The sequence below is a fragment of the Cyprinodon tularosa genome, unplaced genomic scaffold (genome assembly GCF_016077235.1).
Source record: "Cyprinodon tularosa strain WSP-4 unplaced genomic scaffold, ASM1607723v1 ctg382, whole genome shotgun sequence".
NCBI lineage: Eukaryota > Metazoa > Chordata > Actinopteri > Cyprinodontiformes > Cyprinodontidae > Cyprinodon > Cyprinodon tularosa.
This window is the reverse complement of record NW_024039099.1, coordinates 37,491-181,669: the sequence shown is the minus strand read 5'-3', so window position 1 is coordinate 181,669 and position 144,179 is coordinate 37,491. Positions and strand designations below refer to the sequence as shown.

Here is a 144,179-nt window from a genome sequence, read left to right as displayed (position 1 = left end):
GTGATTGCAGACAGTGCTGCACACAGGAGTGAGAGTAGGCCTTGTATCGGTCATTTCTACATCCGCTCTACACTATGAGTATTAACCGTTTGGTTCCTTACCGGCTTGTTTTGTTTGTATGACCACGTTTGTGGAAAACAACTTGTAATGTTATTTGAAAGACAGATGACCAGAGTAGCAGTGGCTAGGGCATCTATCACAGGAAACACAGGTTAGTGACCATGATAATCTGATGGAGGATGCTATGAATGCGTGTGTCACTAACCTGGTTAACCAGTTCGGCCCGTGTCCTGAAAACGAGGCAGGATCCAACAAGATGTGGCGGGTGCCGAACAAAGTGTTCCAGAGAACAAGCAGGAGTCCGAAGCCAGGTCAGGCAAACAGATCAGAACAGGAAGGCTCAGAGGTCCAGGAGTCCAAGTTAAGCTAAATCATTGACAACAAGCTGGTATCACAAATTTGCAACATACCTCTCAATCTGGCTAAGGAAAATAATCCCAATGTGGCCTCAGCAGAAGGCCGCTCACACTAGCCCTCTACTGCTGGAGGTTTCTTCCTGTTAGACTAGAAGAAACCAATGGGGGTTTTGCCAACCCACTGTCACCACATGCACACTAAGTGTGAGGGATTTCTATAGGATCAACAACAAGAATCCAAATGCTTAACCAGGAGGAGCGAATGCAAAGTCAATGGCTGGATAAAATCAGTCTCACTGACTGACATGATTGAATTGGCTTTGTAAAGCACTTTGAGATCATATGTGTTGGGAATGTACACCATATAAGTTACATTGAACTGAATTGAGTCATCAATCAAATAATTTTTTTTTAATGTATATAAATTCAGGCACCCAAGGGTTAAAATCTAGAACCTTTCTTCCAGAAATGGAAATGGTAGAAGAAAGAAAGGAACATGGCTGCTACAAGGCTGACTTTTGGGTGGAGTCTGCAGGTTTATCTTTCACAGCGATCCGTTCTGCTTCCCTCAGCTACAGACTGTCTGTTCTTCCTGTTCTCCTGAGAGCAGCTGGAGAACCACACAGTAAAACTATACACTGGGAGGCTCTCTGTCACTAAACTGTTAAAGTTCATGAGCCGTACTCTCCTGCTGTGCGATGTGTGAGATCTGTAGTTATCGCCTCTCTTAACCTCCAATCAAGCAGAGGAGCATTGAATTTCTCCAAAAACAACAGGACTGTCATAGTTTAACGTTTAAAAAATAGATTTATCAAACCTCTCTAAAAAGCGTATATTGATTGATTAAAGGATTTTTGATTAATTGAAACTCTATACAAAGTATTTGAATTTATATACTTTGATCACTGAATGTATGATTAGACATGCAATTTAAAAAGATGATGAACAATTTCTGCTTTGATATGGATAAACTGGATTGTTGGTTACTTCTCCTGTGGTTCATCCAACCATACAGGCCGAGGCGCAGCTGAAAATGACCAACAAGTTGTTCATATTGATGATAGAAATGCAGTAGGTCATTTTGAGGTATTTGGTCACACAGTTCCAGAGGTGTCAAGAAACAAAATACAAGTACTTTGTTACCTTACTTAAGTAGAAATGTTGCCTTGCCATACTTTACTGGAGCAATTATTATATATATATATATATATATATATATATATATATATATATATATATATATATATATATATATATATATATACATATATATATATATATATACATATATATATATACATATATATATATACATATATACATATATATATATATATATATACATATATATATATATATATATATATATATATATATACATATATATATATACATATATACATATATATATGTATACGTATGAATTATGTATATATATATATATATATATATATATATATATATATATATATATATATTAGGGATGCACGATATAATCGGCCCCCTATCGGTATCGGCCTTAAAACTGAATATCGGACATCGGCCACCCCACAGATATTTAACCCGATATTTGATCAGCTTCTGAGTTTCTAAAGTCTAAAAAAAACAAACAAATACTACTTCTTCTTCTTCCTCAAAAACTTCTTTTTTACAGACTTAAAGGTACACTATGCAACCGGTGTTGATTTTCCAGCGAGGCTCCCCCCAGAGGGCGAAAGTAAAAGTGCACTGTCGTAAATATGCACAGCTGTTCTCCTGGTTTCTCCGTCAAGCCAGGCGCGGTTGTTTTGAGCTTAGCAGACAGGCGAACGCAACGAATGACTGATGCTGCGTTCACACCGCAGCTGGCGCGACAGAAGCAGCGAGTTTACATGCAACGTAACGTCAAGGCACAGCAAAAGGTCCCGCGGCGCGTTTTGAGCAGCAGGCGCAGCACGTCTGAGCAGCTGAAGCAGCGCATCGGGCGCGTTTAAGCATCTGACGCAGGGAGAGAGACACAGCGCTGATGATCACTCCTCTTAAACAGTTTATTGACGCCTAAATTAACTTAAAATGCAGAAATCTGCCGGCAGAATATGTTCGCTTTTATTATCCTGCTGCCTGCAGTTTGGATTATTTAGATGAAAAACACCTACCAGCCGCCGTGGTGAACCGCGAGGAGGCGACCCGGCCAGAGGCTGCTGATGAAGGGATTCCTACTGTCGGCGCACCACTGGTATGTGGGGGACTGAGCGGCTCCGACAGAAAAAATATTGAAGGCAGGATAATAATCTGAATGAACTGACGGCACTGATTACGTTTTCAGGTGTATTTTTTCACTTAAACACATATTAAAACTACTTTATCCCACTGATCACAGCAAATATAGCTGCAAGGCAGAGAAAGGATAGTGAAGCTCCGCCCAACGAGCGTCAGACACACTTTTGCACCGCGCAGCCAGAGCAGCAAAGCTGCTTCAGCCACTCGTCAGAACTAACTGGTACAAGCAGTAAAAAGGAAGCAGCAGATGCGATTTTGCTGCGTCCGATGTGAACGTAGCATAACTGCACAAAGATCGCCACTGTGCTAGCAACGAGCATGCTTTTAACTGGGGGGTGTAGCAGTTGTCGCCGTAAAGCAAGACTGACTCTCACGAGACTTCTGAGCCTGTGGGTGCGGGTCGGTGCTCCTGCAATTGCAAGTGCGGTATTTCCCCCACAGACCACCAGGGCGGCCGAGAATACCTTTGTTCAACCTGAAATGACTCATTTAATCATCCAAAACGATATGGAACACATTAATTAACTGACAAATGTTGCATAGTATGCCTTTAAAAACTTCTAAAGACGAGGGAAAAATATTGATCCATTAAAATATCCCAATATCTTCATATGCTGATATATTGCCATTTAAAAACACCATATCAATCTCTTTTACTAATGAAATATTGCTATATGTCATCGTTATGCTACGAAATCCCCCGAAAATTAACGAAATTTTGCCATATTTTTATATGTTGATATATTGACGCGGTATCGATCTATTTTACTAACAAAATCTCACAAGAATTTGCAAAATATCACGAGAGTTTGTAACAGAACGATTAAATTTCACAAGATTTTGAAAGTAAAATAGATCGATACCGCGTTTTTAAAAATCAATTTGATATCAGCATATGAAAATATATTTAAGTATATGATTTTTCAAAGTTTCAGAAATGGATAAAAAAAACTGCTATTTTCAATGACTACTTATTTTTGTCCAGCTTTAACATCAGTATCGATATCGGTTATCGGCTACATGAGTTTTAAAATATCGGCATATCGGATATCGGCCAAAATCCCAATATTGTGCATCCCTAATATATATATATATATATATATATATATATATATATATATAACTCAAAATAACTTTAAAATCACAGACATGCGGTAAAAACGTCCCACAAGCGTTGCCGGCGCCATTTTTGTTGTTTTGTACACATTCTTGTGTGATTTGAAAAAGCCGGGTGATTTTCCGCTAGATGGCGTGATTCAGCTCTTGGGGAGAGAATTCTGCAGAACAGCAGCTGGATGATGAATTTAATCTATACTATAATACACGCTAGATTAAAAATGATCAGTCAGGGATTAGGAAAATAATAATAATAGTATGCGCAGAGTGTAAATATTTCTATCATATGGCAGTGTTCTGTACAGTGATGCAGGTCATACATTAAAAATGTTCATTAAATTTTTTTCTCTTAGACATTGGAGTGCTGCATTTAAATGTTATAGAGCTAAACATGTTAGATTGGTGAGTAGTAGTAGTGTAAGTTTTTAACCTGTTTTTTTTAGATTTTTAACATTACAATTTATATTTTTCCAAGCACACAACAGTTTAAAACAAAGTTTAGTTTGAAAAGAATGAGCAGGAAGGATTGAAAAGCATGTTAACACGGTAATGTAGGCTTGAGTTCATTATCTGACGCATGCAGATACACACCAGGAACCTGGAAACTTAAAAAATACTGAATTACAAAAAACATTTAAAAACAAAAATGTTTCATTAATATATATCATTCTGCTTCATTCTATCTCTATTCTCCCACTCTGCAGAATCTGTTAGTTCAATCTCTAACGTTCTGCTCTCTCTGCTTTTCCTCAGAGTAGCTTCATCTGGTCTGTTCCTGTTTGGCTGTGACTCCATCCTGGAGAGAAACATCAGCTGTGCTGCTGCCATCAACACCCTTGTTTATAGATGTTGGAGCTTGGCCTTTTTTCCAGTGTGGTCCTGTTTCTCTGACTGTGACTAACTGGATGTGCTCTCTTCGTCCTCTGGCATGGGAGCTGGCTCGGAGCTCGTCTGCCTGGCTGTGTGTTTCCTGGACGGGGCCGCCTTTTACAGCTGCTTTTTGTATCTCTGCGTCCGTCTCCTTGAACCCCAGTCGGCCTCAGCAGATGGCCGCTCACACTGAGCCTGGTTCTGCTGGAGGTTTCTTCCTGTTAAAAAGGAGTTTTTCCTCTCCACTGTCGCTACAAGCATGCTTAGTGTGAGAGATTGTATTTGAGTCAATGAGTCGATGCAATCAACTGGTTTTCCTTAGATAGAAAACTTTGTATCAATCTGACTGGATGATCTGGTGAACTGGAAAGTGCCTTGAGATGACATGTGTTGTGAATTCGGCGCTATAGAAATAAACTGAATTGAATTGAATATATACAAAAATGAATATTAGGAACTATATATATCAATCATTATAATGGGCAAGTAAAAATTGTTTCTGGGCAAATGAAATGTGAAAGCCACTTGCCCTAAACATCAACCCCTGTATATATATATATATATATATATATATATATATATATATATATATATATATATATATATATATATATATATATATATATATATATTTTTTTTTTTTTTTTTTTGCAATTATCTCTACTCTCTATCTTTACGTTTTAACAATAGACGCGTCAATTGAGTTTCATTTAAGCTCATTTTAATTATATCCTGTTGGTATTTAAAAAATATTAGTTTCATCCAGACAATTCATTTCTTTGCAGTTGGACTCGGTGCGGCCCCTCACCACACACCACAATACATCGTTTTTCAAGATGATGCAAAGTTAAATGTGACACTGTTACAATCAGTTATAAAACTAAGAAAATTAAGTCTAAGCAAGTTATCAACCAGAATTGTAGAAAAATGTTCCTTTAATAGGGTAGAGCATTAAAGACTCTGTCCTCAACATTTTTTCCTGCAATACTTTTGCTTTTATACTTTAAGTAGTTTTAAAAATTGTACTTTTAAACTTTTACCAGGGTAAAAAGCTGAAGTTAATCCTCTAACTTCTACAAAAAACTTTTTGAACAGCAGGATGTATACTCCTACTGAAGTAATAAAGATGTATAATAAACAATAAACAGTAATAAACAATACTTTTGACACCTCTGGACAGTTCCTGGTGGGAATCTCAGACCCTCTTTCCAGCACATTCTTGGGATCTAAAGGTGTTTGGAGGTCATACTGGGGTTTGTGTCTAGAAACTCTCCAAACAAAGTAATAGTGCTGTTTTAGGAGGTATTTTTATTGCTTCTGTCTGCTTCTGTCTCCTTGAACCCCAGTCGGCCTCAGCAGATGGCCGCTCACACTGAGCCTGGTTCTGCTGGAGGTTTCTTCCTGTTAAAAGGTAGTTTTTCCTCTCCGCTGTCGCTACAAGCATGCTTAGTGTGAGGGATTGCTGAAGAGTCAATGAGTCGATGCAATCAGCTGGTTTTCCTTAGATAGAAAACTTTGAATCAATCTGACTGGATGATCTGGTGAACTTTAAAGTGACCTGAGATGACATGATGTGAATTGGAGCTATAGAAATAAACTGAATTGAATTGACTTTAGTGTCGTCTTGTCAACAAAAACTCAAACCAATGACTAGTCATCTTTTAGCCATCAAAGATCCGTGTTTAGCTCATCACTTCATTATCTTCATGAAAGAAAGGACAGTGCATGAAAAACTGAGGCCAATGCACTGCCTAGAATTTAATATAAAAGATCTCTGTCATGAAATACAAGCTGTTTATTTTTTATTGTTCTGTTGGAAGGTGTCACATCGAGCTCCAGGGCTCCTCGACGTGATCAGAGCTTTCATGTCTTGCTGGCAGGCCTGCTTCACACTGACTGCCCTCCTTCATCTGTTGGAAAATGTGCTGAGCCGCTTTTTTTAACGGATGCTTCTGTTCAGGCATCCAGGCAGCCTCCCCTCGTATTTTAGAATTTACTTTACTAGATAGATAGATAGATAGATAGATAGATAGATAGATAGATAGATAGATAGATAGATAGATAGATAGATAGATAGATAGATAGATAGATAGATAGATAGATAGATAGATAGATAGATAGATAGATAGATAGATAGATAGATAGATAGATAGATAGATAGATAGATAGATAGATAGATAGATAGATAGATAGATAGATAGATAGATAGATAGATAGATAGATAGATAGATAGAAAGATAGATGCACAAAACTTTCCAACATGCAAAATATATTTTTTATCTACTAAATGATAAATATAATGAACTCCTCAAAACCCCCAAAAGTGCAAATAATTGGATTAATATTTTGTTACTGTTATTTAGATCTCACTGGATAAACACATTGAATATACCCTATAAAGGGTAAACTAGCTCTCAAGCGCCCTCTGGTGGTGAATAATTGTAACTGCATCCAATAAGTAAAGCCAAAAGTAATTGTGTACATGTTTCTCTCTGTGTATCAAACTCATGAATACATTTTTTGTCAATGCATTAATTGATTTATACAAGGTTTAGTTGCCAGATTACTACAGACATGTGAAAGAGAATTATTGTCGTTAATCAGTAAACAGACTAACAAACACTGCCAGGCTCTGACCTGTCTAAGCCGCGCTGATTAACTGATATACAGGAAAAACTAAACCGTTTCATTGCTTTACTCGCCTCAGTGTTTTCTCTAAAGGCTGCTTATGTTGCTGTGACTCATCTGCAATATGACAATGATTTTCACAAACGCTAAAAAAATGTTTCATTGAAACGCTTTGCTGTGTTTTTGCAACATTAAACAGTTTATTTTTGTATCTACTGATTAACAAATGTATTAATTATGCACATGCTGATTAATGCAGACACAAAAATAGAGCTTAAAGTCTAAATTAAAATTAACTAGATAATGATCAAATGATGATAATTGCATAATATTTGCATAATAATTGCAAACATAGAAAAAATAGAAACCGCATTAAATCACCAACAAAGCTGGAATTTGACCATTTATGGGAGCTCTGCGGGACCCAAGAAATCCTGAGGCATAATTTCATCATTACAGTTATCCTTTCACATTTCTGCATCTTTGAGTATAGATTGAGTTGAAAATTTAAAATATATACAATTCAACCTCCAGAGGTTACGATTTATTCCTATCTAGTGGTCTGCTAAATAAACCATAAATTGCTGAAAAGTGTTTGGAGCAGTTACTGGATAAAACTGCCATGTTTCTAACATGATGCTAGAACAAACTCTACTGTTATATTAAATGAAAACTCACCTGTCTGTTTAGAAGCTCCGCCCCTTTATGAATTATTTAAAACTGGTAAAAAGCTACACCTATGTAGACCATTCTTTTCTCTTGGTTCTTACTGTTTTTTGTTCTTTTCTTGGTTTCTATCTCATCCATCTCTCTGAGCAAAGCGTGTGGATGCTCCTTCATTTTAACAGAAAACAAGGAGAAGAGTCTGTGATTTTATTTCATGTTTAATACCCCTCATGTCTTCATATACAGGTAAAAAATATAAGACTTATAACATTTTCCTCACCTTTCAGCCATTAGAATCAAAGATGGTGTCTTCTTCCATATAGTGCACCGCCACCCATGTATGTTTAAACAACTTATTCTAAGCAATGGATGCTTTTTATATTTTTTATGTTATCTTTATTAGAGTTTAGCAGATTTTTTTATTATTAATTTAATTCCTGATTTTGGAGAAGAAGAAAAAAAAGCTAAAATACTGACATACTGTCCCTTTAATATGAGTTCTGTGTTAGAAAAGCCTCTCAGGATTAACTGCTTTTTAATACTTCTTACAAAATGACATATTCATGCAATGAAATCGGTTCTATGAGTATTAATACAGATAATGAGTCTCAGGACGAAGAAGCTCCCATTCAAGAAACCATTAAATGTTTTATGAAGCCTCTCCACATTTAAGGGAGTAGACTTTAAATGACTTTTACTGACTCATAGATTTAAATACACGTCGTATTATAACCATGATTTGCACTGTTATTCTTTGACCACTAGATGGTGCTGCAATACAAGTTGAGTCCAACTGATCTCTACAGGTGCTGGTCATAAAATTAGAATATCATGAAAAAGTAGATTGATTTCAGTAATTCCATTTAAAAAGTGAAACTTGTATATTATATTCATACATTACATACAAACTCATATATTTCACATGTTTATTTTGTTTAATTTTGATGATTACAAATGACAACAAATGAAAATCTCAAATTCATCATATCAGAAAATTAGAATATTGTGAAAAGGTTCAAAGTTGATGGCCCCTGGTGCCACACTCTAATCAGCTAATTAACTCAAACCACCTGCAAAAGCCTTTAAATGGTCTTTCAGTCTAGTTCTATAGGCTACACAATCATGGGGAAGACTGCTGACTTGACAGTTGTCCAAAAGACGACCATCGACACCTTGCACAAGGAGGGCAAGACACAAAAGGTCATCGCTAAAGAGGCTGGCTGTTCACAGAGCTCAGTGTCCAAGCACATTAATAGAGAGGCAAAGGGAAGGAAAAGATGTGGTCGAAAAAAGTGTACAAGCAAGAGAGATAACCGCACCCTGGAGAGGATTGTGAAACAAAACCCATTCAAAAATGTGGGGGAGATTCACAAAGAGTGGACTGCAGCTGGAGTGAGTGCTTCAAGAACCACCACACACAGACGTATGAAAGACATGGGTTTCTGCTGTCGCATTCCTTGTGTCAAGCCACTCTTGAACCACAGACAGCGTCAGAAGCGTCTTGCCTGGGCTAAAGAGAAACAGGACTGGACTGCTGGTGAGTGGTCCAAAGTCATGTTCTCTGATGAAAGTAAATTTTGCATTTCCTTTGGAAATCAAGGTCCCAGAGTCTGGAGGAAAAGAAGAGAGGCACTTCATCCACGTTGCTTGAAGTCCAGTGTAAAGTTTCCACAGTCAGTGATGGTTTGGGGTGCCATGTCATCTGCTGGTGTTGGTCCATTGTGTTTTATGAGGTCCAGGGTCAACGCAGCCACATACCAGGAAGTTTTAGAGCACTTCATGCTTCCTGCAGCTGACCAACTTTTTGGAGATGCAGATTTCATTTTCCAACAGGACTTGGCACCTGCACACAGTACCAAAGCTACCAGTACCTGGTTGAAGGACCATGGTATCCCTGTTCTTAATTGGCCAGCAAACTCTCCTGACCTTAACCCCATAGAAAATCTATGGGGTATTGTGAAGAAGAAGATGCAATACACCAGACCCAACAATTCAGAAGAGCTAAAAGCCACTATTAGAGCAACCTGGGCTATCATAACACCTGAGCAGTGCCACAGACTGATCGACTCCATGCCACGCCGCATTGCTGCAGTAATACAGGCCAAAGGAGGCCCAACTAAATACTGAGTGCTGTACATGCTCATACTTTTCATGTTCATACTTTTCAGTTGGCCAACATTTCTATAAATCCTTTGTTTTTATTGGTCTTCAGTAATATTCTAATTTTCTGATATGATGAATTTGAGATTTTCATTTGTTGTCATTTGTAATCATCAAAATTAAACAAAATAAACATCTGAAATATATGAGTTTGTATGTAATGTATGCATATAATATACAAGTTTCACTTTTTAAATGGAATTACTGAAATCAATCTACTTTTTCATGATATTCTAATTTTATGACCAGCACCTGTATTCACTGGATTGCTGATTGCCCGTTAGTAGCACCGGGTAGAAGTGAAGCTACAGGCCGCCATATTGGTACTCCCTAGTTCGATCGGTCGCAATGTAAACAATTCGTGCTTTTTTTCCATCAGTATCACATGCAATATATTTCAGCGTATATCTTTTTCAAATGATAAATGCAACAAACGGCAGCATGATCCACTTAATAAAGAATTACTTTCTATTTACTCTACTTTCTATTTTCTAACGTTAATTTAGTCAATGTCTTCGAGTCAGACTAATGTTACGCTACATTCTATACTATAGGATCCATCAGCGTATAGATGGATTTTCTTGGAAATCAGGTAATCAGGTAATTTTCTGTGAAATTACCTGTGAAATGTCTTCCCACAGCCAGAAAATAGATTTTTTTTTTTTGTAACCAAATGATACACATGTAGGCATTTTTATGGCGCGTCTCCTTTGGAGTGGGGAGTACCAGCATGGCGGACTGTGGCTTCTCTTTTTTCAGGCAAACAGCAATCCAGTAAATAAATAGAGATCAGTAGCTGCAACTCTCCTTGTGCCTCATCTGAGTGAACTTTAAAGTCTTCACCTTTGAACTTTCGACAATATGTTTAAAAGAAATGGAGCACAAACAATAAAATGTGCTGCAAAAAACACAAATGTATTGAAAACATTTGGAACTAGTTTTGTTTGCTTTTTGTTGCAGGTGTAGGTAGCGGTTGGGGGTGTTGAACTTCGAGTCGTAATGATCATACCCTTTCAAAACCGGGTTGTTGATATCAGGCATGGACTGGTAATCGGGCGTACCGGGCATTTGCCGAGGTGGTGTTTTTTTTTATGTGAGTGAGAGCGGGCAGGCAGTACAATAATTCATGCAACATGTGCGGATTAGAACTACTGTGATTGCGCAGACAACAACAATAGAGAGCTGAGTGTGGGGAGGAGGTTGCTGGTGAAACCTGTGCAGCGTTTCTGTCCAAAGCGATGCTCTGATCAACAGTGATGGGACTAATGGTGTTGAAAGTAACGGCGTTACTAACGCTGTTACCTTTTTAAATAACAGATATCTAACTAATTATTTTGACTGTAACTATAACGCAGTTACCATTGCAGACACCCCCTTACTGCGCGTTACTCAGGTCGCACAATGAACCTTTTTTCATGATAGGACTCGTGCGCGCCTTGTCATGAGAGGGGAGGATGAGAATGGCTGATGAATAGTGAGATTCCGTCTGTCAGTTGGGTAGGTGGGTGTTTCTGCTGGCGGGTGTTAACGTACAGCACACACAGAGAGATGGAGAGTGAGGAGGACTCCAGCAGCAAAACAGCGTTTTCCAGATGGAAATACCGGTGTTACGTCGAGCTGCGTTTCCCCATCAGATACGGTTTCCCCTGCATCTCCGCACAGCGCAGGCGGCACGATTCACCGCGCAAGCGACAGGAAACGCGCATGCTCGCTAAAGGCGCGCAACAGTCGCCCTGTGCTTGAACCACAGGAGAACTATGGAGAGCGAGAATGATCAAATGATAGCCTAGATGGAGAAAGAGATGGATGGATGGATGGATGGATGGATGGATGGATGGATGGATGGATGGATGGATGGATGGATGGATGGATGGATGGATGGATGGATGGATGGATGGATGGATGGATGGATGGATGGATGGATACTCTGCCTTCTCAACCTACTGTATTTTTTATTTTAAACATTATTTGATGGCCTTTGTGGCAGGGATGGAGATCCATATTTTATGTCACACACAGAGTATAGATCTAGATAGATAGATGATAGATAGATGTTGCAGTATCTATAACAACCCAAACACACAGGATTTCAGAATTAGACATCCCCAGTTATTAATTTCATTCACTCACCAGATCTGAATGCCCTGTTAAAAAACTTCCCATGGCGTTCCCCCCTGATGTCATTTACGTTGAGTTGCAATAAATGCTAAACTGTCTGCAGGTTCTTGTCTTTGTCGTCCGCTCTATTCAGCTGGCTTTGGAAACACACGGCGAGAAGGTGGGGGCCGGGTGGGGAGGGTTACGGGGGCGAGAAACGCAAAAGTAACGCAATAGTTACTTTTACTAGTAACTAGTTACTTTTATTGTGGAGTAACTCAGTTAGTAACTCAGTTACTTTTTGGGAGAAGTAACTAGTAACTATAACTAATTACTTTTTCAAAGTAACGTGCCCAACACTGCTGATCAACCAGCGTTCCAGGCGACTGGTTGGTCAGAGAGCTGATTGGATCAGTCAGAAAAATAAGCCAATAGGTTTCAGTTTACTCTTTTACAGTCTCCTCATTTTGCAGCAGAAAGTGTCTCCATGTCTAGTGAAGGTGAAGAATGACGATGTGTGCATGTATGGCGCATGGTGCGGCCAGGGGCGTCAGCTGACCCAGTACTATTCAGGGGCACAATAGGGCACCAAATAAAATACAAGCGCACAGAGCACATGAGCAAAAAAAAATACTGGGCAATTATTTATTTTATAAAAACATGGGCACAGATAATTAATGCAAGCATGCGAGCAAATATTTTATGGCACTTATTTATTATTATAAAGCATCATAAAGAAATTGTACTATAAGATTGTTATTTTCTGCATTATGAAATATCTACCTAAACCAAACTAAATTGAATCGGCCCTCTTGTGAATTTCACTGTATATCTATAATCCACTACTGATGAAGGCACAATTGATTTTCATTAAGCATCTTCCTGAAATGAGTTTTTGGAACTTGGGATGTCTGTGGTTGTAGTGGAGGCGACGGCGAACCGAGCAGTGAACATGATGTCAGTGCGGCTGAGGAGAGACATGGCGAGAGAGATGAGAGCAGAGAGCAGGAGGAAATAGATTACTTTTTGAATCACCACCCACAACAAAGCACAAAAAATCCACTTGTGCAAAAGGTATTCACCACTAAAAATGCAACCAACAGGAGGTGGCTCACATATTGTGAGAAACAACATGCTTTATTTTGTTTTGTATGTATTGCATTTGGAAAGACTACTGACACAAGCTCATTTATTACTGGGACGTCTGATTGGAGGCATGTGCACCAGTGCAGAGAAGAGGGATTTTGGAAGTATTTTAAGTGTCCACTCTCACTAATTTCCATGAACCTGGCTTCAAGGTATTGCACAGTTGGTATACATGTTAAGTACACCCAAAAAAAAACTAGTGGGCCAGTCTAGTCCAAAATGCCAGGGCAGATTTTTTGTCCCAGTCCACCCCTGGTTGATATTCTGACAGGGAACTTGGACTGTTTGTCCAGGTCCACTTTGCATCTCCAGTCAGTAGCAGGATGGTCTCTGGCTTGGGTTGGCCCTTAGTGGTGTTGACGGCCGAGGCTATGCTAAGGGCAGGTTCCAGGGATCCTTGCCCTGTGCATTGAGTACAGAACTGCCTGTCTGTCTGTTATTGCCCAGATTTTAGCTGGACTCAGAAAGACATCGTAGACAGCCTGCACTAAGAACCTGATGTGTTTGGAGGTCTGCTTTCCAGATGTTTGACCAGGCATTGCATAACATTCTCCCGTTTAGTTCATACTCCTTGTTATCCCATTCCCAGCAGGTCCTGTGACATCACTGCTGGAAGATGTAAGGAGTGAGGTGTTACTATATTTGGGCAAAAATGGCCGCTGCCAGATGAAAATGATTGTTTTTTAATGTTAAATTAATTCAATCACCGCAAATGTCTTAGTTTTAGGTATAGATAATGATTCATTGATTATTCCTTTAATTGATGATGTGTGGGTCTGTTAAACCCTAATATTACCTGCCTGTTGCGTTTCAGAACTAATGTTTTCCCAAGTAATTAATCTAATTAGGACAGTTCTGCTGTCAGGATAAAGAAAATCATCTTCATTCTGTACGTGGCAAAGATTTGGGAGTGGAATGAGAGCGCCGTCCTTGATCTAAGAACAGAGTGTAATACTTTGATAAGGCTGGAGCCACGGATGTCTCCTCTTCTGCTAACATGCACGATGTGATGATGCAATGATGTGATGATGCGATGATGTGATGATGTGGCAGACTGGAGTTGTATAAAATGCTTCTTTAACTGTGATTCGGGGGCCACTTCAATGAGATATTAGCATCCTCTCTGATCTGAGTAAGATTACAATTTCTATCCAAATCATGTCTCCTTGTTATTTAATATATAAAGATTGTGAAGCGTTATTTAAAGAGTTTGCTCTGAGTGATCTCTGCTCAGGAAAAGAACCGGAGAGAGAAAACTTCAAGGGGAAACACAGAGCTTGGGTTAACACTACAACAGAAACCATTCAGTCGCTCATTGGCTCCTATCAGAGTTGGGGGATGGTCTCCTGTAGTTTCCGAGTGTCTTTAGGTTTTTCCACACTGACACAGCACCACTGGCTCTGAGGCTGTTTTCTAGCTTTTCAGCATAGCACCAGGCTTTAGACTCTGCACGCATGTCCTCACAAACACGCAAGCAAAGCAGGCCTGCTTTGACTCATTACTGTGATCAGATGCCCTCAGGAGGTGGGAAAGAAAACTAAATGAACATCTCTGTTGGATAATATCTCCCACTCCATGCATAAAGCTGGTGCTGAACTGGAGAGCTCCTTCAGTGACAGACTCCTGCACCTTAAATGCACCATGGAGCGTTATCAAAGATCCTTCCTCCCAGCACCTGGAAGACTTTATAACCACCACTGTTTCCAAAAACCTCAATAAGTTGTTAAATTCATGCTGTTTTTGCACAGTTTCTACCCTAGTCAGTTAAAAAACATGCTGCTGTCTTTTTCCACATCTCTGATGTTGCTGCTATTTTCAAATATCCATCAATGTAAACATGTCCATAGCTGGATATTGGTTATTTATTCTACAGATGCACAATTTTTATGCTGTTTAAACATTTTACAGTATGATGTTCTATCATCTTTTAACTCTTCATTATTATGTTATTCTTATACATTTTTTAAGTTTTACATTTGGGTGACCATTTTTTCTATAATCTTTGTGCTGCTGTAAACACCAGAATCTCCCCATTGTGGGAAAATAAAGGGATTTTCTATTCTATCCTACTCTGTCTTTACAGTTCTGGCAAAAGGTTTAAAAGATTTCAGTTTATGCTTGTGTATCAGGATAAGATGGACCAGCGATCCGAGTCCTGGGTTTATAGGGTGGACAGAGCAATACACTATCGTTTAAAAGTTTGGGGTCACATTGAAATGTCCTTATTTTTGAAGGAAAAGCAGTGTACTTTTCAATGAAGACAACTTTAAACTAGTCTCAACTTTAAAGAAATACACTCTATACATTGCTAATGTGGTTAATGTCTATTCTAGCTGCAAATGTCTGGTTTTTGGTGAAATATCTACATAGGTGTATAGAGGCCCATTTCCAGCAACTATCACTCCAGTGTTCTAATGGTACAATGTGTTTGCTCATTGGCTCAGAAGGCTAATTGATGATTAGAAAACCCTTGTGCAATCATGTTCACACATCTGAAAACAGTTTAGCTCGTTACAGAAGCTACAAAACTGACCTTCCTTTGAGCAGATTGAGTTTCTGGAGCATCACATTTGTGGGGTCAATTAAACGCTCAAAATGGCCAGAAAAAGAGAATTTTCATCTGAAACTCGACAGTCTATTCTTGTTCTTAGAAATGAAGGCTATTCCATGGGAGAAATTGCTAATTCAAATCAATTTCAATTCAGTTTATTTCTATAGCGCCAAATTTACAACACATGTCATCTCAAGGCGCTTTACAGTTCAACCAGATCATACAGTCAAATTGATTCAAAGTTTTCTATCTAAGGAAAACCAGCTGATTGCATCGACTCATTGACTCTTCAGCAATCTCTCACACTAAGCATGCTTGTAGCGATAGTGGAGAGGAAAAACTCCCTTTGAACAGGAAGAAACCTCCAGCAGAACCAGGCTCAGTGTGAGCGGCCATCTGCTGAGGCCCACTGGGGTTCAAGGAGACAGAAGCAGACGTAGAAAAAGAAGCATAGATACAAAAGGCAACTGTCAACCAGCTCCACAGGCGGCCCCGTCCAGGAAACACACAGCCAGGCAGACGAGCTCCGAGCCAGCTCCCATGTCAGAGGATGAAGAGAGCACATCCAGTTAGTCACAGTCAGAGAAACAGGACTACACTGGAAAAACAGGCCAAGCTCCAACATCTAGAAACAAAGGCATTGATGGCAGCAGCACAGCTGATATTTCTCTCCAGGATGGAGTCACAGCCAAACAGGAACAGACCAGATGAAGCTACTATGAGAAAAAGCAGAGAGAGCAGAACGTTAGAGATTGAACTAACAGATTCTGCACAGTGGGAGAATAGAGATAGAATGAAGCAGAATGATGAAAAAGGGGTCCCTATGTCCTCCAGCAGTCTAAGCCTATAGCAGCATCACTATAGAGATAGCTCAGGATAACCTGAGCCACTCTAACTAGAAGCGTTATCAAAAAGGAAAGTTTTAAGCCTAGCCTTAAAAGTAGACAGGGTGTCTGCCTCACGGACTAAAACTGGCAGAGATGGCAAAAGTACTCACTTTCCGTACTTGAGTAAAAGTACAGATACTTGTGTTAAAAAATACTCTGGTAAAAGTGGAAGTACTGATTAAACTTCTTTACTCAAGTAAAAGTAACAAAGTACAGGCTTGTAAATTTACTTAAAGTATAAAAGTAAAAGTAGAAACCACTTTTTTCATGCCGTTGCCTACATTTTAAATGGATGTCTGCCAATAGGACTAGATCTCCGTTGTGTTTATTTTCAATCATCTCGTCGTCCATGCTACTATGCTAACGCCACCGCCACCAAGCTGCAATGATTTGCCGCCAATGAATACCGCCGAATCTGTCGATTCATCTTGTAGTGGTGCGTCAAATGCAACGTAGATTCCCATCCAATTAGATTGAATTTGGTATTGATGACGTGAAAAATAATAACGGTAACTCCATTGAAATGATTCAAAACTAAAGTAACGAGCCAATTTTTTAAAATGTAAGGAGTAGAAAGTACAGATATTTGTGTAAAAATGTAAGGAGTAGAAGTAAAAAGTCGCCATAAAAATAAGTAGTAAAGTAAAGTAAAAATATCAGAAAAATCTACTTGAGTACAGTAACGAAGTATTTGTACTTCGTTACTTCCCATCTCTGAAAACTGGTAGTTGGTTCCACAGGAGAGGAGCCTGAGAACTAAAAGATCTGCCTCCCATTCTACTTTTAGAAATTCTAGGAACCACTAGTAAACCTGCAGATTGAGAGCGAAGTGCTCTGTTAGGAACATAAGGAACAATCAGATCTCTGATATCAGATGGAGCTTGGCCATTTAAGGCTTTATATGTGAGAAGGAGGAAATTGTAGATTTCCTACAATGGTGTGTACTGCTCCCTTGTTGAGTACAAGTTCACTAACTCTGTTTTGTACTTGTGACTGTATAATGACAGTAAGAGCTGGGGAAGGAACTCAACTCAACTCAAACTTTATTTATAAAGCACATTTAAAACAACCGGGGTTGACCAAAGTGCTGTACAGGAATCACGGTTAAGGAACATAAGATAAAAGCTAATGCTAAAGTACATAAACACATAAAAATAGAATAAGATAAATGTTTCAATTAAAATACATTTTAGAAAAAAATAAATTTTAAATAAAATTTTGCCAAATGTCCACTTAGACATGATTTAAAAGCCAGGGAGAAAAAAATTTGATTTTAAAGAGGATTTAAAAACCTCAAAGGAGCCTGTTGATCTAACATGCCAAGGCAAGTTATTCCAGAGCCTCTGTGCCATAAACGCACAATCACCTTTAGTTATAAGTCTGGTTTTAGGCATCACCAGTAGCAGCTGATTAGAGGATCTAGTGTTCTGGCCGGGGCATGGATATGGAGAAACTCAGTCAAATACTGGGGGGCTAGACCATTAAGAGCTTTAAAAACAAACAATAACATTTTAAAATCTATCCTAAAAACAACAGAGAGCCAGTGCAGTGAGGCTAGAACAGGTGATATGTACTAACGTTTACGTGTGCCAGTAAGGAGACGGGCAGCTGCATTTTGTACCAACGGCAGACGGTGTAAAAGTAAGTGCTCCAAGCCAGCATATAAAGAGTTAAAGTAATCCAATCTTGTATTGATAAAAGCATGGATTACGGTCTCCAGATCTTTTTGTGGCAGGTTCCCTTTCACTTTTGATAAAATTCTTAACTGATAAAAGCTATTTTTCACGACCGAACTAACCTGGCGATCAAATTTCAACCTGTCATCAAATATTACACCAAGATTTTTCACTGATCATCGCCCAAGAAGCCAGGGGGAAAAACTGCTGGACTACAACCAAACGTTATAATTTCTGTCTTACTTTCATTCAGATTCAGAAAGTTTGAGGCCATCCATGATTTAACATCGTTTAAGCAGTTAGAAAATTACTGGATGGAGTTGTTGGATTTTGAAGTTAAAGGAAAGTAGATCTGGACATCATCAGCATAACAATGAAAAGAAAGATTATGGTTCCTGAAAATTGATCCCAATGGTAACGTATATAAAAGAAAAAGAATAGGTTCAAGAATGGAGCCTTGGGGAACCCCAGAACTGAGAGGAGCTGAAGTGAATTCGCCTGGATTGCCTTCGATTGTTCTAGTTAAACAGTTCAACTAAAACATTTTTTTTTTTTATTAATCCTTTCAAAAGCACTACCATTAGTATAATACTAAAGAATATACATAAAAAATAAAAGATAACTTTTCTTTTTGGGGAGCAGAAAGGCAATTCAGGTTTTTTTCCACCTGTGAACCAAAAGACCTCGCATAGGAACGTGAGGCTCTCTCTAAGAGTGAGAGGAAGGTTGTAGGTGCCACCAGAAGGCATTTAATTTTACTGAGACGTCGGTAATCTAGAGTGGGATTCCCCCCAGTTATCCAGGTTGGCACCATAGGATTGGTGTGTATCGGGCAGAGTTAAATTACCTGCAGATAACGGGAAAGGTTTTGCAGTTCTATGGTAGTAGAACAAAAGGCAAGGTTCTAGGGAATTGTCAACTGCCCAAGGAGAAATTTTTGATCAAATGCTAACAGCTTTAAAGATAATTAGAAATCAAATACTGGAAAATTAGCTCAAACAAAGTCCTCTTCTTCTCCAAAAAAAAAAAAAAAAATCAAACTAGAAAAAGCTGTTTCTGAGAAACAGCAAAGTGGGAATGCTTTTTTATGCTGAATGACAAGAGAAAAAGTTAGCTAAAGAAACTGTATAACATAAAAGAGGCACAAATTAGCTGAAGAACATATCAAAATGTGATAGGAAGTAATGAGAAACTTTAAACAGCAGAAACCAGTAGAATCATCTGAAGATTTTGTAGGATAGAATCATTTGGCAAAATAATGGCAAAAACACACTCATCTTAAAAGCAAAACATTTAAAGTTGATTACGGTAACCAGAAGAAAAAGTCCAAAAGTATCTGTTTACCTGGAAGTTGACAGAAGTAAAGCATCTGCTTACGATGTTAGCAGATGCTTTATTACAGTGGAAACGTTAGAGCTTCATTAAGAAATGTGCACTTAGGTGTGTTGTCAACAGGCCTTGGTAGTGTAATTTGAAGAAATTGGTTGAGTTCGGGTCGTAGCTATGAACCATACGGCACAATAAATGAGTGTGCATAAGGAAGAGGCTTTTATTTTATCAGTCCCCATAGTCTTATTTTGAAAGTCTACCATGGCTTTGTGTCAAGGGAAGGGTCATGTATGGAAGTTAATATGTGCCATCAGAATTTGAATAAAAAATACCTCTGAAATTTGACCTTTTCAAAACACACCCCAGAGCAAATTTCACGATAAAAGTCTCCCATTTACGCACTAATAGCTACAGCATCTATTTACCCAATTACATGGAAAACCAGTGATTTCACATTTAGAAATGGATTCTATAACACTGCTGGGCATGACTATGGAAGTAAATATGTGCCATCAGAATTTGAATTAAAAATACCTCTGAAATTTGAATGTTGTATATTAGTGCTTACTTTTTCAGTATTGAAATAAATTCAGAATATATTTTTAACCTAAAAAAAATTCAATGTCATTATTTGTACATAAAAAAAAAAAATCAGTGTAATTTTTTTTACATGGTTGCAATTTTCAGTTATTAAAAAAATTCACATTCCTATTTCAAAGTGATAAAATTTTCAATATACATATTTTTCACAGTTTAAATTTTCAGTGTTAAAAAATTCAGCATATAAAAAATTCAACTTTCAAAATTCAAATGCAATATTTTCATTGTCCTCCAATTCAACTTGCTCAAATTCACTGTCTCAAATTCAGCGTCTATAAATTTGCTGTAAAAATGGCCAAGGTTACTTCAGATCACAGACATTAGCAATGAATGTCCGATTCCAACATCCACCTAATCACGTGACACAACCGTGATATTGAAGAAGTACCAGTATCACCCAGGCTGGCGAACATGGAGGCGAACTCAAACCCAACGGTGAGTTTAATGCTTTCATATTTCTGTAGTATATTTTATTTTGCGCATGAAGTTTGATACATTATCTGAAAGCCTGATTTAAAACACTGGTTTGGGCCGTTGTTAATCTTACACCGTGTAGTGCCGGCATATTACTTCTCGCTACCTCCGAGCACCCCCCCCACCCCTTTGCTGGGGCTCCTGTCTGGGGGTGGGGTGCCCTTGGGGCCTCGGATCCCTGGGGCCTGGGACTGGATCCGCTTCGGGGTGGGGCTGGGTGTTGTTCGGGGATTTTCGGGGTCGGTGCCGGTGCATTCGCTACGATGCCGGTTCCTGGGCGGTGTTTCTTTCCTGTGCCGGTTCTGTGGTATCGGTTCGGGGAGGGGGGGAGCTGCGCGGCATGGTGGGGTGCGGGTCTTGGGTCCTGTTTTGGGCTCCGGTTTTTCCGCTCGCACTTCTCCTCTTGCCTATTTATTTTAATTGTAATTATTAATTAATTTATTTATTTACCTATTTATTTGTTATTTTTTTTTTTTTTTCTCTTTTTTTCTTTGGGGGGTTTGGCATGTCTGTTTTCTCGGGGAGCAGGCGGGCCTGCTGGGTGGGGGTCCTGCTGGCGGCGCGCCGCTGGTGTGTGGGGGTCCGGGCGGCTCCGGCGGGGGTAGTGTTGGGGGGCCGGTCTGGGCGGGCTGGCTGCGCTGGCTGGGTATTCGGGTGGGTTTTCCCTCCTGGAGGCATGGCGGGGCTGCTCTGTTCCCACTGATCGCGGCGGGTGGGGCTGCGGGGCGGGTGTGGGCCTGGGGTGGCTATGACCGGCGCGTGGTGGGGGGCCGGGGCGGCGGAGCTGCTCTGGCCGCGTGTCGGGGCCTGGTGCGGGCTGCGGGGGGGGTGGCGGACGTGGCTGGGCTGCTTTGGCATCGTCCGGTGGGGGGGGCGGCGCGGTTCGCTCCGCTCTGGCTTTGTGCTGCCCCTCGGGCTGCTGGGGGGGGTGGTTGCGCCGGCTGCGGTCTGCTCCTCTTGCGGTTTTGCGCCGGGCGGCTTTTCTGCTCTCGGGCTGATTCTGTGCGCGGTGTGTTTCGTTGCGCGCTGTTGGCATCGGTCTTGGTGGGGTGGGGCTGCGCTTTTGGCCGGGGGGGTGTTTTGGGGGGGGTCCCGCGGCGCTCGTGGCCGGTTCGCGGCGGATGCGCATGGGCCCCGGCCGGGGGCGGGGCCGTCTTAGTGTTTTCCTGGGTGGTGCGGTCGCGGTGGGTGTTGCGGCCGGTCGCCGGGGCTTGGTGCGGGGGGGCGGGGCGTGTTTCGGTGCTCTGTGGGGCTGGGGCGTTTCGGTCGGCGCCGTGGGGGGGGCTGGTGTTCGGCGCCCGGCCCTACTTCGGGGTGGCCGGCTGCCGGCGGGGCCCGCGGACTCGTCCCCGCGGCTCCCCGGGGCGCCGGCATGGCGGTGGCTGGGGGGCTTCTTCGTGGCTGTCTCTCCTCCTGCCTTGGTGGGGTCTGATTTCCGGGGCTGGCCCCGCCTTGGTGCCTTCGCTTCTGGGGTCCCCTTGGGCGCCTGGGGCTTTGGGTCTCCCGGCGCTGGACTCAGTGCTCTGGGGGGTGTGCCTCTCCGGCTCTCCACAACCACTATTGAGCATTTTTTTCTATGGTTAAAACTTTACATGCACAAGTTCACCCTCACAAACAACTACAGGTGCTAGGCTTCAGGTACTTAGAGATTCACTTCCAAACAGAAACCCCACATTCATATCTTCAGGTAACACAGAATACATGTCAGACTTAATAATATTACTTTAGTGATAGTTTCAAGGTGTTTGCTTTATTGTATATCTCGTACCATGTTTTTTGGTTGTGCTGTTCTTTTTTCTTTTTTTTTTTTTTTCTCCATCTCATTACAGGTGTTGAAGCAGACTGAAAATGTTTTGTCATTGTCTCCTTCCTATCTCCTCTTTCTTTCATCTTTTGTCCTGTTTTTTTCTTTTTCTTTTTCCTTCTTCTTCTTCTGTTTTTCTGCTCTACTTACATTGCAGTGTCCATATGAACTGTAAAACTCCCTGCATAATTATAATAAAGCAATTTATATACATGAAACAAGTGGAGCGGTATGGCAATTGCGATACCGCTACACTTGTGAAAGTAAAATCTGTTGGGCTCCTTTTGGCATCAAGACAATTATTCTTATTGCCACCTTGCCAGACAGGACACTGTAAAAAAAAAAAAAAAAAAAAAAAAAAAAAACTATAAATGATATTGAAAAAATCCTTCAATGTAAGTGCTAGTAGGGTCGGAAGATGTTCTATACCAAGTTTCATGTTTGTACATCAAACAGTTTAGCAATGGCAGCGATACGAAAATATGTGTCGTTTTGGATTTTTGTCTGTGATTTGTGGAAAGTCTCTCATTGGATTTCTATTGGGGAAGTGTGGACTTCTTCGTGGTCTAGGGCAAACTGTAGGAAAACTGTAAATCCCACACAAATGAGGAATACATTTCCTGAATCCTGACAAAAATACTTATGTTTTGATGTATAATTTTTCTAAATAGAGTGAGAAATGAGTGAGTGAGTTGAAGCTGTTTGGCATGAGTGAAATGTTTGAAAACCCTAGAGTGACCACACTCTAGCAGCTGAACATTCCGTCCATAGACTTCCATTATAAATGTGAAAATCTGTAAAAATTCTTTAAACGTTTGAAGCTTCACTGAAGCAAACCTGTAAAAGTTAGCAAAAAGCTGAGTTAAACAGTAATAGCAGAAAGATATGGAAACATTTTAAAAGTTGAATGGTGTTTCTAGCTGAAAGTATGCTGAAGTAGTTAACGGTCAAATATGGTGAAGTTTTATCTGAATTTAGCTAAAATCTAAGAATTCTAAATGCATTTCAATGGGACAAAAAAAAGACACAGAAAAAGCTGAATATAGAGAAAAAAAAACAAAAAATATCTTTACCCAAAGACATAGCAGAATTCTCCTGAACAAGCTGAGCATTTTGATACAAAAATTGTTGAAATTGGTTAAAAACATGCATTCCCACTTGATTATTTATTCTTTTGTGGATATAAAAAATATTGTGTTGCTATAACTTGTTTGTCAATTTAAAATGCTTTTCATGTTTGAATATTTTTTTCTATATCATCATCAGTCACTTTGCTTTATAATAGAAGTGGATTAGTTTTTTATTATGTTCAATCAAAACCAATAGCTCTGCTAAAGTTGTCCTCAGTCCCATATAAAAGTGGAACCTTTGTTCTATGCCATCTGCTCAGTCCTATCCACCTGTATCTTTAGCTATGTTGTAGTCATGTGACCAAAGTTCCATTCAGTGGAAAGGCTGATCTGGGATCAGTGACTGTTTCCATGGTGATAGATATGACATCATCAGTCTAAAATTCTATAAGTAATTCTAGAAGCCTAGTCTAGTGCACAGTCCAGACGCATTCTTGAGAGAACAGTTTCACTTAGCAGCAACTTGTTAAAAATAAGACAATGGAGAATATTGGAGCCAATCAACCTTCTAACATCTTCCAAAGGTTTAACAAGGTCCTTAGCCAAGAAAATGAGGCTTTGCAGCAGGAAATTATGGAGCTGAAGGACAAACTTCAGCAAGCTGAAGACAAAATCCAAGCGCAGATGAGGTCCACCTGCTGCCACACCAAAGAGAAACACCAGAAGGAACTCATTAACTTACAAATGAAATATGAAGACCAAATTTTCCACCTCAACATTAAACATGAGTTTGAAATGCGTTTGGCTGAACTGAAGTTGGAGAAAGCTGAGACAGAGCTTCAAAAAGAAAAGCACCTCAGATTTGAAAGTGAATATAAAAAACTGGAAGCTCTGGAGATCACACAGGCACTTTCTGACAAACTCCAAAAATTGGAAATGTCCAAAGGGTTTTCAGAGAGACGTGAGATGCATAATACCATCAGAGAGCTGCAAGAAAAGCTAGAAAAAGAAAGAGAGCTGAGGTTGAAAGCAGAGACTACAACCTTTGAACAGTTAGAGGCTTTGTTCGAAGAAACGGACAAAGATATTAAGAGAGAGAAAGATCTTCGAATCCAAGTAGAGGCAGAAAAACAGAAGGCTACAAAGATCATACAAATACTCACACAAATACGCAGAAAGGCTGAAGGCTGTGGAGAAAAGCCAGAGCCTTCTCAGGAAACTAGAGATCAGGGATGATAGCTAATACCATCAAGATTACATCCAATAGTTTAACCTGGACATTCAACAACTGGAAGAAGAGCTTCAAGAAAAGAGGAAAGTAGGGCTCCAGGCAGAAAAACGGAAACTAAAAGAAACTCAGAGCACATCCAAGGAGGTCGACCAGAAAAAACTTCAACATGACATCCAGCAGCTGGAAACGTTGCTCTAAGAAGAGAAAAGTTTGAGGCTCCAAGCAGAAACTGAAATCTCTAATCATGTAGAAAGCGTCAGCGCTTTGTGTCAAGAACTTAATCAAGAAGTCATAAGGGTACGAGCCTCTTTGGAGAGAAGTGAGGCAGAAAGGCTGAAGGCTGTGGAGAAAAGCCAGACCCTTCTCAGGAAACTAGAGATCAGGGATGATCACTAATACCATCAAGATTACATCCCATAGTTTAACCTGGACATTCAACAACTGGAAGAACAGCTTCAAGAAAAGAGGAAAGTAGGGCTCCAGGCAGAAAAACGGAAACTAAAAGAAACTCAGAGCACATCCAAGGAGGTTGACCAGAAAAAACTTCAACATGACATCCAGCAGCTGGAAACGTTGCTCTAAGAAGAGAAAAGTTTGAGGCTTCAAGCAGAAACTGAAATCTCTAATCATGTAGAAAGCGTCAGCGCTTTGTGTCAAGAACTTAATCAAGAAGTCATAAGGGTACGAGCCTCTTTGGAGAGAAGTGAGGCAGAAAGGCTGAAGGCTGTGGAGAAAAGCCAGACCCTTCTCAGGAAACTAGAGATCAGGGATGATCACTAATACCATCAAGATTACATCCAATAGTTTAACCTGGACATTGAACAACTGGAAGAACAGCTTCAAGAAAAGAGGAAAGTAGGGCTCCAGGCAGAAAAACGGAAACTAAAAGAAACTCAGAGCACATCCAAGGAGGTTGACCAGAAAAAACTTCAACATGACATCCAGCAGCTGGAAACGTTGCTCTAAGAAGAGAAAAGTTTGAGGCTCCAAGCAGAAACTGAAATCTCTAATCATGTAGAAAGCGTCAGCGCTTTGTGTCAAGAACTTAATCAAGAAGTCATAAGGGTACGAGCCTCTTTGGAGAGAAGTGAGGCAGAAAGGCTGAAGGCTGTGGAGAAAAGCCAGACCCTTCTCAGGAAACTAGAGATCAGGGATGATCACTAATACCATCAAGATTACATCCCATAGTTTAACCTGGAGATTCAACAACTGAAGGAACAGCTTCAAGAAAAGAGGAAAGTAGGGCTCCAGGCAGAAAAACGGAAACTAAAAGAAACTCAGAGCACATCCAAGGAGGTTGACCAGAAAAAACTTCAACATGACATCCAGCAGCTGGAAACGTTGCTCTAAGAAGAGAAAAGTTTGAGGCTTCAAGCAGAAACTGAAATCTCTAATCATGTAGAAAGCGTCAGCGCTTTGTGTCAAGAACTTTATCAAGAAGTCATAAGGGTACGAGCCTCTTTGGAGAGAAGTGAGGCAGAAAGGCTGAAGGCTGTGGAGAAAAGCCAGACCCTTCTCAGGAAACTAGAGATCAGGGATGATCACTAATACCATCAAGATTACATCCCATAGTTTAACCTGGACATTCAACAACTGGAAGAAGAGCTTCAAGAAAAGAGGAAAGTAGGGCTGCAGGCAGAAAAACGGAAACTAAAAGAAACTCAGAGCACATCCAAGGAGGTTGACCAGAAAAAACTTCAACATGACATCCAGCAGCTGGAAACGTTGCTCTAAGAAGAGAAAAGTTTGAGGCTCCAAGCAGAAACTGAAATCTCTAATCATGTAGAAAGCGTCAGCGCTTTGTGTCAAGAACTTAATCAAGAAGTCATAAGGGTACGAGCCTCTTTGGAGAGAAGTGAGGCAGAAAGGCTGAAGGCTGTGGAGAAAAGCCAGACCCTTCTCAGGAAACTAGAGATCAGGGATGATCACTAATACCATCAAGATTACATCCAATAGTTTAACCTGGACATTGAACAACTGGAAGAACAGCTTCAAGAAAAGAGGAAAGTAGGGCTCCAGGCAGAAAAACGGAAACTAAAAGAAACTCAGAGCACATCCAAGGAGGTCGACCAGAAAAAACTTCAACATGACATCCAGCAGCTGGAAACGTTGCTCTAAGAAGAGAAAAGTTTGAGGCTCCAAGCAGAAACTGAAATCTCTAATCATGTAGAAAGCGTCAGCGCTTTGTGTCAAGAACTTAATCAAGAAGTCATAAGGGTACGAGCCTCTTTGGAGAGAAGTGAGGCAGAAAGGCTGAAGGCTGTGGAGAAAAGCCAGACCCTTCTCAGGAAACTAGAGATCAGGGATGATCACTAATACCATCAAGATTACATCCCATAGTTTAACCTGGAGATTCAACAACTGAAGGAACAGCTTCAAGAAAAGAGGAAAGTAGGGCTGCAGGCAGAAAAACGGAAACTAAAAGAAACTCAGAGCACATCCAAGGAGGTTGACCAGAAAAAACTTCAACATGACATCCAGCAGCTGGAAACATTGCTCTAAGAAGAGAAAAGATTGAGGCTTCAAGCAGAAACTGAAATCTCTAATCATGTAGAAAGCGTCAGCGCTTTGTGTCAAGAACTTTATCAAGAAGTCATAAGGGTACGAGCCTCTTTGGAGAGAAGTGAGGCAGAAAGGCTGAAGGCTGTGGAGAAAAGCCAGACCCTTCTCAGGAAACTAGAGATCAGGGATGATCACTAATACCATCAAGATTACATCCCATAGTTTAACCTGGACATTCAACAACTGGAAGAACAGCTTCAAGAAAAGAGGAAAGTAGGGCTCCAGGCAGAAAAACGGAAACTAAAAGAAACTCAGAGCACATCCAAGGAGGTCGACCAGAAAAAATTTCAACATGACATCCAGCAGCTGGAAACGTTGCTCTAAGAAGAGAAAAGTTTGAGGCTCCAAGCAGAAACTGAAATCTCTAATCATGTAGAAAGCGTCAGCGCTTTGTGTCAAGAACTTAATCAAGAAGTCATAAGGGTACGAGCCTCTTTGGAGAGAAGTGAGGCAGAAAGGCTGAAGGCTGTGGAGAAAAGCCAGACCCTTCTCAGGAAACTAGAGATCAGGAATGATCACTAATACCATCAAGATTACATCCAATAGTTTAACCTGGACATTCAACAACTGGAAGAAGAGCTTCAAGAAAAGAGGAAAGTAGGGCTCCAGGCAGAAAAACGGAAACTAAAAGAAACTCAGAGCACATCCAAGGAGGTTGACCAGAAAAAACTTCAACATGACATCCAGCAGCTGGAAACGTTGCTCTAAGAAGAGAAAAGTTTGAGGCTTCAAGCAGAAACTGAAATCTCTAATCATGTAGAAAGCGTCAGCGCTTTGTGTCAAGAACTTAATCAAGAAGTCATAAGGGTACGAGCCTCTTTGGAGAGAAGTGAGGCAGAAAGGCTGAAGGCTGTGGAGAAAAGCCAGACCCTTCTCAGGAAACTAGAGATCAGGGATGATCACTAATACCATCAAGATTACATCCCATAGTTTAACCTGGACATTCAACAACTGGAAGAACAGCTTCAAGAAAAGAGGAAAGTAGGGCTGCAGGCAGAAAAACGGAAACTAAAAGAAACTCAGAGCACATCCAAGGAGGTCGACCAGAAAAAACTTCAACATGACATCCAGCAGCTGGAAACGTTGCTCTAAGAAGAGAAAAGTTTGAGGCTCCAAGCAGAAACTGAAATCTCTAATCATGTAGAAAGCGTCAGCGCTTTGTGTCAAGAACTTAATCAAGAAGTCATAAGGGTACGAGCCTCTTTGGAGAGAAGTGAGGCAGAAAGGCTGAAGGCTGTGGAGAAAAGCCAGACCCTTCTCAGGAAACTAGAGATCAGGGATGATCACTAATACCATCAAGCATAACAGTGTCATATCTGTTTTGTTGACCAACAAGTTAGTTTGCTCTACCATTTAAGGGAAGCTCACTTTGTTGTAAAATCGCACGCTCATTCTTTTAAAGTTTGAAAAAATAAAAGAATAAAAAAAAATAAAAAAGTAACTCTGCCTGAGTATCTTTTAAGGTTACTTTGCCTACTTGTCCTAAGCCCGGATAAAAGAGGAGGGTTGAATGGAGAGCGAGAAATTTCACAACACAAAACCAAGAAATACGTAAATGGCTTATGGCAAATTTCCAACAAAACTGAAACATTGATTGTGCACCCAATGAAAAAACCCAGGAATTTGAAATTTCACACTGCAGCCTAGATAATAAATACTAATTGATCACATTGGAGAAATTTTCCTCATTTAACCCATCCCCTTGGGGATCAGTGGGCTGCCATCGCGCGCCGCCGAGGGGGCAGTGTGAAGTTAAGGGTCGATATTCAGGAACCCAGAGTGGAGGCTGTTGGGATCGAACCGGATACTTGCAATGTTCTCAGAGCACAAGCACACTGCCCTAACCACAAGACCAACACTCCCCCAAAAGTGCCAATATGCCACCAGTATTTCATCTTTTCATAATAATCTTCTTTTCAAATGCAACCAGTGTCTAAAGTCTAGAGGCGGCCTGAAAATATTGGGTTTATTTACCTGCGTAAAGACTGTGAGGAGAGAAGAACCTAGCAGATTCACTGAGTGGACTTTCACGCTTCAAAATGAGAAATATTGTTGAGTGCTTCAATGAAAATGTGTGTACATCTAAACATAGAGATGTGTTTTTTTAATGGTCAAATTAGTCATACAATTAAAACTAGAAAAAGCTGTTTCGGAGAAACAGCCAGTGAGAATGCTTCTGCTGAACGAAAAAAGCTGAAATTACCTGAAGAACATATGAAAATGTGATAGGAAGTCATCAGAAACTTCTAACTGCAGAAAACAATTGAATCATCTGAAGATTTTGTAGGGTAGAATCATTTGGCAGTAAAATGGCAGAAACAGACTCATCTTAAAAGCTGCTCAGCCAAACCATACATGATATCAACAAATGTCTTAAAAGTGGGCACTAGAAGGGTCTTAACATAATGTCTCCCAAGTTTCTAGAAAAATTTTAAAGAAATTTTGAAGGGGGGGTCACCTACTGCACAGAAATATGTCAGGCGTGTTATGAATTAGCAGCAGCAGAAAAGCTTAATTCCTGTCAAGAAAGAGAACAGAATGAAGCAAAAGTTCACAGCATAGGCTAAATAGTATTAAATTAGCTGAATCAGAAAAGAAATAAAGAAAAACTTGAATCTTCTCTGGTTGAACAAAAAAGGAAAAGCTTAAGGATGGGAAATAAAATGTTGAGGAAGATGGTATTGAATAAGTATCAGAATTTTGAAATCATATGTGGAAATGTCAAGACTTGGCAAAACTATTTGAAATGATTTTAAATATGTAGGTTGATCAGCATAAAGAAAACAGTGTCATCCTTAGAGGATTGAAAATCTACAAACCTTTGTGCAAGACTGACCATGAGAAGCTGAGGAAGGACAGAGAGAGAAGCTTATATAAAGAGAGCTAATACCACTTAAAGAGCTGAATTTATCAAAACAAACTAACCTGCATGTTACGAGCCGCTGTGGCGATGAAAGCACCGTTAGCAGGCTTGGGCTGCATGTTACGAGGTTGGCAGATGCTTTATTACAGTGTAAATCTTAGAATCTTATTAAGAAATATGCACTGAGGTGTGTGGTCAACAGGCCTTAGTAGTGTTATTTGAAGAAATTGGTTGAGGTTGGGTCATAGCTACGAGCCATACGGCACAATGAATGAGTGTGTGTAAGGAAGAGGCTTTTATTTTGTAGAGTCCCTTTAGTCTTATTTTGAAAGTCTATCATGAATGTGTGTCAAGGGAAGGGTCATGCCCAGCAGTGATATAGAATCCATTTCTAAATATGAAATCACTGGTTTTCCATGTTATTGGGTGAATAGATGCTGTATTAGAGCGTAAATGGGAGACTTTAATTGTGAAATTCGCTCCGGGGTATGTTTTGAAAAGGTCCCTAGAGTCTAATAGAAACAACGTGGTAGAGTTTGGGTCATAATGCTGAGCCATTTGCATCAATTAATACGCGAGTATAATATAGAGGCTTTGATTGTGTAGGGTCAGTGGAGTCTTATTTTGAAAGTCTAGCAGGGTTGTGTGTTGAGAAAAGGGTCAGACCCAGCAGTGATACTTGATGACTTTCCAATCGTTAAATCACTTTTTTCCCCTGTTATTAGGGCAGTAGATGAAGTGGGAATGGGAGGCTTTTATTTTGAAATTTGCTGTGGGGTGTGTTTTGAAAAACTCCTAGAGTCTCATTTTTAAAAAAGTGGTTGAGTTTGGGTCATAATGTTGAGCCATATGCTGGGGGAAAAATATGACTTTAATGTAGGAGCTTTTATTTTGAAGGGTCCCCGGAGTCTTATTTTGAAAGTCTATCGGGGTTGCGTGTGAAGGGAAGGGTCATGGCCAGTAGTCATATTGTATCCATTTCCAAATGTTAAATCAGTGTTGTCTCCCTCCATTAGATTAAAATGTGCTGTTTAAAGTGGCAGAGGTAAAATCCCTTCGCTTAGCGAACCTGTCAGTGACAGAGAGAAATGCGCTTCACTTTCGTTTCTTTCCTCTCAGGCTTTTTTGAGTGGGAAAATCAGCTCCGAACAAATGAGTGCTGAAGACAAACCGTAAATGGTATCTTAAAAATTCTTTCAGTCTAAGTGACAGCTATCCTTTGTCTCCATCTGGGGTAACTTTCATGGCTGTAGCTCATTCTCAACCTTAATGGGAAGGAGAAATAAAAAGGTTTGTAGCACCTGCTGGTCCCATTAAATAACATGGAGTTCCATGGTAGAGCTGAGCTGTCAAAAGCAAAACTTCCCCTCCGAACAAACGAGCGGTGAGCCAAAACCGTAAAAGGTATTCAAAAATTTGTTTCACCGTTGGCGTCCGCCATCCTTCGGGTTCGACTGTGCCAACTTTCATGTTTCTACTAAAAACTATTTGGCCATGGTGACGATGTAAAAATGTGTTTTTTCTGAGTATGAGGATTTTTCGCAGAATCAATGTTTTCCTATGCCCGAACAAGTCAGCTAAACAGCTAAACCATAAATGATATTGAAAAAATTCCTTCAATGTGAGTGCTAGAAGGGTCTGAAGATGTTCTATACCAAGTTTCATGTTAGTACATCAAATGGTTAAGAAATAGGAGCAATATGAAAATATGTATCGTTTTGGATTTTGTCTGTGATTTTTGGAAAGTCTCTCATTGGATTTCTATTGGGGAAGTCTGGACTTCTTCGCGGTCTGGGGCAAACTGTTGGAAAACCGTAGATGCCACACAAATGAGGGTTACATTTCCTGAATCCTGACAAAAATCCCTACGTGTAATGTATAATTTATTTCAATTGAGTGAAAAATGAGGGAGTGAGAAGAATTTTTTCGGAAAAACCAGAACAGCTCAAAAGCTAGAGCACGCACTCTAGCAGTTGAAGAATTCCGTCCATAGACTTCCATTATAAATCTGAAAATCTGTAAAAATTCTTTTAACGTTTGAAGCTTCACTGAAGCAAAACTATAAAAGTTAGCAAAAAGCTGAGTTAAACAGTAATAGCAGAAAGATACGGAAACATTTTAAAAGTTGAATGGTGTTTCTAGCTGAAAGTATGCTGCAGTAGTTAAAGGTCGAAGATGATAAAGTTTTAGCTGAATTTTGCTGAAATCTAAGAATTCTACATGCATTTCAATGGGACAAAAAAATTGCAAGAAAAAAGCTGAATATCGCGAAAACTAAAAAATATATCTTTACCAAAAGACATAGCACAATTCTCCTGAACAAGCTGAACGTTTTAATACCAAAATTGTTGAAATCGGTTGAAATCTGCGGGACGAGTTAGAGTCAGAAAAATTTAAAGTGAAAAACAATAAGTGGGAATGCATAAGCATTCCCACTTATATGTATAAATAAATGTAATCTAACAAAAACTTCCAACTGTTTTTAATATTCTTTTTTTGTTTCTGCATTTTTTATTTTATTTTATTTATTTTTTATTTATTTTTCTTTCCTACTTGCTTTGATTCTGTTTTATCTTCCTGTATTTTAATCATGTAAAGCACTTTGCATTGTCCTTGTACTGAATTGTGCTATACAAATAAATTTGCCTTGCCTTGCCTGCACAGAAAAGCTCTGATCAGTCAAATAAGACTGTAACCATGAGAGAGCAGACCCTGTAATGCCCACCCACTGCTCAAGACGCGATAAGAGAATCCCATGGTCCACCATATCAAAGGCAGCTGAAAGATCAAGGAGCACGAGCATAGCAGGATTTCCTGAGTCAACAGTCACCAGTAAATCATTAAAAACTCTCAACAGTGCCGTCTCAGTACTATGAAAAGGTTTGAAGCCAGATTGAAACTTGTCATATACACTCACCGGCCACTTTATTAGGTACCCCATGCTAGTAACGGGTTGGACCCCCTTTTGCCTTCAGAACTGCCTCAATTCTTGGTGGCATAGATTCAACAGGGTGCTGGAAGCATTCCTCAGGGAGTTTGGTCCATACTGACATGAGGGCATCACACAGTTGCCGCAGATTTGTCGGCTGCACATCCATGATGCGAATCTCTCGTTCCACCACATCCCAAAGATGCTCTATTGGATTGAGATCTGGTGACTGTGGAGGCCATTTGAGTACAGTGAACTCATTGTCATGTTCAAGAAACCAGTCTGAGATGATTCCAGCTTTATGACATGGCGCATTATCCTGCTGAAAGTAGCCATCAGAAGTTGGGTACATTGTGGTCATAAAGGGATGGACATGGTCAGCAACAATACTCAGGTAGGCTGTGGCATTGCAACGATGCTCAATTGGTACCAAGGGGCCCAAAGAGTGCCAAGAAAATATTCCCCACACCATGACACCACCACCACCAGCCTGAACCGTTGATACAAGGCAGGATGGATCCATGCTTTCATGTTGTAGACGCCAAATTCTGACCCTACCATCCGAATTTCGCAGCAGAAATCCAGACTCATCAGACCAGGCAACGTTTTTCCAATCTTCTATTGTCCAATTTCGATGAGCTTGTGCAAATTGTGCTTGTGCAGTTGGACAGGTGTACCTAATAAAGTGGCCGGTGAGTGTATATCACTGGCCACTAAGAATGATTGAATCTGGATAAAAACCACTTTCTCTAAAATTTTAGATAAAAACGGCAATTTAGAGATGGGCCTAAAGTTGGACAACACAGAGGGATCTAGATTTTTCTTTTTGATCAGAGGTTGAACAACAGCATGTTTAAGAGCAGTGATGAGACAAGAATTAACAGAGCCCACCGTAGAGAATACCTCTTTAAAAAGACGAAGGGGGGGTGCTGTCTGAGGGACAGTTTGTAGGTCGGAGATGTTGAACTACACTGGCCAGTGAGGAGAGACACACAGGTTCAAACTGATCAAAAACAGCATTTAGAGGAGGAACGGTGAGGTGAAGGTTAGGGCCTACGGGAGAGAAGGAAGATGGCCTAACAGCATAAACTTTATCAATAACAAATGTTAAAAAACTCGCAAAGGGTAAGCGATGGTACAACTGGAGAGTTATCACAAGGATTTACAAGAGTGTTAAAAATGTTAAAAAGGACTTTTTATAAAGGAAAGTTATGAGTCACATAAAAAAATCTCATGCATTGTTATTTTTGTTCTAGTTGATCTGAAGTAAAAGGTGCAAAATAACCTTTTGCTTCCCAATAAACACAGAGATACCTGCTCATAAAAGGCAGAAAATAATGCAGAAATACATATATGGCCTCTTGCAGTGTAAAAGATCATGTAAACCTTTGAGAGATGCAAACACGGATACAGTAGCAGCCATTCAAAACCACTGGAGTGACGCACTCCTTCTCCTTCCTCCTCCTTCTGTTTTTTTATTCTGACTCCACCCATAGGCGGATTTACTGGGGTGGCATAGGGTGGCAAATGCCTCCCTAAAAGACAGCCTTGCCACCCCAGTTAGCTGTAGGGGTGGCGAGGCTTATAAATTATGGATAATTTGAGAATTACGGCCGCTAATTTCCAATGTAGGACTGCAGTGAATGCAGCACGAGATGACGTGAGAGCGACTGAGACTGATTAGTTTTGAAAACCGAATGGGGCAAAGCGAGGGAGCCAGGGGTGATGGGGAGAGGAGACACAGGATGAAACTGGTGATTAACTATCTATAGAGAAATTAAATCATAATGAAAGAACAATGTTGCTAGCATAGCTGCAATGCTGATTTTGAGATGATACAAATCAGGTTGCAGAACGTTATTTCTCTAACTATGATGTTAGTTCGGCCTGACGTCTCAGGCTCATAAAGACATATTTGCGGTCAACTATGAAAGAAAAGAGACGATCAAGTTTGGTTGAACTCAAATCAAAACGCACAAAGGCATTGGATCTAAATAAATATGAGAAGCGTTTTGCTGAGCAACATGGAAATCACCACATTCAGCTGTTATAGTCATGTTAACTTTATGTTGCTCTCTGGTGAACCTTTACAGAGATGTTACATTTTGTTTTGGCTCCAGAGAAAATCTGATATTTCCTTTAATAAAACCAAAAGTGTTAAAAGTTAAAAATGTGATACTGGTGTGAATCCTGCTTAATATGAAGCAGTGTTGTTGTTTCTTTTTTTATATATATAGTATGAAACTATCCAGAAATGACCTGTATGAACCTAATCACTAAATGTTTTTTACTTTTTCAGACTGGAAGCAAAATGTATTTTTTTTTTTGTTGTTGCTTCGTTTCAGATTTGTGGAGATTTTGATGTAACATACAGTACCTGCCTTTTTGTTGATTTATGATACAGCAGCTCTATCTACAGCAGATCTACATGCATGAAATGTCCCTTTCATGTTGCCTTAACTGCTGTATTTCAAGTTATTGAGGAACAAATGGGGTAAATGTGTGTTCAGAGTAAACAATACATGGATGTCTGGTACCTTGTTTGGGTGCCTTGACCCATTTATTTCTACTGTGTAGTTCTGCTCACTTTAGTACAGCTCAGTCCATAGATCTCTGATGTGTAACTTTTTCTTTCTATAGTTTCTTCTTGTGCAAATGCTGCAAAGCTGCCTCTCTGACAGTCAATCTCCCACATCTGCGACTCAGCACCTGTGTCTTACCTTAATACCTGTAATAATGCCGCTCTAGAAGTAGTGTTAACATTCTTCTATCTCCTATTAAGTGAGATCAAATTGTACGATGTATTTCTAATATGAACTGTTTCACATGAAACACATACTGTACATACTATTCTCACCAAACTGTGATTAAATTCAGTGTGAACAAATGCCTTATGTGCCACCCCTTAAAATTCCTGCCCCCTCTCGCCACCCCATAAATATTTTTCTAGATCCGCCCCTGACTCCACCCATTCAATAAATTACAGGGTCTGACCAAGAGATAATGCTTCTCTTTAGATCCTAATGTCCAGAAATCATGACAGAAAAAAATATTTATTTTCTTTAGTTTTTGCAGCACTAGTGGCTCAATTTATCGACAGTAAAGGGGGTATGAGAGAGAGGGAGAGACATGCGGGAAAGGACCACAGGTCAGATTTGAAGGCCTCCATACATGCGTCATGCGCAGCACACCACTGCGCCACCTGCACGCCTCAGAAAGAATATTTAAGTACAATTATTGATGTTTAAAAAAGGAATTGTAGGGGACCAGCCAAAGGCCCATCTAGGAAGTGGGCACATTTTTGTCTGTATTTTTGACTACTCTAGTGCATTCACCACCATCAGGCTGGCTCTACTGGATGAGAAACTGACAGCGATGCAGGTGGATGCCCCTAATGTGTCCAGTACCTGCACCTGGAGCATTGCAACTCAGAAAGGTGATCAGCAGCACCGGCGCCCCGCAGGGAACTGTCCTCTCTCCCTTCCTCTTCACCCTGTACACCACAGACTTCAGCTATTGCACAGAGACCTGCAACCTTCAGAAGTTTTCTAATCACTCTGCAGTCATCGCATGTATCAACAATGGTGAGCTTGTTGCAGGTTTGAAGCAGATATTTGGAACTGGAAAAACGCATGGGGCAAGTTTGTGCAACAACGGAGGGAAATGAGGGCGAAAAAGGGCGGGGATCCAGGTGGAAAAAGGGTCCCATTGTTCTTGCGCACCTCGCTCTTCTAGCTGCTCCATCTTCATAAAAACAAAAAGAGGTACCAAACAGGAAATACGCATAGTGTAGAGCAGATGTAGATTTGACCAATCAGAGGCCTCCTGTCTGCGGCACTGCCTGCGGTTACCTACAATTTTGGAGAGGTGCAAGCAGAGTGTCTGCGGAAGGGGCGGGGCATATCTGCGTAAAGTGCGACCCACACGCAGACGACCTGGTTTCTGAGTATAACCCAGCCTTGAGGCCCCAGTGACCCCTGCTTCTATCTGTGGGGTCAACGTGGACACTGTGGTGGATTATAAAAACTAAGGGGTGCACTTGGACAATAAACTGGACTAAAAGCAAAAATGTCCTCTACAGGAAGTGCCGGAGCCATCTGTGTTTTCTGAGGCGGCTGAGGTCCTTCAACATCTGCTGGACGATGCTGCAGATGTTTTATGAGCCTGTGGTGTCCAGTGCCATCCTTAATGTTGCTCCACGCTGTGGCAGCAGACTGAAGGTGAAGGACGCCAATAAACGTAACAAACTCGTTGTCAAGGCCAGTCACGTTGTTGGAGAGGAGCTGGACTCTCTGACAGCCAGGATAGAATCCATGTTGGACAATTCTGCTCATCGTCTTTATGATGTGCTGCTTGCCCACAGAAGCACCTTCAGTCAGAGACTCATTTCATCACGCTGCACCACAGGAAGCCATTCCTGCCTGTGGCCATCAAACTGTATAATTCATCTCTCTGATAATCATTTCACTTCATTACTTATTTCATTACCTCACTATTTGAAATAACACGGTCATATAATAATAATTTAGGTACTGACCAGCATTTGAAATGCTGTTGATTGTTAAACTGACATCCTTATAAATTCTATTCCTATATCTTATTTTACACTGTTTATATGGGAAGGGTTTTACTGTGTGGGTTGTAAATGTAGTTATTTCACTAACTTATTTTATATGTTTTTCTTGTTTTGCTCTATTGTACTTCTGTAAAAGCTTGCAATGCAAGAAAAAAAACATTTCCTGCAAGGGATTAATAAAGTAATTCTGATTCTGATATATCATATTTTAGCATTTTTAAAGTAGTGGTGTTTAATAGGCTATTATAACTTTTTCTCATGCAACTTTTTTGTATTCTTGTTGAGAAACGGAAATCAGCACTCTTCTTCATTCGCAGAAATGGATTTGAAGATGAAGAAGAGAGACTTTACCAGTTGGAAGATTGAGGTTCTGCTGACTGAGAGCTGAGCAGCAGAATTAAAGGACCAGTAAAAGGAGAGTATTAGAAAAAAAATCAAAAAGCTGTGAATGACGTGGTTGCCCTGTTACAGTTCAGTTCACTTCAGTTTATTTCTATAGCACCAATTCACAACACGTTTCATCTGAAGGCACTTTGCAGTTCACCCAATCAGATTTATTCAAAATTTTCTATCCAAGAAAAACCAGCCTAATTGACTCTTCAGCAATCCCTCACACTAAGCATGCTTGTCGTGACAGTGGAGAGGAAAAACTCCCTTTGAACAGGAAGAAACCTCCAGCAGAACCAGGCTCAGTGTGAGCGGCCATCTGCTGAGGCCCACTGGGGTTCAAGGAGACAGAAGCAGACATAGAAAAAGAAGCATAGATACAAAAGGCAACTGTAAAACCTTTTCTAAGGTTTCTGCAAAATAGGTCTACTACACTGAAAAAAAATAATGCAGCCACTTTTGGCATTTGGTTACTTTAACACAATTGTTTTATGTCATACTCTGCTAACATCAAAAACAATTGTGTTAAAGTACTTATGATCTAGTAAATGCCAAAATCAGTTGCATTATTTTTTCCAGTGCATCTTATAAAATATCAATTGTGACGCGATTTATTTATTCTGGCAATTCTCTTTGCGTAAAAAAAAAAAAATGTTCTTTAAAAAAGAAAATCTCTATTTTCATGGTGGACAAAAGGATGAAAAAGCGATGACGCAACATCCGGTGGAGCTGTTGGCGGGCAGAAAGGGGCTGGTTGTATATGTTAGCAACGCGTTTCAGGCTATTGTGTGATTGAGCGCCGCAGGCAGACGCAGACTGCTCCCAAACTACCGCCGAAGGAGTCTGAAATTTCTCGGCTTTCCTTCCTTTTGCTCTCCGACCCTCCATCGATCCTCAGCCGACCGTTACAGCCGCTCTGTCCGCCTCGGCCTGCTGCTAGCCCGCCCAGCGCTCCGAAGGTTTCTGCGGGAAGGTAAGGCTGCTGGCAGCTAGCTCAGCCCGTCAGCCATGTTGTTCTCTGGATGCTGGACTCAGGCCGCCCGGGTTCTCATTCATTTTCTGCACATTTAGCTACCACTAACCCGCTGTATCGAGTTCAGGATGGAGCAACGTTAGCTGCCCCGTTAGCTCGTTTAAGCGGAGCGCCGCTCGTGCGGCTAAACGTCCGCAGGGCGTCATGATGAGGCGTCCAGCGTGTTTCCAGACAGGATGGGAAACGGTGCAACACGCTGTTAGCTCTGCACCGCAGGGGAAAACGCTTCATTATTAAACCCTGTAGTTTAAAGTGAGCTGCGCGTGTTTGCTAGGTGTAGTAGTGAGGTTGGTGCATTCAGAGAACTCACCAACATGGAGGAAAAACGTGTTTCTTTGCTTAAGGACGCCAGAAATGATCCACATGCGCCTTAGAAACGGTTTGCAGCTCAAAGTCAGGTTTTTGTCCAAAGTAAAGGCGAATTACTTGATTTAAAACGTGCATTGAACACGTCAGCTGCAGCCGAAGTGCATTAAAAAAATCTGATTGCGGATTTATGAACAACGGAGTTCAGAAAGTCAGCTTTTAATTTTAAGACAATAGCTGAAACGCTGTTTGTTTGTTTTGTTTGTTTCTTCTAACCACGTGACACTTTTTTCTTTCTTTTTTTTTTTTAGGGTAGCCAAAGATTCATTAAATACACTTTTTTTATGAAATTAACTCAGGTAAACTAATAATACTTAAAAGTCTTTGGAGCAAAGGTTTTGTGTTGTTTTGTTTGCATAATGTTTTCAATGATGTAAATCTGCATGTTTTCCACCAGATTACCTTTTTATGAGTGGAAAAATGCATTTTTGGTACGATGCTAAAATCACATTTCCTCCTAGCACACTGCCCACTAAAACCTTTGTGTAACAATCATGCTTCAACTTATTCAGTCCAGATTAGCTTCAACTTATAGTCAAGATGTGGATCTATAAAGTCTGAGGGTTCATCCAGAGTTTCACATGGTTTTATGTTTTGTTGTCTTTAGGGATGCACGATATAATCAGCCGCCTATCGGTATCGGCCTTAAAACTGAATATCGGACATCGGCCACCCCACCGATATTTAACCCGATATTTGATCAGCTTCTGAGTTTCTAAAGTCTAAAAAAAAAAATACTACTACTTCTTCCTCAAAAACTTCTTTTTTACGGACTTAAAAACTTCTAAATACGAGGGAAAAATATTGATACATTAAAATATCACAATATCTTCATATACTGATATTTTGCCGTTTAAAAACACCATATCAATCTCTCTTACTAATCAATTATTGCTATATGTCATCGAAATTTTGCCATATTTTTATATGTTGATATATTGACGCGGTATCGATCTATTTTACTAACAAAATCTCACAAGAATTTGCAAAATATCACGAGACTTTGTAACAGAACGATAAAATTTCACGAGATTTTGAAAGTAAAATAGATCGATACCGCGTTTTTAAAAATCAATTTGATATCAGCATATGAAAATATATTTGAGTATATTATTTTTCAAAGTGTCAGAAATGGTTAACAAAACTGCTATTTTCAATGACTACTTATTTTTGTCCAGCTTTAACATCGATATCGGTTACAAAAGTTTTAAAATATCGGCATATCGGATATCGGCCAATATCGTGCATCCCTAGTTGTCTTTATTTTGGGAAAAAAAAACATGCCTAATATTTTTCTTTTTTTCCCTTTGTTTAATCACCTATAAATCAGACATTTAAAATAGTGGTTCCACCAAAAAAGAATATTCCTCAATGTGAATCTGTCATACATACGGAAGAGGATTAGGGCCACTATAAAATTTAAAAATCAGTTAACTTTTTTTTTTTTTTTTCAGTGGCCCTAATCCTCTTCCGTACACATCTCTTCCTTCATGGTGCCCATCTAGATTAAGATAAAAAATTCTGAGATTAAAGTCAGAATTCTGACTTTCTTTCCCATGTTAAACTGAAATAAATGTTAAAAATCAGTTAACTTTTTTTTTTTTTTTAGTGGCCCTAATCCTCTTCCGTACATACAAATACAAACAATTGTATTTTTATTTATAGTTTTGGAGCTTCTTGCTTCAAGTCACATCTTTATTTTCAGGTCAAATTTGCTCCTTAGACCCTCTGGCCTTAAGGGGTTAAGTTTTCGTGTTACAACGTTCATTAAATAAGTCTAAATGTTGGTTGTAAAAAAATAAATAAATATATAGATATTTTGCATTTAAGATATTTGCAAAATGCAGCCATTGTATCATGGAAAGAAAAGTTTAGTGATTTCTATGCGTCTCCAGGGACTCCTCCATTAGACACCAACATGGCGACCGTAGCTGCGAAGAAGAGCAAGAAATCCGAGGATGAGGAGCAGCCAGCTGCCCCGGTGGTAGCGACGGCGGCGGCAGCAGCAACAGCAGAGCCCACAGACGAAGCACCTCCTGCAGAAGCAGCACCAGCAGCACCTCCAGAGGAGGAGGAGGAAGAGGAGTATGTGGTGGAGAAGGTTCTAGACCGCCGTGTGGTGAGGGGCAAAGTGGAGTTCCTGCTGAAGTGGAAGGGATTTTCAGAGTGAGTATGGTCCTGTTCTCACTCCGTACTTCTGCAGCTTTTATCCCGGTGTTCTCTCAGATCGGCATATCCCGTCAGATCAGCATACCCCGTCAGATCAGCATACCCCGTCAGATCGGCATACCCCATCAGATCGGCATACCCCATCAGATCGGCATACCCCGTCAGATCAGCATACCCCATCAGATCAGCATACCCCATCAGATCGGCATACCCCGTCAGATCGGCATACCCCATCAGATCGGCATACCCCATCAGATCGGCATACCCCGTCAGATCGGCATACCCCATCAGATCGGCATACCCCGTCAGATCGGCATACCCCGTCAGATCGGCATACCCCGTCAGATCGGCATACCCCGTCAGATCGGCATACCCCGTCAGATCGGCATACCCCATCAGATCGGCATACCCATGGTAGTACTCATGCACACGCATGAAGAAAGGTACGTTACCCATTTATAGGGTAAGTTACCGTTTTTGATCATTAGCATTCCCCTTAGAAATCTAGCCCCCCTGTCCCTCAGTGAGGTCTAGAAGCACAATATCTATATCCAGCCATTAAGCAAAGATACTCCTACATGGCTATGCATTTTGTTTTGGCATTTGAGCAATTAGATGAGCCCTTGAATGATATATTACCTACTGGAAATTAAGTTGGAAAAAAACAATAACGGGTTAAGAAAAAAAGGTAAAAAGCTCATTGAAAAGTTAGAAAGTAAATCTAAAGGGTTAATAAGCCTCTAAGGTTATGTCGAACCAAAAAAAAAAAGCGTTTCTTTCACTCTGAGTGTTTTCAGTGAATTTCTTATGGAAGCACTTTTGTTACAAAGATATACGGTCTTGTCCTGGATTCAAAAATGATCTAAAAACTAGTGAAATGTCTTAAAATAAGTGTATTTACCTTTAATTTGAGTAGGTAAATAAGAAAATTTCCCAGTGGAAGAATAATTTTTATCCTTAATATAAGATTATTTGATATTATGCACTTGAAATAGGAGACTGCACTTTTTCCCTTATTTTAAATGTAAATTTTCTTATTCCCTTTGCAAAGTGTCTCACTTACCTGCTCAATTCAAGAAAATTGCACTTATTTTAAGAGAAAATTACTTAACTCCAATATTTAAAGTCTTTCGCTGAGTGCCCTATAAAGGGTTAAACAACTTCTGTTACATTTGCTTTTCAGCCTGTCCAGATCAGCATGTATGCAAATCTGACACCCTGTACATGCGTATTGACTGAGTATGCTGGTCTGATGGGGTATGCTGACCTGACAGAACATGGGACTCGGTCTAAGTTTAGTTAATCCAGACGTTAAGCATGAAGCTGTACAAAAACGAACCTTCTTTTTATACCAGCAACACAACTGTTTGTCACTTTCACTCATTTAATCATTGAACAGTTGAATTCCCATCAATTTCAACAAACCTCAGATCATCTGTTTTTATGGAAGCCCATTAGGTCCATTTATTAAATTAAATATTAAGCTGCTTAGAGAAGCAGGAACGCTGTGAAATACAAATCATATTTATTTTTTTTTTGGTGTTTTTTCTTTTAACGCAAAGGTAAGGCAAGTTGCTAAATCTTATTTCAAGTTTAATCACCTTTTAGGGGAAATGTCCTAACTTTGACAGATCATGTTTACCTGTTCGGTTTTAGGGCGAACACACTTATTTCTAACATTTTATAGGTTGTTTTTTGTTTTTCTCCAGAAGGTGCAATAAAAGCCAGTTAGAAATGTGGAAGTTAGAGTTCAGCAGTTTAAAACGGTTAACATTTTGTATCCAGGTACTATTTTAATAGTCTGCCATCGGTTGTTTTTCGGTTCTATGATCTAATTAATTTCTGTGGTTAAATTTCACAGAAAGTAGAAAAAGGGTGTGTAGATGCCACCATTGACAGCAGATGCAGATCAATCTATAATAATTTTTTCCAGAGAAATTACAGAAATATTGGCCAGAGCTACGGAAGTTCCCTTGGATCATTCGGGAACTTCAGTGAAGATGGAACGTCTTTGGGAAAACTCCTGGCAGGTTTAACCCATGTTACCATGGCGATCAGATCTGCCATTTAAGACTTTTTACTAAACCAAATCCATTGAAACTAAAACTTGTGGGGTTCTGAATAGAGCCGATTGACAGACAGAAATCATTTTTTCCAATCTTGGTATAATTGCTGCTCTAAGCGGGTCGCTCTGTCAGCTGAAGACATGTTTAGAGACTCTATACTCCAGTTAACAATAGATTACTAACTTAGTTGATGATTATTTCAATAAGACCTACTTGGCATGTGACCGACCTGCTAAGCTGTGATATATGCGCCTTGCTAAGGTTTATAAAGTCCACCATTAAAGCGAGGAAAGCAGAAGCCACATGTTTTCATTCCAGATTCTGATCCCAGATCTGTTTGCTTTAATGTTTTCATCTTTACTGTTGAGGTTATAAAGGCTAGGGCTGCAACTAACGATTATTTAAAAAATCGATGAATCGGACGATTATTTTTTCGATTAATCGATGAATCGGACAAAAAATATTTTTTATATTAACCTCTTTATTCCAAAATAAACATTTTAGACAGAACAAACAAGCACACAAGTACAGGTTGCTCATTAACTGTACTGGTGCAATATGGAAAATAAATGTTTGTGTTAAAACTAAACAAACTTACATGAGAAATGTGGCTGTACATCCACAAAATATAGGGTACTTTGTTTCATAAAGCGCAAAAAAAGACATTTTTGTGTTTAAAAGCCCCTAAGGGGTTCAAACAATAGGCCCCCCCATTTCAACAAATGAGGTTTTTTAGACTAGAAGAGTTCTGCCTTTTAAGACAGGAAAGTACAGCAGTTAAAGTTGCTACTTGAGAAAATACTTAACCATAGAGATAAAAATAGCCTGTGATTCAAATTATAAATTGTATTTGGAATAAAAATGAGAGAACTAGGGGTGCTAAAAAACACATCCTCCAAAGACAGATATTTACATGGGAATGTGGCAGATAATTAATTGACATATTACTGATCTTGCTGGATTTTATGCTTTACTTCCATAAATTGCAGGATCTTCTTTACTTTATCTTCGCCAGAAGATTTAAACTTTAAAAGCCTTGCCCTCATAATTTGCACGTTAATTTATTTATAAAGTAAATGTAAACGCTGCTTAAGCTATTTCTAATGAAATTAAAAGTAAAATAAGTAGCCAACCTTATCACTGTCTGTAACCTACTAACACGGTAAGGAAAGCATCAGATGAGCGACCTGAGAAACTAACGTTACGTTTCCCCACTTTAAAACCAAACAAACATGGTGCTTCTGTGCCATGTTCATTTGTTTTGACAAAAGTTGGATGTTGCTTTACAAAGCGCAGGCTATTTTAATTATTGTGATCAATTTGCGCCGTCAATCCCGGTGCATGCGCGCTTCATTTGCAGTCTGGACGCTGAGGCTCTGACTGCAGCTGAGAGGGACTCCTGCGGGAGCGGGGGGAGGCGCCCCACGGCAGAGTAGGAACGATACATGCTTTCACGTAAGAGTCTCCAAAAGCCGCCAGTGAAACCGAAAAAAAAGTCGCCAGATTTGTCGCTAGTCGCTTTTTTGGAAAATAGTCGCTGGAGGGGTCTGAAAAGTCGCTGAGTTGGCAACACTGCTCCTGCGGCGCTGACTCGCTCTGCCATATTTTTTTTTTCTTCCTCTTTCAGTCAAGAGGCAGTGATGACGGCGCGGCGGATGACGCAATAATCGCGCGACACAACTAATCGATGATGAAATTCGTTGCCAACGCTTTTAAAAGTCGATTTTTATCGATTTTATCGATTCGTTGTTGCAGCCCTAATAAAGGCCGTCGCTATTCTACAAGCGATGATCTATGAATGTGGTTAATGTGTTAATGTGGGATCATCCACGCTTCTTATGGAAACTCCATTAATGCGAGTCACATGATCACTGAGCTTTCAGGTTATTCCAGCTAAAACGCTTCATTTGCACAAACATTTAAAAGGAATCCAGGATATTCATAAGAAAAAATTCCATGATGAGAAAATCACTACATAACGTCTGTTATTTGATGTCAGAAAAGTTAGCTAATCGCTAATGCTTAGCATCTTTGTTCCTTAAAGCCCAATAAATTAATTATTTAGCTTAAAGTGCAGACATGTGTATGTTTATACATATATATATTTATTTATTTAGGATTTTTACCACTTGCCGTTTGGGCAAGTGACTTTCACATTTCATTTGCCCAGAAACAATTCTTCCTTGCCCAGTATAATGTTTGATAAATATAGTTCCTAATATTCATTTTTGTATATATATCAATGAAACATGTTTGTTTTTTAAATGTTTTTTGTAATTCAGTATTTTTTAAGTTTCCAGGTTCCTGGTGTGTATCTGCATGCGTCAGATAATGAACTCCAGCCTACATTACCGTGTTAACATGCTTTTCATCCTTCCTGCTCATTCTTTTCAAACTAAACTTTGATTTAAACTGTTGTGTGCTTGGAAAAATATAAATTACAATGTTAAAAATCTAAAAAAAAAACTTGACAGGTTAAAAACTTAAGATAAATCACAAGACAGAAGTCAATGTCACAAATGAATAACTTTTATTTTAGAGTCATGGTATGTTTATACAAGATAATACTATTTATATAATGTGACTTTTCTAGAGAATCATTATTCATAGTTATTTTATTCAGGGTTTCCACAGTCTGACATCATTTCAGAATTCCCTGACTTTTAACTGACTCAGGATTAGTTTTCCCTGACAAAATAAATGCAGCAACAAGACAATAATAATAACATAACAGGTCACCAATCTAACATGTTTAGCTCTATAACATTTAAATGCACCTCTCCAATGTCAGAGAAAAACATTTAATGTACGGTTTTTAATGTATGACCTGCATCACTGTACAGAAGACTGCCATATGATAGAAATATTTACACTCAGCGCATGGCGTACAATTATGCCAGGTTTCCTAATCCCTGACCGATAATTTTTAATCTAGGGTTATCTGGGTGGTGGTGAAATGGGTGGAGCGAAAAACATGTCTGATTCGCACCGATTCCCAGACAAAAATCACGCCATCTGCCGGAAAATCACGGCGCTTTTTCAAATCACGAGAGAATGTGTACAAAACAACAAAAATGGCGCCGTCAACGCTTCTGGGTCGTTTTCATTGAATGTCCGTGATTTTAAAGTAATTTTGAGTGATAAATAAATGTTTTTTGAAACCTGCCTATTTCCAGGCATGTCTTTATTACTGCTGTTCAATAAAGACATATTTTCCTTTAATTCATGTTTGAACTGATGCAGTTTAGGCTGTTTTTAGTCATTTCACATTTTCAGAAATTAGGCGTTTCTTTCAAATCATGGATCACACATTTGGGCTTCAGTTCCTAAGTTATTTGCTTTTTCATTTCGGTACGGAAAACAGGTGAGAATTACTTCAAAATTAGTTGGGTTTTAAAAGGAACCTTTTGCTATCTGATTATAGAAAAAATAACTGACATTTAAATCGATTTAGCATCAGCCTTAGTGCGAACATTTAATAACCAACACTATCGGTAATCACGAAATTATTGCTGAACTCTGCAGCACTTTTAATGCATTTGGAGTCAAACTGTAAAATATTTTTTTCCCTACTGTTGGTGGCGGCTGGAAGTAGCAGTTAGCGTTTTTTCAGGTATTTGCTACAAACTGCAGGAAGCAGGATAATAAAAGCAAACATATTTTGCCGACAATCAGCTTCTCTGATTTGTCGATGAGGTGCGTCCAGCCGCTGCTGCTTCAGCTGCTCGAAGTGCGTCCACTGTGAAAAGAGCATTAAGATCTGATGATATTTTAAGGTTTTCTGAAGTTTTGCTCTTGTTTAAATAATCCAGAAATCTTGTAAAAAGCACCGTCGGCATGGAAACCATGCTGGATGTATCTGGAAGCAGAGTTTGAGCAGCTATACCTTTCAGATTATCGATATTCTGGACAGCCCTGCTGCTTGGTGGTTAATCTACAAATTTGTAAACTTGCTGCTATTTATAGAGTAACATGAGTTTAAATATGATACCCTGGATTATTAATCTGTAGCAGCTGGTTTCTACTAAACCAACTTCTAGAGTTTGCTGCATGTTTTTTAACCACGGCTGAGTTTGAAGCGAGAAGCATTCATGGGTTTTTATTTCATTTAGTGAAGACAACACATGGGAGCCGGAGGAGAACTTGGATTGTCCGGACCTCATAGCAGAGTACATGCAGAAACACAAAGAGAGGGAGGAGAAGAAGAAGGAGAGCAAGAGGAAAGCTGCCAGCGAGGCCTCCGGAGACACAGAGGAACGGGCCAGCAAGAAGAAAAAGGAGGAGGTGATTACGTCACTGAGGCTGAAAGAAAAGTTTTTTCCTGATCCAAACGTGTTGTGATTGGTCCATCTTTCTCTGAATAACCCTTCCTCCTCCGTCTCCCATCAGGGCGACAAGGCCAGAGGTTTTGGCCGAGGCCTGCAGCCTGAGAGGATCATTGGAGCCACCGACTCCAGCGGGGAGCTGATGTTCCTGATGAAGTGGTGAGTGGGAATGTGCTGCAGCAGGGATGCAGCTAAAACATGCAGGCTACCTGAGGACCCAGGTCAGGAACCACTGATCCACACCTTCATCTAAGCTCCTAAGCATTAAAGCCGGTTGGCACGATTTCCCACCAAAACTTCCTCTGTTCTGTATTAAGAAAAAAACATGAAATGTTTTAAGTTAAAAGGATAGAAAGCTACGTCTAATACTAGATGTAAATTACTCTAAAGTCCCTCAGTGTGAAAGAACAACTGCCTCGTTGGAATCTGGCTTTTTTTTAAGCACAGAATTTTTTTTTGCAACTGAATTTTTAGCTGTTCAGATGCAAAAAAAGTTCAACTTCAATGTGTTGGCCTTTTAGTGAACTCAAGCTTAAGCAACCCACCCGTCTGCCAAGGCTCTTGGTTTGATCCAGAAGAAGTGGCCAGCGACAACCTTGGATTATTTTTTATTTTTTTTTGCAAACCAAATGAGCTGATTTCATTGGCTCTAAGCTGCTCTGCTGCATCGAGTGTAGACTGCGTTGGTTTGAGTTCACAAAAAGGTTGACATGTTTGCAGTGGAATTTTTTGTAGCTGAATTTTCCCAGATCAAAATTCAGTGTAAGGAATTTAAGGTATAAAAAAAATTCAGTGTTTAAATTCGGTGAACAAAAAAAGGCAGATTCCAATTAGACAAGTTTTCATCAATACTTAAGTTCGTCTATTAATTGCTGAATTGATTCGTTCCAAAATCCATTAGACTCACTGTCAGTGCATCGACAGCCAGACCGTTTCTCCATGTTTGGTCAGAACCCAACGTTCTTCTGCTCCACTCATCCGGAACAAACTGTTACAGAGTTTCCGCGTGTCGTTAAAAAAAATCATTAAAAGACGTTAAATTATTATTTTTTTTTAAATTATTGCCTTAATTGGCCTTAAAATTCATTACATTTGAGAATTGTGGCATTAAAATGGCTTCAGAAAAGCTTGTGGCGGGAAAACGAGGAACTCAGGACATGGCTTATATATATATATATATATATATATATATATATATATATATATATAAAATTTAGTCATGGGTGCTTGTTGATGGCATTAAGATTATTTCTAAGAGCATTAAAAAGCATAAAATAATAGTTACTCATTCATGTATAAACATGTAAAAACAGACGTCAAAATGTTCTGTTTTTATTCCGCTGCTAGTTCCAGATTATCTTATCTTGTTGCTGCTGCTGAGCTCTAAAAACGTCTGAATGTTTTCGTGGCTCCATGAGCCAAACCGGCCTGATGACCTCTGACCCTGAGATCTGAACAAATGCAGACTGCAACAGAACTGTGGATGTTCAAGGACGTGCCACGTTATGGTAGATTTATGATGAGTACGAATTCAGCTCTTGAACGCTCCTCTCCATTGGTTTGGGGTTTGAACGCAGCTCGGCTCCAAACTTGGATGTGAAATGATATTTAAACTGTTTTGCTTTAAAAGTTTTAACTTTGTTCATGATATAAAATGTATTTTCATGTTTTCTATAAATATTTAGCAGCTGAAGTCCATTACTCGCCTGTAAATCCAGAACCTGACTGTTTGTCTCCTTTCATTCCACGTCGACAGGAAGAACTCGGACGAGGCGGACCTGGTCCCGGCCAAAGAGGCCAACGTCAAATGCCCCCAGGTGGTGATCTCCTTCTACGAGGAGCGTCTGACATGGCACTCCTACCCGACGGAAGAGGAGGAAAAGAAGGAGGAAGAAAAAAAAGACTAGGGGGGGGCGAGAGGGGAAAGAAGCAAGGCAGGAAAACGGGCTTGACCCCCAGCTGACCCTTCAGTTTCAGAGTCCCTGAGCTCCCGTTCTCTGCACCTGCTGCCGTCAGCGAAGGTGGCGGATCCGTTTTCCTGCCCTGTGAGGAGGTCGTCCTGAAAAGATGTTCCCACCCGTCCCCACCCCCACCCACCTCCCTCCTTTCGCCAAGAATGTGTTGATTGGTGCCTTTTTAGTGTTTCCTGCAGACCACAGAGTATCTGAATGAAATCCAAAAAAACGATGATGAATTTCTCAGCTTCAGTGTTTGGTATCAGGCTCAGCTTTACTTCATCCCTCGTTAGAATAGTTTTTTTTAATGTTCGGGTCATGACGATTATGACAGAAACGTCCGATAGACTTTGCGTTTCACGGGTGGGAACTTCTTTTTTAAGCAGTAGGAACGCGTCGAGCTTTCCGACGGAAAACGTTCGACGTTTTCTCCTCCAGAAAAGTCGTCGATCTGATCCCAACAAACAGGCGGTTAGAGAAGATTCTGCTTTAAAGTGGGCGATTCTGGTGAATTCACTTCTTTTTTTTTTTTTTTTTTCAATCCTGTAACAAAGTGGATTCAACCAGAATTGGAGCCTGAAGGGGGGGGGGGTCTGCTTCTCCGGCCCCGTTTCTGTTCCCTAGGTTGTATAATTGTTCTCATGCACTGCTGGGCAACACTCAAGACATCTAGTATTTCTTAGCTGGTCTCTGCTGCAGACAAACTGATTTCTAGTTGGAACTGATGTAGCGAGCAGCATCAGTCTTAGTTTTTCCTTTGTGCTTCTGTCTAATGGTTCCAGTGGTTGTGTTAATTGTAGCCCAGCTGTGCAGCTCTGTGGAAACTGTAATAGTGTTGTAGTTTTCTTTGTCGGCTGCGTTAGATTTCCTCCCTCTAGGTTTTTTTTTTTTTTTGCTTTGGGATTCATGCCTTTTTAAAAACACGTTGATAGTGACTGCATGCGTTGCACCGTCATCATGACCTTTTTAACTCCTTCTATCCGAGCTGGATCAACTGACGGTTCTCTGCAGTATTTCAGTATTCCTCTTGTTGGAATTTAGTTGATGAAATGCTTTTCCATTCCTGCAGCTCATCTTTCTGTATATTTTCCTGTTTTTATCTGAACCGCCTCTCATCTGATGTAATCACTCGATTTGTCTGTGCTACTTTTTTTTTTTTTATATATATATATCTTTTTGTTCCTAGTGGTTTATCTTGATCTGTTGCATGTCTGTTGATCTACTTTTAAACGCAGATTTAAAACAATAAAAAAATTGGGATCCATGAGAAGTTTTAATCCTTTTGTTTTCTTTGGAACATAGAAGAATGATTGGACGTACTAGGGTTGTCAGATACTAAGTAAAATATTCAATACTCGATACCACAAGAATAAAAACAAAGACTCTAAAATTCAACAGAAATATTTTCATTACTAAAATACAATAAATAAAAAACAACAAGAACAATATTTTGAGGTTGTTTGCTGTGCACAATATTAAGAAAGCTTGATTAAAAAAAAACTAAATGAAAATTAAGTGTTCCTTCCTTGGCTATGCTTTACACACATAACAATGACACTAGCTAAACCAGTTAAACAAAAATAATTCTCAGCAGCCCAAACTGTTACAAAAAAAGTGTGAAACTGAAAAATGCACAGAATTATTCAATCACAGTGTTCAGAAAGAGCATTTTCCACTATTCTGCACTTTAGATGGCTGTATCGATACTTTTGAAAATTAGTATTGTATCCGGATACAACGTTTCAGTATCGATACTTTTGACAACCCTAGAACGTACTTTATGCTGGATGCTGTAAAGTAAAAAAAAAGGCAATGAAAGCAGGAAGAAATTAAGTACCGGTATTAAAAATTAAAAACTTCCTATTAGAAATGTGGAGAAAACTTTTAGTTCTGCTGTAACATCAAATACCAGTGCTGAATATTCAGCTGGAAAAACATTTCTTATAACTTGAATCACTTGCAGCTGAATCATCGAAGTTTCGAGTAAATTCTGGATGCTACCCACTCAGGACACTTGGAATACATTGGACGAGCAGTATGGAGGAATATTGACACGTTTTTTGTGGACTTTTATGGACCTTTCTGCCTCGGGCGCCATAGACCTCCATTATTTGAATGTCAGCAGACAGCAAGAAGCCTCCCAGATCTCCAGATGCATTTGAGATATCAAAAAAGTACTCCAGGGAGTTGTTCAGCATGGGGGTGAGTAGAAAATGAAGGCTAATCATGTTTTGGGTGTACTATTCCTTTAACGCTCTGTTCTTGCACAGGATCCGCCACATTGAGCGCCGTACCAAACCATGCAGTGGGTTGTGTCATTACCCGATCCGTACCATCAGCTCATTTGCGCGTGCGCAAACAGAATAACTTCCGGTGGCAATATTTCCTATTTCTTACTTTTTTATTCTTTTGCATTTTTAGAGGCATGGGTTTCTTTTTGTACATCTTTGTATTTTGGTCAATATTGCATTTTCTAAAAATAAAAAAACAGAAATAAAGTTCAATCGCCTTGTGATAGTTACTTTGACTGCTCTGAGCATGCGCAAATATACGTCACACAGCGTATATATTTAAGTTTGTTTAAATATTTGATTTACTCTGTACTTAACTATGCACTCCAGCAGTACTGATCCCACAATGGATTCATTTGCTACCTTTCGTGACCTGCAGTTTTTCATTAATAAGGGAACATTTCCCCAAAATTTGGATTTTTATTCCAGAAGAATTACGTCAAGCAATACAATGGATTGAATTTAAAAAGCATCCATTTCTTCCAGAAAAGTCTTCAATATTGTCTTTACGATGTAGTTTAGTATTCTTTAATTATTTAAGGATATAAATAAAGTTTTTTCAGTACCGTAATTAAGTTATTTTTTGGCGACCCGGAAGTTATTCTGTTCGCGCAGGCGCAAATGAGCTGATGGTACGGATCGTGCTACCGGTATGGATCGGGTAGCGACAGGTAGGGCCCATGGACCGCTTAGCGAGCCTGCAGCAGGTGCAACGGTGAACCAGTGTCAGAGAAAATGCATGAATTCCAATAAAGGTTCTGCTGGTTTGCTGCATCTTCATCACACTGAGAGAAAATCGTAGCCTCGTGAGACCATCCTGATCTCGCGAGCTTTCAAGGTCTCACTCGCAGATAAAGAAAATTTGGAGCCGTTCACCAAACGAACGTCCAATCAGCGTTGGCTTTGAGGCGGGTTGAGGTGTGACGCAACGAGAAGCGCGACAGTTCAGTCTAAAGAACATGGCGGCTTCAGCCGATGAAACTAGCGTTAGCGTGGCTATCGAGCAAGTTTTATGGGAATTACAGAGTATTTCTTCACTGAAAGAAGAGCAAAACACTGCTCTGGAGGCTTTTCTCAGAGGAAAAGATGTTTTTGCTCTTCTCCCGACTGGTTTCGGCAAGAGTTTGATCTATCAGTTGGCTCCTCTTCGTCATCGCTCTGTTAGTACGTCATATGCTTCGTTGATCTGATTGGTTTATTTGGCCCGTCTATCACCAACATAGGCCAATCAGCTAACCAGTATTTTCGCCCCTTCCCAAAATCACTTCAACGGAAGGTTTCCAAAATCGGTCTCAGAGGAGAAATATTCATGAGATTAATGTTGCAGCAGCCAAGATTAGACAAGAAGAAGGCTTCTGGGTGTCGAACCAGAACCTCCTGAGGAAGTCGCTGCAGAGCTGTAATGTTTCTCTGGATGAAAGTGGCTGATTTTACTAAGCTGTGATGAAAGGCGGAGGAAACTGAAAGAAGTTCATGTTTCTGATCATTTGTCCTGATTTACACTGAAAGAAGTGAAATGTCCATTTAATTCGGTCAACTTCAAAAATGCATGTGTGGTTTGAAACCAATGATTTCACTTTACCTGGAATTAAAAATCCCTTATAACAGAAGCAATCAACTAAAACAATTATTTTATCTACTTCAAGTAACTGATGTGAATGTGACCTCGTTACCTGACTAATGAAAATAGGTGTGAGCAGCACAGCGCCACCATGAGCAAGGCAGCTTTTCCAACTAATGCAGTCTGCTCAGTTTCAGAACAGCAAGGATTATGATGGGCCGGCATTGTGGTCATCAAGAGAAATGGAAACGATTGGACGAACTCCGAGGAACTGCAGCTTAGCTTTAAAAAAAATAAAATAATAGGATCAAACGAGTTTTCTTTTAAGGTTAAGCTCTAAATTATCATGACTTATAAATCCTGTCTGTGGTCAATATAGTTGGATCAGAATTATGTTTTTATTCTTTGAAATAAATACAGTTTTACATTTTTGTCTCTACTTTATTCCAAATTACTAGGGATGCACGATATTGGGATTTTGGCCGATATCCGATATTTTAAAACTCATGTAGCCGATAACCGATATCGATACCGATGTTAAAGCTGGACAAAAATAAGTAGTCATTGAAAATAGCAGTTTTGTTATCCATTTCTGACACTTTGAAAAATAATATACTCAAATATATTTTCATATGCTGATATCAAATTGATTTTTTAAAACGCGGTATCGATCTATTTTACTTTCAAAATCTCGTGAAATTTCATATTTCTGTTACAAACTCTCCTGATATTTTGCAAATTCTTGTGAGATTTTGTTAGTAAAATAGATCGATACCGCGTCAATATATCAACATATAAAAATATGGCAAAATTTCGTGAATTTTCGGGGGATTTCGTAGCATAACGATGACCTATTGCCATATTTCATTAGTAAAAGAGATTGATATGGTGTTTTTAAATGGCAATATATCAGCATATGAAGATATTGGGATATTTTAATGTATCAATATTATTTCCCTCGTCTTTAGAAGTTTTTAAGTCTCTAAAAAAGAAGTTTTTTAGGAAGAAGTAGTATTTTATTATAATTTTTTTTTTTACTTTAGAAACTCAGAAGCTGATCAAATAACGGGTTAAATATCGGTGGGGTGGCCGATGTCCGATATTCAGTTTTAAGGCCGATACCGATAGGGGGCCGATTATATCGTATTTATACTGGTATGTAATGGTACAGATTTCATTTTTCCAAATAGAAAAAAAAGATTACAAAAAAGCATAAAACTTGTTTATGATCTGTTATAAGTTATACTTTTACTTTGTATGAATGTAGTTTCTTTCTTTGGCTTAAGGTAAAAAATATATTTCCAGTAAATTAAAAATGTAAAGTTTCAACCACATCAGAAACTTAATTTGAGACAAAGTAATAAATTTAGGTGTAACAAATTACAGTAATTTTTTTAAGTTGATCCAAAGTATATTTTTTCAGTGTAGGATAGAAAATCTCTTTATTTTCGGACAGGTAGGACATTATGGTGTAACAGCAGCAAAGCTAGACTTTATAGTGAAAATTTCAAACAAGTATAGACATTAAAAAGTTTACCAAAATAAAAGAATAAAGTGAGAAATAATAAATAAAAATACATATCAGTTGATCAGGTAGAAAATAATAAAACTAATAAAATGTTCTTAAAATAAATATTTGACTTTAATTCAACAGGTAAATAAAATTGTCTGCTTATTAAATTATTTTTTTTCTTTTAATTTAATAAAATCAAGTAGAAATATTCTAATGGAGTTTTCTATTTTAAATGCAACTTGTTTTCTTCCATCTGCAAATTGTTTTATCTGCTTCATAATAGAGAAAATATATTAAAATTATATTTCATTTTTTTTAATGAAACACCCGAATTTAAAGCTCCTGCATTAAAAGGTTGAATTAACTGAGAATTAAACTGGATTTTTTACTCTTTTACCTCCTTAATCCAAGAACAAATGCACTTATTTTAAGAAAAGATTTTGATTTTTTTCCAGTGTTCTTTACATACAACAATTACAGGTTTAAAAAAAAAATCAATTTTCTTGATTACATTATACAATACAGCTAAAATAGAAGTAAAATAAAACCAGCTGCAGCTGAAAGTTGCTGCTTCTGTCTCAGTTAGATGTGAACAGCAGGGCGGCTGGTAGTTTAGGTCCAGAACTTCTCTTTGCTTTCATGGGTCTGTACCTGCAGACAGCCATCAGTGCTTCGCTTTGTTCAACAGAACATTCTGCAACTTTCAACAGCAGGGATTCCTCAACTCTTTAAATAATATTGCATCAAAAATAATAATAAAAATAGCTCATTTAAACCACAACATAAATATAACATCTTTGCAGGTCTAAACAGTCCAACAGAATTGTAGCTTGAGAAAGAGCAGCAGCTTCGGTTTGAGTTCCCAGTCGTCGCAGCAAAGCTAAAACGTGAGCTGTCCTCCTGCACAAAGGTTTATGAACAATGTTGGGATGATTGTGCACAGCTCTGATCACCAGGGTTCCAGTATGAGGAAGCTGGAAAATGTAACATTCCAGTCTGGATAACATGGAAAACTTTAACTCAACCTGCTATCGACTTAGAATCCGTAGGTTTAGACTTTGGCATCAGAACCAGAGGTGAATATTTTATATTTGGAGCTAGAGCCTCCAATATACGATATCAGCATGAATCAAACCTACTTATATCCCTCATGCTGTCATGTGGGATGTTAGAGGATAAATTATTCCTTAAACAGAGAACAGTTACCAACAATCACTCCCTGATTCATTATTAACATATGCGTTAATCTTTAGTTTCAGCATGTTGGAGGTTTTAGATGCAGCCCGATATATTCGGGTTTTCCTGCCTGATATCAACCTGACTGTTGGATTTTGGGCGTTTCCTCTTTAGAATGATTATTTGTTTCCTTCCAAAAAGCTAAAATCAATCCACTGGACTTTGTTTCCACGTTTGAAGACGTTTCTCTTCCATCCAGGAAGCTTTTTCCATTCAAAATGTCAGAAATAGCGTTTAGTTCCAGGTTTTATCCAGCAGCCCAACAAAGCCTGGTTTTAGTTTAGAAAACATGAAAATAGAAACTGATGAACGGGTCCCCCCCTTTGGAATGGGGGTCGTTTGGCTTCTTTGTTAGCCTGCAATGCCCCATACCTGTCTATGTCTCTGAAAGGGGGGTCGTTAGAGGGAAATGTTGGCCTGGCTGAATAAGCGAGGTCTTCTGTTCCCCTATAAAGGGGCTGGAGCTGCGATGATAGCGGGAAGGAATCAACTCTATTGCTGCATTGGAGGTTTTTGAAAGCAACCTTAAACCCCCCTTTAGTTTAAGGTTGTTTTTTCTTTCTTAACATAGATGGCTTCCTTCACGCCCCTCTCTCTTTTTTTTTGTATTAATATTTTTATTAGGAGGAAGAGAGACATTACAAACATAATTTAAACTGTAAACGACAAGGTATGCCATATCGAACATACATATATATATATGGATAGTAATGTAGTAAAAGGCATACAATTTAGCTCCTGTGGGGTTTTCTTTTTTTTTTTTCCTTACAAAACTTAACAGAATACAATGTATACAAAACTTAATTAGGCTTGTCCCGATCCGATCCATGTATCGGATCGGGACGCCGATATTGGCAAAAAAATGCGTATCGGCAAAGCATGTAAAATGCCGATCCAGACTGCCGATCCGGTCTGTATTTTCCAGTTTCGCCGATTGAAATGATCCATTCCACTATTTTGCGCCAGTGTTTCCCTGTTTTGCATTTTTATTAAAACTTACAGTAATTCTTGCACCTTTAACTGTTTACGGTTTTACTGCTCACTGTGCAATTTCAGATTGCTATTCGTAATTTTGTCCAGTTTGTGTTTATCTCTTAATAAACAGGTAAGTTTGTTGTTACCAAGCAGTGTGTTTTATTCAATCTCACCTAATTTAGCTGGCTAGATGTTATCAAGAGTACTAAAACCCTTTTCAACATGAGTCTTACAACTAAGGCTAAATACTTTAACTTAAACTTAAATACATGCTCGGATAGGCTGGTATCGGCCAGTATCGGTATCGGATCGGAAGTCCAAAAACAATATCGGTATCGGATCGGAAGTGCAAAAACCTGGATCGGGACATCTCTAAACTTAATAAAAAAGTAAAAAAGAAGAAGGGCGAAAATAAATAAAATAAAGTAAAATGATAAATAAATAAAATAAAAATAAGTAAATAAACAAAATTAAAATTAAGGGTGGGTGTAGGGTAGGGTGCATCACCTAATCTAATCTAGGAAAGGGGACTGAAGAGAATGAAAGAATCTCATGATAGGGCCCCATAAGATATAGAATTTAGCAGAATTTCAATGAGTATCTTATCTTTTCCAATTTTAGAAAAGACATGGTGTCTTTAAGCCACTAGCCGTTACAAGGTGGAACTGTTAACTTCCAATGAAAAAGAAGACGCCGTCTTGCCAGTAAAGAAGTAAATGCTAAAACATCCAACTGGTTAGAAGTAAACTGTTTGTAGTCATCTGGAAGCCCAAATATAGCAACATGGGGAGAAGGTTTGATGACTACTGAGAGTATTTTTGACATTGTATCAAAGTAGGTTAGCCAAAAACTGTGGAGTGATGGACAGGAATAAAACATATGGGTTAAATTGCAGGAAGGTGCATGACATTTGTCACAATTGTCAGAGACAAAGGGAAAGAATTTATACAGACGAGTTTTGGAGAAATGAACCCTAAAGAGAACTTTAAATTGTGTGAGAGAAAGTCTAGCACAGATTGAACTTGTGTGAATTTTCTTAAGAGCATTATTCCACCAGTCCTCTCCCAAATTTAGACCCAGTTCGAGCTCCCAAGCCGCTCACGCCCCTCTCTAACCAGCCATCTGGATCAGCTACTGGTCTACTTTCTTAGTTCTAGTGAGGATGCAGGCAGCAGCTTTCTGCTCCTCTGAAAAGTCTTCAGAGTTAGAAACACAGTCCAGTGGATCGTCTTTTAACTTTTTGGAATGACTGACCTGGATGAATAAAAAGCTTCACCAGCATTATTTGTTTCTGTTTTTTTCAGTAAAATGATTACTTATGTTTTGCATCCTTTGACCTAAAGTAGAGCAGAACAGACTGACTCTGGTTAAGTATAATATTTACATGTGTTGGGACCCTGGTTAACGTGGTTTTTGTGCAGAGGCTTTATAGAGTCATTGGTCAGCTTCCTGTTTCTCTGACAGGTCCTTATCTAAAGTCCATCCTTCTACAGGAATATTCAGCTCCTCCTCTTCTTCACATCTCTGTGTTTTTTGCTGTTTCTGTTTCCCCTCAGTGGAGCCACCGTGACTGTATCATCAGGTCCAAATTGAAGCATGTATTCCTTGGCGTTCAGTGGTCTCCCCTCGGCATCCATCAGCTTGGTGAAGATCTCCTGGTACAGCAGTCCATATCTATTCTTCACATCCTGCAGAAGGCTGAGTCTGTTCTGGTTTTCCTGGAGCAGCTGTGAATGGTGGCGTCTCAGGGCCCTCAGGTCTTCCTCTAATGTGAGCAGCACGTCTTGTTTCCTCTGTCTGCAGTTCTGAGCGGCGACCTTGTTCTTGCCGCGCCGCCGTATGTCCCTGACCAGCGTCAGCTGCTCCTTGCTGAGCGGGTAGCTGGTCAGTAGGAGGTTGAACTCGTCCACCGGCAGGTTAACGATGAGCTCATAGGAGAAAGGGATCCTGAGGGCTCGCGCTCGCTGCTCATCTCGGTTCCAGATCTTACCTCCAGGAAGCGGTCTGGAGCTGCAGGCCTGGTACGGTCTGGCTCTGCGACGCCTCCCAGCAGTTTTAGTCTGTGCTGAAAGCTTCCTGCTCCGAGCTGGAGAAGATGAGGAGGACAAAGGCGAGTTGATGAAGGTGTAATCATGGCCTACGTGTTCCAGCCAGGAAAAGCCTTGAAACAGTTTGTGGTCTGCATGATTGACAGGAATAACTCCCCCAGCAGCTCCCATCTCCTCATCTTCAAGCTCCTCCTGCTTGATGGTCACCTCCACCTCCAACTCTGATCCAGCCAAGCCTTCAGCGTCGCTGCGATCTTCCTCAGAACGTACCTGCTCCACAGCAGACGCACATGAGGAAGAGGAATAATCTGCTGAGCCTTCAGAAACAGAAGGAGAAGAAGGGCTGTGGATGGAGTCCAGACAAAGGCCGGAGTCCGAGTCTGTCTCTACTCTGCAGTCTGGGAAGATCAAACAGGAGAAGTAAAAAACAATGACTTCCCTGAATGAAGAATAAACACATTTTAACCTAAAACAAGCAGATTGAAAGTTAAAGTTCACTAAAAACCCATTTCCCACTGCGAGAAAAACCAGTTTAAAACCAGAAACAATGACCCACAGCTAGTTCATGATTGTAACTCTTGCATTGTGGCGTGGAATAATATGGCGCAGCCCACGGTTCAAACTTGAGCATAAATCGAAAATGTCTGCATCAAGCTCACTGCGACACACTGCTGCGGGGGGATTTGATTTAAGTATAACCAGGGTTGGTTATACTTATTCATTAAATCACCACGAACGTATAAGTTTTAGGTATAAATAATGACCCATTGGTTATTCCTTCCTGACCGGACTTTTCATTTAAAAGTAGGATCATAATCTTGATGAACTGAAAGAACAGCTGACATTTTGAGAGGCCTTTATCACTTAAAGGAATAGTACACCCAAAACTTGATTAGCCTTCATTTTCTACTCACCCCCATGCTGAACAACACTCTGGAGTACTTTTTTGATATCTCAAATGCATCTGGAGATCTGGGAGGCTTCTTGCTGTCTGCTGACATTCAAATAATGGAGGTCTATGGCGCCCGAGGCAGAAAGGTCCATAAAAGTCCACAAAAAACGTGTCAATATTCCTCCATACTGCTCGTCCAATGTATTCCAAGTGTCCTGGGTGGGTAGCGTCCATAATTTACTCGAAACGAAGTCATTTAGAATGTTTTTAGAGCATAAACAGTAGTGCATAGGATTTCCTGAAAGCGCGTTCACGAGTCTACGGAAACCGCGGCAGACCAAACCAGATGAAAGTGCGCATTCAGCGTCTGCTCTGCCGATAATGCAAGCGTAGAAGAAGAAATGTGCTGTTTACCTGTGCAAAGAAAGAAACAACGAAAGAAAAATGTCTGAGGACTTCAGTGTTGAGGAAGAGCATGAGTTCTTTGCCGAGCTGAATGCGCACTTTCATCTGGTTTGGTCTGCCGCGGTTTCCGTAGACTCGTGAACTCGCATGCACGCGCGTTTAGGAAATCCTATGCACTACTGTTTATGCTCTAAAAACATTCTAAATGACTTGGTTTCGAGTAAATTCTGGATGCTACCCACTCAGGACACTTGGAATACATTGGACGAGCAGTATGGAGGAATATTGACACGTTTTTTGTGGACTTTTATGGACCTTTCTGCCTCGGGCGCCATAGACCTCCATTATTTGAATGTCAGCAGACAGCAAGAAGCCTCCCAGATCTCCAGATGCATTTGAGATATCAAAAAAGTACTCCAGAGTGTTGTTCAGCATGGGGGTAAGTAGAAAATGAAGGCTAATCATGTTTTAGGTGTACTATTCCTTTAAAGACCTCCATCCATCTTCTCCTTTTTAGTTCTGTCAGGGTCACGCTGGGGCTGGTGACTATCTGCGACAGTCTATGGGTGAGAGGTGAGAAACACCCTGGACGTGTCGCCAGTCTGTTACAGGGCAACACTCATACAAAGACACTCAACCATGCACACTCACACCTAAGGGCAATTTAGAAAAGTTATGTGTTTGGACTGTGGGAGGAAGCCGGAGTACCCGGAGAGACTCCAGGCATGCACGGAGAGAACATGCACTGTGCTACAGAATGTAGAGGCATCAAAAACGCTCTAGATGTCTGAATATCCACAGTGCAGAGGTGAACAAGACGAAGCGTTTGATGGTGAAAATGCTTTCAGAGTGAACGCGACTTATTTTGGATTATCTATTTGCAGCTAAATTGCACAGAATGAATATGAATATTCAACATTTCATTGTAACAGAGGAAAATACGCTTTTGAAAGTCTTCCCTCATAGATTACCTTGGTGTGCGTCAGGTTGCCTCTGATCTTCCATCCAGTTCCAGCCTGTGGCAGAGCCCCGATGGGCTCCTTCACTCTGCAGGTAGCCTTCTGCTTTAAGTCTGGCCTCCATGTCCGGACTAAATCCTTCCCCCAGTGCTTCGTCCAAAAGGCTCATGTCTTCCAAGATGTTAAAATCCTCCAAGAAGTTGCTTATTTGACCGGAAAGACTGTCTGCTTCTATCTCATCCAAGACACTGAATGATATGTAGTCAAGCTGTTGGTTTAAATCGTTCCCCTCCGAAGCTCGGCTATAACCGTTAGTTAGATCAGAGCTAAAGGAGGGGAGAGGTGCTAACAGGTCCATGCTGAAGGCTGTAGCGTCGACGTTAGCATGTGTTCCTTTGGTAAAGTCTTCTACAGGATTCTGAGCCAGCAGGTGTGAGTAGGTTGAAGGATCAAACCAGGAGTTCCTGCTGTAGTTTCCTAAAGCGCTCAGCTCTGAACTGCTGTCATCCAGTTCATCACTGGGAGTCAGGGGAAGCAGGACTGGCTTCTGCTCCAACTGATCAGGAATCCCTAAACGGAAAAAAGAGCATTTCAGAAACAGCTGCAAAACATCTAAATCTAGATAAGTAATTTTTTCTTAAAATAAGTGCTTTTGTTCTTGAATTGAGGAGGTAAAGAGACATTTTGCCTATGGAACAAGACAATTTACACTTAAAATAAGAAAACACAATTGCATTATCTTATTTCAAGTGCATATTCTCTAATTATCTTATTTTAAGAGTAAAATTACTCATTTACCTACTAAAATTAAGGGTGGATACACTTCATTTAAGAAATTTTTACTTATTTCTAGATCATTTTTGCAGTGAGAAGGAATCTCAAGACGAAAATGAAACGATTGCTGTGCCGGTAAACCAAAATGGTCGCCCATTAAATAACAACTCGCTCCACTTTCCACCCAAAACACCTGAAGTCAGGGTCCGATCCGAGGTGAATAACTATAGATGGAGGATTCCATGTGTGCCGTCACGGACCGATCGTCTAGGAAACACGATCCGCCAATAGATATACATCCGGGCTTCTATAAATAATGTAATAATGGAAATAACTTGCATATTTCTATCCTTATCTCTCTAAAGAATGCTAAAACACATCTTAAAAAGAATGTTTTACGACTTTTGTGAGACAATTTTGATGCTTTTTATATTTTCTTCATTAAACTGCTTCTCTGACGTTTTAGGAGCCATAAATGAAAAGATGCTTTGATGTTCGTTCGTCTGAGTTTATAGCAGTTATGTTTTTTTTGTTTTTTTTGTAGGTTTGGTTGTTTCTTTGTAAGGGAATGGATGAATTAGGTTTGGGAGGAGTTTTGTAAATGGGCATATTACACCCCTTTCAGTGGTAGAGAGTGGGTGAGTGGGCTGCTGGATTTTTCGTTGACTGCAATACAAATCGCTGTAATCTACGTTTGAAAACGTATACAGTGGGGCAAAAAAGTATTTAGTCAGCCACCAATAGTGCAAGTTCTCCCACTTAAAAAAGATGAGAGAGGCCGGTAATTTTCATCATAGATATACCTCAACTATGAGAGACAAAATGAGAAAAAAAATCCAGAAAATCACATTGTCTGATTTTTAAAGAATTTATTTGCAAAATATGGTGGAAAATAAGTATTTGGTCAATAACAAAAGTTCATCTCAATACTTTGTTATATACCCTTTGTTGGCAATGTCAGAGATCAAACGTTTTCTATAAGTCTTCACAAGGTTTTCACACACTGTTGCTGGTATTTTGGCCCATTCCTCCATGCAGATCTCCTCTAGAGCAGTGATGTTCTGGGGCTGTCGCTGGGCAACACGGACTTTCAACTCCCTCCAAAGATTTTTTATGGGGTTGAGATCTGAAGACTGGCTAGGCCACTCCAGGACCTTGAAATGCTTCTTACGAAGCCACTCCTTCGTTACCCGGGCGGTGTGTTTGGGATCATTGTCATGCTGAAAGACCCAGCCACGTTTCATCTTCAATGCCCTTGCTGATGGAAGGAGGTTTTCACTCAAAATTTGACGATACATGGCCCCATTCATTCTTTCCTTCACACAGATCAGTCGTCCTGGTCCCTTAGCAGAAAAACAGCCCCAAAGCATGATGTTTCCACCCCCATGCTTCACTGTAGGTATGGTGTTCTTTGGATGCAACTCAGCATTCTCTCTCCTCCAAACACGACGAGTAGAGTTTTTACCAAAAAGTTCTATTTTGGTTTGATCTGACCATATGATATTCTCCCAGTCATCGTCTGGATCATCCAAATGCTCTCTAGCAAACTTGAGACGGGCCTTGACATGTACTGGCTTAAGCAGGGGGACACGTCTGGCACTGCAGGATTTGAGTCCCTGGCGGCGTAGTGTGTTACTGATGGTAGCCTTTGTTACTTTGGTCCCAGCTCTCTGCAGGTCATTCACTATGTCCCCCCGTGTGGTTCTGGGATTTTTACTCACCGTTCTTGTGATCATTTTGACCCCACAGGGTGAGATCTTGCGTGGAGCCCCAGATCGAGGAAGATTATCAGTGGTCTCGTATGTTTTCCATTTTCTAATAATTGATCCCACAGTTGATTTCTTCACACAAAGCTGTTTACCTATTGCAGATTCAGACTTCCCAGCCTGGTGCAGGTCTATCATTTTGTTTTGGGTGTCCTTCGACAGCTTTCTAGTTTTGGCCATGGTGGAGTTTAGAGTGTGACTGTTTGAGGTTGTGGACAGGTGTCTTTTATACTGATAACGGGTTCAAACAGGTGCCATTAATGAAGGTAACGAGTGGAGGACAGAGGAGCCTCTTACAGAAGAAGTTACAGGTCTGTGAGAGCCAGAAATCTTGCTTGTTTGTAACTGACCAAATACATATTTTCCACCATATTTTGCAAATAAATTCTTTAAAAATCAGACAATGTGATTTTCTGGATTTTTTTTTCTCATTTTGTCTCTCATAGTTGAGGTATATCTATGATGAAAATTACTGGCCTCTCTCATCTTTTTGAGTGGGAGAACTTGCACTATTGGTGGCTGACAGCACCATATTCACCCCGCGAGTTCGCTTCATTCATTCTGGTCGGTGTCTACATCGCGCCGCATGCAAACGTGCAGGACGCACAGCTCACGCTCGCTGATCAGATACTGAGTGTGGAGCGGAGCAACCCGGACTCCTTAGTTATTGTCCTTGGTGACTTTAATAAAGGTAACCTCAGTCATGATCTTCCTAAATACAGACAGTTTATTAAATGCCCGACCAGAGCGGATAACATTCTGGATCACTGTTACACCACCATCAGGGATGCTTATCACGCTGTCCCCCGTGCTGCACTGGGCCAATCCGACCACGTCATGGTCCACCTGATTCCTGCTTACAGACAGAAACTAAAGCTCTGCAAACCTGTGGTGAGGAAATCAAAGAATTGGACCAGTGAGGCTGTGGAGGATCTTCAGGCGTGTTTGGGTTCTACTGACTGGGACGTCTTCAGGGCTGCTACCAACAGTCTGGATGAGTTCACAGAGGCTGTGACATCATACATCAGCTTCTGTGAGGACTGCTGTATTCCAACACGAACCAGGGTGAATTACAATAATGACAAACCCTGGTTCACTGGCAAACTCAGAAGACTTAGGTTGGACAAGGAAGAGGCCGTCAGGAGCGGAGATAAATGCAGATTCAAAGATGCAAAATACAAGTTTAGCAAGGCGGTGAAAGAGGGTAAACGACTGTACTCTGAGAAGCTGCAAAACCATTTTTCTGCCAGCGACTCTGCCTCTGTCTGGAAAGGGCTTAGGCAGATAAACTACAAGCCCAAAGCCCCCCACTCCATGAACGACCGACAGTTAGCCAACGACCTGAACAACTTCTACTGTCGTTTCGACAGACAAAGGGACAGTCATGCATCCACCCCCCACAACACCACCCAACAGATCACCTCCACCTCCTCCTCCTCAGTGACAACTCTTTCCATAAAAGAGAGAGATGTAAACAAAATCTTCAAAAAACAGAACCCCCGGAAAGCTGCTGGACCAGATTCTGTCACTCCATCCACTTTGAAGCTCTGTGCTGACCAGCTGTCTCCAGTGTTCACAGACATTTTTAACACCTCACTGGCGACATGTCACGTGCCAGCCTGCTTTAAATCCTCCACCATCATCCCTGTCCCCAAGAAGCCAAGGACCACAGGACTTAATGACTTTAGACCCGTCGCCCTGACCTCTGTGGTCATGAAGTCCTTCGAGCGTCTTGTGCTGTCACACCTGAAAGAAATCACTGACCTCCTCCTGGACCCCTTTCAGTTTGCCTACAGAACCAACAGGTCTGTAGATGACGCTGTCAACCTGGCCCTTCACCACATTCTCCAGCACCTGGACTCCGCAGGAACCTACGCCAGGATCCTGTTTGTGGACTTCAGCTCGGCCTTCAACACAATCATCCCAGCTCTTTTCCAGGAGAAGCTCTCCCAGCTGAATGTGCCTGACTCCACCTGCAGGTGGATCACAGACTTCCGGTCGGACAGGAAGCAGCACGTAAAGCTGGGAACACAGTTCTCTGACTCACAGCTCATCAGCACTGGTTCCCCCCAGGGCTGTGTTCTTTCTCCTCTGCTCTTCTCCCTGTACACCAACAGCTGCACCTCCAGTCATCAGTCTGTCAAGCTCCTGAAGTTCGCAGACGACACCACTCTCATCGGACTGATCTCCGATGGTGACGAGTCCGCCTACAGGTGGGAGGCTGACCATCTGGTGACCTGGTGCAGGGAGAACAACCTGGAGCTCAACGCTCTAAAAACCGTGGAGTTGGTTGTGGACTTCAGAAAGAGCACAGCCCCAGCTACCCCCATCACCCTCTGGGACTCCACCATTGGCACTGTGGAGTCTTTCCGCTTCCTGGGAACTATCATCTCCCAGGACCTAAAGTGGGAGCTGAACATCGACTCCCTCACCAAGAAAGCCCAGCAGAGGATGTACTTCCTGCGGCAGCTGAAGAAATTCAACCTGCCCAGGACAATGATGGTGCAGTTCTACTCCTCCATCATTGAGTCCATCCTCACTTCCTCCATCACCATCTGGTACGCTGGTGCCACCGCTAAGGACAAGAGCAGACTGCAGCGTGTCATCCGGTCTGCAGAGAAGGTGATTGGCTGCAACCTCCCATCTCTCCAGGAGCTGCACGCCTCCAGGACTCTGAGGCGTGCAGGGAAGATTGTGGCTGATCCCTCGCACCCCAGTCACAAACTATTTCAGTCACTACCCTCTGGCAGGAGGCTGCGCTCCATCAGGACCAGAACCTCCCGTCACAAAAACAGTTTTTTCCCATCTGCTATCGGCCTTATCAACAAGGCCAAGACCCGCCCGTGACACTGAACAATGTTTCTCTCCCCCATTCAGGATTTCTGCGTTACATTAACGCACAGTCTACTGCTTCTATATAGCCTCTGTGTATATATACATATAATATATATATATATATATATAAATATATATATATATATATATATATATATATATATATATATATATATATATATATATATATATATATTCTATCTTATTTTGTTATTTTGTTTTGTTTTGTTTTTTTTTGTCTGCACCAACAACACCAAGTCAAATTGGCAATAAACTTGATTCTGATTCTGATTCTGACTAAATACTTTTTTGCCCCACTGTATTTTGGAGATGTTGTTTATACCTATGATCTGAATAAAGTTCATATCAGCACCATATTGATCTCAGTGGATTCCTTTTTTGAAAGATTGCATCAGACAAGGAAAGGTCCGACCTCAGACTCTCAGCAGCTTTTTTTGTTTCCTGAAGTTGCTGCAATAGACGTCATCATGGGACATCCTCAGAGCAGTCCGACTAAAATATGATTAAAACATGTTTATCTGCATTTCAGCTGTTTCTTTCTTTAGATTACACACTATTTAGCATAATGTCAACATGAAAGGAATCCATAAAACTCCAAAAGGCTAGATTTATGCTAGCTCCGGGAAGTAGCGTAGATCGGTGCAGATTGGGAACAGACGAGTTATAAAACAGGATTTAAATGCTTTTATTTTCTCAGGAAATAAATTATAAACCTTTAACACTTTATATTTAGTAGGCTTACTATTTTTGGGGAGGAAAAAACATAATTTAAATCTATTTAACAAAATAAAATTGAGGGCGACCTCGATGTATATGTAGATGCATGAGCTGATGGCGCATTCGCAGGACGGATCGGGTAGTGACTGCGTCTAAGAAGGTCAAAGGTCAAAATGGGTCAGTTAGTGATGTAACTCACCGTTCAGCAAGACTGCAGACCCTGTAAGAGGGTCCATCTGATGCCCCACTGGTCCAGCCCTGCCAGAGGGCGGAGCATCAGGTCCATCAGGGGTGTGGTTTAAAGCCGTCATCATTTCAACACCTATGTTCTGCAAATGAAAGTCTAAGTTTTCATCGGACGTTTTTCATGCATCGAACATTTTATCTTATCTTTTATCAAAAATATTCCCTCACCTGAGGCTCCAGGATGTCCATTAGATCCCGCCACTGGGTTTCCAGGTCCGCACCCAGAACCAGTGGCTGATTTTCAGGGAGGGCGCTGGGGGGCGTGGACTCAGTGCCAGAGGATTGTTGTTCCCCTTCATCACTTATCTCAACACCATTTATCTAGAGGTCAGGAGAGGAGTGAAAATAAGGGAATTATTTGAGGGGTGGGATTCCCTCCACTTCAGGGGTGGGGCCTTTACTGAGTGGTTAAAGCAAAGATGCATTTCTGTTGGTCTATTTTTGGGAAAAGTTTGATCGTTTTTACTGGTATGTCTGTTTAAAAGTTGGGGAAATGATTTAAATCATCATATAAAAGCACAAACTAAAGAAAAGTAATGATATCAAATATGAAATTCTTACTCTACCACATAGAATTTCCATAAAGGATATATGTTTTCCAGACTATCATGCAATCCAGGGGAGCCACACTAGTAGATTATATATCTAAAAAGTGCTGCAATAAAAAAAAAAAAAACAAGATAAACAAACAGTTGCCTTTTGTATCTATGCTTCTTTTTCTATGTCTGCTTCTGTCTCCTTGAACCCCAGTGGGCCTCAGCAGATGGCCGCTCACACTGAGCCTGGTTCTGCTGGAGGTTTCTTCCTGTTCAAAGGGAGTTTTTCCTCTCCACTGTCGCTACAAGCATGCTTAGTGTGAGGGATTGCTGAAGAGTCAATGAGTCGATGCAATCAGCTGGTTTTCCTTAGATAACTTTTAAGCAATCTGACTGGATGATCTGTTGAACTATAAAGTGTCTTGAGATGAGGTGTGTTGTGAATTGGCGCTATAGAAATAAACTGAACTGAATTAAATCAGAGCAGCATAGGAACTAAATGCTGCTTCTCCATTTTTGGTTCTAGTTCTGGGTGTTCGGAGTAGCCTGGAATTAGAAGACCTGAGTAGTCTGGGCGGTTGATCCACTGACAATAGATCTGTTATGGATTGAGGTGCTGATCTATTCAATGATTTCTAGACTAACCGAAGCATTTTAAAGTCTATTCTCTGAGCTACAGGGAGTCAGTGAAGGAGAACCGGGGTGATGTGCTCTACTTTCTTAGTTCTAGTGAGAACAAGGGCAGCAGCGTTTAGTTCCACGACAGCAAAGCACACAGACGTCTGATGTGATCCTAGAAGACATCAGAGTTTTACTTCATGTTTATAACTTCTGTTATCAGCTGATGTTGTTGGGGGGACTTGAAAGGCAATCTTACATTTTAAATTACAATTTCGGTTTTATTCGACACATCAAAAAATGGAAGTTTAATAATAACTTCCTGATTGAGTGGTTCTGGAAATCAGTGTGTTAAAATTAAAACCTTACATTTAAAAACCTCAATGGTTTGGCTCCTTTAATGGAAAACAGCCAAATCCTTAAAGGACAGATCAGCTGACGCTGTGTGGCCTGTTTACATATGGAGGGTCTGGGCTGTTCGGGGATTATTTGGGGAAGGAATAAACAAGCTGGATTGCAAAATCCCAACATATAAAAATGAGTCAGGGATCAAGTTTCAAAACAACACGGCCAGTCACAAGGTTGGCAGGACACTGATGCAGAAAGTTCTGTGCGACTGTATGGCTGTTGGTTTCTGTGCCTGATATTTGATATGTGTGTATAGCTGTTTGCGTGTGTGTGGGGGGCGGTTAAAGACGCCGATCTACAGACGCTCATGAAAAGAAGCTGCCGGTTTCAAGCTGTCTGTGCTGTAGCTGCTGGCAGGGAACAGCGGCTACAGCACTGATGCAAACAAGACACTATTCGTGACTTAAAAAAACAATGTACTTCCTTTACAGATTTATGCTTTGCTTTGTTTTCACATAGAAATGTTTTAGGTCAAATACATTCTGGTAATTAATTTATTAGTATGTAATCAGGCCCAAGTCTGAGGAGTTAAATTTAACCCAAAAATATAATTATTTACTGAATTTATTGATGGATGGATGGACAGACGGATGGATGGATTTTAGTTTTAGCATTAAAATATGAAGTTTATTTAGTTCCATAATTGTTAAAATACTTGAAAATTTTTTTTATGGAAATTTAAAAATTAGCTTTTCAGTTTTTATTTTTCAAATCATTACATTTTCTAAAATCTTTTTCTGTTGTCATCCACTGATGTGTTTGAAGTTCAGTCAACAGGAGCCTGAGGTTTTAGTTGGTTTAACATTAAATTCCTTACTTATTGCTCATTTAAACATTAAAGGGTCAGTTAAAGAATACATTAATCATTTAATGTGAAAATATTTGAATGTTTTTTTGTTTCTACTTATTATTTAGCTTTTATGAGATGTTTCCTTTCTGCTGTGTTACAAACTGACTCCATTACTTAATTTTTCTGGTGACGTCATTTTTAGAAGACTGAGCTCTGCTGTTGACTCATCAGCCTGTGACTCAGTGCGTCACCAAAGCACCACCTTAGTTTAAACCCCAGGTTATGAAGCTGTCCTGCTAATATGGCCGCTGCTGCACATCTTCAGCAGATGAATGCAGAGCTGTCCAAAGCAGAGCTATTTAGTTTATTATCATTTATCCATGTCAGTAATAAAATATGTAGCACTGTTGTCAAAAACTTGCTTTTAAACAGTTCATTAGCCTAAATAGACTTCCTCAGGTTGAACTATGCGATGGTGATGCTGCTATAGGCTTAGACTGCTGGAGGACATAGGGACCCCTTTTTCATCATTCTGCTTCATTCTATCTCTATTCTCCCACTCTGCAGAATCTGTTAGTTCAATCTCTAACGTTCTGCTCTCTCTGCTTTTTCTCATAGTAGCTTCATCTGGTCTGTTCCTGTTTGGCTGTGACTCCATCCTGGAGAGAAATATCAGCTGTGCTGCTGCCATCAACACCTTTGATTCTAGATGTTGGAGCTTGGCCTGTTTTCCAGTTTAGTCCTGTTTCTCTGACTGTGACTAACTGGATGTGCTCTCTTCATCCTCTGACATGGGAGCTGGCTCGGAGCTCGTCTGCCTGGCTGTGTGTTTCCTGGACGGGGCCGCAGGTGGAGCTGGTTGACAGTTGCCTTTTGTATCTATGCTTCTTTTTCTATGTCTGCTTCTGTCTCCTTGAACCCCAGTGGGCCTCAGCAGATGGCCGCTCACACTGAGCCTGGTTCTGCTGGAGGTTTCTTCCTGTTCAAAGGGAGTTTTTCCTCTCCACTGTCGCTACAAGCATGCTTAGTGTGAGGGATTGCTGAAGAGTCAATGAGTCAATGAAATCAACTGGTTTTCCTTAGATAGAAAACTTTGAATCAATTTGACTGGATGATCTGGTTAAATTAAAAAGTGTCTTGAGCTGACGTGTTGTAAATTGCCGCTATATAAATAAACTGAATTGAATTGAAATAGTGAAATGATGCTGCGTGTTCAATTAAAATAACTCTCACCCTTGACCTGCTCAGTAGTTAGCACATGCTAAGCCTCGCTATGTTCAAAGAATTGGTCATATGGACTGACAGATCAAAATTTTTTTTTATTATTTTTCAAAATCTTCATTGTTTTTAGCCATTTTTATTTGATTTTGGATGTTTGTAAAAGGTGAAAAGAAAAAGATTTATAAAACGACTATACCTGTTTTAATGACTAAATAATTCAGACACATACAAACATACATCTCTGAATAGAAAAGTCATTTCAGAAAAAAAGTTTTACAGTAAATATCTGAGAAAGGAAGATAATGAAGTATACGGCTCCATCCCAAAAGAAAAATGAGAATAACCAAGAATATCATTACCAAAATATACATATGCTTAACTGTTAATCATTCATTATATTACATTTAAATCGACTGGCCTCATAAGCATTTTATGAGATTTATATTATTTTCCTTTTCTTAGTTTATATAAATTACATTATTTTAAGACCAGAGAGTATTCCCAATATGAATGTATAATGCACCTTTGATGATGTCACATTGTTGTCAATCTGCCTCAAACAAGTAAAGCTTGAAAAATTGGTGCTTAAAGGAGTTTATTGGTGTAAAAGGTTTTCTATATAACTACTATAAATAAATTCTGTTTGTAATTTTTTTATTATGTAACATTTTGCTTTATTGTGGGATATTTAAATACTCTCTTTTCAAGTCATAAGTCATCTAAACAATGTTTTACTTTGATATATGCAGCCAGAATTATATGAAACAATTTACATAAACTGATTTCTATGAACTATTATTTTTCGCATTATTTAAAAAAAAGGCAGATTTGTTCGTAAACTCTATAAAGAAATCACCATAGAAATGATAATTTCATTGTTTAAAACTACATAAATCAATCCTAGGAACATTTTTTATGTATTTTTTCTTAACATTTTCAGCCCTTAAATATTTTTTATTCAAAGGGACACTGCGTTTCATGGTCTAAAAAAAAAGAACAAAATATTTTATTTTAATGCTGAATTATTATAATCTGATCATTAGATCTTTACAGGTAATGGAAGGAAAAATGGATGGCATTTCTTTTGTGTAAAATCCTTTACCTAATTAATTGATCATTAAAATCAAGCCGTACAATAGTCTAAATTAAACATGACGAGGTTCTTAGATTTACCTTTTATTTATTTTTTTTCAAGCAGAATAAAAATGGTGAAAAGTTTAATCCAAATATAACAAATATACTATTTCATATTATAAATTAATCTTTTCACACCACAGCTTAATATTAGTACTCTAAACATCTTTGTGATTTTAAACTAAACTAACTGGACTGGGTCAAACCACTCATTTAAAAAAGGCTGTACGGGTTTATATTCTATGGAGGAAAGGGATTCTACTCCATATTCAGAGACAATTGACGCTTTTCACTTGTCAAATGTTTTTTCTGTAAATAAACATGCCATATGAACATAGTGTAAATTGATTTAAAGTACCTCTTGCTCCATAGCTGGCTCCCTTTGGTCTATCTCTGTGTCACCGTGGGCTCTGTCCATCAGGGGGGGTTGGTCAGGAAATCCCTGAAGCAGAGGAGCTGATTCCCGTTGGACCAGCCATGTCTCCAGCTCTGCCTGAGGAACCTGTGAATGAAGGCAGCTTCTTTCAAAAACAGACAATATGAACTTTGAATTGTATATAGTTTTACTGTCTGGCTGAGATTTATGATCTTAACAGATTTTAAAATATTTATAGCTTCGAGAGGCGCTGCTATAGGCTTAGACTGCTGGAGGACATAGGGACCCCTTTTTCATCATTCTGCTTCATTCTATCTCTATTCTCCCACTCTGCAGAATCTGTTAGTTCAATCTCTAACGTTCTGCTCTCTCTGCTTTTTCTCATAGTAGCTTCTGAACCGGACAGTGTCGTTCATTAATAAAAACACACACCTTTTCCTTTTTGCTATATGTAGTGAGGACCATGTTTTCATTTACATTCGTTTTCAGTTGCTTCCAACACTTTCTTTGCCCTGAAAATAACTGAACCATTTCCAGTGTATAAACAACCCTAATATAACCAAAACTTAATTCATACTTTAGTCCTAAACTAACCATTGGCAAAACAGAAAGGAGGACCAGCAAAATGTTCACACTTTAAAAATTACTTTGATAGTGAAATTGTGAAATGGTCCTCACTCTGATGCCAAAACAGGAGCGCACAGACATATTAGGACTTTCTCTTAATTCCTAACCCCGAAATTTTCCACAAACATTTCCTTTTCTAACTCCAACCATTTCCAGTATATTCCCAACCTATATTTAATCGACTTTATTAGAGACCTGCTTTAGGATGTAAATGGGGGTCCGCCACACAGTATCCTGTGGAACCAACTACCAGTTTTAGTCCGTGAGGCAGACCCCCTGTCTACTTTTAAGGCTAGGCTTAAAACTTTCCTTTTTGATAAAGCTTCTAGTTAGAGTGGCTCAGGTTATCCTGAGCTATCTCTATAGTTGTGCTGCTATAGGCTTAGACTGCTGGAGGACATAGGGACCCCTTTTTCATCATTCTGCTTCATTCTATCTCTATTCTCCCACTCTGCAGAATCTGTTAGTTCAATCTCTAACGTTCTGCTCTCTCTGCTTTTTCTCATAGTAGCTTCTTCTGGTCTGTTCCTGTTTGGCTGTGACTCCATCGTGGAGAGAAATATCAGCTGTGCTGCTGCCATCAGCACCTTTGTTTCTAGATGTTGGAGCTTGGCCTGTTTTCCAGTGTAGTCCTGTTTCTCTCTTAGAGATAGTTATGGGCTCAGCTTGTGATAAACTGTATCTGCTCTGTTTTTTATCCTTTTTCATATGAAAACTGTCTCAGAGCTCATCTGCTTAAATGTTTCTATCCTAAACTTAGGGACCTATGGAGCTACTTTATGGTTACCCATGAACTGAGCTGTCAGTTTAGGTGAATAGAGTTGTTCTCCCAGTCCATACTGGTTTTAAACTAACTTCACTGTAAACACTGAACCCGGTCTTTCAGTTTTTGCATGAGCCTAAGTGAGTCCTGGATTAACCAAAAGTGAGACTACAATCAATGGGAACCAGACCTTTGCTCAGTTTTCTGAAAACATTTTGACATTTATTTTCAACAATCCGTCTGAGTCTGACTCCGACCCCGTTGAGGATTGACCTCCAGGATTTCAAAAAAATAACCGCTCCTGCTGCATGTTACTCCATTTCTGTACTGGGAAACCAATCAATGCAATGAGATCATTCACTTCTGTCACATATGAAGTCAGAATTTCGCCAAAACCTTGTTGATGAAAGTTTGATTTAATTCAAAAGCCCAAAATTATTCTCTTGATTCAGTCATTAAAAGCTTCATATTAATATGCCATTAATGCCAATAATAAGAGGAGGTTAAGTTCTGAATGGTATGAGGTTTATATATGAAGGAGTTTTACAACCTCTGAAATGTTGAATGAAAAATTGAGTTTTATTTCCTCTAAAACCATAATAGAAGATGATATGGGTCCGGTAAAGGAACCCTGTTCCAGTAAAACTCACATCACCCGGTTTCTAAAGGTTCAATTAATCCTCAGGACCTTTGGATGCAGGGGGCGCTCCTAAAGACCTTCTATGACTGCTGTGGCATCAGCCATCTTCTATGAAGTGTCTGTTGGAGCAGTGGCTTATCTGTAGCTGAGATAAAGCAGCTGGATCAGCTGATCAGGAAGTCCAGCTCTGTGATTGGATGGCCTGTGCAGGAGGTGGGAAACAGTCGGATCCTAACTGAATAACATCTCTGTTGGATAATGTCTCCCCGCATGCATGAAGCTGGTGCTGAACTGGACAGCTCCTTCAGTGACAGACTGCTGCACCTTAAATGCACCAGGGAGCGTTATCACAGATCCTTCCTCCCAGCAGCTGGAAGACTCTAGAACCACCACTGTTCCCAACAACCTCAACCAGTTCTTCCATTCATGATGATTTTGAACAGTTTCTACCTTAGTCAGTTAAATAACATGCTGCTGTCATTTTGCACATCTCTGATGTTGCTGCTATTTTCAAATATACAGAGCATTTATATTTTAAAAACACTGTACAGTACTTATTTGTTTATTTTCTCAACTGTTACTTATTCTGTTATTTTTATACATTTTCTAAGGTCCACATTTGTGTGACCAGATCTGCTATAAGTTTTTGCTGCTATAACGCCACAATTTTCCCATTGCGGGACAATAAAAGGGATTTTTTATTTCCATTTTGTTTAATCAAAAACGTATCTGAAAGCTTTGGGGTCAGTTTTCCTACCTGTATCCTGTCCAGAGAGTGAACCCAGCCTAACAGGCGGCGTGCCGTAAAAAAACGCTCCAGATCCACATTCTTGGGATGCAGAGTGTTCTGGTTGTGGGACGGGGTTTGGGTCGGTGCAGAGTTCTGACCCAGAATCATATCACACCAGGAACGAGGCAGGAAAGGCTCCAGCCCCACGTCCACTCTGATTCCACAAAGACTTAACAGGATGGTCATCTGAATCAGCTCCTCTGGGAAGTATTTCTTTAGGGGCAACATAGTTTGGATTGTTCTCTACAAACCAAAGGTTTGTAAAGGTTGTTCCACACAGATGTTTCTCCTTTTGGATGATGGTTGGAGTCCTTCCAAGTCCTGGTAGGTGCTCTGTTAAAAGATTTCTGTGTGGATCGATTAAAATCATTTGCAAAGTGTCATTTTTGCTTGATGAGAGGGATCAACAGTCATTTTTCATGAAGCGTTATGGCAGGTTATCAGGAAGGTCTTCGAAGTGAAGCGATTTATTTGTCGACAACATGCTGAGAAATAACAAAAAAGAAAGAAAATGTTAATTAATTTCTACTTGAAAGAGATTCGTTTCTCTGAAAAACAAAAGGAAAAACCCCGACCGAATGACCAAAGGTGTGTCTTTCAATGGTTTATTGGTTTTTTGGTGAAGTTTTTAATAAGATTAACCCATTTTATAATTTCATGGTATATCCAAAATAATCTTTTTAGATGAATAGATAAATGTTACAGCTAACTACTTCATGGTACATCTTTTTATTTTATGGGACATTCACATTTGCATATTTCAAGATATATTTGGACCTCCATATGACATCCTTCACCACAGGGGCATAAAACAGCCCCATTCTCCAGATAGAGAAATGTTAATAGAATAGACATCCATTATCTGTTCTAGGTTGTGTCCCTCTCTTCTTGTCCCTTTTCTTCTTGTTTTCCTCTCTATGTTTTGTACTCAGCTGACTTTTCATGCTGTCTCTAAAGGAATGAAAGATTTTTTCCAAGCACTAAGCTCACTTAGCTGATTGCTCCTTCCTGTGCTTTATAAGGGAACAAATTTTATTATAGAAATAATACAAAAAAAAACTAAATAAATATATTCAATTTTAGTTTAGTTCAAGGCTAAAAAGGTTATTTTACAGACAGAATTCTTTCCAGTTATTATATATTATTATTGCTCTGCTGCCATTTGAACTTAGCATAAAGTAATATAACAATAACCAATTATTTACACATTATGTGTTACACTTCAAATATGTTTAATATTGTAGTATCTTAATTGTTTAAGATGTAGAAATGTTTCTGAAACTGGTTGATTTTTTTGTGAAAGTTCAGATCAGGAAAGATGAAAGGAGGTCAAAGTACAACAAGATGTTATGATCTGTAAAAATCTGTCAATGCAACAGGTTGCACAATGTTTCCAGCCATTATAAGATAAGAAAACAAGCTGGTTATTTGACACGACTTTCACTGTATCTAATGAAGTCTGAGTTCAGCACAGGAGGAATCCTGTTGAAAAGTTTAGCCTAATCCTGAGGAGTGTGAGCTGTTGGTCTTACCAGGCTTCCTCTGTTCAGCGGCTCGGCTGCAGCTCTCAGTCGAACACATCCAGGATTCTGTTTCTGTTCTAAGTTAGAAGCTGAGCCTTTTTAAAGCAGCAGCCCTGCTGCAGGCTCCGCCTCCCAGTGAGTCACACTGGGAGCTGCCTGTTGGTGTGTGGCAGCTTTCACTGCACAGATTACATCAGCCCTCTCAGTGCTTCAGTAACATCTAAACACTTGGATGATGTGACACATTTGTGTTTTCTTCCTCCAAAAACATGGTTGTGAAGATTCTCAGTCATCCAGGTCATAGTCGTTGCTGGAGTCTCTGAAAAACTCAAGAGGATTTTCTCCAAACACAAAATTCCAGTAGATTTCCAACCAAACAGGAGCCTTAAACAGAGACTAGAGCAGGGGTCATCAACGCGGTGCCCGCGGGCACCAAGGGGCCCTAAAGAACCACATGGGGGGCCCTTTTCGTCTTCTGAAAACGGAAGAACTCACTCAGTGGGTTAAGTTTATCCACTATAAAGTCTCAAACTCAATGCTATTTCCGACATTTTGAAATGGAAAAGCTTCCTGGGTGGGAAGCGAAACGTCTTCAAACTTGGAAACAGAGTTCAGTGGGTTGTTTTTTGTTTTACTATTTTTAGAATCGACCTGGATGACTGAGGATCTTCACCACCATATTTCAATAAGTACAGAAATGGTGCTGCAGCAAACAGCAAAAGGGCTCCGCAGCGCCATCTAACAGAGAGGCGGTGAAAAGGAAGCTCATTTCCACTCATTGTTTTAGGTTAAAAAAATATATATTTTTAATCAATATTAGGAACTATTCAATTCAATTCAGTTTATTTCTATAGCTCCAATTCACATCATGTCATCTCAGGTCACTTTCCAGTTCACCAGATCATCCAGTCAGATTGATTCAACGTTTTCTATCTAAGGAAAACCAGCTGATTGCATCGACTCATTGACTCTTCAGCAACCCTCACTCTAAGCATGCTTGTAGCGACAGTGGAGAGGAAAAACTCCCTTTGAACAGGAAGAAACCTCCAGCAGAACCAGGCTTAGTGTGAGCGGCCATCTGCTGAGGCCCACTGGGGTTCAAGGAGACAGAAGCGGACATAGAAAAAGAAGCATAGATACAAAAGGCAACTGTCAACCAGCTCCACAGGCGGCCCCGTCCAGGAAACACACAGCCAGGCAGACGAGCTCCGAGCCAGCTCCCATGTCAGAGGATGAAGAGAGCACATCCAGTTAGTCACAGTCAGAGAAACAGGACTACACTGGAAAACAGGCCAAGCTCCAACATCTAGAAACAAAGGTGTTGATGGCAGCAGCACAGCTGATATTTCTCTCCAGGATGGAGTCACAGCCAAACAGGAACAGACCAGATGAAGCTACTATGAGAAAAAGCAGAGAGCAGAACGTTAGAGATTGAACTAATAGATTCTGCAGAGTGGGAGAATAGAGATAGAATGAAGCAGAATGATGAAAAAGGGGTCCCTATGTCCTCCAGCAGTCTAAGCCTATAGCAGCAGAACTATAGAGATAGCTCAGGATAACCTGAGCCACTCTAACTAGAAGCTTTATCAAAAAGGAAAGTTTTAAGCCTAGCCTTAAAAGTAGACAGGGTGTCTGCCTCACGGACTAAAACTGGTAGTTGGTTCCACAGGAGAGGAGCCTGATAACTAAAAGATAATATATCGGGAAGCTGGTTGTTTTATATAGACTATAGAATGAAAGGCCTTTTAGGCGTGTAAAAAAAGCTTTTTTCTCAAACTTATATTTAAGGTGGCCTGATTTCAGAGCACTGTGAAAATAAAGCTAAACTCTTTCTTTATGAGCAGAGATGCTGATTCTGATTGGTCAAATCAAAACACCTAAATCTGACAAATCAACAGTACAGATCTACTAATCCATGTTGTCTGCTGATCATTTCCACAGGTCTAAAAGAAAAACAGTTTTTTTATCATGACATTTTTTAATGTTTTATATTTTGACAAATAATGTGACATGGCTTTGCAATGAAATAAAAAAAAAACAGTTTAAATAAAGAGAAATGGGAAAACCCATCAAACATGCAGCCGTAAAAAAAAGAAAAAAATGACAGATGGCACTTTAAGTTGGACATTATATTCTCTGTTTACATACAAATAACTGTTTAAATAAAGCCTTGTTGCTATAACAACAATGCTAACATGAATAATTGAATTAAAAAGCACATTATGATCATTTAGGTTACAAAAAAGGATAAAGAAACAGGCACATTAACACTTCTTCATTTTAAAGGTTTTAACCAAACACCCCCATTAAGACATCTCAGCCATTCGATCCGGGTCTTCTGGGTTATCATACAAACGGCCATGAACCGTCACACAACACAAACAATTACTGAACCAACTGGAACTAACGCTGAAACCTTTTATTCAGGCGGTCCCGCGGTTTCACCACAGAACAGGTTTCCTGAAGATGCTTTTTATTTATCAAGGTCAAAAATCCACAGATAGACGTCATCAGCAGACCGTCTAAATGCTCACTGATGGTGGAGAACAGGAGTCTGTCTGGAGCCTGTACTGTGGCTCTTTATGGTGGTTTAACAATAAAATACCAAACTTAAAAGCTTTGATGTTTTAAACAAAAATTGATTTGAATTTTCACAACAAAATGACCTAAATAAAAGAGAAATAAGGTTTTAAATCTACATTTCTTGTTAGTAAGCTGGAAACTGTTATATGCAGAGTGAAAGAAGCAACTTCAAGTGTTGGGAAAGTTTTTAACAAAACAATCAAGTGATTAAGGTTGAATAAAACTGTAACTAACCAACGTTTCCCTCAACGTTTCAGGGCAGAAACGTAACAGAAAGCAGGTTCAAAGGTGAGCTTGGGGGCTGTGGATATATATAGCAGCTATACTTCAGGCAGGGAAAAAATTGCTTACATCCCATAATAATACTTTATCGAAATTAAATTAATATAAGGAAAAAAAGCTCCATTAACATGTCCATTTAAAACAAACAATTAAACATTTTATAACTTGTTCTTTAGCTCAGAACAAACACTTCCTTCCCGCTCCAATAGCACATTTTACCCCCCACCATCCCCCGCTCCTTCAAAGGAAACATTTCCTTGTACGTCACTTATAACATCCTTCGGAAGTAGCCCTTAATTTCTTTTAAAATCATTTTTAAGAAGAGAAAAATGGAACTCATTGCGCCTCTCTTTAGTTTTTTTTCTGATAAGGGTTCGCACTATAATTTTACTTATATGTGGATGTAGCATTAGCAACATTAGCAGTTAGCCATGGTTCATTTACCGTAATCACTATCCGATTCGGTAGCACCATCCGTACCATCAGGTCACATCCAGGTGCCCTTTGAATTTACTTTGTAAAAAATACCTAAATTTCCCTCCAAAAAAATAATAAGCGTCCTAAACTATAACGTGTTAAAGGTTAATAATGCATTTCAGGTAAAAATAAAATAATTTTTTCTGATTTATAACCGGTCTGTGCTCAATCTGTGTTGGAAATGGGATCCTACGCTACTTCTTGAAGCTAACTTTTTTAGCTTTGGATTTAAACATAAATGTAGTCTTTTTGAGTTTTATGTTACATTATGGTATATAGTGCGTAATCTAAAGAAAGAAACAACTAAAATGCAGATAAACTTGGTTTAATCATATTTTGCCGGTGTTAGGTTTATTCAATGATGTTTATAAAATTAATGTCTGTGTGTGCTTATGAAACATTTGTGCAAGGGGATGCTCCACTCCTGTCTGTCAGGAGACCATCCTGCCTCGTTATTCTGATGGAGCGTTCTGTCTTCAGGAACTGATCAGTTGTTCTGTCAGAACAATACTCTGTTTGTAACCATGTGTCATGTTCTATTAATAAAACGCTCTGCGGAGGAGGTCCAGTGGGAGAGTGTGTTTGAGTCTGGGGTTCAACTGTCTCTCCTTCTGCAGAAATTGTATCCATTACTGTGTATTTCAGTTCTTCTTTTGCAAACCTACATTTATGAACCCAACAGCCGGACTGCTCTGAGGATGTCCCATGATGACATCAGACAAGCCGTTAAATGTCGAAAATGTAAAAAACATTAAAGTGTCTCAGAAAAGTAATAAAATGTTTTAACAATGTGTACCAGCATATTTTGGGGATTTAAGGGTATAAATACATACTTTTAGTACCATAATAACATTATTTTTGGTGACCTTGAAGAATATCTGCTTGCACATGCAGAAATGCGCTGATGGTACGGATCGTGGTTCCTGTACGGATCGGGTAGTGACAACCATGGCTTCCTGCGACTACCTGCAGGTGAGACCCTGACAGGTGGAATAGAGACGGGGGTGCAGATGGACAGGCGGGCTAATGTTAGCATCAAAAGCAGGAGGACCAAAGCCATTCTCTGCAGAGAGCGCCCTCCTGTGGGATTTTATGGTTTAAACTAAGAGACACTTTGACATTCTATGGCAGTTTGTATCAACAGCCCAACAAAAACACACACATTTCAAATAGTAAGATTTCCACATAACGACTCCTCAACCTGAATGTAAAAGCACATAATCATACAAAATCATCAAGTTACGGGTTTTAGTGTTATAATGGTAAAAAATTCCTCAACTTGAGCTGGATCCACGTTTAGAGCTGGATTACCAATTTAAACTGATGATTTCAGGGATTAAAGCAGCAGTAGTCCCCCAGCCCATCAGCTGAGGGTCATTAGGATAGTAGGGGGGCCCAACCTGCTCTCCTTTTTTGACGTACTGCAAGAAACATTTTAAAGCAGCACTACCTTTTAGCCTCTAACTAAATGAACCAGTCTGTGTTCTGGTTCTGGTATCAGACCAGTCTGGACCAGGAGATCTAGAATCCTGGAGTTCCTGGTAAAGATGATGAAACATTCCCTTGCTGGATGGAATCTTCCATCAGGGAACCAGAAACACGTCTGATGAGCTAACAGCGGTTAGCTTAGTTAGCTCTGGGTCATGTGACCCATTCAGGGACGGATTGACCCTCTGAGGTCACAGAGGAGAGATTTCAAGAAGAACAGGAGCATCGCTATGCAGCAAGAGATGAATATTAAACCAGAAAATACATTTAATATCTAAGATTAAGCTAACACTGGGCTCAAAAGTTAAAAAACTACTTAATCCGTTTTCAAGAAAAGTGTATTAAGACTGAAACAATTTATCGTGATTAATCGATTATTGGAATAATTGTCTACTAATTTAATAATCGATTAATTCAACTGGAGGCAATTATATCAAAATTGTAATAAAAAATTATTATTATTATTATATATATATATATATATATATATATATATATATATATATATATATATATATATAAACATTTTGCATTTAAGATAAAACTTTTCCGTCTGTCAATCTGCTCTATCCAGAACCCCTCAAAGTGAAATTATTTTATTTTCACAGGGTTTAATTATCTGAATTTGGCTATCCCATTATTAATCGATTAGTAAAAAAAAAAGAAAGAAAAATCAACAGAATAATCGATTAACAAAAGAGTAATTAGTTGCAGCCCCTGTTTAAATGTAACTAAAGTGAGTAAAAAACAGTCAAACTAAAGGTTAAATATTTTTCCCAGACATAGAAAAAGTTAAAGATTAAAGGAACCATCTTCACCAACAGATGAAGTTTATCAAAGCATTTCTAGAGTTGATTATTTCTGACCTTTCAGATTAGCATAGCTAAGAGGACCTTTCTCAATCAGAGTCACTGATCTCAGATCTGAATTCATAGCCCAAATCAGAAAAGATAATCACCATGGATACAGAAAATCTTCCAGAAAGGCAGATTTCCACCACGTTCATGTAAATGAGATGCAGCATCTCTGAACTGCTGTAGGTACCAGGTCTGCTCGAGCTGTGCTTCATGCCAATGACGTTACGCTACGTTCGGAGCGCACGCAGCAGAAGCAGCACAAACGCGCATGCTGCTTCATTTTTGATGCTTTTACAAGTTTAGTTCTAAAGTGCGGCTGAAGCATCTTTGCTGCTCTAGCTGCACGGTGGGAAAAGTGGGTGTGGCCCGCTCGCCTCTTGGGGATTTTCCCTTCTGTTGGTGGCGGCTGGAAGTAGATGTTAGCATTTTTCATGTACGTAATCCAAACTGCAGGCACCAGAATAATAAAATCGAACACATTCTGCGAACAGGTTTCTACATGCTAAGTTAATTTAGGCGTTAAACTGTTTCAGAGGAGTGATCATAGCGCTCTGCAACAGCAGTGCTGTGTCTGACTCCCTGCCAGCTCCCAGATCAGCTGCTCTGATTGGTTGATGAGGCGCATCAAGCAGCTGAAGTTAAATTTTTCCAACTGCAGCAGCTGCTGAAGCGCGTCACAAACCTCAGATGCTCAGAAGCTTGTGAAGTTACCACATGACGTGAAACACTGTTGTTGCCCAGGCAACGATGGTAATGCAGCGTCCATGTGCTGAGTTGAGGGCATCTGTAGCGTTAGCGGGTTTAATTATCGATTCATTTTTACCAAATTGATAAAGCGGAAAAAAAATGTTTCTGGTGAACAAAGTAACTGTTAGACCATATTATAAAGACCTGGGTAGCGCTGTGGCTAGCTGTGCTCGGTAGCTAAAAGGTTAGCCTCTTTTAGCTCGACAGTTAGCCATATTAAGCTACACTACTTTCTCAAATGGTTGTCAACTACAGCTGTTCATTTTCTACAAGTAGAATAACCGTTTTCTTTTTTATCTAAAATCTCAGTCATTTCTAGATGTTCCATTTGTTCTCCTCTGCCCTCAGATCTTAATAAAAAAGTATGAGAAGAAGCTCTGAGACTTTTTGTGTCACCTTGTTAAATAGCAGAGCTCAGTCCACTTTCCTTCAACACTCAGTATGATTGTTTTCCACTTTCGGCTACAGATCGCCAGTGAAATGTAAAATAACAGCAAATATGGGTAATAATATGTTGAGACTTCAAAAAAGATCAGATTCTTTAAGAGATGGGTGCAATACAGTTTGTCTGAGTGGGGTTGCCATATGATGACATCATAAGAAAGGGTCGGGGTCCCGAGCAGATCTGGTACCTACAGCGGATCTGGAGAACAGGTTGGAAACTCATTGGACTAGATGAGCTCTACTTCATTATTATCCAACTGGCAGAAGATCCCATAAACGGGTCCCCTCCTTCTGTCCTAAAACACATTTAAATAAAATAAACGTACAATAATTTCATCTGTTCAAGTTTGGGAATGTTTCTTCTGGTTTGTGATCCGTGAATCAAACATTCTGTTCTCCTGCTCCTCCTTGTTAGGACCCCGCCTCCTGTTCCTGTCCCAGCGCCTCCAGGAGGAGCCCCATGGGTGTCCTCTTCAGACCGATGCTCTCCAGTTTGTTCTCCAGCTTGTTCTTCAGGTTACGGAGCCTCATGGATGCGTGGACGAGCACCACTGAGAACAGATACAGGAATTACCTCCCCTAAACAAGCATTTTACAATTAAGTCCATTTTCTTCTTTTAATAAACCACTTATTTAATAGAACATTTTACACTACACTCTTCAAATACAGTGAATTTCTGTTTTTATATGATGTTTTACACAAATTTACCCATATAAAATTACATCAGAGCAAATAAAAAGGACATATTAATATAAGGTGACCAGATTTCTGAAATCTAATCTGGGCGATATTTCCAGCTCACAGATTAAAAGAGAGACATATCATCAGAATTAAACCAGGAAAGGAGGAGATTGATGTTTTCATCCATTTTTACGTATTTATTCATATTTAAACAACAAAAATCAAGTGTAAAATCAAGCATTGTGCCGCTCCAATTTCCTAAAATGGATTAAATTAAACAATCAATCGATAGTGTTTATTAGAGCCATCTGGTCATTCAGTCTTCTTCTCTCTCCTCTTTTCTTTCTAGCTGACTTCTATGGAGAGCCATTTTAGCCAAAATTAAATAAATAAATAAATAAATAAATGGGTGAAATAAATAGAAAATGAGTAAAATAAATAAAATTATGAAGAAAATGAGTGAAATAAATAAACAATTTGTTAAATAAATAATTTAGCTTTTTCATTAAACCAATTTTTAATTTATTTTTTTTTTTTTCATATAATCAATTTCCCAATTTCTCTTTTTCATTTATCTATTTGTCATTTATCCCTTTATCCATTTACCCATTTTTCATTAATCTAATTTTAATTTAACCACTTTTCAATTTCCCTTTTTCATTAAGCCAATTTATTTATTTATTTATTTTTCAGATTATCTATTTCTCAATTTCTGTTTTATCTATTTTTCATTTGTCCATTTTCATTTATCCCTTTATTTATTTACCCATTTTTCATTAATCTATTTTTTAATTTAACCATTTTTCAATTTCCTTTTTCCATTAACCCGATTTCCTATTTCCCAGTTTCATTAATCAATTTCTCATATATCCCTTTTTTTACTTACCCATTTTCTTTTATCTATTTTTCATTTACCCATTTTTCATTAATCTCTTTATCTATTTACCCATTTTTCATACCGATACAGAACGTGCTGCACCCTCTGTGTTCGCCTTTTCTAGACTGCTTTTCGGAGGGAAAGTCCACAGTATCGGTTCTTCTTAGGGAAGCCGCCGATCGAATAGATGAACTAGAACGCTGTAAGTTTAATATCCGACGTGTTTTATGGTCCTTTGAGTTTTGTTTAACTTTTACTTTTGAAAAAACAGCTTCAACTTCGACTGCTACTGAACTGAGCGCTGCAGTTGCATCTAACCAACCAATAGGCTGCCATTGTAGCCTGAAGACACCGCCCCTCATTATCATATTAAAGCAGAAGCGAAGAGGGGAAAATAGAATGTGATAAATTAAAAAATAAGGAAATACTTAATGAATAAGGGAAATTGGAAAATGGGAAAATTAAATTTTTTTCAAACAAATGGTAAATGAAAAATAGATAAAAGAAACATTGGTAAATAAAAAAGGGATTTATGAGAAATTGATTAATGAAACTGGGAAATAGGAAATCGGGTTAATGGAAAAAGGAAATTGAAAAATTGTTAAATAAAAAAATAGATTAATGAAAAATTGGTAAATAAATAAAGGGATAAATGAAAAATGGACAAATGAAAAATAGATAAAACAGAAATTGAGAAATAGATAATCTGAAAAATAAAAAAATAAAAAAATTGGCTTAATGAAAAAGGGAAATTGAAAAGTGGTTAAATGAAAATTAGATGAATGAAAAATGGGTAAATGGATAAAGGGATAAATGAAAAATAATGAAAAAGAGAAATTGGGAAATTGATAATATGAAAAATAAATAAATTAAAAATTGGTTTAATGAAAGAGCTAAATTATTTATTTAACAAATTTTTTATTTTTTTCACTAATTTTCTTCATTTTTTGATTTATTTTACTCATTTTTTATTTATTTCACCCATTTATTTATTTAATTTTGGCTAAAATGGCTCTCCATAGACTTCTGCCTGATCTGTTTTACTATTTTGCCTGATCTGTTTTACTATTTTAAGTACATTTTTCTTCCTTCTCTTCAACTGTTCTTTCCATCAGTGTTCCTATTTTCCTTCACTCTCATTCAATCTTCTATCAGTCTTCTAATCTTCTTCCTCTCCTCTCATATCAATCTTACACTAATCAGACATAATACAGTCAAATTCCTGTAACGACAGATCGCCAACTACAAATTAGATCATTCCCAATATTCCCATTTATTTTAATTATTGGATGCAAACTATTGGTACTTCAACATACCAGGAAACAGATTTCTTATCTCGATCAAATCCAGTTTGGAGGTAGAGAACAAACCCATTTTGTATGATCTTAATTATTCCCTTTAAAAAGACCCACGACAAAAAGAAATGTTTGGGCAGAAACATATGAAATTAAGCATTAATTTCTGCATGTTTGGCTCCTATGAATTTAATAATAATAATGTTGCGCATGCTCTTCTTGAGCTCCGAGGAATTCAGAAGCAGCTGCCAATCAGCTAACAGCTGTTTCTGCTCATAACATGCTTAAGTCCTCTTTCTACCGTAATGACAGTCTATAAGCAACATTTCCTCCTCATTTTTAGAACGGTAAAATCAGGGACAGCTTTAGCCCGGGACAGATGGTCCCAAACGGGGACTGGTCCCGGAAATCGGGGCCGTCCGTAATACAGATATATCGGATATGGCCTTCACACAGTCATTAGGAAGACTGCGTGCGGCACGGTTCTCCAGCCAGCAGACAGTCACCAACACCCTCCACTGGGGGGCGAAGCCACAAACGGGGACGCTAAAGAAGCTGCATCAAAGTACCGTATTTTCCGTACTATAGAGGCGCCTTACTATAAGCCACGCCCACAACATTTTTCTTTTTTTTAACTGGAAGTGTACAATAAATAAGCGCACCAGGGTATAAGACGCTGAGATCTACTAAACTGTTCCCACTAAAACCTGTAGGGGGAGCTCTACATAAAGCCCCTGGTGTAGGGACGAAGAAGAATGCTAGCTCCTGTTAGCTTGTTAGCTCGCAGCAGTAAGAGCTTCTACTGAAAGATGGAGCTTCATCAGCTCTTTATTTCAGAGCTCAGTCTCTTCAGCTTTAATGCAGCAAATAAATGTCAAAATGTGTGAAATCTGGAGATCCCATCCAGATCCCATACAGGAAGAAAGCTAAAAACACACAAATGACAGATATATTTGAACAATTATTTAACTGAATTCACAAACTTTGTTTTAGCAGGGAACAAAACAAATCAGTTTTAAAGCCCCAACATAACCAGTGCTAAGTCTTTTTTGCAGCTATTTTTCTTTGTATGGTTTTCTTAGTATGTTTGATTTGGTGATAAGTGGAGGCGTTGCAGAGACAAGGGTGGAACTAAACTGAGAAATACCGGCTGTTTCTCGGTAACTCCATTTTGACGCTTTGTGTTTCGTGCTTCGCATGTGCGACTCCACTGCCTTAATTCCCATCGTTCTGAGCTTGAATGACTTCTTGCACTAAATCCACTGAGCCTCATGTATGTTCCCTGGTTTTAGCCATGGAGAAAAACTCTTGGCTGGAGACAATTTATGTTACATTTACACTTGCTCATATTTTCCAGACAAAAAGTTAATGGTGCATCTCCCAAATGTCCCGGCCGCAACAACGCTTTATTGGTTCCGCTATCGGAACGGAACCGACAATGGTGAGCCATTATTTTTTTTTTTTATAAAAACACGTTTTATTTAGATTACAAAAATAAATCGTAATAAAAATAATCCTATTTATGATGTTTTAAAAATTAAGACCTACGAAAGACTGATTTAAGACATTTTTATACCAATTAAGGCCTTAGTTTTATTTTGAAGAATTCAATGCCTTTTAAGACTTTTTAAGGACCTGCGGGAACCCTGTTATTTCTTTTTCAACTCTGACTTCCCCCTCTGGAGGTTAGCAAAAATCCACAGAAAAAACGCACCTTCTTATAATGTGCATGGTTTAAAGCGTGGGAAAAAAGTAGCAGCTTATACAGGTGCTGGTCATAAAATTAGAATATCATGAAAAAGTAGATTGATTTCAGTAATTCCATTTAAAAAGTGAAACTTGTATATTATATTCATACATTACATACAAACTCATATATTTCAGATGTTTATTTTGTTTAATTTTGATGATTACAAATGACAACAAATGAAAATCTCAAATTCATCATATCAGAAAATTAGAATATTGTGAAAAGGTTCAAAATTGATGGCCCCTGGTGCCACACTCTAATCAGCTAATTAACTCAAACCACCTGCAAAAGCCTTTAAATGGTCTTTCAGTCTAGTTCTATAGGCTACACAATCATGGGGAAGACTGCTGACTTGACAGTTGTCCAAAAGACGACCATCGACACCTTGCACAAGGAGGGCAAGACACAAAAGGTCATCGCTAAAGAGGCTGGCTGTTCACAGAGCTCAGTGTCCAAGCACATTAATAGAGAGGCGAAGGGAAGGAAAAGATGTGGTCGAAAAAAGTGTACAAGCAAGAGAGATAACCGCACCCTGGAGAGGATTGTGAAACAAAACCCCTTCAAAAATGTGGGGGAGATTCACAAAGAGTGGACTGCAGCTGGAGTGAGTGCTTCAAGAACCACCACACACAGACGTATGAAAGACATGGGTTTCTGCTGTCGCATTCCTTGTGTCAAGCCACTCTTGAACCACAGACAGCGTCAGAAGCGTCTTGCCTGGGCTAAAGAGAAACAGGACTGGACTGCTGGTGAGTGGTCCAAAGTCATGTTCTCTGATGAAAGTAAATTTTGCATTTCCTTTGGAAATCAAGGTCCCAGAGTCTGGAGGAAAAGAAGAGAGGCACTTCATCCACGTTGCTTGAAGTCCAGTGTAAAGTTTCCACAGTCAGTGATGGTTTGGGGTGCCATGTCATCTGCTGGTGTTGGTCCATTGTGTTTTCTGAGGTCCAGGGTCAACGCAGCCACATACCAGGAAGTTTTAGAGCACTTCATGCTTCCTGCAGCTGACCAACTTTTTGGAGATGTAGATTTCATTTTCCAACAGGACTTGGCACCTGCACACAGTGCCAAAGCTACCAGTACCTGGTTGAAGGACCATGGTATCCCTGTTCTTAATTGGCCAGCAAACTCTCCTGACCTTAACCCCATAGAAAATCTATGGGGTATTGTGAAGAAGAAGATGCAATACACCAGACCCAACAATTCAGAAGAGCTAAAAGCCACTATTAGAGCAACCTGGGCTATCATAACACCTGAGCAGTGCCACAGACTGATCGACTCCATGCCACGCCGCATTGCTGCAGTAATACAGGCCAAAGGAGGCCCAACTAAATACTGAGTGCTGTACATGCTCATACTTTTCATGTTCATACTTTTCAGTTGGCCAACATTTCTATAAATCCTTTGTTTTTATTGGTCTTCAGTAATATTCTAATTTTCTGATATGATGAATTTGGGATTTTCATTTGTTGTCATTTGTAATCATCAAAATTAAACAAAATAAACATCTGAAATATATGAGTTTGTATGTAATGTATGAATATAATATACAAGTTTCACTTTTTAAATGGAATTACTGAAATCAATCTACTTTTTCATGATATTCTAATTTTATGACCAGCACCTGTAGTCCGGAAAATACGGTAATGTGAAGGAAAGTCGGGTGAAAGGAAAACCTCCGGAAGAAACAGAACATAAAGCTCACCGCAGCAAAGCCTATAAAGAGTCAGAGGTTAGAGACGGAGTCTGAAAGTTCCTCCTCCTTCTGAGAGTCACACATCTTTAACACACAGTGGGAATAAAGAGCATAGTTACCAAAGGAACATTCTGAAATAAAAAAAATATTTTAAAATTAAAAAAAATTCAAACTGGAAAAAAAAGGTCCCTTCCCTGTGGAGGGGCGGGACTTAAATTATTAAGGTGTGGATTGATGACTGACTGACAGTTTTTGGGGCCTGGGCGGAAAATGTTGCATTCGGGAACCGTAGGAAATTGAAATGTCTTTTAAACATCACAGATTTTCTATGTTTTTGTACCTGGTTTCATAAATATCATGCTCATGTCATCCCATTATTTTTTTTAAACAAACACTATGGGCTAAATTCATCTCCAGTCCAAATGAAGAGCTCTGCTTCAGGACTGGAACAAAAACAGAATTGTAAAAAAACTTTAAGCAATTTAAATAAAAAACATGTATTTTTGTTTCTAAATTTCTGGGTCTTAGTCTTCATCCTATGGGAGATGAAAGGCAGAGTGTTTGCTCTTACTCAGCACTGGGAAGGCTATCCCAAACAGGAACACGGCCACTCCTCCCAGCAGTGACACGAAGACGTAACTGGCCAAGAGAATGGCGAGCACGGTGACTAACGGGTGGTTTCTACGGAAACGGCGGACGGGAGCTTTGTTCTCTGCGGCCCAGACGAAGCCCAGGAAGAGCACGGTGACGACCGTCATCCCGACAAACAGCTGGAGGGGCTGGAAATACCTGAAACATAAATGGAGGTTAAGGTGACTGCGTTCATGGGGCAGAGGAAACTTCAGTCTCACCGTCCCGCGTTAAGGAAGCAGCAATCAGAAGCAGAGCTGTAAAAGGACCTGAGCTCATCTGATGATCTGTTTGTTCCTTTTGGGCATTCATCCCTCAGCTGAGAGGAACATGGCACCTAGAAGCAGCAGGCCTCTGGAGGCAGTGTGCTACTGGGAAACCGCTGCTTCAGCCATGCATCCTTATAAAGGTTATTTTAACATGAAACGTCTAATAAAATCTACCTAACCATTTGAGATGGTACAGGATCCTGACCCAGGGAGTAACCAGGGAGCAGCACCATTTACAACTAGAGACCAGTGCATCAATCAAATGTATCTTATTTCCTCAAATTTAGCGGAATATAAACTGCCATCATGTTTTCTTATTTTTCAGTTTGCATTTTTTGACATTCAGGGTTCCAACACTTTGGTTAACATCACATTCAATGACCTTTTAAGAAATTTCAGCACCAATTTCATCAAAATAAAAGAGCTGCTTTTCCTAGCACTAGGGCTGAGACAATTAATCGGATTTATTGATTAATAGATTATTGAAATAATCGTCAACTAATTTAGTGGTTGATTCATCGTTAACTGGAGTATAGAGACTCTAAAACATGCCTCTAGCTGGCAGAGCAACCCACTTAGAGCAGGAAACATTTTTATATTTTGCATTTAAGATAAACTTTTTCATCTGTCAATCATCTCTACTCAGATATCCTCAAATGGAAAAGTTTCAGTTTTACCTGGTTTGATTTTGCAAAAAGTTTTCTTTAAGGAATATTTGGCTATAATAGTCAATCTGCAAAACCGTTAGTTGCAGCCCTAGCTAGCACTAAATATTTCCACAATAAAAGGATTTAAGAAAGTGTAAATTAAAGGAAAAAAAAAAAAAAAAAAACTGAAGTTCTAAGATGGATCAGTTGATGGATTTAAATCGATAAAACACTTTTTTCTTCTTCTTTTTTTTTAGCTAACATAGAATCAATAACATTCCCAGCAGTTATTTATATGGCTAATGTTTATAGCTGTATTTATATTAATATTCAAAGCCTACAAAATATATATACAAAAAATATGGATAAGTCTAACAGAGGTGTAAAGTAATAAAATACAAATACTTTGAAAAAACAGTAACAACTTGAAGGTATTTTTTTTTTTTTTACGTTCTCTTCTTGATCTCTCCACCGTCGTAGTTCACAGCAGAGGAAGCTCTGATCAAAACCCAATTACTGAACCGCTAACCAAACACAGGGTGGTGATATATGGGGTCATTAAACTATGGATCCTGAAATCCAGACATCCCAAGGTCCAAAAACTCATTTCAGGAAGATGCTTCTCATTCCTAAGTTACAGTATAAATGTATATAGACCTCATAAGAAATAGAATTTTTATTGAACTTAATTGAAAAGAAATTTCACTTCATGCAGCTCTCTTAAAATATTTGAATCTCTTGCATTTATTTCACGCTTTTCTGTGCTCCAGTGAAAACATGCTGCCCCCTCCTGGCCCCCCTGGTCAAAAGTCAAAAAGCCTTTATTGTCATTATATTCTGTGACAAATACAATGAGATTTGGGACTTCCATAACAGCTACCGTGAAATAAAAATAAAATAAAATATATAAAAAATATATAGATATATTAAAAGGAAAGGAAATGTAAACAGTTACAAAAAAAATATATAAATATATTAAAAGGAAATGTAAACAGTGAAAAGGAAATGTAAACAGTGAAAAGGAAATGTAAAACAGTACTGGCACAGATTGTGGGGGGGGGGATAGTGCAAAACAGGTGTAAAGTGACCGACAGTGCAGGTCGGAGTTGAGGGGGGGCAATGGCTTGGGGAATAATGCAAACCAGGTGAAAAGTGTCCGTCAGTGCAACTGTTCTTGAGTCTGTTTGTCCTGATCCTCATTTGCCTGTAGCGCCTTCCAGAGGGCAACAGGTCAAACAGGGTGGAGCCAGGGTGGGAGCTGTCCTTGGAGATGGCCCTGGCTCTGCTGAGGCACTGGGTGGAGTAAATGTCTGCCAGGGAGGGGAGAGGGCGACCGATAATCCTCTGCGTCAGGTACATTTGGTCTAGATCAGCCACTGTTCCTCCCCTTCACTAGACGGGGACATACTTTAGTATATTCTGCTGTAAAATTAGTCCTATATTTTGGTTTTTTACTCGAGGATTGAACCTCTGCCTTTTCCCAGGATGCACAGCTTTGAGTGGTAACTAGGTGACTGCTAGGGGTGTAAATCACACCCATTATGGCAATTCGATTCAGGATCGATTTTCTGACCCAACTGTTCGATTATATTTGATACTCAAGAATACACCACGATACGATTAATTGGTTCTATTTTTTATTTTTTTTACACCTTACAGGCAACACAATGTTTTAAATTTGAAATAAATCAATGAAAGTTGTAATATTGTTATGCAGAAAATAACCGAAGTAGAAAAGTCCACAGACGCTCCGCTGCTCCTCTCCCAGATTGTAGCTGACAGCAAACAGTGCCACAGACAGGAGGCCGGCTTGTTTTGTTTTTATGACCGAAATTGCGCAAAACAACTCGTGAAGTTGGACCCGCTAGAAGAGCGAGGTGCGTGAGAACGCTGGGACCCTTTTTCCACCTGGATCTCCGCTCTTTTTGGCCCTCATGTCCATCCGTCGTCAGACTAAACTCGCCCCCACTTCCTCTCCGCCTCGGCCGTATCTAGACCCACAGCGTGTAGCACAGACCACGCTTCAATACTGAGCATAATTTAAAAATGTCTGTGTCAAGCTTAGTGCAACACACTGCTGCAGGAGTATAACCAGGAAGCGCGGTAGGAGGGCAAAATAGGTTTAGCGCCACCGCAGCACGGGAGGGAGAATTACGCCCAGGAGCAAATGGATAAAAATAGACCGGAGGAAAAAAAAAAAAAAAAACATGAATCGATTCTCTTGCGGACGTGTCGATGCATCGGATCGTCGGCTGTTGGATCGATGTATCGATACAAAACGATTATTATTTACACCCCTAGTGACTGCCAGAGAGTAACCAGAGAAACTTATCGGACTGATCCAATCAGCTCTCTGATCAACCAGTCGCCTGGAACGCTGGTTGATCAGAACATCGCTTTGGACAGATACACTGCACAGGTTTCACCAGCAACCTCCCCCCCCCACCCCGCTCTCTCTTGCTGTCTGCGCGATCATAGTAGTTATTATGAATTAGTGTACTGCCTGCTCGCTCTCACTGGCGTTTAAAAACACCACCTCCCATAGTTTAAAATCCAGGATAATTTATACCACTCCCCGGCATCTGTGAACAACTATCTATATCAGGGAGACTCCCGGAACTTCCGGGAAACTTGGAATGTCTGGAAATCATCCAGGTGAGTTCGATTTCAGCGCATGAATCCTCCGAGGACCCGGTCTACCTGGACTGGGTTCTTGGATGTCTTTGAAAATAAGGAGGCAGGAAGAATTTGGCTATGGACTCAAACAGATCCAGCCTTCTCAGGCTTTCACTGCCCATACACTCTGTCGCCTAGCAACAGTGACAGTTTACACACAAAGCAGGCAAAGAATAATAACATTTCTGAGGAGCTTCAGCAGCAGTACCGTCGTCTCAGATATCAGATTATCGTCCCCACCCTGCAGAGGTGTTGGAACCTGAGCTTAAATGTCAGCCAAACCTATTTACACAGGGACAGATAAAACCTTTAGATAAACCAAACATTACCGCCACATATCTGACTCTAAAACCATTAAAACTATTATTTTCATTCATTTCAGACAAACTATTCACAGACTGGATTATATTAAACTGAATTTCTGACCACAGTAAGTGGCGGACTAGTGGTTGGGGCATTGCACATAGAATCCTGAAGTTCTGAGTTCGAGCCCCACTCCCACAGACTGCCACTCTGGGTCCATGAGCAAGACCCTTAACCCCACACTGCTCCCACAGTGGCAGCCCACTGCTGGGTGAAATGCAGAGATTTCAATTTGTTGCTCTGTACTTGTAACAGTGTAATAATAAAAAAAGCTGGAATATTCACCACAGTTTGGTGCCATTTCCCTTTTCCTCTGAGCACGGAGCAGCCTGCTGGCTTGGCCTCGCAATGAATCATGGGATACCCAAGGCTACAGAGGATACCCGTCCTTCAAAACATGGAGTCGTTGGCTGCGTAACGAGGAGTCTTCCAATCTGAAAAGGTGCCGCGCTATGAGGTAATTGAAGATCATGGGGGCTCCTCTTCCCTCCATTAAAGACATTTCATCCCAGAGCCGCGTGTCCAGAGCCCGTGACATCATCAATGACCCCTCACCCCCCCACCATGGACTGTTCTCCCTGCTGCCCTCTGGGAAGAGGCTTCACAGCATTCAATGCAGGACCAGCAGGTTCTGCAGCAGCTTCTTCCCAACCGCCATCACACTGATGAATGATTGCTCCATATATGTTAATGCTCTGAACTTTTATATCAATGCATTTTTTCACCATGTTTTTTTTACATTTGATCACTGCTCCACTTTATGGAACGGAAATGTCATGAAAGGCGTGCAAACCGAATTTCGTTTTCAAAATGACAATAGATGTCGTCCTAATCGGCCTACGAATCTGGCCTTCAGAGGACGCAGCTGCTGAATTCGAAATCAGCCCCTGAATCAACATGATTTGCAATTCACCCAGTCGCCCAGAAGAGGCGCTGTTACGCACACATCGACCCTCTGGACAGGAAACACCAGAACACAGAGCTGAACGGTTAGAAAAACACTGGAAACTGAAATCCCAGATAAAGATGAAGACGGCTCCTTTTTAGAGTTTCAAGGTCTTACAATTGCCTTTTTTTTAAATTCACAAACTTTCAATGATTTCAAGGACCCTTTGGAACCCTGGATATTAAATCCTGTCACTTTCACAGTGTGAATTAGAAGCGTAGCTCAAATGGTGGCGCAGTTTGTAGAGAGAAGGTCCAAAAGTATTAGGTAGTTTTCTTGGTATTAAAGTTTGATGCATTTTACAGAGGCGGTTCTAGATAGGGGCCAGCAGGGGGTGGTGGCCCTCTAGAACTGCTCACTGTTATGGCCCCTCTACTAAAGACCTATGGCTAATACATTCCTTATCATTATATACATTGGCACAAAAACTCAGTTCAGGTATAAATAACACCTGGTATTTCTTTTGTAGAACATAAAAACACGAGAGGGATGCTGAAGATCTGCTATTTTAGGTTTTCCACATAAAAATAGTTCTATTTAATTGACTTCTACTTCTAGAAATAGGATAAACATAGGTACTCTATGTTTCTAGATTTCCACATGGTCCATAAGTAAATTAGTATAAAATTTACCAAACATATAATTCCTGCTCTAAATTGGTCGCTCTGTCAGCTAAAGGCACATTTTAGTGGCCCTATACTCCAGTTAACGACAAATCAATTACTAAATTAGTTGATGATTATTTAAATAATCAATAATTAATTTAGTAATTGATTAATTATTTTGCATTTTGCATTATTATTTTGCATGATACAGAGAGAGCATATTAGATAAAAAAAGAGTGGGATTTACCTCTGTTTACTTGTGCACAATTCTATATCTTTAAAAGAAAACACAGGATTAATCCACATATAACAGACATATTTAGACTATATTTGGTTAAATAAGCACGTATTTACAGCTGTCTTAGTTGTTGGTTAGTTTAAATGCAAACCTTTCAAAGTGGAAAACAGTCCTAATTGCACATTAATCAGAGCCAGTTATGTTTTAAACATTGATGAACAGCATCTAGTGAGTGTAGTGCTTATATGATTTATATTAATGTAGAAGAAATGCTGCTGTTCTCTTTAAACAAAATGTGTCCTGATGCTCATATTAAGCATAAGAAAAGAGCATACATATTTTTACAAATTACCAATGACATCAGACCCATGAAACTGGAGACCCATAGTGTCCCTAACAAAGCTGGAATCAAACCTACGCCCTTGTTGAGAATGGCTTAGTCTCCATTCAAACCCAGGTTTAAAGCCTAAAGCCCACTGCCAACATTAAGACAGAAAAAAGAATAACAAACGATCAGTTCAGGTGTTTTATAAAATATGGGAATCAGGAACTGTCTGTATACCGAACTGAACGATTGTTGTTCTCTACTTCAAAAAAAAAACCTTTAGATTTTTTTTATTATCATTTCTTATAATTAAAAATGTCTCTCTGACCTTTACTGGTTGATACAGAAGAGGATTAGGGCCACTGAGAAAAAAAGTTAACTGATTTTTAAATTTTATTTCAGTTTAATATGGGAAAAAAGTCAGAATTTTGACTTTTTTCTCAGAATTCTGACAGCTGACAAACATGTTAGCATCAAGCTATAGCCATGTCTGTTTTAGAGACTAGCTCTCTTGTTTTAATAACCTTCTGCTCCTCCATTAATGAGGGGACCCCTCGGTCATGTAAAAAGTTGCCTAATTCCGTCATTTTCCACCAATGTGTCACTGGCCACCTCAAACAACTCACATCTTTGTCAGTGAAGCTGAGAGCTCCACATCTATTCCTTCATAGTGCCAATCTACATTAAGATCCAAAATTCTGAGAAAAAAGTCAGAATTCTGAGATTAAAGTCAGAATTCGGACATTTTCCCCCATGTTAAACTGAAATAACATTTAAAAAATCAGTTAACTTTTTTTTTCCAGTGGCCCTAATCCTCTTCTGTAGGTTGATGATTTTCTTTATTCGGACCCTGCTGATTTTTAATTGGTGACCCCTGTTTAAAATATAAAGGAAGAGTTTAGTGCGCTGAAATGGGTAGTTTTTTAGACTTTTACAGAGATTTAAAAGGTTGGTTTCACATCAAGTATCAGAGCATCTCCCAAATAACCAACAAATAAATTGAGTAAATAGTTGGATTGTTTAAGAGGATCTCTGGTTCACAGACAGCGCCCCCTGTTGGTCAAATGTAAGGATGGACCTCAGCCAGCTTCTTTTCATTCCCGTACAGATGATGGTGAGAAGGAACCATCTACAGCTGTGATGGGAGCAGGTGAGGCCCTGATCTGCAGCAGCGGAGGAGCCAACATGGAGCAGCGTCCAGAGAGAAAAGTTCCCTGGAGGAAAAGGGGGATCAGAGGGAGGAAACTCACCCCACAACCAGCAGGAAGCCCAGCGCGCACAGGAAGTAATTGCTCTGATAGTACAGCAGGTTGTTAATCACGCGGTTGTTCCACCGCTCCAGCTCCCGCACATCTGGCACCGCAAAGCGAGCCGAGCTCAGCAGAAAATCATCCAGGCTGCGGAGGGGAGGCGGCTGCACGCTTGCCATCTTTCCCAACCAACAGGCGAACTATGTTTCCCACAATGCAGCGCGGTAGGAACTGGATGCTGAAGGGGGCATGCCTCCGTTTACCGGAAGTGATGTCATTCTGGTTGGCTTTTCATCATGTCTGCCTGATTAAAATACTGAGGCTGAATGAATGGATTTATGAATGAATGAAAATTATTATCGAATTAGCCAACAATAAAGATGGAAATAAAGTTATTAATGTGAATTATTTTATGTTAAACCAAACTTCTGATTTAAAAAGTAAACGAAAAGCTGAAGCCTAAAATAATGATGCCTAATGGCTCCTTTTAAATTCAAATTCCTTCAACAACATGTTGATTCTTTAGAAGAAGAAAAAAACGAATGTTTCAAAATGTTAATAATCAATTAATACAATAAATCCATGTAAAATAAAGCAGCATGAACTGGGTTTCTACTCCCCTCAGGAAAGGCTGCGTTTGGCTGCAGCGCTGTGAGATAGAGGTGGGTTACTGCTGGGACAGGTCAGTGGTCCATTACAGGATCCACAGAGACAAACAGTGAAAACATGTACCACAAACACTAACTAAATTAAAGAGACCAATAAACCTAAACAGTTATGTTTGTGGTCAACAGGAGAGAGCTGGAGTACCCAGAGAAAATCTCACATGCAGAGGTAAAACATCCAAACCCCTGCAGGAAGTCTCCAGACCAGCGCTTTGTCTGAGTTGTAAAAAGGAGCCTATATGCTTCCTATCATAGTTCCTTTAGTGCAGGGAGTATGCACCCTCCTTACAGGTGCTAATAAGCTATAAGGAATCCCTAATCCATTGTGTGACTTGACTTATAAGCCCAGCCCACAGCACTACTACAATCTACGGGGACATTATGTCTTCCCTGCACTCTGTGTGACACATGCTAGTGTCCTCTGTTTGGTGTTTTATAAGGGAGAGCTTCAGCTGTTCACTTAATTTATGTAAATCTTGTTTTTTCTTCGTTTTTTCTCTCGGAACAACCAATGACCCCCCCCTCATCTATGTGCATGTCCGTTGTGTACTGACATCGCTAAGGCTGAAGGTTGTCTAGATTCAGCACATTAATCCAAAGCTCCTTCCCAGCCATGGATAGTGTTCTTAGTCTTGATCACAACTAATGCTGAAGGGATAGGAGCTAGGAACTGGAGCTAGGAAGCAGAGGTAGGGGCTACAGCTGGGGTTTAATGAGAAGATTTGAAGGACGGGTCCGATGTATCCTCTCTATCCTTGGATATCCCAGGATTCATTGCGAGACATAGCAAGCCGGCTGCTCCGTGATCGGAGGAATAACGTACGTGTTGCTGAACAGTGGTGAATGTTGAAAGTTCAGTTAAATATAATAAAAGTATGAGAATTATTCTATCTGAAATGAAAGAAAATAGTTGTTTTAATGGTTATTGAGTCAGATATGCGGCGTAATGTTTGATTTATCTAAAGGTTTTTATCTGTTACTGTGTAAATGAGTTTGGCTGTAATTTAAGGACAGATTCTAATATATCTGCAGGGTGGGGACTATAAATCTGATAGGAGTTTAATTTTTTAATTGCTATTTTGCACAATTTGCTTAACTAAATATTTTTTGTTGTTGAATATTAGAGATTTTTTATACATACATTGTATAGATTCACTGATATCTTTCTACCCCTTTTATAGAATAGAATAGAATAGAAATCCCTTTATTGTCCCACAATGGGGAAATTCTAGTGTTTACACCAGCAAAAAGATTATAGAAAAAAAGTTCACAAAAATGTGGATCTTAGAAAAATATATAATTATAACATAACAGAGAAGAGTTAAAAGATAAACAATAAAATATTGTACTGTAAAGTGTTTTAACAATATAAAAAACTGCACCTGTAGAATAAATAACTAATATACAGCTATAAACCACTCTATATTCTCATGGGTGTGATCTTTGTTCACTTTACCATAAAAAATTAGAAAAAATTAAAAAGAAACAGTTTGAAAAATTGGGTATTCATTCTTTTCCTGCTTTGAGTGTCACCTGTCATGGTTGCTAGGCAACAGAGGGTAGAGCGGTGAAAGCCGCCGAAGACTGGACCTGTTTGGATCCACAGCCCAAACTCTACCGGTCCAGGTAGACCGGTAGAGTTTGATAAATGCAGCCCATGAATTCATACATGATTATGGAGCCCGATTTAAGACCGGCTTTTATTGTGAAAGGCATGAGGGGGAAGGAAAGGGGCGTTTCTCCGTGCTGCTGGTGGTCGTGCACTCGTGGCTCAGGATCGGGAGCGCGGCAGTTACATGAATGTGGTTTATACGAGTTGCTGCACTTGCCCTTGGGAAAGGGGAGTCGGTCGGATGTGGATGGTCGTTTGGTGCATGGCGCGTGTTTTGAAGCTGCTTATGGAGAAATGTCTTGGGCCGTGAGTAGTGAGGAAACAGGAAGCGATTCTTGTGGGATGGAAGAGGGAAATAGTGACAATGAAGGGTGGAAGATAGCAACATCAAAAAATGAGAAAAAGCGGAAAAAACAGAGATCAGTTCAAGGGGAATCTAGTTCAGAACAATCCAGTGATGATCATTCCATACATTCCACAGCACAACAAAATGAATTCAAAGTCATATTCAAAGTCGTTAATCAGGCAGACTCTTTTACAAATTGGAATCCGGTTCACTTAACAAAAACCATCAATAAACTTGTCGGAGAAGTCAGAGGTGCCAGAATTCTGTACAGTGGAGACCTGCTAATTAACTGCAGAGACAGCGCCCAGCAAGGCAAAGCAATACGGATCAACAAAATTGACGGGATAAGAGTTCAGTGCAGCCTAATGGAGAACAAAAAGATCAGCAGGGGAGTCATTGGAGGAGTTCCTCTAAAAATTTCTGAAAAAGAGATTCTGGAAAACATAAGCGGTGCAAAAGTAAAAGAAGTAAAACGGTTAAAAACAACAAGAAACGGAGAAAGATCTGACAGTTTATCAGTGCTAATTAAATTTGAGGAAGAGCAATTACCAAGCAAAGTATTCATCGGTTACATAAGCTATAATGTCAAAATCTACAATCCTCCACCATTGAGATGTTTCAAATGCCAAAAATTCGGTCACATTGCAGCAGTTTGTAAAGGGAAACAGAGGTGTGGAAGGTGTGCAGGAGAACACGAATATGGTAAATGTGGAAAAGAAGCTATAATAAAATGCTGTAATTGTGGTGGAGAACATACTGCTGCTTATCGCGGCTGTGAAGCAAGCAAAAGGTCTGAGGAAATTAAAAAAATGAAATTTGAGCTCGGAATAACCTACGCTGAAGCTGCAAAAAGGATCCCATCTCAGTCAGAAAAACCCAAACCTACAGTTCAACACACGGCAAATTCCAAACCTCTAGAGAATCAAAAAATTGATGAAGACTCACTTATTGTTAAAAAGACAAATTTTGTTCTTTTCATGGTAGAAGTAATTAATTGTACTGCACAGACAACAAAAAAAACGGAAAAAATCAAAATAATAGTGAAGGCTGCAGAAAAATATCTGGACATTAAAGATTTGAACTGGGAGATGGTTGGAAGTATGATGGGAGGACCGATGGGACCATCAGAAACTGGCAGAGTTAAGATGACCTAGAGTAAATTAAAAATTATATGGGCAAATGTGATTTAGTATTATGTTGGTTTAAGTTACACAGGTTTTTTTTTTTTTTTTTTTTTTTTTTTTTTTTTTTTTTTTTTTTGGGGGGGGGGGGGGGGGGGGTGAATCGTTTTCTGTTTTCTTGCTTTACTCCATATCAGTTGGTGGCGGTAATGCACAATTCACAAGTCTGCCAACCGCCATAAAACCCCATAAGAAGAAGAAGAAGGATCGGGAGCGCGCGCTGTGTGACAGCTCAAAGCAGTCCACGTCAACAGAGAGTGAGCGCAGCGGCGGCAGCGATGGACTCCGCTTCCCTGGTGAGCTTCCCGGTGTTCGGTCAGGCTGAGGCCGCCTGCTGTGGAGCCCTTACAGGGGCAGAGTTCAGAGGCAAGGCGGGGGGATGGAGCTCAGCTGCTTTTCTGTCTGATTCTCAAAGGTTGTTTTTTTCACCGAGGCCGGTTTGATCGGTGCTTTGATGCATGAATTAAACCGAATCTGTGGATTTATTTCTGATCGGTGTGTGGTGGCTGAGATGGGAAACCAGCGCTGTTCGGGGCAGAACTTCCCCGGCTCTTCCTCTCCATTAAAGGGACCAGTTGATCCACAGCTGCCGGGTTTTATTTCAGCTCCACAGACGCTGAAAGTCCGGCTTCACGCAGCCCGCTGCCTTTTAATCCGGTTACCTTCTTCTTTTTTCTCCTTGCGGCTGCTGCGTGTTTCGGTGCGCGTGTTGAGCGTGAATGTAGTGACGTGTATAGCAGGGTTGGTGCCACGTCCAACGTTGTGCCTCGCGCACCGTGTCTTCAGCTGCATCCTGACGCTCAGATCTGTCCTCCCATTAAACCAAACCTGCTGCTTCCATCTGATCTAACAGCCTCATTATGTGACCATAAATGTTTGCTCTCCATCAGAGGTCTGCCTTTAAAGGGGCTCATTGGGACTTTATTCAAAGTTCTATTATACTGAGAAGTCTATTAAAAAGAGTTTTTTTTAAAAACACTGTATTTAAATTAAAGGAAAAGTCCGGCCATATTCAGAATTCAAACATCTTAAAGTACTTTAAATATAAAATAATTACATACTGTTCAATAAATAAGTGTTTTTATTAGTGTTGCACCGATGCTATTTTTTGGCCCCTTATACCGATACCTGGCTGTGTAGTATCGGCTGATACCGATACCATCTGTTTGAAATAGATGTGTGTGTGAATAAATGAAGAACTGCAAACTAATTGGATGTAAAATAATTGCCATCATGGCTTCCTGTCAAGCTGCTGCCCACCTTTGTGAGGCAGGAAAAAACAAATACAAAATGAATCTAGTAGATTCAGATAGATAGAACCGATCTATCGTCAAGTATCACAAAGACTTCTATAATGCGATTTCACTGGCTTGGGTTAGTAACGCGGACGCCACAGTGACTGCTGCTGCGTAATGTCCACAGTTGCACGAAGCCAGCCAGACACCCACTCACACATACGGTTTTCCAGCCCAGAAAATATGTTCGTAAACCGCCTGGATGTACGAAATCTCGCCCAATTTGAACCAAAGTCTATTGATCTCTTCGGCCATCAATCTAAATAAAAAACATTTTCTACTCATAGACCGCCATCCTAAACCGCCAAATTGGGAAACATCCCAACCTGCCAACAATGCACGTAAGACGGGAAACTTTAGCCATCAGATGCAAAACCCCATCATGCACCGCAACATATTTTTACAAAATATTCAGACCCAAATTTGCCAAATATAAGAGAAATATCGTAGTTTGGTTTAAAGAAAGCATTTTAGTTTTATTATAATTTAGTTTGTTGCAAAGATTTTCAGAGGTGTCAAGTAACCAAGTACAAATACTTCGTTACTGTACTTAAGTACACTTTTTAGGTATCTATACTTTACTCCATTACTTATTTTTCCTCCTACTTCTGTTTTCTACTCATTACATTTTCACACAAGTATCTGTACTTTCTATTCCTTACATTTTTAAAACAAACGTTACTCGTTACTCTTGGCTTCGGTTTAATGCAGAGGTCATGGATTAGCGGACCGTGGTCCGGTGTTATGCCGAAAAGTGCATCCCTGCCGAGATATACATCCCCAGTACGGGTGTTATGAACAACATTAGATCCAAAGATTTTGTCCGAGGTTCGGCTGATTTATTTTTTGTCGTCTCTTGTTTTTCACACACAACAATAAACAGTGATGCCGACAGGAGTTTGGAACTGCAAAGCTTTGTCTTAAGCGTTTAGAGACCAGTGTGATGCATAGCTATGGTGCATTCAGGAGCATTGGACATTTCCCACTTACAAGGAAAGAGACATAAACGGAACAGAACTTAACTCATATGTACTCAATGTATTTATTCCGAAACATTGTGGGCTTTCTCACTATACTGAATGCTCTATAATTGTATTTCTGTTATTTTTTTGATTATGCACATTTGTTAGCTTTTTATTCTAAAAAATCTATAATATTACAGCAGCAAATTATCAAAGTTTTTTAAAAGCCTGTTTAAAAGCTCCAAATGAGGCTTTAGATCATAAAGCGACAATTACACAGTCATTGTTTTACAGGCAGAATTAGCATTTTCTGACCCTTGACCTTTAACTACTGATGGATATACAGGAATACAGTCAAAGTGTCCACTCCTCTGAGATAGAATGGGATGCAGTTTTCTGGCAATTTCTATTTTTTTTATTTAAAGGAAAATTCTGGTTTTTAACACTTTTAGCCCATTTTCTGTAGTGTCCAGGATGAAATCGAATGATCGACACCAAAATTTTGACGATTGGTCCTGTCTCTGCTATTTGGCTCATGCAGAATCCCCCCCTGGGTGCTTCAGAATGGCTTCCATAGTGCATGTCCGATAATGTCCTTAAAACAACCTTAAACGTTCTTTTTTTAAAATATGCTACTCACCGGGTCGTCAGCGCTGTTCAATGACGTTCCAAAAAAAGTTTCGTAAAGAAAAACCGTTCCTGTCTTGTTTTATTTAGCATTTTGTAAATCCCAGAACTATTTTTTTCCGATACATCACAACCGCTTATAAACTTCCGCTTCCCGTTCGAATCTGAAGCGTTGCACACTCCAGTCCACTAGTTGGCGACGGTATCCTCTACCGTCAAACTCAAAGTCCAATATGTCCTCCTCAAGAATCCACCTTTCGTATTCCATTTTCAGAGTTTTTTTAAAGTGTTTAACAGAGACGTTAGCACCTCGACGTCGGAGTACACAGAGTGAAGCAGAAACACTTGGGCCTTGCGAAAAGACTACAACTAAGCGTAAACAGGCCCCGTTTCCGGTGGCGGAGGGATATTGACTATTCCAACAGAACTCAATGGGATTTACAAAATGCTAAATAAAACAAGACAGGAACGTTTTTTCTTTACGAAACTTTTTTTGGAACGTCATTGAACAGCGCTGTCGACCCGGTGAGTAGCATATTTTAAAAAAAGAACGTTTAAGGTTGTTTTAAGGACATTATCGGACATGCACTATGGCAGCCATTCTGAAGCAGCCAGGGGGGGATTCTGCATGAGCCAAATAGCAGAGACAGGACCAATTGTCAACATTTTGGTGTCGATCATTCGATTTCATCCTGGACACTACAGAAAATGGGCTAAAAGTGTTAAAAACCGGAATTTTCCTTTAAAAATTCAATGTATAACATGAATCCATAAATACCTAATTTGATTTCAGTGTTAAATTCTGTTTAAAGTAACAGATCATTAAAAATGTCTCCGGACCTTTACTGGTTGATGATTTTCTTTATTCAGACCGACTGATATTTAATTGGTTACCCCTGGTTTAATGTTTCTACATATTTATTTCCCGTCATGTGCTCCATCCAATGCAGATCATTGGCTCCATCCACATCTAGTGAAAACTAGTGTGATTGGATGAGTCATAGAACGCAAACACTCATTGGTTAGTTAAAGGTACACTAGGCAACCGGTGTTGATTTTCCAGCGAGGCTCCCCCCAGAGGGCGAAAGTAAAAGTGCACTGTCGTAAATATGCACAGCTGTTCTCCTGGTTTCTCCGTCAAGCCAGGCGCGGTTGTTTTGAGCTTAGCAGACAGACGAACGCAACGAATGACTAAGCATCTGACGCGCCGCAAACGCGCTGCTGCTCGAGATGAAAAAATTGAATTTTTGCTGTCAACCAATCAGAGAAGCTGATCTAGGAGCTGGCAGGGAGAGAGACACAGCGCTGATGATCACTCATTTTAAACAGTTTATTGACGCCTAAATTAACTTAAAATGCAGAAATCTGCCGGCAGAATATGTTGGCTTTTATTATCCTGCTGCCTGCAGTTTGGATTATTTAGATGAAAAACACCTACCAGCTGCCGCGGTGAACCGCGAGGAGGCGACCAGGCCAGAGGCTGCTGATGAAGGGATCCCTACTGTCGCCGCACCGCTGGTATGTGGGGGTCTGAGCGTCTCCGACAGAAAAAATATTGAAGGCAGGATAATAATCTGGATGAACTGACGGCACTGATTACGTTTTCAGGTGTATTTTCTCACTTAAACACATATTAAAACTACTTTATTCCCACTGATCACAGCAAATATAGCTGCAAGGCAGAGAAAGGATAGTGAAGCTCCGCCCAACGCGCCTCAGACACACTTTTGCACGGCGCAGCCAGAGCAGCAAAGCTGCTTCAGCCGCGCGTCAGAACTAACTGGTACAAGCAGCAAAAATGAAGCAGCAGACGCGATTTTGCTGCGTCCGGTGTGAAAGCAGCACTACACAAAGATCGCCACTGTCTTCTTCTTCTTGTTTTACTGGCGACTTGCAACCAAATGGAGCATTATCGCCACCTACATGATCTTATTTATGTTTCCTTAAATCCTTAGGTTTAGTCCAGTTTGTTGAAGATAAGATGACATGATTTTAAGTACTGTCTTTCAGGATTTATTGATCGCCACTGTGCTAGCAACGAGCATGCTCTTAACTGGGGGGTGTAGCAGTTCTCGCCGTAAAGCAAGACTGACTCTCACGAGACTTCTGAGCCTGTGGGTGCGGGTCGGTGCTCCTGCAATTGCAAGTACGGTATTTCCCCCACAGACCACCAGGGCGGCCGAGAATACCTTTGTTCAACCTGAAATGACTCATTTAATCATCCAAAACGTTACGGAACACATTAATTAACTGAAAAATGTTGCATAGTGTGCCTTTAAAGGAAATCATCAGAAGCAAGCAGGTGTTCTTCAAACTGCTAACGTGAATTGTCTATGCCATGCTACAATGTGGGATTCAGAAAAAGATGTTGAAATGTCTGAAAGGTCGGACACAGGCGAGAGCGTATCGGGAGACGGAGACCAACAAGACCTCCCTCATCCTTGGCCCTATCTCAGAGAATTTTTAGAAATAGTCGAAAAATTGAGCTTTAATTCATATAGTGGCATCTGGCTGTTTTTTAAAGGTTACTTTATACTTTAAGTAGTTTTTGGAGCACATACTTTTTCACTTTTACTTGAGTAAAGAGGTCAAGTTGATACTTCAACTTTTACCAGAGTGTTTTTAAACTGCATTATCTATACTTCTACTTAAGAAACAAATGTGTACTTTTGACAGAGGATTTTGCAGTTTGAAGAAATAGAAAATGACACCATCTGCCAACCGTCACAAAGAACGTGCATAATAGGAAGGGCTATATATACGGCATGTATCATTTAGGTAGTTATAGGGTTGTCAAAAGTATCGATACTCAAAAAAGTATCGATACTGAAATGTTGTATCCGGATACAATACTCATTTTCAAAAGTATCGAGTACCAGTCGCACCTAAACAGTCATTCATCTAAAGTGCAGAATAGAGGAAAATGCACTTTCTGAACACTGTGATTGAATAATTCTGTGCACTTTTCAGTTTCAGACTTTTTTTGTAACAGGTGCAGCTGCTGAGAATTATTTTTGTTTCTTAACCGGTTTGTCTAGTGTCATTGTTATGTGTGCAAAGCATAGCCAAGTAAGGAAAACTTAATTTTAATTTTGTACGTTTTTTATCAAGCTTGCTAAATACTGTGCACAGCAAACAACCTCAAAATGTTGTTCTTATTGTTTATTGTATTTATTTATTTATTGTATTTTAATTATTAATCAAAATATTTCTGTTGAAATTTTATCCTTGTGGTATCGAAAATGGTATCGAGTATCGAATATTTTCCTTAGTATCGGTATCGAGTTGAAAAGTTTAGTATCGTGACAACCCTAGGTAGTTAACATTGGATTACTTCCTGAGCTCCTTCAGTTAATTACTGTCACGATTAGGAGCTTCAGACGGAGAGGAAGTGTTGAGGCCGCTATGATTTAAGGAGGACGAGCCCTCAAACGCTGAAATTAGGACCGGCCCACATCTTACCAGTCCGAGCCTGCTACCTGGAATGGGTGACAATAGTGGAATAAACTTTTGGCTCTCGAAATGGTATCAGTGCCCTATTTGTTGGTACAGATGCCAGTGCTGAATCGGGGCCCGCCCAATACTGGTATCGGTGCAACACTAGTTTTTGATTAAGAATAAGTTTCAGTGATGGTGAAGTGAAGCCTCATTAGGCATTGAAACATTTGGGCTAATTGCTTCAACGATCCCCTCAGTTCAGGAAGCTTCATGTGAACATGTCGCCACCTACTGGTGGAGTGCAGAACTACAGTTAGTGATATAATTGGGATTTTTTTTGGAATTACTTTTCTTTTTTTTCCCATTTAAGTTCCTTTGAAATTGATAATTATTGGTGTGTATAATGAAAAGTTTTTGTTTGTGTGAAAAGTGTCTTAGAAGAGAACAATGATTTAAGGTACAATAATTTTCTGCCATTTAAATGAAGCAGCTGATGCTGAAGCTGGAAAAATGGAACTTCGGCTGCTCGACGCGCCGCATCAACCAATGAGAAAAGCTGATCTGGGAGCTGGCAGGGAGTCAGAGACAGCACCGCTGATGCAGAGCGCTATGATCACTCCTCTCAAACAGTTTATTAACGTATAAATTAACTTAAAACGTAGAAACCTGCCGGATCAGACCAGGATCTTTTCTGGTACTTCAGGCTGACATTTTTTCTTGTAAACAGCATTTCTGTGGATAACGCTGCTGTTGTTTTAATGTCATCAAAGATTTTTATATAAAGGTCCAAGATAACTTGAATAATACAAAAGAATAATAATTATTGTATTCAATAGAAAAAAAAAACTATCCAAACCAACCTGACCCTGTGTGGAAAAAGTAGCTTATCCCAATTGTTAAATTATGACTTAACTGGGATTTATCCACTTTTCCTGGGAAGCTAATTCCACTTCCATCCAGACCTTACCTTCAGATGCAATAGTTTAAATAGAACTTCTTTGGGGCTTGAAATGTCTTAAAATGAAACCCATCATTTTTAAAAATCTGACGATAAGAAAAAGTCCAGCTTTGCAAAGGCAAATCTGAAGCCTCTTTCCCACTGAAGATAGCAGGTTAATGTGTGTTTTTCAAACATGGGTCGACCCGCTAACAATCGGCCTTTGGCTCCCTTCCCACTGGCAAATAAGGCTGGTCTAACCCCTCGTTGGCAAGTTCAGTTGCCCCCCCCCTCCCCCCCCCCCCCCCCCCCCCGCTGCTGCATGTCTGGTGACTCCATCACACTGGGCTGGCGTTGGTGATGTCACCAGCGCGACATAAATCAGGACAGTAAACAATGGAGAGCAACATGTAAGTAAGCCAGGGCGTAGTCAGTGTGCTTTATTGTTTCTCTCTGAATCCCTCTCACCAGAGCTGCTCCATGTTCGAATGGAAACCGTTGTTTCCGCTTGTTGGATCAGAAGCGACTGGCGTGGTGTGTTGACGTGCGTACGTTGCGTTTAATGGTGTCACGTAATTTAGCGATTCAACCCGGCTCTGGTGTTCCCACAGCATGATGATCAGAGTCGATGCCATTTTAACTTGGGTCACTTGCCAAGTCGTTTGACCCGAGTAGACATGTGAGTAGACACGTCAGTGAGCTGTTCCCACGGCCACTAAAAGCTCATTGTTCCCGGGTCGAAACGGGTTTTATGGCCAGTTTAACTTTATTGATCTCATATTAGAGAAATTTACCTCTGCATTTAACCCATCCCTGTGTGGAGCTGTGGGCTGCCACTGTACGGCGCCCAGGGAGCAGTGTGGGGTTAAGGGTCTTGCTCAGAGACCCAGAGTGGCAGTCTGTGGGAGTGGGGCTCGAACTCAGAACCTCAGGATTCCAAGCTCTATGCCCCAACCACTAGTCCGCCACTCCTCTAACTGCTAATGTTGCTAATGCTACATCCACATAGGGTTGGACACCTCGTGAATACCAGCTGACCAGATTGCCTTTACCCTTCCTCGTGTGGACATTTTTTTGTTTTAACCCCCTTTGTGTGTGAAATGATTTTCAAATATGCATCGAATTGGATATTTGTGACATGAACACATGGAAAACAAATTATTATCCAGCAACTCACTTTAATACAAAATAACAAACTTTGCAGAATAAAACAAGTATCTTAAACATAACCCCGTCCTGCTTAACTTCAAACTGTATATATATGAATATAAAACAATTAATAAATGGTGCACATTTTTGGTGCAACAGCAAGCTTGTGCAAACTTGTAAACATATTTGTGCCGTGAATGCAAAGACTGTAGGCTACAGTTGGAAAACCGAAATAAAAATAATTTGCTAAATGCCAGATTATGTGGTGACTTTTTCCACTTGTATTTCCTCTGAGCTCTTGCAGCAGTGAGGGGTTGTATGTCGTTGAGTGCTGCAGAGTAAAGCAGCGTCAGCATTTAAGTTAGGGATGCACTTAAATGCTATATCGGATATCGGCATATCGGCCGATATCCGATATGCCGATATTTTAAAACTCATGTAGCCGATAACCGATATCGATACCGATGTTAAAGCTGGACAAAAATAAGTAGTCATTGAAAATAGCAGTTTTGTTATCCATTTCTGACACTTTGAAAAATAATATACTCAAATATATTTTCATATGCTGATATCAAATTGATTTTTAAAAACGCGGTATCGATCTATTTTACTTTCAAAATCTCGTGAAATTTCATCGTTCTGTTACAAACTCTTGTGATATTTTGCAAATTCTTGTGAGATTTTGTTAGTAAAATACAGGTGCTGTCATAAAATTAGAATATCATGAAAAAGTAGATTGATTTCAGTAATTCCATTTAAAAAGTGAAACTTGTATATTATATTCATACATTACATACAAACTCATATATTTCACATGTTTATTTTGTTTAATTTTGATGATTACAAATGACAACAAATGAAAATCTCAAATTCATCATATCAGAAAATTAGAATATTGTGAAAAGGTTCAAAATTGATGGCCCCTGGTGCCACACTCTAATCAGCTAATTAACTCAAACCACCTGCAAAAGCCTTTAAATGGTCTTTCAGTCTAGTTCTATAGGCTACACAATCATGGGGAAGACTGCTGACTTGACAGTTGTCCAAAAGACGACCATCGACACCTTGCACAAGGAGGGCAAGACACAAAAGGTCATCGCTAAAGAGGCTGGCTGTTCACAGAGCTCAGTGTCCAAGCACATTAATAGAGAGGCGAAGGGAAGGAAAAGATGTGGTCGAAAAAAGTGTACAAGCAAGAGAGATAACCGCACCCTGGAGAGGATTGTGAAACAAAACCCATTCAAAAATGTGGGGGAGATTCACAAAGAGTGGACTGCAGCTGGAGTGAGTGCTTCAAGAACCACCACACACAGACGTATGAAAGACATGGGTTTCTGCTGTCGCATTCCTTGTGTCAAGCCACTCTTGAACCACAGACAGCGTCAGAAGCGTCTTGCCTGGGCTAAAGAGAAACAGGACTGGACTGCTGGTGAGTGGTCCAAAGTCATGTTCTCTGATGAAAGTAAATTTTGCATTTCCTTTGGAAATCAAGGTCCCAGAGTCTGGAGGAAAAGAAGAGAGGCACTTCATCCACGTTGCTTGAAGTCCAGTGTAAAGTTTCCACAGTCAGTGATGGTTTGGGGTGCCATGTCATCTGCTGGTGTTGGTCCATTGTGTTTTCTGAGGTCCAGGGTCAACGCAGCCACATACCAGGAAGTTTTAGAGCACTTCATGCTTCCTGCAGCTGACCAACTTTTTGGAGATGCAGATTTCATTTTCCAACAGGACTTGGCACCTGCACACAGTGCCAAAGCTACCAGTACCTGGTTGAAGGACCATGGTATCCCTGTTCTTAATTGGCCAGCAAACTCTCCTGACCTTAACCCCATAGAAAATCTATGGGGTATTGTGAAGAAGAAGATGCAATACACCAGACCCAACAATTCAGAAGAGCTAAAAGCCACTATTAGAGCAACCTGGGCTATCATAACACCTGAGCAGTGCCACAGACTGATCGACTCCATGCCACGCCGCATTGCTGCAGTAATACAGGCCAAAGGAGGCCCAACTAAATACTGAGTGCTGTACATGCTCATACTTGTTCATACTTTTCAGTTGGCCAACATTTCTATAAATCCTTTGTTTTTATTGGTCTTCAGTAATATTCTAATTTTCTGATATGATGAATTTGGGATTTTCATTTGTTGTCATTTGTAATCATCAAAATGAAACAAAATAAACATCTGAAATATATGAGTTTGTATGTAATGTATGAATATAATATACAAGTTTCACTTTTTAAATGGAATTACTGAAATCAATCTACTTTTTCATGATATTCTAATTTTATGACCAGCACCTGTAGATCGATACCGCGTCAACATATCAACATATAAAAATATGGCAAAATGTTGTGAATTTTCGGGGGATTTCGTAGCATAACGATGACATATAGCAATATTTCATTAGTAAAAGAGATTGATATGGTGTTTTTAAATGGCAATATATCAGCATATGAAGATATTGGGATATTTTAATGTATCAATATTATTTCCCTCGTCTTTAGAAGTTTTTAAGTCTGTAAAAACTGAGTTTTTTTTAGACTTTAGAAACTCAGAAGCTGATCAAATATCGGGTTAAATATCGGTGGGGTGGCCGATGTCCGATATTCAGTTTTAAGGCCAATACCGATAGGGGGCCGATTATATCGTGCATCCCTAATTTAAATTACTCCGTTTGTCCTCCATGCTGCTCTTTTGTCTCCCGCTATCTTCTCTGTGAGCAACACTTGGCTCGACCAATGGGATGAGGGGAATCTGGATCATTACATATATGCTGTCAGCTCATTGGTCACAACTCAGAACGCATTTTGTCCCGTTTTACTCTGAGAGTAATACGGGACAAAATGCGTTCCTTTTCCACTAAATACGAGACAGATACTTCTATTTCTAAATACGGAGCATTTCCGTGTTCCAAGGGACGGCTGGAAACCCTGCATCCACATAAACTCGCCTACACATAAGTCAAATTTCCATGCTTACTGTTGTGAGAAGAAAAGTGTAAAAATGGGTCCAAATGAGCTTAAATTATTTATTGTTTTCTCCTAAAATTGATTAATAATGAATCTATAGACTACTTTAGATGGTTATTATTGGACATGAAATGGATTTCTTGGTGTTCTGCTTGGAAAGTAAGGCTGGATGTTCTGATGTCGCCTATTTTCCTGTCAAACACCAGGAAAAGTGTAATCCTGCTGTTCTGGACTCCAACAGGGTGGGGACGCTCAGCCCTCTGATTGTATAGCAGGATTCACACATATCTGTTTCTTTACTGCATCGCTACCAGGCTCTAGCCTCGTGAGACCATCCTGATCTCGCGAGCTTTCAAGGTTTCACTCGCAGATCAGTTTGGAGACTCTCCGTTGAAGAAAATTTGGAGCCGTTCACCAAATGAACGTCCAATCAGCGTTGGCTTTGAGGCGGGTTGAGGTGTGACGCAACGAGAAGCGCGACAGTTCAGTCTAAAGAACATGGCGGCTTCAGCCGATGAAACTAGCATTAGCGTGGCTATCGAGCAAGTTTTATCGGAATTACAGAGTATTTCTTCACTGAAAGAAGAGCAAAACACTGCTCTGGAGGCTTTTCTCAGAGGAAAAGATGTTTTTGCTCTTCTCCCGACTGGTTTCGGCAAGAGTTTGATCTATCGATTGGCTCCTCTTCGTCGTCGCTCTGTTAGTACGTCATATGCTTCGTTGATCTGATTGGTTTATTTGACCCGTCTATCACCAACATAGGCCAATCAGCTAACCAGTATTTTCGCCCCTTCCCAAAATTACTTCAACGGAAGGTTTCCAGATGGATATGCGGAGCAAATCTCATGGATAACATTAAAACAGAATCCCAGAAACAAACGGCTCTGTCTTCAATATGAGCTTTACTGCTCAACTCATTTGCTTTATTCTTCTCCTCCTGTCTGCAGTTCTTGGTTTGTTCATCCTGGCATTTCTCTGTGAATGCGGTAAAAACAGTGACTTTTATAAACGACATTTTGATTTTCCTTCAGGACTTTTCCCGTCTATTAGGGAACAAGTTAAATTTTCTCCTTCATGCCTTCGCTCTGATCTGCATCTCACAGATTTCTACCTCAAAATGCTTCATAATTGCTTCAAAATGTCAGGACATGTTTGCATCAGTTTATTTGAAGCATTTAACTCCTGAGCTTGAAGGATCTTCTGACCTGATGGGATGGACGGCGAGTCTGAGCGGACCTGTCATCGTTCTCCCTTCTGAGCTTCTGGTCCAAGTTCTGTGATACACTCTGACTGTGAATCTCTGCTAGTCAGTGCATAACAGAACTTTGTCCCGGGCCTGAAAATGCTTCAGTAAAGCAGCTGATTTGTGTTTGAGGAGGATTTGACCTTTTTTTTTTTTTTTTATAAAACTGTCTCTTTTCCACACCTGGAAAAGGAAACGTAGAGAACCCATCCGGAATCAAACAGCAGTTGGTTCCTAGATGGACCCGCCTCCATCAGGGGAAAGAAGAGCCCCTTTAACAGACGTCAGAAACATGATTAGCCTTCATTTTCTACTCACCCCCATGCTGAACAACACTCTGGAGTACTTTTTTGATATCTCAAATGCATCTGGAGATCTGGGAGGCTTCTTGCTGTCTGCTGACATTCAAATAATGGAGGTCTATGGCGCCCGAGACAGAAAGGTCCATAAAAGTCCACAAAAAACGTGTCAATATTCCTCCATACTGCTCGTCCAATGTATTCCAAGTGTCCTGAGTGGGTAGCGTCCAGAATTTACTCGAAACGAAGTCATTTAGAATGTTTTTAGAGCATAAACAGTAGTGTATAGGATTTCCTGAAAGCGCGTTCACGAGTCTACGGAAACCGCGGCAGACCAAACCAGATGAAAGTGCGCATTCAGCTCGGCAAAGAACTCATGCTCTTCCTCAACACTGAAGTCCTCAGACATTTTTCTTTCGTTGTTTCTTTCTTTGCACAGGTAAACAGCACATTTCTTCTTCTACGCTTGCATTATCGGCAGAGCGACCCCCATGCAGTACCTCCGCGGACCCCCTAGGGGTCGCGGACCCCCTGTTGAAGACCTCTGGTTTAATACATCAGTTAAGATTTTTTTTATTATTTAATGCGACATTCAGAGGAAAAGTCCGGTCAGCAAGAAATAATCAGTGGATCATTATTTATACCTAAAACTAATACATTCGCAGTGATTTAATAAATTTAGCGTTAATCAGTGTAACTCCTAAGTTACAACACTGGCACGGCTTCCTTTAGACGGGCTCTTTAATAAACGCCGTGAAAACTACAGAAATGGGAGACAAAGTTTTAGATATCGATACATTAACAGAAAATCAGCTGACACACACTAACTTTAACAGAAATTACCTCGTGACCGCCTGCCACTTCAGAGGTCTTTAACAGTTAAATTCTTCCTCCTCTACTCTAAATTAAAATATGAAGTAATTAAAACACCATAACCAATAACATTGCAAAATATTACAAACATAATTACAAATACCGTAACAGCTTCAGTAAACACAAGGCTGCTCCACATAGCTCTGATCCAAGCTTCTGCTCTTTCTGTTTATTCAAGTCGCGTTGTTTTCACATATACGCAAATCTCGTGATAACTTTCAACAAACAAATAATGCAATCATTTTACACATTCCCAAAACGTGAACCAAACAATATAAAATACATTGTCTTAACTATTAGAAATAAACATACATTTTTCCAAGAAATAAATGATTTCACAATCAGTAAAAAAAATAAAACTAATAATTTCACTGAGTCTGGGAGCGGCCATTTTAGCCCAAATATAGTAGCCCCTCCCTCCTGCCATCTTCCAGCAGTGACGTCACGGTGCGGTAAGCCTAGCGCCATTCTCCCCGCTTTACAAGCTAAATCAATGGGAACTACTAGACACATCTGCAATCAACAACAATTATTGAAGATTTCCAGAGGACTTCACCATTGAAATTCACCAGAGCTATAGTGAAACTGACAATGCCCACGTGCATGGCAGCTGGATGCTGGAATACATCGGCTAAAAGTGAAAAAAAAGAGTTATTCCACCTTTCTGATTCCTGATCCTCCACGGACGGGTTGGTCGTTGGATCGCCAACTTGAAGAGGGAGGATTTGCCATCGAACTTCTGGCCAGAGAAAAAACCCGTAATATGTAGCCAACATTTGGAAGAAGAATGTTTTCAAGATGACTTGGATAATAGCGCGTTGTGACAAACACCAGATACAGCACTGGGACTTGATCAACAGCCGATACCGCACCGTGACGTCACTAACCAGTAGGTGGCTGTAGTGTTCTTTGACAAACATGGATGCCTCCAGTAAAGCACATTCACATGAAAATTACTCTGAATTAAAAACACTGATCATTTATTGAACAGGATGGAATAATTTCAGATTTAAAGAACTTTCAGAAGTTTAAATTCTGAATATGAGCGTACTTCTATTATTTAATTTATACGGATGAGGATTAAGGCCACTAAGAAAAAGAAAAGTTAACGGATTTTTAACTTTTATTTCAGTTTAACATGGGAAAAAAGTCAGAATTCTGACTTTAATCTCAGAATTCTGACTGAATTCTGACAATAAAAAAGTCAGAGTTCTGAGATTAAAGTCAGAATTCTGACTTTTTTCCCCATGTTAAACTGAAATAAAAGTTAAAAATCAGTTAACTTTTATTTTTTATTATTTTTCAGTGGCCCTAATCCTCTTCCGTACAATTGCATTTTATAATTTATATAAAAAATAATTGGATGTTTTAAATCATGGATCATCATTTTTTTTATTTGGCCCGCCGGAATAACATTAATGTTAGTGAAAATCATGGTGCAACCCTGCATTTGGTGTTTCATGACCACTTTGGAAACCTCGCTTCTGGATGGCTGATAAATACTTTATTCCAGACTTAAAAGATCACTGAAATTATTTGAGGGCATTTGATGATTTCAGCTTCTGTTGTTTATAAAAACAGTTTTTCTTCCTCTGATTGAAGATTATCTTGAGCTGAATGCATAGTCCCGTTATAATCTGGTCAAACGTTGCTGCTTTCATGAAGCCTAAAAGCTGTTTTCTGTGTTGTTGCAGGAACCTTCTCTCTATACAGTAAAAGCTGTTTTTATTCTGGATAATGATGGCAACAGACTTCTATCGAAGGTAATTCTATCAGCACTTTGATTAAATTGGAAATCTTTATTTCCTTATGATGTAGCAAATCTAAATGCTGTAATTTTATCCAGTTAATAACAGAAACCATTGAACCGGAAAACACTGCAGCACTTTGTTTTACCCATCAAACTGTAGATTAAACACGTTTTCAGTAATAGTTTGGCTTCCTGTAGAAGTTGTTTTCTCAGAGAAACTCAGCTTCACTTTCCTAATCATCATCATCATCATCATCATCATCATCATCATCATCATGAAAAATTATTTTAGCTTCACTTAAACCTGAGTTGGTTAGAAAAAGTTCAATCAGGGGCCATAAAATCCGGCTTATCATCAGTGTCTCCCCAGTAACGCCCTCAGCTTTGCCGCCGCCGCGTCACTCAGAGCACCAATCTGCAGGATTAGCTACATAAGAAAAGTTACGGGTTTTACTATATGGTCCCATATCCACCAAGAGTCCTCACTAAAAGCTGCTCCTAATGATGATATGATGCGTGATGATATCTTAGGTGTTGATTTTATTCACATGGATCAGATACGTTCTTCAGAAAGCTCTCAGGCCTTCAGAGGAACTAAAGTGAACACATGTTGCCTAAGAGATGGATGGAGGAAACGGAGAGAGCTTATTCACTCATCCAACAAGTAATCAGTGGAAGAAATGAGGAAATTAATGTCTATAATAATTATACCGTTTTTGTTTTGTTTGTTTAATTCAATTCAGTTTATTTCTATAGCTCCAATTCACATCATGTCATCTCAAGGCACTTTCCAGTTCACCAGATCATCCAGTCAGATTGATTCAAAGTTTTCTATCTAAGGAAAACCAGTTGATTGCATCGACTCATTGACTCTTCAGCAATCCCTCACACTAAGCATGCTTGTAGCGACAGTGGAGAGGAAAAACTCCCTTTAACATGAAGAAACCTCCAGCAGAACCAGGCTCAGTGTGAGCGGCCATCTGCTGAGGCCCACTGGGGTTCAAGGAGACAGAAGCAGACATAGAAAAAGAAGCATAGATACAAAAGGCAACTGTCAACCAGCTCCACAGGCGGCCCCGTCCAGGAAACACACAGCCAGGCAGACGAGCTCCGAGCCAGCTCCCATGTCAGAGGATGAAGAGAGCACATCCAGTTAGTCACAGTCAGAGAAACAGGACTACACTGGAAAACAGGCCGATCTCCAGCATCTAGAAACAAAGGTGTTGATGGCAGCAGCACAGCTGATACTGATAGGTGAAGCTACTATGAGAAAAAGCAGAGAGAGCAGAACGTTAGAGATTGAACTAACAGATTCTGCAGAGTGGGAGAATAGGGATAGAATGAAGCAGAATGATGAAAAAGGGGTCCCTATGTCCTCCAGCAGTCTAAGCCTATAGCAGCATAACTATAGAGATAGCTCAGGATAACCTGAGCCACTCTAACTAGAAGCTAAACTTTATTATCTAGGTGGAAATGAATTGAAATCAGTTTTATTTTAAGTGGTTGGAAAAATGTTGTTTAATGTGGAGCTAGTTTTCATATTTTTTTAAATGATCACTTGTTTTCCTGTTTCGTGACTTACGATGATTTATGGGTTTGCAATGTTTGTTTTATTTGTTTTAACTGTGCATTTATGTGTCGTTTGTGCCCCCTTTAAATCTGTGTTTCTTTATTTTAGTACTATGACCCTGAACTTTACCCCACCATGAAGGAGCAGAAGAACTTTGAGAGCAACGTCTTCAGCAAAACCCACAAAGCAGACAGTGAGTTTCTTCTCTTGTAAGCTGCGTACCTCCCACCCTCATGGCCCTCGCTCTCCGCCGTGCCGAGCGCTCTCACATATCCTCATTTTGGATTCTTCTTTCTGTAACCTAAAGCGCTTTTTCCATGGAGCTTGTCTCCTCTATAATAAACCCTGATAAGTGGACACTGTTGGGAGAGTATAAAAAAACGTAGCTGTTATGACTTTGGGAGAGTTTCGGCAGTTTGACAACGATGTTCACAGAAACCTGATCCCCGTCTCTCTACTGGGGTTTTACAGGATTGATACCTGAGCTCCCTGTATGCCATCCTTTGTTCCTAACTCCACCTCTTGTCCTCATTTCCTGCAGCCCTTTTTTGCCCCCTCTGTTTGCGGCTCTGTCCTCCTTTCCCCCAATCCACCTCTTTTCTCTTCTCCTCTCCCATTTCATCCTCCCATCAGCTCTCCTTCTGTGTATCGAGTTTCCGAACTGATGAATAAAGTCACGGATCACGCAAACTTCTCTTTTTCTCTCTGTAGATGAAATAGCGTTCCTGGAGGGGATGACCATCGTCTATAAGAGCAGCATAGATCTTTTTTTCTACGTGGTGGGAAGTGCTCAGGAAAATGAGGTACGGTGGTTTTTAGCTGTTATCCTTAAAACAGCCGTCCAGATATTTTTTAGAGAAAAGCTTCCAGTTCTACTCTGACATTTATATCCAGTCATCTTCAGCCTGACTGTCATATTAGGGGGGTTATTTGAAAATGAATGCATAGCATATAACATAGTTGGAAGTTCCTTTCCAGGATTTTCTATGTTTTTTTCCAATTCAGTTTATTCCTTTAGCACAGATTCACAACACATCATCTCAAGGCTCTTTCCAGTTCACCAGATCATCCAGTCAGATTGATTGGCGGCCCCTGTAAAAGGCGGCCCCGTCCAGGAAACATACCAGGCAGAGAAGCTCAGATAAAAACATCCATGAAGAGAGCACATCCAGCCATTTGCAGCCGGAATAAATCGTTTCTTCTGGAAGAAACTTGGGAGGTCAAATTTACAGAAAAGTGTTTCTTTTGGTGAATATTTTTGCCTTAAAGGAATAGTACACCCAAAACATGATTAGCCTTCATTTTCTACTCACCCCCATGCTGAACAACACTCTGGAGTACTTTTTTGATATCTCAAATGCATCTGGAGATCTGGGAGGCTTCTTGCTGTCTGCTGACATTCAAATAATGGAGGTCTATGGCGCCCGAGGCAGAAAGGTCCATAAAAGTCCACAAAAAACGTGTCAATATTCCTCCATACTGCTCGTCCAATGTATTCCAAGTGTCCTGAGTGGGTAGCGTCCATAATTTACTCGAAACCAAGTCATTTAGAATGTTTTTAGAGCATAAACAGTAGTGTATAGGATTTCCTGAAAGCGCGTTCACGAGTCTACGGAAACCGCGGCAGACCAAACCAGACGAAAGTGCGCATTCAGCTCGGCAAAGAACTCATGCTCTTCCTCAACACTGAAGTCCTCAGACATTTTTCTTTCGTTGTTTCTTTCTTTGCACAGGTAAACAGCACATTTCTTCTTCTACGCTTGCATTATCGGCAGAGCAGACGCTGAATGCGCACTTTCATCTGGTTTGGTCTGCCGGCTTCCGTAGACTCGTGGACGCGCTTTGAGGAAATCCTATACACTACTGTTTATGCTCTAAAAACATTCTAAATGACTTGGTTTCGAGTAAATTATGGACGCTACCCACTCAGGACACTTGGAATACATTGGACGAGCAGTATGGAGGAATATTGACACGTTTTTTGTGGACTTTTATGGACCTTTCTGCCTCGGGCACCATAGACCTCCATTATTTGAATGTCAGCAGAGAGCAAGAAGCCTCCCAGATCTCCAGATGCATTTGAGATATCAAAAAAGTACTCCAGAGTGTTGTTCAGCATGGGGGTGAGTAGAAAATGAAGGCTAATCATGTTTTGGGTGTACTATTCCTTTAAGCAGGTCCAGATCCAGTAATAACCTTCAGGTGGGGTTCAATATCTATGAACCAATTTCACAATTTGAGCCCGATGAATCCTGGCATTGTCATCTTGGAATATGCCTGTGCCATCAGGGAAGAAAAAGTCCATTGATGGAATCACCTGGTCATTCAGTATATTCAGGTAGTCAGTTGACCTCATTCTTTGAGCACATACTGTTGCTGAACCTAGACCTGAGCAACTGCAGCAATACCCAGATCATAACCCCGCCCCCACAGGCTTGTACAGTACTCACCAGGCTTGGTGGGTGCATCACTTCACCTGCCTCTCTTCTTACCCTGATTGGCCCATCACTCTGGAACAATCTGGACTCATCAGATCACATGACCTTCTTCCATTGCTCCACAGTCCAATCTTTATGCTCCCTAGCAAATTGGAGCCTTTTTTTCACTGATTAGTGGTTTTCTTACGGCTACACAGCTGTTCAGTCCCAATCCCTTGGGTTCCCTTCGCTTTGTGTGTGTGGAAATGCTCTTACTTTCAGTATTAAACACAGCCCTGAGTTCTACTGTTGTTTTTCTTCCATTTGATCTCACCACACGTTTAAGTGATTGCCGATCACCATCATTCAGGATTTTTTTCCATTTCTTCCTTGAAGATAATGGGTCTCCACTATCCTTCCAGTTTTTAATAATGCGTTGGACAGTTCTTAAACCAATTTTAGTAGTTTCTGCATCTCTTTAGATTTTTTCTCTGCTTGATGCAGGCCAATGATTTGACCCTTCTCAAACAGACTAACATCTTTTCCACGACCACAGGATGTGTCTTTAGACATGGTTGTTTAGGAAATGAAAAGCAAGTCATTGCACCAGTTGGGGTTAAATAACTAGTTTCCAGCTGAAAGATAATCGCCCATGCAGTAATTATCCAATAGGAGGCTCCTACCTGTTTGCTTAGTTGAATCCAGGTGGTGACTTTTTTTTTTGCCAGGCAGTGTATTACAAATATAAAATATACTCTGAGATTAAAGTTCCTCTGATACTGTTTAAGTGTCTGAATCAGCCATTCTAAACAGAAGACCTGTGGAGTTGCAGTGACGTGTGGCGTCATTTCATCTCGTTGCCACAGGGGGCAAACTCCTCTTTGTGTTATGATCCTTTGAGGTATGACTCATTTTCTATGATCTGTGTTTTGCAGCTGATGCTGATGTCCGTCCTCAACTGTCTGTTTGATTCCCTCACTCACATCCTGAGGTAAACTTTTTTCTTTTATTTTAATAAAAAAAAAAAAATTGGCTTGAATTTTATTTTTATCTTAATTATACTTTGGGCTTTGAAAGAAAAAGTTGGAAATATATTTCCTTTTTCTCTAAAAACAGAAGCAAACGTGTAAAGATAGATAAAGTTAAAGAATAGGGGAGATTAGAGTGTTTGTGTATAAATATCTATAAGAAGCACAGAGATGCGGATTCTTGGTGAACAAAGTCAATCTTTTGTGACCAAACTTCTTCTCTTCTGGGCTCTTGCTATGTTCACACCGAACGCAGCAAAAGCAGCAAAATCGCGTCTGCTGCTTCATTTTTGCTGCTTGTACCAGTTAGTTCTGACGCGCGGCTGAAGCAGCTTTGCTGCTCTGGCTGCGCGGTGCAAAAGTGGCTTTGACGCGCGTTGGGCGGAGCTACTCTATCCTTTCTCTGCCCTGCAGCTATATTTGCTGTGATCAGTGGGAATAAAGTAGTTTTAATATGTTTTTAAGTGAGAAAATACACCTGAAAACTTCATCAGTGCCGTCAGTTCATTCAGATTACCATCCTGCCTTCTAATGTTATTTCTGTTGGAGCCGCTCAGACCCCCACATACTGGCGGTGCGCTGTCAGTAGGAATCCCTTCATCAGCAGCATCTGGCCGGGTCGCCTCCTCGCGGTTCACCGCGGCGGCTGGTAGGTGTTTTTCATCTAAATAATCTAAACTGCAGGCAGCAGGATAATAAAAGCAAACATATTCTGTCGGCAGATTTCTGCATTTTAAGTTAATTTAGGCGTCAATAAACTGTTTCAGAGGAGTGATCACAGCGCTCTGTATCAGCAGTGCTGTGTCTGTCTCACGGCCAGCTCCCAGATCAGCTTCTCTGATTGGTTTATGCGGCGCGTCGAGCAGCAAAAGTTCAATTTTTCCATCCTGAGCAGCAGCGCGTTTGCGGCGCGTCAGATGCTTAAACGCGCCCGACGCGCTGCTTCAGCTGCTCAGACGCGCTGCGCCTGCTGCTCAAAACGCGCCGCGGGACCTTTTGCTGCGCCTTGACACGCGTCAACCATTGACTTTGCATGTAAACTCGCTGCTTCTGCCGCGCCAGCTGCGTCCGGTGTGAACGTAGCATCAACTGCATCTATCTTCCTGAAACAATAACAGGTGTGTTGGAAGAGGAGCTTCCATACAGTCAGATATCTGTCTTAACTTAGCCGTCTGCTGCTTCTTATCGTGTCCTGGACCGATCCCTGGACTGGACCAGAACTGAACCTTTGATGCAGAACCTCCCTGAACAAACTGTGGAGATGGTCCTGTGTTTAAAGAGGGAGGTGGTCTGATAAGAAACAAACTCACACTGGAAAAACAGTCTAGAAATAAGTAAAAAAAAAAAATTAAGTGTATTTACCCTTAATTGGAGCAGGTAAATGAGATAGTTTACCAATGGAATGATTATTTTTACTCTTGAAATAAGATAATTACATAATATGCACTTGAAAAATACTCAATGCAATTGTTTTTTCTTATTTTAAAAGTAAATTGTCTTGTTTCATCGGCAAAATGTCTCTTTTTACCTCCTCAATCCAAGAACAAATGCACTTATTTTAAGAAAAAATGCTTAGATTTCGTTTTTTTTTCCAGTGTAAAGGAATATAGCTGCTTATCCAGGAACTAGATCCTGCAAAGAGGACAGAGAAACGGATCTGAGATCTCTAGAAACTGCAGAAAAACCCATTTTAGGACTAATCCTGCTTTTGGGTTGTTCTTATCTAACAGGCAGTTTCACACGTGTCTTAAGAAATATTTTGTTTCGGATTTAAGCAAAGTCAAATAAATAAAATAAAAGTTGCAGTTGTTGTGATAGTTGAGCCGGGTGCTGGTTTTGAGAACGCATTTTTCAAAGTTTCTCTCTGGTTCCTGACATGCAGAACAGCTGCTACACCTTTTTTTCTTTTTTTTTTAAATGCAACTTGTAAAAGTACTGACTGTTCGACTACGGCAAGTAATATTTTTACCACAAAAACATCCAGAAATAAATCAACATTTCTTAAATTTAGTGTAATTTGAGCAGGTAAATAAGATGATTTGCCAATGGAATGAGTATTTTTACACTTAAAATAAGAAAATTTAAATAAAAAATGTTTTATTCTTCAAGAAAAAATTACTTATTTAGATAAAAAAAAATGTCCAGTGTTGAACGGTACCAAGAAGAATGAGGAATAAAATGAAGGAGACACATTTAAAAGTGTTTTTCTCTCTGTGTCACATGCAGAAAGAACGCTTGGTGTTAGAAGTCAATCCTCTCACTCAGGACGTAACTTAAAAAAAAATATATAATAATAAAATGATAGCTTTCTTCTTGAATTCAGAGGGTAAGTGAGTCACTCTGTCTGTGGAACAAGACAATTTACATTTGAAATATGAAAAAAACAACAATTTTATTTCAATTGCATATTATCTAATTATCTTATTTTAAGATTCTCATTTTGTTGGCAGATTATCTTATTTACCTGCTCAAATTGAGGGTAAATGCACTTAATATAAGAAACTTGCTCATTTCCAGATCGATTTTTTCAGTGTGGATCTACCGTTGCTTCAAATCTCTCCTAGTGTTTTTCATACATGAGCAACACAAAGCCAGAGTGCTGCGTTCTGCAAATATTCATTGTTTCTTTTTATTTAGACTCATAGTAGGAGATACAGGCAGTGGTTATATGGGAAACAATCAAGACAAACAAAATGCTTGTAGATAAAATGACATTGCTTTATTTTACCTCTAAATCCCTCCTTTTAAAAGATTTTGTGCCATTTAGAAAAGGCCGACAGTAAAAGTCTTTTTTTGATGTTTGATGCCACTCTATCCTGTCAGTGGTGCAGCCCACCATGCATGTTTGGTGAATGGCTGATATGACCAAACATGATGCAATTCAATTGGTAAAGGAAAATCAATAAAATAAACCATTCATTAAATATTTGGATAATAATTCAATTCAGTTTATTTCTATAGCTCCAATTCACATCATGTCATCTCAAGGCACTTTACAGTTTAACCAGATCATCCAGTCAGATTGATACAAAGTTTTCTATCAAAGGAAAACCAGCTGATTGCATCGACTCATTGACTCTTGAGCAATCCCTCACACTTAGCATGCTTGTAGCGACAGTGGAGAGGAAAAACTCCCTTTGAACAGGAAGAAACCTCCAGCAGAACCAGGCTCAGTGTGAGCGGCCATCTGCTGAGGCCCACTGGGGTTCAAGGAGACAGAAGCAGACATAGAAAAAGAAGCATGGATACAAAAGGCAACTGTCAACCAGCTCCACAGGCGGCCCCGTCCAGGAAACACACAGCCAGGCAGACGAGCTCCGAGCCAGCTCCCATGTCAGAGGATGAAGAGAGCACATCCAGTTAGTCACAGTCAGAGAAACAGGACTACACTGGAAAACAGGCCAAGCTCCAACATCTAGAAACAAAGGTGTTGATGGCAGCAGCACAGCTGATATTTCTCTCCAGGATGGAGTCACAGCCAAACAGGAACAGACCAGATGAAGCTACTATGAGAAAAAGCAGAGAGAGCAGAACGTTAGAGATTGAACTAACAGATTCTGCAGAGTGGGAGAATTGAGATAGAATGAAGCAGAATGATGAAAAAGGGGTCCCTATGTCCTCCAGCAGTCTAAGCCTATAGCAGCAGAACTATAGAGATAGCTCAGGATAACCTGAGCCACTCTAACTAGAAGCTTTATCAAAAAGGAAATAATAATAATGTGATGGAACTGGGGGATACACTGACTGCTAAGGTTTAGGGTCTATCATCCCCCCCCCCATAAATTTCTCCATTGCCCGACTGTCTCTTAGCAGTCACTGCAAAACATGGAAATCTAAATAAAACGTTTTTTTTTTGTTGAGTAGGTAAGTGAGACATTTGTCAATGGAATAATACAATTTACATTTGAAATAAGAAAAAAATAATTGCATGTCCTTATTTAAAGTGTATATTATCTAATTATCTTATTTTTAGACTAAAAATACTCATTCCATTGGCAGATTATCTTATTTACCTGCTCAAATTGAGGGTAAATGCACTTAATTTAAGAAACTTTACACATTTCTAGATAGTTTTTGCAGTGATTTAGCTTGATGTCAGCTCTTTAGAGCTGTCTGGTTTGTTCCCAGTTTGTTCTGAGCTGAACAGTGAGGCGACCCAGTTAAACCAGCGTGACCAGAACCCCGTTAAAGACCAACCAGCTGCAACAGGCAGTTTATATCTGAAGCTACAGCTGTGTTTGCATGAAAACAGGAGACTGGCTGCTCTTTTTACCAAAACGCTTTGCTGCATGATTTGCTGCCTGCTTCTAACAGCTGCTTCCCTCCAACAGAAAGAATGTGGAGCGGAGGTGTTTGCTGGACAACATGGAAGGAGTTTTCCTCGTAGTGGATGAAATCATTGATGGAGGGTAAGAAAACATCGACGGTCGGGTTTCCGGCCGATTCTGAGGCGAATCTGTAGCTCAGATGCAGCTGAAACATTTGAGGTTACTGTGATCAAATATGGCTGTGCAACATGGCGTCACCCATCGGCTGCACCGCCCCCTGGATTTATAAACATCTAATTTTACACCAGGAAAACATTTTTCTTTTTAGTCTTTCATAGAACATTTCAACATGTGCTTTAGTTTTGCTATTAAAAGTTTATATTTGTTACACACTTCGTCTTTAATTCAATTCTATTCAGTTTATTTCTATAGCGCCAATTCACATCATGTCATCTCAGGTCACTTTCCAGTTCAACCAGATCATCCAGTCAGATTGATTCAACGTTTTCTATCTAAGGAAAACCAGCTGATTGCATCGACTCATTGACTCTTCAGCAATCCCTCACACTAAGCATGCTTGTAGCGACAGTGGGGAGGAAAAACTCCCTTTTAACAGGAAGAAATCTCCAGCAGAAACGGTATTAATCAATGTATTTATCAAACTTTTATGTAACAAAACAACCAAAACAAATATTATTAATGAAAACAAATACACAGCTCATGTTAAACAACAAATCGCCGGACTAACCATCATCTGACAGTAGCAGGAATTGAAATAAATGACATAATCTCTTTTGGCTCAGCAGTAGATCTGTTTTCTTCTGGTACGACGATTGAAGCGGCCATTTTACCATTCACAGTGGAGCCTCAGTATCCTAAAGGTTACCACAGCTGTAGAACATCTGGGATGTTAGGAGAGCAGAGCTTTAATCCGACTGCCGTCCTGTAACGGCGTCTACTGGAGCTGAAATGAAATGTTCTTCCTCTAAAGCGTATATTTCTGCTCTCATTGTTCTGCAGATAAACTCTAATTAAACCCATAAATCTGTGTGGTTGGTTCCAACCCTCTCCTGATTGGTTATTATTTTCTTTCTTGGCAGGGTGATTTTGGAGAGTGACCCCCAACAGGTCCTACAGAAGGTCAACTACAGGGTAGGAAATATCACTGGGATTGTTTGATTATTTGTTTTACTTTTAGAAATGGAAAGAAAATTTAAAGTCTAAAACCCAAGCAGCTGTTTAATTCACTGTTAATAAAAAATAAGGATAAATCAAAGTGAATTTTTGATTAATTTGTGCAGGTAAATCAAATAATCCACCAATGGACTGAGTATTTTTGTCATGGCGTTAGATGACTGTCAGTAAAAATGTATTCATAAGTGTCTGAATTTTTTTAATTGAAAATTTCAGATTTGTATTTATTTAGTGTAGAAACTCATTATTATTTTGCAAATTGATTAATCTGATTATTTTTTTTTTTTTGACTAATCTGATACCCAAAGGTTCCTTGAAGAAGACTTTTTAAGATATTAAACCCGGTCAAACAAAAAACTGTTTTTTCAATTGAGGAGTTCTGAATAGATCAAATTGACAGACTTTAAAAAAAAAATCTTAAATACAAAATGTTTTATGTTTTCACAATCTTGGTATAATTCCTGCTCTAAGTGGGTTGCTCTGTCAGCCAAAGGCATGTTTTACAGTCTCTATACTCAGGTTAACGATTAATTGATTACTAAATTAGTGGCAAATTATGTCAATAATCGATTAATCCGATTAGATGTTTCAGCCCTATATCTATTCCTGTTTTCTGTTTTCTTGTGAAAAATGGGTTTTAAGCTCCAGTTACATTTAACACAGTTCAACTCTACAAAAATATGCCGACAGATCACACATTTCTAAGTACTGATAATAATTTCTGAGCATCAATCTACGACTGTTGATGCAGCTGTTCCACTCCTAACCTGTTGGTGGCAGTAAAGCACCTGGAGGATCTTTGCCAAGGATAAAAACAAAGCATGGATCGCAAAGTTTAGATTTATACTTGTAAATTAGCGATTTTTACTTGTAGTTTTGTTAAGTTTCAACTTCTAAAGCCGGACATACGCTGTACTTTTTTTTTCAATAGTTGCACGCGCTACAGCTCACAATGTACAACTAAACCGCAGGGTTTAAAAGTTCACAGCTCACCATGTTTGTTCTCACACTGTGCGACCCGACGCTCTGATGCGATCTACCTGCTCACACTGCAAGTCTAAAAACCAGGTGGGACTCAGCTCCGCAGTGAGATGGCGCTACTCGGACTCGTCTATCTGGAAGTCAAACCAGTAGGAGAGGAACATGAAGCTCACTAGAGTGAAACGCGCTGCCTTGGATATTTGTGCAATTTTGTGCTGAAAGCCCTAAAAAGAAAAGAAGACGACGTATTTGGACAAAGACATGGCTGAACAAACGTGGCTACTATTAAATTCAATTCAGTTTATTTCTATAGCACCAATTCACATCATGTCATCTCAGGTCACTTCCCAGTTCACCAGATCATCCAGTCAGATTGATTCAATCTAAGGAAAACCAGCTGATTGCATCGACTCATTGACTCTTCAGCAATCCCTCACACTAAGCATGCTTGTAGAGACAGTGGAGAGGAAAAACTCCCTTTGAACAGGAAGAAACCTCCAGCAGAACCAGGCTCAGTGTGAGCGGCCATCTGCTGAGGCCGACTGGGGTTCAAGGAGACAGAAGCAGACATAGAAAAAGAAGCAGAGATACAAAAGGCAACTGTCAACCAGCTCCACAGGCGGCCCCGTCCAGGAAACACACAGCCAGGCAGACGAGCTCCGAGCCAGCTCCCATGTCAGAGGATGAAGAGAGCACATCCAGTTAGTCACAGTCAGAGAAACAGGACTACACTGGAAAACAGGCCAAGCTCTAGGGTTGTCACGATACTAAACTTTTTTAACTCGATACCAATACTAAGGAAAATATTCGATACTCGATACCATTTTCGATACCACAAGGATAACATTTCAACAGAAATATTTTGATTAATAATTAAAATACAATAAATAAATAAATACAATAAACAATAAGAACAACATTTTGAGGTTGTTTGCTGTGCACAGTATTTAGCAAGCTTGATAAAAAACTTACAAAATTAAAATTAAGTTTTCCTTACTTGGCTATGCTTTGCACACATAACAATGACACTAGACAAACCGGTTAAGAAACAAAAATAATTCTCAGCAGCTGCACCTGTTACAAAAAAAAGTCTGAAACTGAAAAGTGCGTAGAATTATTCGATCACAGTGTTCAGAAAGTGCATTTTCCTCTATTCTGCACTTTAGATGAATGACTGTTTAGGTGCGACTGGTACTCGATACTTTTGAAAATGAGTATTGTATCCGGATACAACGTTTCAGTATCGATACTTTTTTGAGTATCGATACTTTTGACAACCCTACCAAGCTCCAACTACGGTCTGTCAATTTTACAGAAAGAACTCAATTTCACTCACCCTCGTGTTTTCGTCTGAGAGGAAGAATCCTTGTTTGCACTGAGCGATTTGCGCACGACCACCTTCCGACGGCCGAATTAATGTCAAACATGTTTAATTTTCTCCTGACTTTACGATTCCTGATGGGGAGGTGGTCGTTAGAGGCTGATCGCCCCTCGTTACCCCCTGTACACCACGCACCATCAGGCTGAAAGTCGGCCCATTCAAAAAATTCTTGCACGACTGGAGAATCGGCCTGAAAAGTGCAAAGAAAATCGTAGATTATGCCCGGCTTTAGCTTATATTCCTACATATAAAAAACGTCTGTAGGAATTACATCAACATCATACATAAGCTTAGATTTACAAATTTAGAAACCTATGTCTGCATATTTATTGACAGTTATTCTCTAACATTTGCCCTTAAGAACAATTTAGATGCTCAAATGGAGGAAAATGACGTTTATTTTAGGAAAGATTGACGGACTTCTCTTTCTACTCAGTGCTTGTTTCAGAGAAGTTTGCTGACATTGGCTTTAGTTCCCCGCAGTGTTTTCTGCCTCACCTCTCTGTCTCTCCTTCTCCCTGTCTTTCCTGCTCTGATTGCTGGCAGCATATGGCTGAGCCAGCCTATGGCTTCGTCCTGTTTGATTACATCACCGGTAACCTAGAGGCACAAACAGACAGGAGCCAGCTGCTGTAGACAGTCAGACAAACCCAGGGTGAGAGAGGGAAGGAGGGAGCCGTCATGGAGGACAGTGAGCTGGAACGAGAGACTGGATGAATGAGTGAGAGTGAAAGGATGAAGGTTTGGAGGCAAAGGGGCTTCAGAGGAAAATGAGTTGAAAGCATGCAGATGGAATAAAAGGAGAGCTATTAACGACGCTTCTGGACTGACTGACGGTGCCTGTGCTGCTTTGCATCAGCGTTGTCTGACACTCGTGTTACTTTTGCATTTTCCCTTCATTCACATTTTGTTTTCTTTTACAGGCGGACGACAACCCATTAACCGAGCAAAGCGTTGCCCAGGTAACTAACCTGCACACACCATCGCTGCAGCCAGACCTGGCTTCATACCATACATTAGAGCAGGCATCTGCAAAGTGTGTCCTGGAGGGCCGCTGTCCTGCAGGTTTTAGAGGTTTCTCTGCTCCGATTTACATTGATAGTTGATTAACAGGCTTTTGCTGAAGTGCAATCATCAGAATCAGATGTGCTGAAGCAGAGAAACATCTAGAACCTGCAGGACAGCGGCCCTCCAGGACCCACTTTGGTCCCGATAATAACCCACATGAGATTAGCAGGAATTAAACTTTATTCCTCTTTTTTTTTAGTGTGGATTGTCAGTGAAATTACTCAGAGAACAATAATCAGTGATAGATATGGGAACCACTGACCCACTGGTTTGAAACCAGGGTAACAGGAACTCTGAACTGAAGATGGTCATTTCCATCAGCATGTTTTTATATCACTAATGATCAAATGTTATGGTTACCAAAGCAAAATGGATCAAAATGACACCCAGAGCCTGAACTTCTCTGCTGGTTACTGCTTCCCAAACACCTGACTGAAAGTTTGATGGACCAGTAGATGAAGGAGCGAACTGGTGCTGAATTGGTTTCAACGCATGCTGTTCAGATCAAATCAATTCAGTTAATTTATATGGCCTCAAGTCACAACACATGTCATCTCAGGGCACTTTCCAGTTCACCAGATCATCCAGTCAAATTGATACAAAGTTTTCTATCTAAGGAAAACCAGCTGATTGCATCGACTCATTGACTCTTCAGCAATCCCCCACACTAAGCATGCTTGTAGCGACAGTGGAGAGGAAAAACTCCCTTTGAACAGGAAGAAACCTCCAGCAGAACCAGGCTCAGTGTGAGCGGCCATCTGCTGAGGCCGACTGGGGTTAAACAGACCACATTTAATTGTTTTAACTTTTTCCCCAATTGGAGTTATTTTAATTTTAATTAGATTATCATGATTTACTCCTTTGGGAATCTTTGCTAATTTATTAGATTTTGGTCGTGGGCAAGACACTGTCTGGATGGAGTAAAGAGTGGGTAACAGTAGAGAAGCTGCAGAGATGTGTGTTAAACTACAACTCTGCTTCCTGGTCTGCACCCTGGGTGGTCAGGGTTTTGGAGGACTAATAAATGTGGCCAGATTCCTAGAAAGAAGAGCTGCACCATCCAAAGTGGGATGGATGCCGTCTCTCCGAATCAGACCAGGCTTTCCCCAAAAGGATTGCCAATTATTAATGTAGCCCACGTTGTTTTCAGGACACCACCTAGACGACCAGCGATTGAATGACGACATGCGGCTAAACATGTCATCACTGGTCAGATCAGGGAGGGGACCAGAGAAAATTACGGAGTCCCACATTTTTTTGGCAAACTTACACACCGAAGCAACACTAATTTTAGTGACCTCCGATCGGCGTAACCGGGTGTCATTACCACCAGCGTGAATAACAATCTTACTGTATTTAACCTTATCCTTAGCCAGTAGTTTCAGGTAGGATTTGATGTCGCCCGTTCTGGCCCCCGGCAAACATTTGACTATGGTCCCTGGTGTCTCTAATGCCACGTTTCTGACTATGGAGCTGCCAATCACCAGAGTGGGCTTCTCAGTGGGTGTGTCACTGAGTGGGGAAAACTGGTTAGAAACGTGAACGGGTTGGTGGTGACCAGTGGGCAGAGATCCACGACTACGCTTTCTGCGTACAGTTACCCAATCGCCTGGCTGCTCAGGCACTTTTGGAGGACAGCTACGTGGGGGGCCTACTTTAACTCCTGGATGTTCAACAGCCTGAAGCCTGGATTCTAACTCTGACACCCTCGCCTCCAAAGCTACAAAAATACTACACTTATTACACATCCCATTATCACTAAAGGAGGCAGAGGAATAGCTGAACATCTGACACAGAGAGCAGGAGAGAGGAGAGGAAGAAGGAAGAGTTGGAAAAGAGTCAAGGGAGGGAGAGAGAGAAGCCATAGCAATGCTAAGCTAGCGCTAGCCTAGGCTAGCTACTCCTTGCTATCAGAAATAAAACCGTGTGAAACTGACAAGTGCTCAGTAGAAAAGTGCAGCAGAAGGTGCTATGTTTTAAAGTAGTCAGTTAGAGTTACTTAGATACAGAGATATCACAGAGAAAATAACTTAATTCAGACAGAGATAGTCTAAACAGCATCCAGTTAGTCAGAGTCAGAGAAACAGGACTACACTGAAAAATAGGCCGATCTCCAACATCTATAAACAAAGGTGTTGTTTTATTTTATTTAAAAAAAAAACTGAAAAATATAAACAAATTCTGAGAAAACTGCAAAGTTACTCTCCAAACCATTTTTGATGAGAAAGTTTCTTCAACGTTTTTTTTATTTTTTTTTATTGCAACAATAATGCAGGATCATACCATTATGGGAAAACAGAGGGATGCAGCTGTGAGGAGGATTTTTATTACGCCTGAATTTCATTTTTCATTTCATTTCATTTAAGTCTGTTTTTGCACCAAAAACAATTTTAGTCCAACTTGACCCTTTAGAAACCTTTAACAGTTCTGTTTCACTTAAATAGAATTACCGTATGCTTTGAGTTAAAAACAGTCAAGAATACCACATGCTTTATGCCTTTTTGTTTGACCCTGTTCACTTCAGAGATATTTTTAATGTCAAATCAACCAGAAAGGAGCAAACTTTTAATATATTGATCTTGGATTTTTATTTTTCTTATTCATTTAAAGGAAACTGAATGATTCCTGTTTGCAGAATGTTACTTTTTTCTTATCTACTCACTCAATTAATTCTAAGAATAATCTCTAGAATAATGTTCTGCTGCAGCAAACCCTCATCAGGTTAGCTGGATTTATTATGTTAAGTAAAATGTTCTGCTTCTGCTTCATGGCTGCAGATCTAAAAAGACTAAAACTCTGATTTCTGAGCTCTTCTTTGCATGGATTTGTTTTGTGATATTATGTGCACTGAATGTATAAAACTGTTCTATTTATTTAAGCTGTTCTCTAAGTTTCTGTTTGCTGCTTTAACCTTAACAGCACCTAACAGAGAAGCTGGCGCTCACCACTAATGTAAGTGTGACGTGTTCTGCAGGCTTGGCCTCTCTCTGCCGTCTCTACATGTTTCACTCAGACTCTCTGCTCTCAGGTTTTCCATGTGCTCTCATGTCTCAGACTTTTCAGAATATACTCATCTACACAGCCCTGTTAAAGGAAGAAGAAAAAAACATCTGTATTCATCATTTAAAACCGTAATAACGTTTTTTCTTCTACTGAAAAAACAGCTGAATGATCAAAACAGAAATGTGCATAAAAAAAACCTTTTGAAATTAATTACAGCTTTCTTTGACTTTTTAACTCTACTTTATAAAAGCTCCGCTTGATGCTGATGACATCTCTAGTCTGCCTCCCTCTTCATGTGAAGCTGAAGGTTTTCTGCTCATTTAAGTAAAAAAAAAATAATAATTTTCCTCTTGTAAATACAGAAGAGGATTAGGGCCACTGAAAAAAAAAAGAAAAAACTTAAAGGAGAATTCCGGTTTTTAACACTTTTAGCCCATTTTCTGTAGTGTCCAGGATGAAATCGAATGATCGACACCAAAATTTTGACAATTGGTCCTGTCTCTGCTATTTGGCTCATGCAGAATCCCCCCCTGGCTGCTTCAGAATGGCTTCCATAGTGCATGTCTGATAATGCCCTTAAAACAACCTTAAACGTTCTTTTTTTAAAATATGCTACTCACCGGGTCGTCAGCGCTGTTCAATGACGTTCCAAAAAAAGTTTCGTAAAGAAAAAACGTTCCTGTAGTGTTTTATTTAGCATTTTGTAAATCCCATTGAGTTCTGTTGGAATAGTCAATATCCCTCCGCCACCGGAAACGGAAATGGGGCCTGTTTACACTTAGTTGTAGTCTTTTCGCTTCACTCTGTGTACTCCGACGTCGAGGTGCTAACGTCTCTGTTAAACACTTTAAAAAACTCTGAAAATGGAATACGAAAGGTGGATTCTTGATTCTCGACGTCGGAGTACACAGAGTGAAGCGAAAAGACTACAACTGTGTAAACAGGCCCCATTTCCGTTTCCGGTGGCAGGGGAATATTGACTATTCCAACAGAACTCAATGGGATTTACAAAATGCTAAATAAAACACTACAGGAACGTTTTTTCTTCACGAAACTTTTTTTGGAACGTCAATGAACAGCGCTGACGACACGGCGAGTAGCATATTTTAAAAAAAGAACGTTTAAGGTTGTTTTAAGGACATTATCGGACATGCACTATGGAAGCCATTCTGAAGCAGCCAGGGGGGGATTCTGCATGAGCCAAATAGCAGAGACAGGACCAATTGTCAAAATTTTGGTGTCGATCATTCGATTTCGTCCTGGACACTACAGAAAATGGGCTAAAAGTGTTAAAAACCGGAATTCTCCTTTAACTGATTTTTTTTAAATTTTATTTTCAGTTTAGTATGGGGGGAAAAATTCAGAATTCTGACTTTTTTCTCAGAAGTCTGACTTTTTTCTTAGAATTCTGACTTTAATCTCAGAATTCTGACTTTAATCTCAGAACTCTGACTTTAATCTCAAAATTCGGACTTTGATCTAATTCTAATTCTGACTTTAATCTCAAAATTCGGACTTTGATCTAATTCTAATTCTGACTTTAATCTCAGAATTCGGACTTTGATCTAATTCTAATTCTGACTTTAATCTCAGAATTCTGACTTTAATCTCAAAATTCGGACTTTGATCTAATTGTAATTCTGACTTTAATCTCAGAATTCTGACTTTAATCTCAAAATTCGGACTTTGATCTAATTCTAATTCTGACTTTAATCTCAGAATTCTGACTTTTTTCTCAGAATTCTAACTTAAATCTCAGAATTCTAATTTTAATCTCAGAATTCAAACTTTTTTCTCAGAATTCTGACTTTAATCTAATTCGAATTCTGACTTTTTTATTGTCAGAATTCAGTCAGAATTCTGAGATTAAAGTCAGAATTCTGAGAAAAAAGTTTGAATTCTGAGATTAAAATTAGAATTCTGAGATTAAAGTCAGAATTCTGACTTTTTTCCCATACTAAACTGAAATAAAATTTAAAATTCAGTTAACTTTTTTTTCCCACTGGCCCTAATTCTCTACCATATATAATATTTATTATATTCTTTTTAAATCCTGAAAATTTACAGTGAGTCCAGAGCAGACCAAACCCTGACACCTGTTAGAGATTCATCCTACCAAGATGTAGAGCAAACAGACTCAAGAATTGTTTTAACCAATAATAAAACCAATTCTAGAGAGAAAATATCCTGATTTATCAGCTCCTACCCTTCATTTTAACAGAGCTGTGTTCACTTCTCATGCCAATCCAAGAGCAAAACCTCGTTCACAATTTTTCACCATTTTAACAAGTGTTCAGAACAAACCCAAAAGCTTACAAATAACTGTTTATTGGTCCTATTTAATAATAAGGTTAAAGTATGCTTGCTGAATACCTGAAACTTGCTTTATTACAGCATATTCAAAATAAACAATTGTTCAAATGAACAACTTTAAAAGAAAATCAGTTTCAATGTGTGAATATGAGCTGAAAAGTCATCTAAAGGTTTACACCAGCTTTACTCCACTTGTGAAAATAATGAAAATACTGAATGACTTTTAAATAAATAATAAAATGTTTGATTTTCCATGTAAAGACAAATATTTCTCCCCTAGCCAAAGCCAGCTGTTCCATCCCTGTCATCTGATGCTTGTTGCCATGAAGACTTTGCGCCCCCTGCTGACAAATGTGTAGAATAGCATCCCTACTCCCCTACTTACTGGAAAAGAACTGCAGTAAAATAAAGGCAGGAGTGTTTGCAGGTGTCTAATCTGCAACATGTAAGGGGGGGGAATTATACAATCATTTTCATATATGTGAGATATTTTCATCTATATATCCGGTGCCTGTTTGTACGACTGCGTATTGGGGCCATTAAAAAAAGTGGAATTTATATTTTTGAATTTAAATCGGAATTTTTTGTGGGAAAATAAATACGCAAATATGCGTGAATAAATAGGCAAATTTCGTGAAAAAAACTGGTAAATTTAAAAGATTATAAAGATGCAAATTTAGAAAGAAAAACGTAGAACATTTACAAGAAAAAACATGTAAATTGTTGAGAAAAACTTGCAAATGTACGAGACTGAATTGGCAAATTTCAAGAAAACAACGTGCAAATGTTCGAGATTATTAAAACCCTAATTTAGAAGGAAAAAGTTGAAAATCTACGAGAATAAACCTGCAGATTAATTGTATCATTAATTTTTACTTCAATGAGGAGGCCATTGTCTCATTGCATCGCTAAAGCCCCCAATTAATGAGCATTTGCATGTGCTTTTTGTTGCGCACTTTAACAGCTTCATAATCTCAAATTGCTCCACAAAACTACTGGTTTAAATCTTGCAAATTTGCTCATTTTTCTCCTAAATTTGCGAGTATTTTTTATTTATTAATTTTCTACTTTTTCTCTTAAGTTTTAATTTGGTAAATTAGTATGTTTATTCTGGTAAATCTGCAACTTTCAGCTCAACGATGTAAATTCTGTTTTCCTGTCTCTGAATGGCCCCATCAGGCCGCGGTGCGTTTGTTCCCTTATAAATGCTGCCTGACTGACCCCTGGTGGTTCATTTCGGGTACTGCATGCGGCAGGATGAGGTGAAATTTTAAAATAATTTCTCCTTCCTTCTTCTTTTCCAGGTTCTTCAGTCAGCGAAGGAGCAGATAAAATGGTCCATCCTAAAATGACATGGGAAGAAGAAAAATAAAATCAATGAAAGAAATGTTGGATATCTCTAAGCTATTTTCCTAGATCCAGGTCATCAGCTGACAGTCTGACAGAAAAGGGCTCAGTAAAATAGTTTGTTTTTTTTTATTTTATTTTTTTCTGATGGTGATTCGTTACATTTGTTTAAAGTGTATTTAATTGGTTTTATTGTATTTTTTGTCTAATTGATGGATGTATAGAGTGGAAATGTAGCAAGCCAAACGGTGCTGCAGGTTCTTAAAGGGACACCCAGGAAATGATCCAGTGCCTGATCAGTCAGCAGAAAGGTTGAAATATGAAAAGAAAACGTTTTAACTGATATTTTCAACCAAATATCCCATATTTAATGGTGCTTTCTTCTCTTTAAATCATGTTTTATTCACCGTCTCACAAACATATCTGCTGTAGCTTCAAAGGGATAAAAAAAAAACAATGAGGGGAAAAAAAATCAAATATGCTTTAAAGTGGTTTGAAAATATTTCAAACTAAAACGTTTTGCCTTTTTTCAGCAGGAATTTGGACTTTAGGCCTAAATAAACAGCAGCGACCTTTTCTACAGAGTTTGAAGGATTATTTACTTTGAAATTTAAAGACACTAAGAGTAGCTTGGGTGGTTTTTATTACAGATGCACTGAAAACAAGATGCAAAAACATTCACTAGATTTTATTATCAAGAAGAAAACAAAGAAGCTAAACCTGGAAATGTTACAAAATATTGTCTGTTTTACTTTTCGTGATAAACTCAGATTGTTCGTAGATAATAAATATTTTCATAGATGAAAATAAATAAAATGCCAAACATGATTTTTATTGGAGGTGATGTTACTGAAAGGAGCTGATTTTATCTGCTGTTGGTGAGACTCACAATAAAAACGCTCATACTGGTTTTAGTTTTCTGTTTTGGTCTTTTTTTTATTATTATTATTAAACTTTTATATTTTGAGGGAAATTGTGTTGAAATTTAATAAAAAAAAAAAACGAACATGGAGAGATTTGCGGACTCTCAGCCAATCAGATTTCAAATCCCCAGAAAACCGAATATTTAGTGGCAAGATGGACCAATGAAAACAAGGGAGAGGCTGAGGGATGTTATTGGTTGAAGGCACGTGACGTCAGTCGACACGTATTGGGTCCATCTAGCCAATAATATGTTACGCTTTGGCTTCTCAGGGATCTGATTGGCTGGATGAGTCATCCAGCCCAGCATGCCGTCAAAAAATCATAGATTTATCAATAAATTCAGAATAAAACCCAAATATAAAGCAAACAGGAATAAAAGCATAAATAACTGGTTGAAAGGGAAAACTAAGCCTTCAGTTTTGAAAAAACAAACACTTAACACTTATTAGTAATAGTGGTTTTTAAACACAAGTATTTTGGTAAATGATCAAATTTGCTTCCCCCCCTCCCCCCAATAAAAAAACATGAGGGTTGTTGAAATCAGGGTTAACCAATAAAAAATCAGTGGGGTCCTACTAATCCAGAGACATTTTTAATTATAATCTGTTACTTGAAACAGAAATTAACACTACGGTGTTTATTCATCCATGTTATACATTGAATTTTTGAATAAAAAAAAAATATATATCTATATAAAAAAATATATATCTATATAAAAAAAAAAGGCTTAGTAGGCCTATTGCCTAATGGTAAATCCACCCCTGATCAAGTAATGGTCCCTTTCTTCTGGCTTTTATTCATTTAGTTCAGCCCAAAAAAGCACTGATGTCAAAATGTGTTCACCGTAAAATTCAAATAAAATATTAATGATTTTGCTCTATTCATTTGATTACTGGTTAATAGGTTATTAAATATAGTCTCACTGAAACAACAGTGATGTTTGTTGAAATGATGAATTTTAAAGTAACACAAACATGTCCCACTAATTTAACACATTTGTCCCAAAATTAAAGTTTTTGTTTGTTTGTTTTAGTTTTTGGATGAGCTGCAACCTTGTGTGTGTTTAAAACTGTCCCAGATTTGAAGGACTCTGGTTTTGTCCTGCAGTTAAATAAAACAAAATTTTGTCCTCTTAATATTCTGATTGAAACAAACAAAACAAGCTGTTGTGACGCTTCAGGGTGAATCATAAATCAATGTTTTTAGATGAGCGGAGAGATTCAGCTAATATCAGTTTTTAAGTTTTGCTCTGGATTCTCAGGTTTGATTCTGGACTTTGAATAGGCCATTTTTTTTTCTGATCATTGGCTCAGTATGCTCTGTTTTTTTGGGTGATTGCTGGTTTTCCTCCTGCAGCTCATGACCAGCTTCTCTGTCCTACTGACACCAAAAAGTTCCCAATACATGATGGTGCCACCACTAGGGGTGTAAATCACACCTATCATGGAAGATTCGATTCAGTATCGATTTCCTGACCCAACGATTCGATTATTTTCCATACTCAAGGAAACACCATGATAAGATTCAAATAAATGGGTTCATTTTTTTATTTTCTAACACCTTACAGGCTAGACAATGTTTCAAATTTGAAAGCCGTAATGCATAATATCGTTATGCATTTTATTTGAGAAACAACAACAAATAACAGAAGTAGCAAAGTTGTACTCCACCTATAAAACAATAATACCCCTGCGTTATAGATTCTGAAGGCCTTGCTTTAAAAAATACTGAACAAAATCAGTGCAATGAGTGCAATGCAATACCTCGGCTCCAGAATATCAAGCAGGTATCGGAAGCCTTCGTTCTCCACAACGCAATAGGGACGTATGTCTGTACATATGAAGAACGTCCCAGCAATCCCTCACACTAAGCATGCTTGTAGCGACAGTGGAGAGGAAAAACTCCCTTTGAACAGGAAGAAACCTCCAGCAGTACCAGGCTCAGTGTGAGCGGCCATCTGCTGAGGCCCACTGGGGTTCAAGGAGACAGAAGCAGACATAGAAAAAGAAACATAGATACAAAAGGCAACTGTCAACCAGCTCCACAGGCGGCCCCGTCCAGGAAACACACAGCCAGGCAGACGAGCTCCGAGCCAGCTCCCATGTCAGAGGATGAAGAGAGCACATCCAGTTAGTCACAGTCAGAGAAACAGGACTGAAAAACAGGCCAAGCTCCAACATCTAGAAACAAAGGTGTTGATGGCAGCAGCACAGCTGATATCTCTCTCCAGGATGGAGTCACATTTCTGGAAATGTTGTTCAGTAGGTATAAGGACGACTCTAAATGTTTTATTTGTGTTTGAGCCCGTCACATCTCTGGCCTGCTCACATGTTTCCATGGAAAAAGCTGACATTTTGTGCTGATTCTGGAGAAGGTTTCTGCACATCCACATCCTCTGACCAGTGCTTAAATAGATCCAGAGTCACCTGGTGTTTTATATAAACATGGGACATTTTCCTTCAGGGGGCTCCTCAGTGACGCAGTGGGTAGCGCTGCTGCCTTGCAGCAAGAATGTTCTGGCTTTCGATTCCTGGTCCGCGTTTTCTGCATGGAGTTTGCATGTTCTCCCTGAGCATGCCTGGGTTCTCGCAGGGTACTCCTGCTTCCTCCCACAGTCCAAAAACATGACTGTCAGGTTAATTGGCTTCTCTAAATCCTGGGTGGAAAATGGATGGATGGATTTTCCTTCAGCTGTCTGAGGTGGAGAGCAACATTCAAGGTTTCATTTATTAAATTAAGCCATCATGGACATAAAGAAGCAGAGCAGTTCCAGATCAACACGTGACACTGACCACTTTTAAATGTTTATTTTACACAAACATAGAGCTGGAAACCAACCACAGATGTCACAGATGTTCATATCGGTCAGGTCTGACTTTGACCTCGGCGCTCTCTCCTGTTGCTGCTGTTGCTTCTTCTTTCTCCTGCTGTTGATCAGGAACTCAGACCTTTAGTGGGGAATTGGTGAAGATGGTTGTCTGAGTGTCGGAGGAGCTCAGGAACTGATCCAGGAACATTTCTCCTGGACGCTCCTCTTAAGGCTCCCAGCTGCTTTGTTGGATATTATTGTTATTTTGTTTTTATCCTAAAGCAGCATTTTATTTCTAAATGTCTAAATCATTGAATTTCTTTAGATCATTGTGTTACAAGTTACTATTTGAGATCTTTAAGTCTATTTCATGCTGTCACACAGGTTCTGCTCTATCAATCTAAAGGTTAGGAATAAATCAGGCCTCTGACACTAGCAAATTAAACTTGAAAAAAAAAATCTATAATAGAATAAAGAGTGATTTTTTAAATGGAAGTATGAAAATTGAACCTCGCAAAACGTTTTCATATATTTTAAATCCGTGTATCATTCGTTCTTTCTATTTTCAATTGTCAATCAAAAAATAAAAAATTGACTGGTTATTTTGTTTTTTGTTTTTTATGGTTAAACCAAAAACGAAAAAAGGATTTGTTTTTCATATATCAATTCTAAGCTCAGATCAAGAATACGAAATGGAAAAACGGACAGCAACGCAGAATTTGATTTTAATATTTAATCGGTACAGTTTACGTGACCCGGAAATAGCTCTTTGCGCGGCAGTGGGGTGATGAAGTGGCTACCATGGCGACGCTAGAACGCTGTTTGTTGTTGCTAGTTAAAAGTACAGTGCACAGAAAAGTTTCAAGAAAAAAGTTATACCTGGAAAATCCTGCTGATTTTCTCCATTGTCATGTCCTCCTCCTTAAGAGTCACACGCTTGGATCCTCGAGCGTAACTGTCCATGGCTGATAGGTCCGACTGCCTTATCTGGTGCAGCTTGATCGAACGTGGTGGGAGTAAGCCAATTGTTTTTTTTAGCTAAAGCTCCACCAAACTTCCGGGTCACGTAAACTGTACCGATTAAATATTAAAATCAAATTCTGCGTTGCTGTCCGTTTTTCCATTTCGTATTCTTGATCTGAGCTTAAAATTGATATATGAAAAACAAATCCTTTTTTCGTTTTTGGTTTAACCATAAAGAACAAAAAACAAAATAACCAGTCAATTTTTTATTTTTTGTTTTTGATTGACAATTGAAAATAGAAAGAACGAATGATACACGGATTATTTTATCTTCTGAAATACTTTATTTTTATTCACATTTAGTTATTTTCATATTTTCTTCTTTTCAAAATTTATTGATTGATTTTCTCTTTTTTAGATTCACTTTTACTAATTGCATTGTTATGAAATAGTGTTTTCCAGGTCGCATTCTCTTTAGCTCCGGGGGCGGGCTTTCCTCTGGGTGAGGAGCAAAGACGCATTTTTAATTGGTCCACTAGAGGTTGGCAACAACATTTCTATT

At 39.7% G+C, this 144,179-nt stretch overlaps 4 protein-coding genes across 6 annotated transcripts; 2 read left to right on the top strand and 2 right to left on the bottom strand.

The window, feature by feature from the left end:
• Positions 1 to 39,005: 39,005 nt before the first annotated feature.
• LOC119791168 (chromobox protein homolog 1-like) lies at positions 39,006 to 50,229 on the top strand. The gene is made up of 5 exons (XM_038297098.1): positions 39,006 to 39,270; positions 41,592 to 41,862; positions 48,044 to 48,215; positions 48,321 to 48,415; positions 50,013 to 50,229. Exons 2-5 carry the CDS (start codon positions 41,615 to 41,617, stop codon positions 50,161 to 50,163), a joined length of 666 nt encoding a protein of 221 aa, XP_038153026.1. The 5' UTR covers positions 39,006 to 39,270; positions 41,592 to 41,614; the 3' UTR covers positions 50,164 to 50,229.
• Positions 50,230 to 58,200: 7,971 nt separating this feature from the next.
• Positions 58,201 to 76,616, bottom strand: LOC119791166 (endoplasmic reticulum membrane sensor NFE2L1-like). Its single transcript, XM_038297097.1, has 6 exons — positions 76,321 to 76,616; positions 73,516 to 73,659; positions 68,619 to 68,771; positions 68,404 to 68,533; positions 62,104 to 62,661; positions 58,201 to 60,233 (listed from the first exon to the last, which is right to left on the bottom strand). The coding sequence occupies exons 1-6, from the start codon at positions 76,579 to 76,581 to the stop codon at positions 59,287 to 59,289; spliced, it is 2,193 nt and encodes a 730-aa protein (XP_038153025.1). The 5' UTR covers positions 76,582 to 76,616; the 3' UTR covers positions 58,201 to 59,286.
• An 8,078-nt stretch (positions 76,617 to 84,694) lies between these two features.
• Positions 84,695 to 99,236, bottom strand: praf2 (PRA1 domain family, member 2). The gene is made up of 3 exons (XM_038297127.1): positions 99,004 to 99,236; positions 91,626 to 91,843; positions 84,695 to 85,305 (listed from the first exon to the last, which is right to left on the bottom strand). Exons 1-3 carry the CDS (start codon positions 99,180 to 99,182, stop codon positions 85,166 to 85,168), a joined length of 537 nt encoding a protein of 178 aa, XP_038153055.1. The 5' UTR covers positions 99,183 to 99,236; the 3' UTR covers positions 84,695 to 85,165.
• A 3,780-nt stretch (positions 99,237 to 103,016) lies between these two features.
• On the top strand, positions 103,017 to 139,835 carry copz2 (COPI coat complex subunit zeta 2). Of its 3 annotated transcripts, none has more exons than XR_005281813.1 (10): positions 103,017 to 103,103; positions 118,296 to 118,364; positions 120,030 to 120,114; positions 120,633 to 120,724; positions 123,274 to 123,329; positions 127,698 to 127,775; positions 128,735 to 128,786; positions 131,737 to 131,845; positions 132,114 to 132,152; positions 138,879 to 139,835. XR_005281813.1 is itself a non-coding variant. In XM_038297100.1 (10 exons), exons 1-10 carry the CDS (start codon positions 103,086 to 103,088, stop codon positions 138,924 to 138,926), a joined length of 570 nt encoding a protein of 189 aa, XP_038153028.1. In that variant the 5' UTR covers positions 103,017 to 103,085; the 3' UTR covers positions 138,927 to 139,835. The 3 variants fall into 3 exon arrangements, 2 of the variants coding, with proteins under 2 accessions (XP_038153028.1, XP_038153030.1); XM_038297100.1 differs by lacking the exon at positions 131,737 to 131,845 and adding an exon at positions 135,178 to 135,210; XM_038297102.1 differs by lacking the exon at positions 131,737 to 131,845.
• Positions 139,836 to 144,179: the final 4,344 nt, after the last annotated feature.

Coding starts and splice junctions, on each gene's coding strand:
- LOC119791168 (XM_038297098.1), top strand. CDS start 41,615: ATGGCGACCGTAGCTGCGAAGAAGAGCAAGAAATCCGAGGATGAGGAG. Junction 48,216..48,320: donor GCAAGAAGAAAAAGGAGGAG/GTGATTACGTCA, acceptor GTCTCCCATCAG/GGCGACAAGGCCAGAGGTTT. Junction 48,416..50,012: donor CTGATGTTCCTGATGAAGTG/GTGAGTGGGAAT, acceptor CCACGTCGACAG/GAAGAACTCGGACGAGGCGG.
- LOC119791166 (XM_038297097.1), bottom strand. CDS start 76,581: ATGTTGCCCCTAAAGAAATACTTCCCAGAGGAGCTGATTCAGATGACC. Junction 73,660..76,320: donor ACTCTCTGGACAGGATACAG/GTAGGAAAACTG, acceptor CTTCATTCACAG/GTTCCTCAGGCAGAGCTGGA. Junction 68,534..68,618: donor TGGACATCCTGGAGCCTCAG/GTGAGGGAATAT, acceptor TTTCATTTGCAG/AACATAGGTGTTGAAATGAT.
- praf2 (XM_038297127.1), bottom strand. CDS start 99,182: ATGGCAAGCGTGCAGCCGCCTCCCCTCCGCAGCCTGGATGATTTTCTG. Junction 91,844..99,003: donor GGCTTCCTGCTGGTTGTGGG/GTGAGTTTCCTC, acceptor TTTATGTTTCAG/GTATTTCCAGCCCCTCCAGC. Junction 85,306..91,625: donor GATAGCCTTCCCAGTGCTGA/GTAAGAGCAAAC, acceptor ATCTGTTCTCAG/TGGTGCTCGTCCACGCATCC.
- copz2 (XM_038297100.1), top strand. Junction 127,776..128,734: donor GATGAAATCATTGATGGAGG/GTAAGAAAACAT, acceptor CTTTCTTGGCAG/GGTGATTTTGGAGAGTGACC. Junction 135,211..138,878: donor AGCTGGCGCTCACCACTAAT/GTAAGTGTGACG, acceptor CTTCTTTTCCAG/GTTCTTCAGTCAGCGAAGGA.